The sequence below is a fragment of the Balearica regulorum genome, chromosome 11, assembly GCF_011004875.1.
Source record: "Balearica regulorum gibbericeps isolate bBalReg1 chromosome 11, bBalReg1.pri, whole genome shotgun sequence".
Taxonomy (NCBI): Eukaryota; Metazoa; Chordata; class Aves; order Gruiformes; family Gruidae; genus Balearica; species Balearica regulorum.
The window spans coordinates 7,238,120-7,377,044 of NC_046194.1; the positions used below are offsets into that span (position 1 = coordinate 7,238,120).

General features: G+C 54.1%; 5 protein-coding genes and 1 long non-coding RNA gene across 11 annotated transcripts in view; 2 read left to right on the top strand and 4 right to left on the bottom strand.

Annotated features, from left to right (window-relative positions):
* Positions 1-1,943: 1,943 nt before the first annotated feature.
* LOC142603280 (uncharacterized) lies at positions 1,944-11,003 on the bottom strand. Its single transcript, XR_012837169.1, has 3 exons — positions 10,890-11,003; positions 6,791-6,959; positions 1,944-4,901 (listed from the first exon to the last, which is right to left on the bottom strand). It is a non-coding gene; the product is annotated as an uncharacterized LOC142603280 (long non-coding RNA).
* A 12,674-nt stretch (positions 11,004-23,677) lies between these two features.
* On the bottom strand, positions 23,678-83,319 carry PCDH19 (protocadherin 19). 2 transcript variants are annotated; one of them, XM_075763100.1, is made up of 5 exons: positions 80,829-83,319; positions 77,466-77,793; positions 55,222-55,280; positions 52,038-52,210; positions 23,678-28,618 (listed from the first exon to the last, which is right to left on the bottom strand). In XM_075763100.1, exons 1-5 carry the CDS (start codon positions 82,967-82,969, stop codon positions 28,029-28,031), a joined length of 3,291 nt encoding a protein of 1,096 aa, XP_075619215.1. In that variant the 5' UTR covers positions 82,970-83,319; the 3' UTR covers positions 23,678-28,028. The 2 variants fall into 2 exon arrangements, with proteins under 2 accessions (XP_075619215.1, XP_075619216.1); XM_075763101.1 differs by having other exon boundaries at positions 52,038-52,207; positions 80,829-83,318.
* A 25,892-nt stretch (positions 83,320-109,211) lies between these two features.
* TNMD (tenomodulin) lies at positions 109,212-118,020 on the top strand. The gene is made up of 7 exons (XM_010305467.2): positions 109,212-109,343; positions 109,471-109,605; positions 112,845-112,985; positions 113,783-113,884; positions 115,715-115,868; positions 117,067-117,239; positions 117,540-118,020. The coding sequence occupies exons 1-7, from the start codon at positions 109,296-109,298 to the stop codon at positions 117,747-117,749; spliced, it is 963 nt and encodes a 320-aa protein (XP_010303769.2). The 5' UTR covers positions 109,212-109,295; the 3' UTR covers positions 117,750-118,020.
* Positions 118,021-120,573: 2,553 nt separating this feature from the next.
* TSPAN6 (tetraspanin 6) lies at positions 120,574-126,776 on the bottom strand. Of its 3 annotated transcripts, none has more exons than XM_075763099.1 (8): positions 126,644-126,776; positions 125,552-125,740; positions 125,306-125,380; positions 124,617-124,715; positions 124,197-124,352; positions 123,444-123,527; positions 121,539-121,638; positions 120,574-121,327 (listed from the first exon to the last, which is right to left on the bottom strand). In XM_075763099.1, the coding sequence occupies exons 2-7, from the start codon at positions 125,561-125,563 to the stop codon at positions 121,570-121,572; spliced, it is 495 nt and encodes a 164-aa protein (XP_075619214.1). In that variant the 5' UTR covers positions 125,564-125,740; positions 126,644-126,776; the 3' UTR covers positions 120,574-121,327; positions 121,539-121,569. The 3 variants fall into 3 exon arrangements, with proteins under 3 accessions (XP_075619214.1, XP_075619213.1, XP_075619212.1); XM_075763098.1 differs by lacking the exon at positions 126,644-126,776 and adding an exon at positions 125,845-126,232 and having other exon boundaries at positions 121,521-121,638; XM_075763097.1 differs by lacking the exon at positions 126,644-126,776 and adding an exon at positions 125,845-126,226.
* A 22-nt stretch (positions 126,777-126,798) lies between these two features.
* On the top strand, positions 126,799-132,507 carry SRPX2 (sushi repeat containing protein X-linked 2). Of its 2 annotated transcripts, none has more exons than XM_075763095.1 (10): positions 126,799-127,300; positions 129,169-129,255; positions 129,349-129,540; positions 129,669-129,845; positions 130,205-130,331; positions 130,415-130,536; positions 130,647-130,826; positions 130,972-131,105; positions 131,174-131,295; positions 131,625-132,507. In XM_075763095.1, exons 1-10 carry the CDS (start codon positions 127,231-127,233, stop codon positions 131,803-131,805), a joined length of 1,392 nt encoding a protein of 463 aa, XP_075619210.1. In that variant the 5' UTR covers positions 126,799-127,230; the 3' UTR covers positions 131,806-132,507. The 2 variants fall into 2 exon arrangements, with proteins under 2 accessions (XP_075619210.1, XP_075619211.1); XM_075763096.1 differs by lacking the exon at positions 126,799-127,300 and adding an exon at positions 129,021-129,064 and having other exon boundaries at positions 129,131-129,255.
* A 413-nt stretch (positions 132,508-132,920) lies between these two features.
* The window catches only part of SYTL4 (synaptotagmin like 4), an 8,150-nt gene continuing 2,145 nt past the window's right edge, over positions 132,921-138,925 (bottom strand). For both annotated transcript variants that reach the window (XM_075763102.1, XM_075763104.1), the window contains exons 5-17: positions 138,731-138,845; positions 138,459-138,566; positions 138,043-138,172; positions 137,845-137,935; positions 137,548-137,651; positions 137,353-137,439; positions 136,856-137,034; positions 136,563-136,665; positions 135,474-135,635; positions 134,577-134,682; positions 134,074-134,173; positions 133,331-133,539; positions 132,921-133,209 (exon numbers count right to left, since the gene is read on the bottom strand). In XM_075763102.1, the coding sequence (XP_075619217.1) occupies positions 133,067-133,209; positions 133,331-133,539; positions 134,074-134,173; positions 134,577-134,682; positions 135,474-135,635; positions 136,563-136,665; positions 136,856-137,034; positions 137,353-137,439; positions 137,548-137,651; positions 137,845-137,935; positions 138,043-138,172; positions 138,459-138,566; positions 138,731-138,845 (1,637 nt within the window). In that variant the 3' untranslated portion in view covers positions 132,921-133,066. The remainder of the gene's footprint in view (positions 133,210-133,330; positions 133,540-134,073; positions 134,174-134,576; positions 134,683-135,473; positions 135,636-136,562; positions 136,666-136,855; positions 137,035-137,352; positions 137,440-137,547; positions 137,652-137,844; positions 137,936-138,042; positions 138,173-138,458; positions 138,567-138,730; positions 138,846-138,925) is intronic.

Consider the following 138,925-nt stretch of genomic DNA (forward strand, 5'->3'; position numbering starts at 1 on the left):
AGCGAACACCAAATTTCTGAGCAGCTGCAGACAGCTGTGGGTGCAGTGGTGCTGGCGGGGGGGGGTGGCAGAACCTCGGTCCCAGCGCCTGCGACTGCCGTAGCGCAGGCAAGCGTGCCCAAAACGAGTTTCAGGCAAAACTCTTCGTCTTCAGCTTAAGAGTGTAAATGGCTGATCTAAACCAGCCCAGCTGATTTCCCTGGAGCGGACGGTGGCAGGGGCTGCTCCGTCTGCAGACAGCGAGAGTGGCAGCCCCAGCCGGCGATGGGGAACACCAGAGTGGGACGTGCCCCTGGTATCTGCCTCCAGCACTGGCTGAAGAGCAGCCATCCCATCACTGGGTAACCTGCAACAGCTCCACGAGGACCTCCCCGGCGATGCTCGTGGTGTGAGAGGAAAGTCAGAGCACCAATTTTAAACCCCACTACAGTATTTACACACACGTACATAAGGCTGAGAGATGACAGAATTATATAATTTGCTTGGTACAGATTTGCTGCTCAATTTTGCAAAATGTAGCGTGTGATGCAGATTGCTATGAGTGTTTGTTTTTAAATACCAGATTAAATGGGCACATAAAATTACCGTAGCCTTGAGCTGATCCATTGCTCTATGACATTTAACGTTGGGTTGCATCAGTCATGCCATGTTGCGTTGCATCACATAATGTAATGTGACATGACTGATGAATCCAGACCTCCTGCTCCATCACCAGGGAAGCCTCACCAGCCTGAGAGCCATTGCTCGGACCGATGGCGCAGCTGGTGCGTCCACGCTGCCGCTCCTGTGTGGGCTCTCCACCCAGGGCTCCCCCCGGGACACACAAGGGAGGGACAGCAGGGTCACTGGAGCCTAAATGTGCCATAACAGGCTTTTTTTTTTTTTTTTTTAAACTCCTTCTCTTGGCTCTGGAGTTGCACCACAACATGCTCGCCTGGTGCTCAGCACCCTCAGGAGCCCTCAGCGCGGGCAGGCTGCCGGCAGGGTTGAAATGCCTCCAGGCTGGCAGAGGGCTGCACACCCTAAGTGGGCTGATGAGATGGGGATGAAATCCATGCTAAGCTGCAGGGAAGCAAAATGGATTGGAGAGAGCATTAGCTAAATCCCCCGGCGAAAGGAGCAAGGGGGCTTGCTGTGCCGCTGATGCTGCCTTTGAAGCACGGGAGATAACGCTCCTCCTCGGGCTGGGAGGGAGGAGGCAGCCCAGGGACCTTGTGCCGGCTCGCTGGAGGTGAAGGAGAGAGGACAGGTGCTAAAGAGGCAGATAGAGCTGCGAAATGGTGCCCTGCACCTCTTGTCTGTCCTAAACCTGCTCTGAGAGAGACGTGAAGAAAATCAGTTTTTTTCCCCAAACCCACCAAAAAACGAGCAACCACTCTGAAGCACTAAGTTCGCTTCCGCAGGCCCAGCTGTGCTGCAGGGATGCAACTCATCCTTCTTCACGAGATGCAAATATTGTGCCTATGCCCTGCGAGGTCCTTCCTTCACCCCCCAGCGTGGGCTGCAGCCTTGGCCTGGGATGCTCAGCCCCCACGGCTTCTCCCTGCAGCCCACCTGCCTACAACTCCTTCTGGGCATAGCCCGTAAATCAGATCAAGGAAATGATCTGGGCTAAAAATAACCCAGATATAATCCTTTAAACTGCCAGGGAGGCAATCAAAATTACGATATTTAGGGATTTGCACGCAGTAGCTAAATGAAGATTATCATATTTAAATTAGCGAGGGAAGGAAGGTCCATCCAGCAGGGCCAATGCAGGGTCCACACGAACGCCCGCAGCGATGCAGCCCCGCTCCCTGCCCGCTCCCTGGCAGGACCAGCCCCTTCACTGCAGAACCAGGGTCTGGCCAGTGTCTGGACTCACCACCCCAGCGATGCTCAGCAGAGAGACAGTTAATTGTAGTAAAATTGTAGTAAAATGGGAACGAACAAAGGGAGCCAAATTGGCATTTAGTATTTGGAACAAATGTTATCCCCAACAGAGCGTGCACAACTGCCTTCCAGAGAACGACGAGTTGCAGGCATGCGGGGCACATTCCCTCAGACAGCACTAAATAAGCACAATTTATTCATCTACTACCACTCACATAATTTTTTTTTACAAAAGATTAATCCCTAAATGTGCCACTCTGCCTGGATGCTTAGCAGCAAAGACACGGCCAGAGCAGGGTCAGCCTGTTTTCTGCCCAGCACGCTTGTGCAGCAGGCGGGGATACATCCAAACACACGTGGTGGGAAGGGAACAGGCATCTCACCGTACCCGCTGGAGCTTGCTGGTCCTAACCCGGTGTATAAAGTCTCCTGGGATGCCTGGGATTTAGGACCCTCATCCCCACTGAGCCTGGAGGTGTGGGCTGGGACACAGGAGCACAGAACTGTCATGTGCGTACACCCCAAATCATGGTAGAAATCTGTGGAACATAAAAACTAAACCGGAAAGCTTGTCTAAGCCCAACATGGGGTTAAGCTTTGAAATATCTTGCCACAGGATTTTGCAGATGATAAAAACTTACTAGAGTTCAAGAAAAGAAAGGAAATGAGTAGGAGAAAATTCCCTCATGGGCTGAGGCATCCTGTCCCATCCCGTCCCATCCCATCCCATCCCGTCCCATCCCAGCTCCTCCAGCCCCACCGCAGCGCTGGGGGCGGCGAGAGCCCTCGGGAAGGCGGTGGGGCAGGTTTCCTTCTTCCTACGCGCTTCCCAGGGCTTTAGCCAAAGCCCCTCCCAGGGCCAGCAGCTCAGGCTGGCTGGCCCTCCGCTATGACCTGTTATGGCTGCTCTTAAATCCTTAAAACAGCTTAGTTTAAATGTCAGTGAAAGATCACAGAGTAAGAGCACAGCCGTACTCGGCTATCATGGTTCAGCTGACAGGAGGTAATTTGTTATGCTGCTCTAAGTCGATCCTATCTCCGGCGAGTCCTCAGATGCTAACGTTAGTTTTGGAAATGGGGTACGGGCAGTCCGGACACGAAAGGGGTTTGGAAAACTTTGCCCAGGATAAAGGCATCAAATTCCCCTAAGACATAAAGTCCCTCCTATCCCTTTATCCCCAGCAAAGGTGGGGTTAAACATCCCTCTGCGCTCCCGTATGCACTGGTGTGTTATTTAATACCCTTCCCCCAAGACTCGCAGGTCTCTCAGTGCTGGTCGGCGGTGAGGGCTGCGGGGACGGGGCGCAGGCGGCGCGTACGGTGGGGCTGGGCTGCTCTCCGTCACGGCCACGGCCCAGCTCACCTCTTCCTATGATTCTCTGGATGCTGTAAATAAAATCCATTTCTAAAGTCTCAAACGAATGAATTTTCCCAGCAGATCTTTACGAAGTTATTTAGTTCAAGTGTCTTCGTAATTGTGATAGATTGAGACAATTCATCCCAGCTGTAGAGTGGGCAGCAGGAGGCAGCGGGGACGAACACGGCCATCGGCTTGAGCCCCTGTAACGGATTTTATTTACGCTGGGGACATTCATCAGGGGACAGCAGCCTGAGAGGCACAGTCCATCTTCAGCCCAAGGGGGAACGGCGGTGGGAGGCGCAGCCCTGGGAACGAGCCCGTGTCGATGGATAGACAGAGTCCGGCTAAGGACGGCAGCCTTCCCCTTCGGACACCTGCGGGGCTTAAACGGCAAAGTCACCCGTCTCCCCAGCTGACTGGTGTGCTTTAAAAGCCTCCCAAATCCAATCCTTTAAGGAGCAAGATGGAAAACTATAGCAGTTCTGGGAGAAAGAAATTGCTAAGACACCCCGGCTCCTGAGGGTCAGTCGGCGGAAGCAGCAAGGAAGCTGCTATAGCACAATCTGCTGTAAGGTTTGATGCTAAAAGAAAAAGAATTAAATGTATAATTTTACACAGCACTTAAAAAGAACCTATTTTCATTTTCAGAGATTGGATTTCCTCCTTGTCCTTCTCCCAGGTCATTTTCTCTCTACTCGCCCTTACCCTGGTGATTTCTCATCGCACTTCCAGCAAGTGTGAATGGTGAGTTGCTTTGCAAACTCTGTTCCCTCTAGACTTAGATTATTATTCGCTATTGATTCATTGCATCCATCCACAAAGATGCGTATTGCAAAATATCCAGGAGCAGTACAAGAAAAGCAATACCAAATACCATTAAAAATGTAAAGAACCAGTCATCCAGACAAGACGCAGCGTATGAGCAATGGCAGGTTCGTCAGGCTGTGGCATCGGCTCCCAGCTTCCCTTCAACAAACCCTAAGGAATCTGAGGCAGAAGAAGAGAAAGGAAAAGCTAGTGTCTAATCCTGGCTTTGCCCACAGTAGCGAAGGCAGAAGCGCTGGCAGGAGGTACCAGCGGCAGGCTCCAACTTCTCCCCAGTCCAGCCACCAAAGGTGGGGACACATGACAGTGTGCATCATGGTAGCAGGGAGCGATCCCAAATCTCCTACAGCCCAGTTTCAGGTGTCCTACTGGGTTTTCTACTGCCCTAGAGCAAAAAACCATCCACCCTGCGTAACCCTGTACTCTGCGGCTGCCCAAAGCCACGGATGACGTTAAGTTCCTGACAGGCGACTGCACTGAAGGACCGGGTTGTGAGGGGACCCTTGGAATTAGACTTGCGGAAGTGCAGGCAGGATGCCGAGGGGCTGACCCCCCTGCTGTGGCTTCAGGGGCGCGATGGAGCCTGGCTGCCCCCGGGCAGGGCTCGGGCACGGGAGCTGACCGAGATGGCTTCTCTCTGGGAAGAGCAGCGGAAGACGTGGCTCCCACCACCCTCACTCTCCCTGTTGCAATCCAGATGTGCAATTTAAAGCTCTTCTTTGCAGACGCTCCTCTGCAGACTCCGCCGGGAGTAGCACCTCACAGCGATGCTCTGAAGGCACACGGATTTTCCCCGTCTCCTTGCCCATGGCCATTCCCTCCAGGGATCACGTTGCTTCTCATCCTGTGCACACAGAAAATGAAAGAGAAAGGAAAGGGGAAAATATATGGCTCACCGTATACTCCAAGTAGAAAAACCTATGTACACAGAGCACACAAATCATCTAATTCAGGGCTTTGTTTGCAGGAGTTTAATATTCATAATGCACCTATTTTTATTTTAGTGCTACCCATGAATATAACTGAATAATTGCAGCTGATTAAAGACAAAAAAGAAAGGAAATGTTAACACTGAGACAAACAAACACTGACTGTGGTAAATAGAAACACTCGAGGATTTAATTCCCTGAATAAGAGAAGGGAGGGGGCAGTGAGAGCAGAGAGCTCCTGCCATTGAATTCCTCAGAACCGACTGCAGCTTGTGTTCCTGGTTGTACTTTCCTACAAATAATTTACAGTGCTAATGTAGTTTTTGCCGTACAAATGGTTGTAGCCCCCTTTTCCTATCATATGCAAGACTGAATTCATGTCTTCTCCCATGCAGGGCATCACTGCCTCCTCCTCAGCTTCCACCGGTGGCTCATGTCCATGAGCTGGGCAGGCTGGGACCACTTCAGCAGGGCAAGGGGAAAGCAGTGTCCAGGGGATGGGAGAATGGCACTGGGAACAAAAAACTCCTTCTCCCTCCACCTTTCCATGCGCTTGGTCCTGGTCCTCGCGCCTCAGCACAGGGAGGTGTCACCAGCACCGGGAGATGCGCTGTGCCCTGCTGCATCCCTGGCCCCGTGCGGGGAGCATCCTTGGGGCCTTCTTCTCTCTGGCCTCTTTGGCAGGCAGCAGTCTTGAAAAAAATTGCAATTGATTTTCTGACTTCTGGTCAGATTTTCCACCAAATTTAACACCCTACATGTCGTGCTCAAAATACAGGCTCTAAGAGCATAAGGCATTTATTGTTAAAGTTTATTTTATTATAATATTACAGCCATTCAAGATAGATTGTATCCCCTGGCAATTTCAGGAAAGTTTTTTTTTTTTCCTTGTATTCATTAGAAGCAAAATAAAGTGCTTGCAAAAACTGGGAAATCCCCAATTTCAGTTAAATCGAGATCATTTCAGGGACTTCACCTTCAAGAAAGCAGCAAGATAATTTACATTCTGACCTAGATTTCTAACCCAAATGTATTTTCCTGAATGTAAAATGACATTTCCTTTGCTCAAGGGTTCTATTTATTTAATTAATTATCAGAGAAAAGGGGCAGGAGAAAGGCCCTCTTTCTCAGATCCTACCAAGAGTCAGGAAGAAAAGAGACTAATTCTCTGCTCACACGTAAGTGGTGGAAGAGTGGTCCCTGAGTGGTCCCTGTGTCCGCACACCTGCTCCGTGTGCTATGCAAGTCCAAAAGCTCCGCTGAAGCTCAAACCTAGCTTCAGCAAGTGGTTTTGCCCAGTGGGACCTCAGCCCACGGTCAGCCTGTGCTCTGGTCCATGTGGCACCAGCAGTTAAGATGACAATGGGAAAGCTCAAAGCTATTTGAGATCATGCAAGACACTTCCCAAATGTTTCCAGAAATCTGGAGTCCCAAGCAATGTGAAATTGAGGTTTTTGCATGTAGGAAAAATACTATCTCCATCTATGGGAGAGTCCATGAAATAGCTCTGAAAGACCTTCAACCACTGCACAGTTTACCTTCACAGTCTGGAAGCTTCTGGGTCTCTTCCCCAGCTAATTCAGCACTTCAGTACTGAGAAGGGCCCACACTTGAAGTTTTGCAGGATGGAGGAGAGCAGCAGAGAAGAGGCAGGGAGGGGAGTCCTGGTGACCCCATGCCTCCTACGGACACCTCCACGTCTCCTGACCCTTGCTTACATACTCCTCTAACTTGGGGCATTCCCGCTGCCCATATACTTGTCCAATCTCACCAAGAACAGCACTGCGCAGTCTGTGGCACCTACTTCCACGTGATAATCTTTCCCTGCACCTCTTCTCCCCCTGCACATTTATGGTGGTCACACTGTACTGGAGGGTTTCCTGCTCCGGGAGGAACAAGGGCAGCAGCAGATCTGACTCAGACATCGGCAGGACCCTACAGCAGGCCCTTTGAAGCTCCCCACCTAAAAGATGCTGTAAAAGGCACATAAGGAGGAAGAAAGAGCCTTAATATTGCACCACAGAGCTAATCATCATAGAGAAAAGCCTTTGTGCATTGTGAAGTGCAGGTCAAAGCAGCTCAGCTCGAGTGCAGTCAACAACCCCTTGTTCTGACACAAACAGATGCTCATCACAGAGAGACAGATGAATGGAAAAAGCTGGAGAAAATGACATAATCACAGAGTACCACCTTTGAATATGAGTGTGCTAAGATAAAACTTGCCCCTGCCCTCCATCCGCTTACCGGCAGGTCCCTGGAACAGTTATGCCTGGTACATGACAAGAATTCAGTCATTAGCTCTGTATTTGCTGGCAGCCAATGCCTGACCTGCCGAATTCATCTGGCTAAGAGGTTTATTTTCCTCTACTTTGTTCCTGACAGTGTCATCTTTCAAAAGACACACATTTCTCCATCCTAGAAGCAGCTTAGCACGGTCCCTCTGAGGACAGGGGACGCTCAGAAAGACTTCCAAGTAAAATGCCTGAAGTGCACCTTGACTCCTCTGGCCTGTCCCCCAGGTGGCATGCATCCACCAACACCATTTAAGAGCCATTGGGAGCTAGAAACTCCCTCCTGGAAACCACAGGAGCCCCTTCCTTAGCTCTTGGCTTTAGTGCTGAGCTTCTGACCATCAGGGTTAGCCCCATCCTTGCAGCCTGCAGCTTTCTGTGGCTGCCGCTGGAGATGGCCCCAGCACTGACGTGGTTGCTGGGCTGAGGCTGTCCCTCTGCATTTGTCTGGAGCCCAGAGGAGCCCTGTCCCTTGGCACCGGATCATAAAATCATTGAATCATTGAATCATAGAATCACAGAATGGTTTGGGTTGGAAGGGACCTTAAAGCCCATCTAGCCATGGGCAGGGACACCCTCCACTAGACCAGGTCACCCAAAGCCCCATCCAGCCTGGCCTTGAACACTTCCAGGGACAGGACATCCACAGCTTCTCTGGGCAACCTGTGCCAGTGCCTCAGCACCCTCACAGGGAAGAATTTCTTCCTTATATCTATCCCAAATCTCCCCTCCTTCAGTTTAAAGCCATTCCCCCTTGTCCTGTCACTCCATGCCCTTGTAAACAGTCCCTCTCTCCAACTTTCAAAAGGTCACCCTGAGGTTCTGCGCTCCAAGAGCCCAGTTCTTCACCTCCAGCCATTCCTCCCCTGTTCTGACTCTGGAGACGCAGAGTTCAGCCCCTGCGTGTGACTCATCTGGGCGATGGGTGGATAATGAGAGGGGCGAGTGTTTGTGCTCCACGGAGCTCTCATTGTTCCTGGCTCTTTGTCTTCCTGCCCAACGCTCACTGGCCACCTGCTTTCCTCCCCGGCCTTTTGAAGAGAGATTCTTTGCTTCCCTTTGTTGTTCTCCCTGCCCCAAGCTGCCCGCGCCGCGACGAGGCGGGCTCTGACCTCCAAAAGAAGCCAACAAAGAGGCAGGGACACATCCTGCCTGGGACGGGGAGCACCGGGGCACGGGGCGGGGGAAGAGCAAGACTAGGTAGCAGGCAAAGAGTGGATCTCCAGTGATAAAAGAAAACAAAATAAAACAAACACAGCAGAGGAAAAGTGTGAAAGTGAGCTCGCTGCTCATTATGGGAAATATTCATACAGCGGAGCTTCTTGATGCGGAAGCGGTGAGCGTGGCCAGCGCCTTTCCCCATCGGTCCCAGCCGCCATGCCCAGGCACCAGGCAGTGGCAGGACCACGCATGGCAGCCGTGCTCACCACCCTCCCCACGCTCTCACGAGCGGCACAGGGCCCTGCCGCGAGCGGCAGAGGCTGGAGCTGGGAGATGGCTCAGACCTGAGCGGGCAGCAAGACAGAGGTTGCATGTTGGAGCTCGGAGCGGGCTCGCAGCATCCCTCAGCAACGGCTAAGCCCAAGCACAACCTGCTGTAAGTACAATTGACATCACGGGTCTGTCGGGGGATGCAGTTTCTATATTACTCTTGCATCATCCGGAGCCATTAGCGTCTGTGCAAAACTCAGTGCTACCTCTTTCTGCCATAACAGCGGCTCCGTGAGGCTGTGGGGACTCCAGCCTTGCCGCTGGCAGGGATAATCCTTCGCTCTGAGTGCCCCCTGCCCACGTGCCCCAGCAGGACCCTGCCCAGCTGTGGCCAGCCGTCCAGCATACACCCTGCTCCCCATCGGAGCCCCCTCTGCAGCCCCAGCTCGCATTGCCTTCCTCGGTCCACAGCCTACACTGCACAGCCCCACAGCTCTCCTGCCAAGGGAAGGGAGCAGCCGCTTGGGCATCACTGGGGAGAGGCTCAGCTGGCACCAGCCATGACGAGCAGAGCCACAGGAAGAAGAGGTTTTGCAGCACAGGTCTGTTCTCACGCCCAGGAGCCTCCTCCAGCCTGTCCTGGGAGACGGGGTGACTCTGCTCGGCACAAGCCACATATTCCCGCGCTGATCTGTCTTCAGGACAGAAGACAAGTCTCTCCACGGGCATAAAACCAGCACACTAAAATAAATAACTATCCATTCAAGCCTGCAGACTGTGAATGTAGTTAAGGGAATAAATTGCTCCCAGCTACCCTGAGCCCTCCTGGCTCCAGCCCACTAACTTGTTTGTGCGAATGCCTGCAGGTCACAGCCTGGCTCACCGTGCCTCACCTGATGTATCCCGAAATACCAGCCCCCTCAGGCGAAAATCACAGAGCTGAATTAACTATGGTAATCAGCTCCACACATTTCTCCTACGGAACCCAGGCAGCACAGCTCCTGTCGCCTGCAGAGCCAAGCTCTGTGCCGAGATAGCCCTGTCTGGCAGGCTGCTCCTGCCCGGGCTGAGCTGGCTCCGCAGCGCGACCCTTCCAGCCCCTTCCCACCCCGGGAACGTCTGTGTAGATGCTGTACTGCTGCAGGAGGTAACTGATGCTGGGGAGCTGCTTTACACTACAAGGAGCACTTGCATACAAAAAGGCTTACAAAAAGCTGCTACGAGGAAGCTACTTATAGCCGTAGCTCCAACCTAGTAGAAACGTAACGTGTACCATAGCACACCTCTGGTAAGACCTGGCAGTGTAAGGTTTATTTTTACCTAAGTTATTTTTTACCTCCCTCTGGTCCTTGATTTACCCTGCATGGGAGGAGCTGTGCACTCCAAAGAGCCTGCAAAATCATTTGCAGAAGAGTGCAAAAGAAGGGCAAAACATTTAGCAACGATGAAACACACGTGCATTCACTGCACCCGCATTTACTGCTCCCACAGGCTCGAGGGCCAGAGGCGGCTGGGCAGGGGTGCAGGAAGGGCTGCAGGGAGCACCAGAGAAGTGCAGGAGGCTGCTGGGGTGGCCACAGGAGCAGCTCCAAGCCCAGTGCCCCTCCCTCCTCTGCAGTGCCTGGGCAGGGGACTGCAGGCAGGACGGGCAAGGGACCGCGGGATGGGCAGCAGGAAGCCTGGCCAAAGCATCACCTCGTCTTGCTCAGCCTGCCGCTGTGACCTGCCCGGCGCGGGGGCATCGCCCTGTTTGCGCCCCGCAGCCCAGGGACCTGGCAGGGAGACGCAGCCCGTCCCTGGCCTTGGCCGTGATGGGAACTGGTGGCCTTGGCCAGCGCAGAGGTTGCCCGCTGGGGACCGGAAGGACGGCAGGGCCAACCGCCCTCGAGGATTTTGGTGCGCGCTTCCCACCATCGCGAGCAGGGACACAGCGGTGGCGGCGGGAACGTGTCTGCAGAACTCCCCCGGTGTCTGCAAGGCTGCCTGAAGGGGAAGGCAGGGGGACGCTCTCCCTCAGCCCAAACTCTGTCCCGTCAGCACGTCCTGGTTCCCGTTCCCACGCTGTTCGCACGTTTTCCCCTGCATCACACGCCAGGGCCTCGGGAAGCAGCTCTCACCCTATTCAAACCAGGGACCTGCCACACACAAAAAAAGGGGAGCAAAACCCAAACCCCCTTTCACCTCCTGCCCAGACGCTTGGCCCTGGGTGATCAAAGCCTTGCCGAGGAGCTGCTCTCTGTGAGAGCGTATCCGGGAAGGTCTGTCGAGACGGAAAACACGCACGGGGGGTTTAGCCCAGTTTCCTCAGGAAATGAGGCTGGTTGAGTCACAACTATTAGTCACAGTGCCTAATGAATTCTGAGCCCTTTGGCCAATTTCAGGCAAAACTGACTGAAAGGGCAGTCCTCAAGGTATCACGTTCCCAGGAGCTTTGGGCAGAGCCTGCTCCGGAGGGGGCTGCAGGAACTAACCCCACCGCTCACAGGACTCCTGGCTCCAGCCCGACTGAAGCGACCTGAACTGGGAACCCCAAAGGGGAGGCTCAGCTGAGTGAAACACCCACAGCCTAAATTTCTTCCGCGGCGCACCCCCGGGGAGCGGGGACACCAGGATGGGCCACCAGGGGCAGTCAGAAGGAGCAGCCTGCCGTACCCAGCGAGGACTTTGCGCTGCTGCAGCCCGCAGTTTGCTGATTTATGTTTAAAACACAGACAATTAAATTACATGGGAGCTGATGCTGCTTAATGCATAAAGGCACAGAAATGCCAGGCCTCATCGGGTTGCCATGTAAATCACCATGGTTAAGCGGGTAACTGAGAGCACAAAGAGAAGGGGCTGAGCGTGCGTCACCCAAAACTCCCTGCCAGCAGCAGAGCCCAGAGGCGTTTCGCGAGGATGAGCAGGGCTGAAGGGGAGCAGCTCCAGCGGGGCATAGCCAGCGGCAGGTGGGCCGGCACGGGGAGGATTTTATTTGGGGGATTATGCCCCAAATCAGACAGAGCCACACACAACGGAGAACCAGACTCCAGTGATTTACACACCAAGCAGTTCAGGTTCCAGTGAACTAAAATCAATACAAATAAAAGAATAATAAGAAGAGACGCTGCGAGGATGGATGGGAAAGAAATAGCTAAGCATTCTGCTAGGAAAATAGCACAAATCCTGCTCAGCTTCAGGGAGTTCCCTGTGGGGCAGGGTTAGGGTGCTGTCCCGCTTCCCCCCTCGCCCCAGCCAAGTCGTCCTGCCCTGGTCCCAACACTGGTGCTTGGCTGGTGGGGTGCTGAGCCAGACTGAGCAGTTAAACCCACAGAAAAACTAAACCTGCATAATACAGCCTGGTGCAGGCAATGGAGCACAGGAGGAGGGGTGACAGAGGACAGGAGGAGAGGTGACGGCGGGCTGGGCTGCTCTGGAGGCAGCAAGCCCCGGTCCCCACACTGGGCGGTGCAGCTGCATCAGCCGCAAGGCTGAGAAGCGATGGAGCAGAGCGCTGTCCCAGCTGCCAGTCACATCAGGATCCTTTGCAAACCACCATCCAAGCCATGCCAGGATTTTCTCCTGCAGGGAAGTGTTTGCTCCTCTCCAGGATGCAGCCCAGCCCAGGAAGCATCTGCAGATGTGCCAGTGCCTTGAATGCTGCCTCAGAAACAGGCCAGAAGCCACCAAAAGAGCTGATGCTTTGCTTCACTTGCCCTTTCTTAACAACTCTGAGCACCAGACTTTTGCTGCTCATTAATTAACCCGTTGTGATGAAGCAGCTTTCCTGTCACATGTCCTGGAAGAGGACCTGAATGCAGGGTGGGGGAAGGCATGGAGGCCAGGGGAGCAGCTCCTCTCAGCAGGAGCAAGGGAACGTATGGAGCTTTGGGGATTTCACGGGAAACATTAGCACTGCCAAAGGTCACCCATTTCTGTGAGAGCTCCACAATTCAAACAAGCAGCCCTTGCAAGCTAATTAGCAGCAAATGTGACAGATCTGGATTTTATTTATGTAGCATCTAGCAAACAAAACCAGATTTCAGCCCCATCTAACAGGGACACAGAGGCTGGCAGAGCCATGCACCGGGTCACCTCGGCCCGCTCGGTGCATTCAGCGTGTCCTCATGGACATCGGGTCTTTCAGAGCACCGCAGGCTGTGGCAAGAAGAACACCCTGCAAATTACCGCCAGTGCCACAATGACATTCCCAGCCCATCCTTGGGCATATGAAATTATTAGGTAGTAAATTTAAGCCGGAAAAAAAAAGGAAACCCTATTCCACACAGAACGTAATTACATGGTACAGTTTATTACCACCAGATGTTGCGGTAGCCAAGAGCACAAGCTGCTTCAAAAGAGAGCAGACATATAAATGGGGGAGCAGATTGGCTGGCTACTGAGCCCGGCAGCCTGGCCGCCATCCCTGGCTTGGGGCATCCCTGTGCCCCTCGCTGCTGGAAGCCAGCACGCTCCGCCACGGGAAAGCTCAGCCCTCGTTTCTGAGACCTTCTCCCCAGCGTCTGCTGCTGGCCGGGGCGGGGGGCTGACCGTGGAGCTCAGTCCTGAGCTGGGCTGGGCTGCAACAGCCACCCTCGTGCTCTGCTCGTGGGTGGGAAGGTGCTAAAGACAAACCTGGAGTCAATGGCTCCCTGGCAGGAGCCTGCAAGTGATCCAGCTGTGCACTGCAAGGCAGGCATTTGAGTGATGGTCTAGATCCAGGCATCAACCAAGCCCTCCTGGCTGGGGGGAACTACCTGCAGAGGATGTCAAGCTTTTTTTTTTTTTAGATCAGTATCACGTGCAACAAGTCAGCCCATCCTCATGGCTCAGATTGTAGGCTCATGTGGGGTGCTGCGGCAGACCCTGAGGATAAACTTTCCATGCCTTGGCCAGACTGGCACCACTGGGCACCGAGGGCTGGAAGCTGGAGGCCCCCCTGGCAGAACAGAGCAGGAGCCCATCCCTGACAGCCCGCGCAGGGCACCCCTCCTTGCACTGGAGGCAGAAAAGCCTGGTCGGGCGTGGGATTCACACCAGTGCCCCCCCACAAACTCTTCCACACCTGAGGACAAGAAAAACTACTCCATCCCCTTTGTCACTACTTTAAATCCAACGTGCTGCTGCTTTGCCCACACCGCAAGCCGTTCAGCAGCAAAAGCACATGGTGCCGTTGGATTAATCACTGCCACTCACTGGCATGGTTCACACACACATCAGCCCAGCAGGAGTAGTACCGAGCTTTGTCATCGCAGAAGTACTTTTCAAATATACATATAACAAACCTAACATCAAAGATCCTGAAAGAGAAACTTCTTTCAGATGATATCCCAGGCTCAGCCTCTACAGAGCACAAACAGAAGGGATGAATGATGCTGGAAACAACAAAGAGAAGTAAATTGTCTCCTCTGGATGAACTCAAGCTTAAAATCTAAAAAAGGAACTTGTCTTGCCTTTGTCTCTGCTGAAAATACACGTCCTGCCTGGACAATACGCGGCCCTTGGGGAGGGAAGAGGCAGCCGGAGAGCTGGGCTGGAGCCTGGTCAAGCTCTATTTACAACCCCCCAGATCACCAGGGAAACAACAGAACCTGAGCATTTGCTTTGATCGCTCTATTCAGATCTCCATCATATTAATGTAATATGTTAATTAATAGCAAGAGGTCGCGCTTCTGAGGTGCCTTTTATTCAACGATCAAGACAACTCTCCCAACGCTCATCCGCAACCCCCCAGCAGCGAGGTACGCAAGGGTCTTGTCTCTCCCTTCTAGATGATTAAACAGAGGAAGAGGGAATCTGGGCTGCAAACGCATCTGGGACGCCAGGCTGAACCGGGCTTTGCAGGGTGGCCCCGGGACACCTGCGGGTGGTTCACACAGAGAAACGCCCAGCACGCCTGGCATCCTGCTGGAACCGGCCAGAGTAGCTCAGACATCAAACCCTCGCTGCAAACCACACGTGCTGCAGTCCCTAGGGTGGCGAATGTGGCACGGCATGGTCAGGGAGCACGTCCCCAGGGAAGCAGGAGAACAGGCAACACCCCTCTCTGAAAGGCAGCGGGGAGCCAAGGCTGGGAAACGCGGAGCAACACCCAACCACCGCGTGTCACTTAAGGAGAGGCATCCCCAGCCATTATATAAATTGCTGATTCGCCATTTAACAAGTTAGCATTAATATTTATTGCAGCATGTTCACAATTGTAAAGATCTTCATTTAAAATGTTTTGTGCCTCACACCCTGTCAGCAGGGAAAGCACTATAAGGCAGAAAGCAGGCTTGCAGGCTCTAATGCAAAGTGATGGCTCCAACTTCAGAAGGAAAGCCTATTTCCAGCAGGAACATCTGCTCTCGGCATGGAAAGTGAGTACCTAGTTGAGAAAGCTGGGAGCAGATGGAGCGGGAAAGTTTCTCCTCCTCTTGTTGCAGAGCCGCGGCGAGCGAGGTTCACCACCTCACCAGATTGCCTGCTGGGTGGTGCCGCCCTCCCGGGCTGCATCCCCGCGCTTCCTTCTCCTCTTGCTCCAAAGCGGGCAGGGAGAGGGAGGGGGGAGCACTGTGATTGCTGGGTGCAGCAAGAGCAAACCCGATTTAGATCTGGTGCCAGAAGTCACGCCGCTGGTGGTGACGCAGTTCCCCATCTCTCGCGTGCCTGCGGAGTCGCAGTGGGTCTGGTGAGGAGAGGTTTGCGTGGTCTGCATCGCCGACGTCAGGGAAGGCGACAACTGTCTGCGCGTCAGGAGGAAGAAGGAGGAGAGGTTGAGGCAAGGGAAAGGTGAGAGGACTGTGAAGCAAAATAAAGATTAAGGTGGAAAAGTGAGAAGAACTTAACGCTAAGATCTGTTAAACCTCCCTCTTGCAAAGCCTTATGCAGGTGCTTAACTTTGCAGGCTGTGAGTAATCCAATTAAAGTTGTTAAATCCCGCAGAGACTTAAATTCAGGGGAATTAATGATAGCGCGCAAAGTTAAGCGCATGCTTACTGGGTGGAATAGTGTGAAAAAGCCTCCTTAGGAGAGAAAGCTTCATGACTTAGAACTTTTAGAAGTGGAAAAAAACCACCACCAAATATATCAAGAAATAATCTTGCACTGGGTTGGAAGAAACATTTGATGTGACCTAAAAGTCTCTTCCATCTCCGACTTCTATTAGTCTGTGACAGGACTTAAAAGGTCATCTAGTCCACCCCTTTGCTAATGCAGGATTATTCCCTACAGCACAGTGCCTGTTACTTTGTCCAGTCCAGTTTTAAATGAAAAGCCTCGCAAAATTTCCTCTTCCCAAGGACCATTATCCTCCCAATTCTAATGTGTTTCTTTTTGTCAATAGTTCTGTCACTATAATGAAATCCTCACTGTGCTAAATTGCTAAAAAAGATCTAAAAGTCGAATCTTCTTCTAATATGACATGAAAGTGCTAGTATAAAAATAGGATTGTATTAGCGATTCTCCGCTGTATTGTATTAACATCCTATTTCACTTAAGAGAGGCAGGACTGAATTATCTGCGGATTCTTCCAGCCACTATCCTTACAAGCTGTGTGTTTGGGGTTCAGAGCCACATGACTTCCCATTAAAGCAATACAATAAAATCCTATGCAGCATGCAAAATGCTGAGGCAGGAGTTTAGGGCGTGTGCCAAGCACGGAGCCCGACCCTGGTCTTCCTTGCACCCAAGCAACGTCCACAGGCTCTGCAAAGCTGCTGGGGATGTGGGAAGAGGTGTGGGAAGGCAAGACTTGAGGCCTCGGGGGTAGAAAAAAGGACAGGCAAGAGTCTAAGAAAAAGCAAGACTTAAAACGTCCATTGTGGAAGCGCGGTGCGGAGGTGGGATGGGAGCCCTGTTTCTCTTGTTCACAGGTCGGGGCTCTGGGCCAGCCCAGGTGAAAAGAGGAAAAAGCTGGTGGCAGAGCCTGTGCAACCTCAATACAATCAAAACGGGCATTTGCAGCCAACTTTGAGGGCATGCCAAGGAATTCAGCTGCCAGGAGGAAGACTGCTGCTCACAGCACACTTTGGGGAACAAAGCTCCTGGCACCCTTCCGAAGGGATGGGGAGAAGCAGTAGAGGGGTCTGGGACCGTCATCGAGCCAGGGCCTCGGCTGGGAGCCCGAGCCAGCCGAAAACAGAGGCGATGCTCTGAGCAATCCGAGCCCAGCTCACGGGCAGTCTGTTCAAAACCTTTGCTGCTGCATGACGGCAGGCACAGGTACGTTCCGACGGCCCCGTGGCTTCAAACAAGCATTTGAACTAGCGACTTCGCACAAACCATCCCTACCAGAATTAATCCAAGTTTAATACATTTTTGCCAACACTAATATAGCCTCATTTTCTTCCTAAAAACAAGTTTGAAGGCCCCTGAACTGTGAAGCTGTCCGTAGCATACCATTTACCAGGAATCTGGAAAAAAACAGTTTCATGTTGTTTCAGCCCCATTCTAGTCGCCATTCCCAGCATGTTCTGCAGCCGTGCCCTCCCTGGGATTTACAGGGACTTATTTTCCCAACACACGCTCCCTTGTTGCTATTCTTTTTCTATCTTTTTTTTTTTTTTTTTTACTGCGTAGCAGAAAGCTATTGAGTAGAAAGCCAGTGGGAAGCCACAGCTATTGTGTCACTGGTTTAGTTCCTTATCTGCCGAGGGGTCCTTTTGTGATTGTGTTGAGGAAGGACATGCAGACAGCGCCTTTTATCACCAGCACGGCATCTCCGGAATGAAAGAAGAGGCAGTGGGGATGCAGATGTGACGTTAAAGTATAAAAATCCACCATATGGTACAGATTGCTTCAGCTACAGTCTGGTCAAGATGTTGACACTTTGGTTATGAAAAGCAATATGTATCTCTCTCTTGGTGGTTTCTGTTCAAATTAAATGTTTTGTATCAGGCAGAGAACTAATAACGAGCCAGGTTTTCCCTCGACAGAGGAGTAGTAACAAATATGGAGTAATGTGAAAGCTGACTTGAAAATTACTATTCCCCAAGATGCAATAAATGTAGAGGTAAGATTTGCTTAGAGGACTCGAATGAGATAAATACTAAAGGTGCTGCTGGTGGGAAGAGAGTCCAAGGGGAATGGGCAAAAGCAAAAAAGTAGCATTTAAAAAACACAGTCTGACCCGTGAACATTTCTGTTAACACCAAATACCTCCCCAACACCAGGCACTGCTTCAGCCTCCTGCAAAACCCCCTCCTTCCCGCAGCTAAGCATAAGCAACGAACCAGAAAAAAAGGCTATCCAGGTGCAAACCCCAGTGCGTTCCAGCCGCAACAGCAAGGCATGCCTTTCTCAGTGCCTCTGAAGGGGATGAGATGCCCCGACGTGTATGCATAGACATGCGTACGGAGGTAGGGCGCGCTGCCGGGGAGCAGCTCTGCGGGCAGCGGGCAGGGCTCAGGCACAGACCCCACGGCCGTGGGTGTGCTGGGGGACCCGTGGAACCGAAATTCCAGCAGCACCAAGAGAAATCAAGGTGCAAAACCACCACAAAACCAGCTGAGGTTGTTTCGCCGACCAGCAGCTTTCTGGAGGCGCAGCGATTCCGGTCTGGCTCAGGCTAAAATAAACTTTGCACATCAAATATTTAATACCCCAAAGTCTTTTCCCAAGGCTACGCCCCGCAGCTGCATACCCCGTGCAGGCAGGCTCCTGTCCCGGCGTGCCGAGCTGTGCACGCCTCTCCCCGCACACCCGGCATCTTCCAGCACTTAATGCAAGTTAACAGCAGTGGCGATGACTTATTTAAGAGCAGATCAAGAAATATCCCAGCTCTCTTTGGAGACTTCAAAAGCAGCTGAATGCTACCGGTATCCTCCGATAAAGATATAGCCTTGCCGTACCGTCTGCCTCAGGGGAACCTCATGCCGCCGGCAGCGGAAAGGGGAGACGTGGCCGCCCCAGGGATGTCGCGGCAGAGGGGGGACCCTGCTGCCATCCAGCCCCAGCACTGCGGCCACCGGACACACCGCAGGCGGAGGGGAGCCAGCACGACCCTTCCTCTGCCAGGGGCCACATCCTGCCCACGGCCCCAACAGGCGCTCAGGCTGCCCAGCCAGCCCCAGCCACCTGCTGAGAAGGTGGGATGTGGTTGCTATGACAACAGGAAGCACGCGCGCGCACACACACACACACACACACAAAAGAAAAAAAAAAGGTTTTTCCCCCGGGGAGCACATCACCAGAGTCCCCAGCACAGCTACGGGTGTCCAGTGCTGGGCACCCTCCCTGTGCCAAGGGCCAGGGACAGGCACTGGGGGATGCAGAGCCACGTCGGGGTTTGGAGGCCGGGACAAATGATGGAAGAGGGACGGTGCCTCTCCTCACTGAGCACATCTCCTGCCTCACCCAGCCAGCCGTCGCCACGCTACGCCTTCGTGCCTACGAGCACCTGCCCAACAGAGCGGCGAGCAAGCCAGAGGAGGGCTGGGGAGGTGACTGGTGGGTGGGTTGGAGGTTTCCACCAAGATTTAGAGCAGGGGACTTCAGCCCTTGCCTCGCTCACGAGCACAGGCAGGTGGGGCTGGAGCAGAAGGACAGCAGAAGCGATGCGCTTTAATAGAGACCTTGGGAACGGCTTGCTGGCCGAGGACGAAAATGTCCTCCATCAACAGATGACATTTCCCACTGGGAACCAAAGCCCCATGGCCAAAATCTCCACCCCAGGCTGAGGTTGATAGGAGATTTGATATTGATTCACTGGGGCCAGGATTTCATCCTGTGATTTAAACCTAACTCCTCCAAAGAGAATAAGATCAATTTTACAGAGAATCAAATAGATAAAGAACAGCCTTTGAGTCGGTGTGCAGCACCAACAAAGAAGGGAGTTAGAAAACAAAAAAAAAGGTCCTTTCCTTATCAGGAAAGTTAAAAAAAAAAATAGAAAGGAACCTGGAGAATGTTGTTTGCTCATTTTTCCTTTCCCAGTCAAAACAACCCCACCTCTGTCTGCTCTCTGCATGGGCACCGAGGGAGCAGAGCAGCGGAGGCTTCTCATAGTGGGGCCAGCACGGAGCTGCTGTGGTTGCCATCCCTGGAGCCCCCCCACCACGCACCCAGCCCTTCCCGGGCAGCCCCTGCCCCGTGAAGCTGCCTCAGCACTGCGGTGGCCAGGTGGGTCTGCAAAGCCTGCCACAGGCGAGGCGGCATGACGAAATGCAGTGGTGATACAGCATCCGTCTGTGCGGGCAGGAGAGCCGCCTGCAAAAGGGAATGGGGAGCGAGGGCGAGGTGGGGAAGGCAGAGATTTGGGGCTGGGAAGGGGAAATCAGCTCTGCCGCAGCAGGGGAGCAGGGCCATGTTGCAGCCCCCTGCCCCAAGGGTGCAGGGAGCCTCTGCCCCAGCTACCTCCACACTGGGGGGGGCAGATACGGGCTCCCACCAGGCAACCTGCACCCCCCCGGTCCGGGAAGCTGGAAACCCCTGCGCTGAGCTTCTCTCCATTGGAGGTTTTATTATCGTAATTCCTTTTTATTTTGGCCTTGGAAGACAATTCATCACCCTCAGGCAGCACAGACTGGCTCCCGCCAAGGCTGCTGCTCTGCTCCTGTGCCACCCCTCAAAGCACCGGGCCAACTTTGAGTTTCTTCTGTTGCTTCCAAAGGTTTGCAAGGGACCAGCCTCGGGTTTGACTTTGACCCTCTGCTGCCATCCCAGCCACCTTCGCTCCCCCAGGGCAGGAGCACCTGCAAGCTGCACGGGACCCGTGGCAGAGGCGCTGCAGGCAGCGATCCCCCTGCCCGTTATTTAACTGCAACCCAGAGACAATTTTTCTTGGGAAAAGCTTTTAAGCTTGATCAGTGATGGGGTTAATACTGTTTGCCATGTGTCTCAATTTTTTATCTGTATTAATGGAAAGCGCCACGGCAGGGTTTTCTACAGCAGTACTACAGTGGTGGGGTATTTTTTTTTTAATTTTTTTTTTTTTTTAAACACTGGGTTGCAATGACTGATCATCCTGCAGCAGTACAGCAGCTACCAAACACGTCCCCACAGAAGCTGCCCAGACGCCCCCGCCAGCGGTATGATGTCTACCCTAAAGCCCGGAGTTTGTCAAAGAGCCATCCTTCCTGCCGCAGCCCGTTCCCTTCACGGAGGAGGGAGCTGTGCAGGGCTGAGCGCGGCAGCAGAGGTGAGCTCTATAATTGTACACCTGCCTGTGTTTGTTCTCTGATGGCTCTTTGGGGACACTCGGTTACATCACGTTCAAAAGAAAAGGACAACACCACAAAACAAAAACCAGATGCAAGTTAAACAAGTGGAAGGCCCGCTGGGGCTGCCGGTGAAGTTGGACTCTGGTTTCTGCCCAAGGCGAGCGGCGGCAGGCAGCTACGCGGCAGGCAGCCGGTCCCGCGCCTTTCCCCGCCAGCACCACGACATGGGAGCAGAGCCCGGATCTGGGAGCGACAGAAATGCAGGACAGGGACCTTCACTCCTGCCTGCCCTGCCCACAATGCTCTGTTTGCAGAGCCCTGCTTCAAACAGAAATACATTATATATATTTTTGCTCTGTGTTTTCAGGCCTTTGATCTCTCCAATTTATTTGTTCTTGTCTTTGTGGGCTTAACAGTCAAAGTGTATGATAATTCATTGCTTGTTAATCCAATTTGGCTCTACTTAGATATTCCAGTTTAACATCAAATACAAAATAAAATAATGTCCAGAAGAAACAGCAATGAGATCCATGTCTATGAACCAGCTCTGAACCTTGCCCAGTGAGGGCTAGCTGCTTTCTTTGCTAATTTATTCTCTCTCCAGCTTCACTGAAGCCAGGCTTTGTGGCTGAGCCCCTCACCGCAGCCGGGGACACAGCAGGGAGCAGGGGGGGCTCTGCACTTTGGGGTGCAGCACGGAGCCCCTAGAAGCTTTCTCCCACGGGAGAGCAGGAACGCTGGCACAGTCCCAGGGAGCCTCTCCTAGGGATGCTGGGGAGCTCAGGGGAGCACAGGCTGGGTCCCCTCAGATCTGGGGCAGTCTGGGGGGGGGGGGGGGGGGGGCAGCAGCTCCCTGGGGAGCCCAGCCCACCTGCAGCACCCAGCTCTCCAGACCAACTGCTCCTCTTTATCAGCCACACATGGCCCAGACCAAAGCCTGCAGCCCAGCTGTGCCAGGGGCAGACCTGCCCGGCCAAAGCCAGCCCAGCCCCAGGGACCTCGCCAGGGCTTGCACCAGCTCAGGATCTGGCCCTCAGCGCAAGGAAGCCTGCCGAGCGGGAAGATTTACCACGGCCCTGCGGGCCAGCAGCATTTCCACACAGGCACGCTTGACAGAAGAATCCCTTTTTTATCTGCAGCGGACCCTCAATCACACTCCCTCCTGCCGCCCACCTCGGCCCTTCCTGGCGCTGTTATTTATGCAAACTTCAGCGCCGCTGTTACTGCTGCTGCCTCAGCAGAGGAGACGCTGCAGCTCTTTGGGGTGCGCCGGCGGGGACAGAGGACGGCGACAGCTGGCCGGGGAGCACAGCGGGGACACGTCACTGACCTGACATCTCCGAGCCCCCAGCTCGCTGTGAGCAGGCGCTCGCAGCCAGCATGGCGAGCTGGCTGGCATTAGAGGAGGTTTATTAAATCAGGAGAGAGCCCAGCGCCCGTGGCATCCCGGCAGGTTCTGCCAGAGAGCCAGGCGAGAGCTAGTCTGGGGTGCTGCAAGGGGAGTCCTCCCTCCGGGGGGGGTTCAGCCCCATTTTGACTCTCAGCCTGCAGCCAGCCCATGCCTGGCCCCTGGACTGGGGCTCTGCATTGCCCCGCTGCAGCCCCACGGCCGCTGCCCTCCTTCCTCTGCCTCCCACCGCTGCTGTTCTAGGGCAGCTCAGCGGGGCCATTCCCCCCAAACAGGGTCAGTTCCTACCCGGGAGGTGAGCCCACGGTGCTGGCACGGCTCTGGCACTGGGTGCCCAGTGCAGGCAGGAGGCACCGCCTGGGGATGCTGCCACACAGCCCACCACCGCCTCAGGCACCGGCATCCGTCTGCAGCAGCACCGCTGGTCCCCAAACAGGCTACAGACCAGCCCAGACACAGCAAGGACTGGAAACCCCCAACCACCCTCCACCTCACACAGCTTGCCTTTATTAGCTTAACCCCTCCTTTCACCCACCTGCCAAACAACTCACTAACAAGGGTCCAACCAGGCCCCAGGTCCCGCTGCTGGGCTGGCTGCTGACCATTGCCCGGGGTCCCCATGCCCACACACGTCTGTGCCAGAGCTGACCCCGAGGCAATCAGCCAGACCCTGCTGCATCGCTGGAGCCTTTATCGGGGAGTTACAGCAGTGGGGGGCTCATCCTGGTGTGGTTAACCCTGGCTGCCCCCTGCTCCCCGTGTGCCCCAGCCATGCGGGGTGATGCTCGGGTGCGCAGTTCGAGCATCTTCCCGCCCCAGGGAAGGGGCTTCCCGTGTCACTGCTTCTCATTCCAGTTCCACCTTGGTGTCACCTGGGCTGCGACATTGAACAAGCAGAGGCCATTAGGGAAGGGCATTTACCCCTGCTAGCCACAAAGCGCGTGGATGCTCCGTGCATAAGAGCGGTCCATGAACAGACTGTTAATTCAGAGGCAGTGGATGCTGCTCACCATCTCCTCACAAAGTGCCCTCCTGAAAACCTAGGGAAAGTAAGTGCCTCAGTGGAAAAGAAGTCTGTGTTGGAGGTGTTCCCTGCCCCTCTCGGAGCTGTGTTTCCCCCAAAGGTGAGGGGGTGGTGGTGCAAAGGACCGGCACCATGCCTGGTTTCATGAGGGCGAGGAGAGGGGCTGAGCCGTGATGGGGCTCAGAGCCTGCCCACCCCAGTGGGTCACCCACAGGGACAGTGACAACGACCCCCCCTTGGGGCTGGGAAAGCTCTGCCTGAGGTTTGCAGCCTCTCGGTTGCCGAGGTGGAGCGGTCGTGGGAGAAGCGGACGGGGAAAGGGCCGGGGCGGCCCCCGGGAGAGCACGCGAGTGCCCAGCCACGCGCTGGCTTCTGCAGGACCAGCACCTGGAGCCCGTCAAAGCAAACCCACTCAGGCGTATTTAACCAAACACTTACTTTCCATTTTATTCAATAATTGCTTTAATACTAAAATGCATTAGATGCTCAAAGCAGAGAAAAGAAAAAAATCACATTTAGGTGGAAAACAAAGTTCTCATCAGATGAAAAAAAAAAACCATGTGGCAGATACACCATTTTGAAACAGAATCGTAATAATTTAATAAAGCTGCTTTATCATCTTCATAAAATAGACAGAATGGTGATTCTTTTTTTTTTCCTTTTTCCATTTTGTTGTTTACAATGATTCAATCACTGTGAAAATGTACATAACATACATATCAGCATATACAACAATTTATTCTTCATATACTCGGCAACGGAGACACCATAACGAGACGTACCGCGCTCAGTCCCGCGGCAGCCCTGCCTGCTGCCGAGCAGCGACGGTGCCGCCGCCGGCTCTTCCCGCGTCGGGAAGGCGCTGGTGTTACGGTGCGAGACCCGCGGCTCGTACCTGCCGCCCTGCAAGGCTGCAAGGAGGCGTGTGCTGCTGAGATCCAGTCCGCGTTAGGCGCGTTTGAAGGTTATATCCCGGCTTAGATCAGCTGAACATCAGCTGGTCCCATAAAGGATCCGTCTCAGCAGTGCTCGCAGCGGGGTCGGCTGGGCTTCTCCCCGACGGGAACCGCAACTCACAGGTTGGATCAGAGATTACCCAAAGCTGCGAAAGCAGCTGTAGCAACAAGATCATCAATTTTCCCCAATGACAGACAAATGTGTTTCCATTCATAATTAGATTATTTTTTTTTCCCCCAAGAATAATTTCAACATATTCATCAGACAGTGTGTTCTTTACAAAAGCAACTTGTTTCCTATTTGGAAAAAAAAAAAAAAAAAAAGGAATTCACTTCTGCACAACGTGTGATCCACAGGCCACCTCCAGCTTCACAACAAACAGGGAACGGCAACAACCTCAGCAGGACGGTGCTCGGGGGGTATTTTTCCAGCCGTCAGTCATCATCCCCAGCCCTCCATCATCTCTCCCGGCGCAGCCCGGCAGCCTCCCGGGTGGGAAAGGCCAGGGGCTCCCCAGGGAGCAGGGAAGGGTCCCTGGGCCAGCACAGGGTGGGTTCACACACCCCCCCCCGGTCCCCAGCCCCGGGGCTGCTCCAGATGGGGTCCTCGTCGTGCTTGGGGGAGAGTCGTAGGTGGTTGCTGCTCCCTGGATAAACAGGGGAGCAGAGCAAGCTTGCCTGGAGGAAACCAACAGATCCCAGTGATTTTTCCCAAATCAAATCTGAGGTCAGGTTTAAGTTATTAAAGAACACAATAATTACATCTGGAACCTCCCCCCAAAAAACCCCACCTGCCCTGCAGCCTTGAACATTTTTGCACGGCCAGTTTTGATGCAACTAGGAAAAAAACAAGACAGACCGTGATTTGCCCAGGAGCCCTGAACTCATCTTAAGTGACACAGAGGGACAGTGACAGGAGGAGCAAAATATTCAGGAAAGGGACGAGGCGGTGGAGCCGAGGCCGCTCTCCGGGTCCCCCCTCGGCCCCACGCAGCGAGGACGTGCCAGGGAAGGGCCCTTTGCTCAGCATCCCTGGCTGCAGCCCGGGTCAGCCCAGAAAACTGGTGTTTAAATGATTTTCTTGGAGGCATAAGGGTTTACTGACCTCTTTAATGCCCCCTTTTAATACAGAATTATTTCACATTCCTTCTCGGCTGCGCTTTTATTCAGAGTGGCAAGGAACGTTTCCTCTGGGTAAATTAGAGAAATGTTTCTTTTTTTTTTTTTTCTTCCTTTTCAGTTAGCATCTATTTTTCATCCAAAACGCTGGGCTGGTGATGGCAGCTCCGCAGGCAGAGGGCAACACGCTGCAGAAATTAACAGCCGGCGCTTTGCGGGCAGCTGGGGATGATGATGGGGTGCCCGGGGCTGGGGGGGGGATGACCCACACTCCCCATCCCCACCATCGGCAATGGGGGGAGCCGGGTCCCATCCTGCTGGAGATGGGGGGGCGGATGATGGGGCGACATGGGGCTTTTGCCCTGTGAAGCCAAGAGGATCTGACAGACGGAGCAGCACAGGCTGTCGCTCAGCAAAGGCATATGAGAAGCTTCCCCTGAAAAAAACCCACCCAGAGCTGACAAAAACAGGTAACATCAGAATAAACCCAGACTAACAGTTACAGAAAATCCAGTTACTCCAACAGCCCCAAGCCAGCCCCTTTCTTCTTTGCTTGTGTTACCATAATACACACATTTGGGGAAAAAAACCCAGAAGTAAATGACAGCAGTAACAGTACGCAGGCAGGAAACACTGCAGGAACAGAAATATCCCTGAAAAATGGGCTCAAACTCCAGAAAAGAGGGGGAACATCCCCGAGTTGCTCTCCGGAGGGATGCAGGACATCACGGTAACATGTGGGATGGGACCTGAATGAGGTAGTCATTAACACCAGCGAGGGAAGTGTCACAAACTTCATTAGATGACCGTTTTTTGTCAGTTCTCTCTCATTCCTGGCCCTAGCAAGCGGCAGGGGGAACAGACTGACTGCGGACCTGGCTCAGACCAGCTACGACTTCAGGCAGGATCAATTTGCCCTGAATAAACAAATGGCTGGAGCTTAATTTTATTTTGAGGATAATAATGACTGGAGCTTGTTTTCTTGTTGACATTTTTAATTTAAATAAATCAATGTAACAAATATTTTATCATGATATGTAGACCTAGAAAGACTATTTCTCTAGAAACCACTAATTTCAACTTGCTGGTACAGCAAACATTGGCAAGAGCTCTATATTTTCCCTTCCATAATCCATTTTAAATTCTAGGGAACATTATTTAGGGTAGGAAAATCTGTCCGATGAAGGGTTAATAATAATAATAATAATAATAATACACTAACTGAAATCCTCCTACCTTACTCATACCTCACTGAGGAATTATCACTGCAAGAGAGCAGAGAGCTGTGAAACCCCTTCCCTCTCTCCCTTCTACAAAATGGCTATTAAAGTAGCTCAATTTTTAAATCAATTTTATATGAGTAAATTTGTACCCACACAAAAAAGTCCTTAATTATGAGAAAAAATAATGAATTGCTTTAATTTTTTCTCCATTAAGAAGGCACATTAATTGAATTAGTAGCGTTGTTACATATCACCTGTCTGCCCCTAAATTAACATCACTATTGCTCGTTCCATACTTATTTATGATGCAGGGATAGAAAGAAATCAGAACAGTCTAAAATCCATGCCATGATGACATACAAACACACACATACTTGGCATAATCATGATTGGGAAATGCTGATGGGGAAGTGTGTGTCTAATTGAGAAGGTAATTTAGATCTCTTAAATAATTCCATCATTTTGACTTGGAAATGATTGGAGATGGGGGATATCTAAATCTGGGAACTGGAAAAAAAAAACCCCAACCCAAAACCACCAACTTCTGGAAAAACTTCCCATGCATTGCCTTGAAATTATGCAAAAGAAATGGAGAAGGGAAAAAATTCAGCACAGTCCATCCGACAATTGCAATCCAAGCAGAATTTTCCCCAAAACGTCTTCCCGTAACGCCCTGTCGCTGCCCTGCAAGAGCCAGGGGAGGCTGCAGGCGATGGTGGGGGCTGGAAGAAGCGCTTGCTCCACCGGGTCTGAAAACTGCAGGTTCCCCAAGTTTTAATTAAGATGATTGTGATTTTTTTGTTTTTGTTTTTTAAGCTTGAAAGCCTTTTGCCATCACGAGACATACGGTAATTTGCAATATCAAATACAATAATAGTACAGATAAGCATGTGACAGCAAAAGGATTCATAAATGCAGGGGTGTCCATAGCAAAATAGCAACATCTTAAAATATGACCAACCTCGCGTTGGGTGAATATTAAAACTCACCGGACTGTCATTTTGAACAATTTGAAGAAATGGCCGCTATTTTGTCTAGACTACAAAACCGCCGGGGGGATTACTGAAGGTGTCCAAATAAGGAATTTGCCATTCAATTCTTTCCAGGAATGGAAATTTATCTTCATTTTGAGCTATAAAAATATATAAATTCCGAGGAGGGGATACCGAGCGCTCCTGAGAACCGGGGGGGCGGGGGGCTCACCTCTGTCCCCCGCCACCCACCGCCTCCTGGCAAAAGCAAACCACCAGCTACTTTGCTCCGGCTGCACACCCCTGCCGCCTGTTGAGACAAGTGGGATTGTCACATTAACGATAGCTTCATTTATAAACAATACATTTAGGGAAAGCTTTTAAATACAGCAATCTGTGAACCATTGGTAAGCGATAAAAACAATCTGCGCTGGGAGTCGTGCGGTCCCTCATCCTCCTCCTCCTCCTCCTCCTCCTCCTCCTCCTCTTCTCGTCGGTGCCGCTCAGAGGACGATGTCTTTTAGTCTCCGGGCGCCGGGCGAGTCCTTTTCCCGGCGTTCCTGCAGGAGCAGGTTGCCCTCCTGCCCGCCGCTCTCGCTGTCCGCCCCCCGGGGCTCTGCCTCCGTCGGCCGGGAAGGGCCACTGTTCCCAAAGGGCTCCCGTTCCCGGTTGCCGGCGCAGTGCCCGGCGCTGTACGGTGCCGCTGGCTTGCCAGACAAAGGGCTCTTCAGGTGGAGGGGCGAGGTGACGGGGCTGACGGCCTCGCAGCCGTTGCCCGCCTCGCGGACGGCGCCGCTCACCTTGGGGCTGCAGGCGGCCGGGTCCACCGTTCTTTTGCCTTTGGGGTTGGCGAGCCGCTCGTCGGCGAGGGGCTCGCCGCCCTCCTTGCCGAAGGTGGCGAAGGTCCTTTTTGTGCTGCAGTCTGCGTAAGGCTCCGCATCCACCGCCGTCGCCTCGATGGAGAGGGCGATGACGTTCCTCCCGTGCTCGGGGGACTTGGCGCGGCTGGGGACGGCGCCGCGGGGCATCCAGCACCTGTCCGAGTGGCCCAGGATGCGGCACTCCTCCCTGCAATGAAATCCTTCGCTCTGATCTGCGTGGAGAAAACACAAGGGCCGGTGAAGCGGGGAGCCCTGCCGGGGGTGCCCACCCCCTCCCAGCCTGCCCAGGGTGGGGGAGCCCCCGCCAAGCCAGGTGCTGCCCATCGCTCCCACCCAAGCAGCGGTCATCCTACCCCAAACAGCAATCATTTTTAAGGCAAGGCTGGGAAGAGCGATTTTTTTTATTTTTTATTTTTTTACTGTTATTTCTCGGCTGCTCTAAAGCCTGGAGTTCAATTTCCAACAGGTTGTGTGTCATCTGCCACCGCCAGACCTGCAACCTGGGGACAGGAGTTACACCTGCGAATCCATCACAGCGGGTCCGTCCCACGTGGCGAGCTGCTCGGAGTCAGCACGTTGTGGGTTTAGTAACCAGCGCTAAAAGCCACCACGTTTTAAGCTTGTTTGACATGACTTTTAAGCTTGAGTTTTTGCAGAGGGGCGAAGGGAACGGAGGGAGGAGGTGGGTTTCTTTGTTTTTTTGGTGTATATTTGTGTTTTAACTTTTTGCTTAATCCCCACTGACCTCCCACACAACAGAAGCTTTATAAATCTCCAAGACTGCCCACTCCACTGAAGATTAAATGTGTCATTCCCAGCACCGGGGCTTTATTCATACGAGAGCAATAAAGATCCCTTCCCTCGACTTAGGGCTGTCCCGACACCACTTTACAGGGCTGAAATATGGAGCGGTGGTTTAACCCTTTCCAAGGACCATCCATGCCCAGGTCTGAGCGCTCCCCGGCGGGTGCAAACCCTCGTGCCCGGTGCTCACACGCATCCCTGTGCTGCTGGCCGATCCCACGGGACCGCAGGGCTTCACCCCCCCATCGCGGACGGACAGACTGGGGCCCAGGGAAGCAGCCGGGCTCAGCCAAGTGCAAAGCTGGAAAGCACATCCAGGAGTCTCAGCTTCCCCGGCCTTTGCTGAGCATCCAACCGTGGCTCCCGCCGAACACCACAGGCTCCCGGCTGCTTTTCAGTCTCGGCTTACGACTTTTCTTTCATTTGATAAGAACACGTAATTGTAGCTAGCCCTCATAAAGCACCACCTTTCCCTACACAAAGACATAGCTCCTTCCTGTCCTAACCTATATACACGCAAAGCAGCGTTAAGCATTAATGCCATTACCCATACAAGACCGTGCTGGGTTGGTGCCGGTTTGATGGATCGAAGCCTGCGAAGGTGCAGACTCAGCCTGGGTTTGGTTCTCGTCTGTCTGCAAACCGTTCATTTTGATGCTTCGTACATCTCTGTGCATAACCTCCGCTCCTCAGACACATTGGTATTTCCACCACATTCAAGCACTAGGGCGGCTGATAAAAATTCTCAGCACATAACACAATGCACCAAAATATGAGCAGCTTAACACTTACAGAGAATAAACGAGTAAAAAGCAGACCTGGAAAAAAAAAAAAAAAGGATTTTTTTTTTTTTTAAAGGAGAAGCAGCCAATTAATTGAAAAATCTATGGGTAAAACATTAGCTTTTTCTCTACATCAGAGCAGCTACCTGGTGGTGCGGAGCGCGGCGCCGGGTGGCTGTGTAGGAGGTCTGGGTTTCGGCGGCTGCCTTTACAGCAGTTTGAGGGAAGGATGTTCTGAGCCTTACATGCAGAACAACCTGCACCGAGATCTAAAAGCCCATGCTCTTATACTTTGATTCTGTTACTTTCAAGTACTTGAGCAAAATAAAAAAAAAAAAAAAAGAAAAATTGCCCAGAAAGTGTTGCTGTCTGCCTATTTATCCACAGCTTAACTTCAAAAGGGTGCTACAGGCATACAAAGTTGTGTAGTCTGGCTGTGATAGCAGGGACTTGGTAATGGCTGGAGGGGCTACAGAAATATCCTGGGTTCTCATCCCCGATGAGACACTGATTTATTGTGCTGCGTGACCTTGGGCGCGTTGCTGGAGCACACATCACTTCAGTCTCTCCGCAAACACGAAAGGCCGGATCTGGGAGTGCTGCGCTGGCTGGTCCAGCACGGGAAGGCACGGGAGGAGCTGCTGCTCCTCACCTTCCCCGCCCAGCATCACGGCTCAGCCCCGAATCCACGGGACCACCGCAGCCGAGACAAACTGCACTCCGGATGGAGCACAGGCGGGTTTGTTTTGCCATAGCTCATTTAATTCCAAGCAGGCATTTTTACAGTTCAAAACAAATCGAGGACTTCACCGATTACTGCACTGCAAGGGGATATTCCTCAAACCCAAGAAAGGGACCTGTGCTTTAAGAGCGGTTTTATTAAAGACGGTCCCGTGGTCCCTATCTGCTTGTGAGGTCATCTGCTTTGGACACCAAGATGCTTGTCTGCAAGTCACGCCAGTGGCAGCTGAAATGCAGGCAGGAGAAGAGGTGAAAAGCTTTACAATAAATTATACCTTTTCAATCTTTTATTTTATGAATGGAATGTAACAAGTAGAAAGATGCCAGGCCGACAGGCAGAGGGACAGGAGTCACCATGAAGACACCAGGTAGCTCCACGGCACATTCTGCCTCCCTGCTCCTGTACCCATTACAGATCTCAGCTTGGTCTGCACAGACCACGTCCCGCAGCCAGAAACCTGCTCTGGGGAACAACACGTGTCCGGGCTGCCCAGACCAGCCCTCAGCTGGCAGCAGACCAGGGACCAGCACAGAGCCCTGAGCAGAAGTCACTTCTCCATGGCAGAATGGGGATCTTCAGCTACCCACCCATCACCGTCTTAACCCTGTAGTTGACGTAAGATACTATTTTTACACCACAAGCATGCCCTGTGGATGCACACGAACACCGCACCACTGCTCTGCTATCCCAGGTCCAAAGGCAAGCTCAGAGGGATCTGGGCTCCTCCGGCGGGCTGATCCCAGGGCTGCCACCTCGCATTCTCCTCCTACGTGCCGGGGAAGGGCAGCGGGTGTTGCCCCAAAGCAGAGGCGGGCACGGAGCCGCCGGGCACGCTCCTGGCGCTGCCCTTTGCAGCGAGGTCTGACTCACCCAGACGTAACAGCACCCAGGACGGTCATTCACATTCACAGGCTCTTTATTGTACTGTTCTGTCTTGGTTTTTACCACTTTAACAATCGGAAATAGGACAACAGGAAATTCCTTTACAGCCCTAGACCTGCCCTAGTCAATAGGACTGTTACTGTCTGCACTAAAACGCGAGAGCAAAGCCCAGGTAATAACCACTGCACCGCGCACGACACGATGAGCGGCCGGCAGCCAAAACATGCGGCTTCCCACCTCCGTGCCCGGCGCATGGATGACAGAGGTTTGAGCATCTGGCGTGAAACTACTGCCCACTGGGGCCTGGCAGGAGGAAACAACGGAGGGGCAGTGCTGGGTGAGCAACACCACAGCTTCGGTGCTGCTCTGCTGGAGCCACGGAGCAGAGACCTGATCCTGAAAAGGAGTCCCCAAGGAGCCCAACGCACCGGCTGGCACAGGCTGGAAGGGGAACACCATGGCCATGGGAAGGGGAACACCATGGCCATGGGAAGGGGAACACCACGGCCCGCAGCTGTGCAAGCTGCCCTGAGTTGGGCTGGGCTTTCTAACGAGCCGAGCACATGGCATGCACGCCAGGCTGAGGGTCCTACTGGCTGTAGGGATACCCGTGTTGCACACTGGCAGTCTGGAGAGATGCTGAACAGCACGAGTGATGGCCGTGCAGTCTGGCACACGAGGCGTGCGGGTCTCACAGCAGCGATGTCCGTATTTCAGCCAGTCTGCCTTCACCCAGCACAAATCCGGAGAGTCAGGTCAGAGCACTTGGGGGCAGGGTCACTTTTAAAATTGTTGTCTCGTCGCCCCCCGCCAGGTCCAAAACTTCCTGGCAGAAGCCTCACCATGAAGAGATGAGCAGTTGGCCTGAAGTCAGGCTTGGCAGAAAACGTGTGTCATCATTGCTAAACGTAAGCTCTCGTATAGCAAATAGGAAATAAAACCAACAGCCACCTCTGGAATAAATACGCTCCTCCACAAGTATGGCAAAACCCATGCTGAGCTCCAGATTTGAAACCTGCTCTCCTTGCACCTTGGGGGACCAGCACAAAGGCAACTAATAACGAACCCCAGCCAGCTCCACGTGCTGCCTGCGCTGCCTGCGGGGTCTGAGCCAGGCAGCGGGCTGCCAAGAACCAGCAGCTGCAGGAAGACCTGGTGGGAGAGACAACATCGCCCGCGGCTCGTCCAGGAGCTGACGCACAGCCCATGTCACCGGTGGGGAATGGCAGCTGGGGACAACGGCACAGTGACGCAAGCAGCAGGGAGGTGACACGGAACCCTGGGGCTGCCCTGACTCCTGCAGCCGAGTGCCCTGATCCTGCCCAGCAGCGACCCTCAGCACCTCCCAGTCCCACCATGAAAGCTCTTGGCCAGGAGACAGGATGGATGCCGGAAAGCCGGAAGACAAGAGGAGCCCAGGAGAAGCTGGGCAGCAGAAGACATGAGGTGGGAGCTAAAGCAACAGAGCCTTCAGCTCCGCCCTGCACGGGGCGTTCTCTCGTTAGAAGGAAGGATTAACGAACGTCCAGGGTGTACAAGTGGTTCCAGTCTCCCGTTCAAAGCCTGCGTGCCTGTGGCAGAGCGACGCGAGGCTGGTGTGCACGGCGCCCATTCAGCTCTCAGAGCAATTGAATTATCTCCAGTGGAATCGCAGCGCTGGCCAAAGAGACAAAGTTAAATCGTAGCAAGGTGCAAGTGCCTGGGAATGTAATATTCCTGATAAATGGCCAGATGACATGTGCTGTTATACAATCTAAGGTGCAATTTGGGCGATGACAATAGTCCCTGGAGTTTCCATTTTCAAACAGCCGCTCAGTTCAATCCAATCCGTGTCAGAGCAGCTTTGCCGAGGTGAGTAAGTAGCGCTCATTTGTGCTATTACACGGGGAGCAAGGAATAGGAGTGGAGTCGCCGCTTGAAAATGAAAAAAATAAGAAAAAAAAAAAAAAGGGGGGACTGGAAGAATCGCAGCCTGGTCGGGACAGGTACCCATGGGTGAGCACCGTGCTGAGCGGCCCCAGCCCAAAGCCCCCAGCGCCGTGCCGGTGCAGGGCACGCGTGCCCGTACCTGGGCCAGTACCACAGGCACCCTCGTGCGGGAGCCCGGCTTTATCTCCACATTTCGGTGTTTCTTCAGCAACCGTATGATTATACTGTAATCACGATGACACTGCTCCTGGGTACAGCAAACAGCACGATCATTAAAAAATTCATTTCAAAATCTTCCTGGAAGCTAATAAATTTTACAGCAGTTTCAATCCTTTCTCATTGCAACAAAGAAAAGCTTAGTTCCAGACAAATTAAAAGTAAATTGATTGCCTTAGGGGAATCTATTCAAATATCACTTTTCCATGTTAGAAATCTCTTCCTGAAACAAGAAGAGGAAAGCCAGGGAGAGCCAGCACAGGAATGATGTGGAAAAGCAAATCATTAAATCTCAGTTCACAAAACTAAGACGGGGGGGTGTCAAACTTAAAATAAAATGCAAATGTCTCACTGGGGTGCGGGCCTAACATTTGTGATGGAATTTATGAATAATAAATATGAATAAATAGTAAACATGAAGGGATCAAACATTGCTGTTGATGTTTACTCATGGTTAGCCATCTTTCATGGACAATGCGCAACTGCATTATTTAAAACTCCTCTTCCAGCTACTTTGGGGTTTCTTTTCAACTCCGGCACCTTATTTTTCTTGGGAACATACACCCCGAGCTGTGAGGCATGTCCTCGAGCTGCCGTGCAGCACCCAGCACCCTCGGCACGCCGGCGGAGCCCACCTCCCCTCCACCCCAGCAGGAGCGGCTGTTCCCAGCTCGGGAGCAGCGATCCACCGCATTACGCTCCAGATAAAATAATAAGCTCGAGCAAAATACAAACAGTCCCCAGCCATGGTTCATCATTTGCTTGTAAATTAAGACTCTGCACCTCTCCCTTATCTCCCGTAATAGCATAATATCAGGAAACAAGAGGTGGGGAATAGTGTATTATATTTTTGACCTATGGGCTTTTACAGAGCCTTCTTCGCCTTTCCTAATAAGAAATCTCCAGTGAATGCAGAAATGTAATCCTGGCGTGGCTTCCCTTGTACAATGCTCGGAGGATACTAATAACCAGGGACAGTGACAAATGCTCTTTACCACAGCGAGGAACCTTTCTTTTCCTCTCTTCTGCCATTGTTCGGGATTTATGCAAGCTAAAAAATGCTGTATTTTTAATCCTGGATTGTCTGTCCCGACAGAGGAGGTCAGCGGTGCTTGGACAAAGCAAACGCCTGCGAGGAATTATTTTAATGCAACAAGGGATGTGAATTAGATTAATTTATCAGGCAATTGCTGATAAGGACCCATGGCTGAACGCAGTTCATGGGCAGCGCTTCTGTGATGGTCAACAGAGAGATGCGACGGTGCTGGCTCCCGGCTGCTGCAGATACATACAGCTGCCCAGAAGCGCCGAGGACCCACACTGATTTACACCACCGGGGGTTGGCCCATTCCGCCCTTCCCCTGCTCTGTGTTACCATTAGTGACGCCCTTTCTTCTGCAGAACGGTCCCTGTATCGTGACTGAAGACCGACAGACCGCTACACCCGGGGTGCCTGGCCAGCCACGCGCCGGGGGGCTACGGGCAGATTTGATGAGTTGATGCAAACGGTTTTCTCTGGAAAAACGCCCTCCCGGGCACACCGCAGCCTTGGGATGAGAAGGCGGCTGTGGGAAGGAGGGCGATCACCTGAAGCCAGAGGAGCTGGTGTTCGGGCACACCGTGCTCTGCAGCGGAGTCAGGCCCAGAAGGTATTATGGGCTGGAAAGCAATTTAATGCTGGCTGCCCCCCTTTATTCAGGACGGCGGGCCAATCCCCACCTCATTCACAAGGCAAAATTAATTCCCTTTCAGAGGACCGGTGGAACACACCATTTAAACTCCAATTAATCCTTTTCTTAAGTGGTCCATAGAGCTCGTGCTGGCCCCTGAGCGGCGGGGATTTCACCTCCGAAACTCCGCTACTCATGCCTCATGATACAGGGCTCATTAGCATCCTAACTGATGTTAGGATGCAGGATCTGGTCCTCGGAGAGGAGAGCACTCCGGGATCCGACAGACCTTTTCCATCTCAAACCATCACGGCTCCGTAATTCATAGGCACAGCTCCCATTAATGCTAATGGCAGTTACTGTGCTGCCTGCACGAGTGCAGAATACAACCCTTTGACTTCATTACTGGAATTCAATTTCATTAACACTGGATACAGAGGGATTGTCCTAAATACACTCTTTCTTATTTTTTTTTCATGTTAATGTAACCATTTGAGTATATTATACCCTGCAGAGATGGAAACATTTCTAGTCTGTTTAAACACATTTCCCACAATTGGGAGCAAAACTTTGTCTCCGTTTATGCTTTTGACACCAGCTGCCTTCCATTTAATGGGACTTTAGTTGCTAAAGCAAATTAATCCAAAGGTTACTTTTCTCTGCTATTGTCAAATCCAAACCAGACAAATTCACATATTCTGTCAGGGTAACGTGGGACCAGCCAGGCAGCCACATTCCAACGGCAGCAATAAATCGAATTATTACCCCATCCCATTCAAAATTAGGCGTTGCTCAGCAAATAGCTACTCGACGATTCTGATAAAAATCCAACGAAACAGAAATTACATTTGGGGGAGATAAGACGCAATTCCCAGCCGCTTGTACCGGGCCAGCTCCTGGCCCAGCGCCTGTCAGCGCAGCATCCCTGCCCTGGCCGCAGCCGTACCGACGTACACCCCTTGGGGGGCTCATGGCGAACGTGTTACCGCAACCAGCACCTCCCTCGGCCAGGACAAAGCCGAACAACCCATCCTCATCCTCTCCCCGCAGGGATGCAGATGGCCAGGGTGCCGGCAGGAGCGGGGATGCAGGCGAGACCCCCGCCTACCCCCTCCTCCTGCGCCCCCGCCAACGCGGCTCGCCCGTCTCTGCGAGGTTTCTGGTGCTTCCGCACAAGTGAGAAATAAAGGAGCCGAGGTTATAAACGCTGATACATAATTTACTCCTATTATCAAGATTAAACACATCTTTGCATGCTTAGCATAAAACAACTGCCTTTCCCCAGATTTCTCAAGGACATGCATAAACTTCATTATTATCTAAATAATCAAAAGAGTATTTCAATAGAATATTTAACTGTCTGCCTACTGGAAACTCACAGCCTTAATCTAACACTGATCCTCTGTTGTCCTTCATGTAAATATTGTTGGGATGTCAGCCAAAGCCTAGGGAAGTGAGCTTCATCTTGGTGGATGGGAATCTCTCGTGTCAGATACAGTCAGCCTGACTAATGAGACCTACAGCTTGCCAAAACCTACAGCCTCGCTGTCTGTTCCAGCCATTGAACGCGCTCAGAAACCCAGTGGCACCAGCCCAGCAGTCTACAGATCCCAATCAACTATCAATAGCTTAAGTGTAAGTGATTGTGTATGAAGTACAAGCCAAATGTGTTTCCTTTTTCAGTTTTAGGACCTCCAGTATTGTTATTGCACCAGTAATGCTTGCACGGAATTAATCATAGACATACCCACAAGGCAAAACATTATGAGAAGCTCTTTGTACTTTTGAAAAGTGCGCAGCTCTGAAGAGCGGAGGGAGCTGGAAGGCTTCCCAGCACGATGGGGCGTTCCCCACCATCGAGAGATAGCTAGGGAATTTTTCCCGGTTTGTTTTTGTTTTAAACCAAAAGCATTGGTTGCTGGCCATCTCTCATCATGACATTGACCTCTCGCTCCTCCACCCTGGAGCCCAGCATTATCCCCTCCTTGGTGTTCTGCTTTAACTCTTTTTCGGATGAACACGAGGCTGTTCCACGCTTCCTCTCCTCTGAAGCACAGGGATGTCCCATGATGAGATGCTGGCCAAGGGCAGCGGGTGCATCAAAACATCCCACAGGGAACTGGGATGGCCAGGTCTGCAAAAGCTGCTCTACACTGTCCAGCACCCAGCAGCACCCACGGCCTGATCCGGCACCATGACTCACTGCGACACAAGGACACTCCTGTTCCGCTCTGCCCGGGCACGGGTCTACACGGAGGGTTCAAACGGGGCTCCCGCCCCAGCGAGGGATAACGGCGATGCCAGGGGAACACCAGCTGCGGGTTAGACTGGCCCCATGGCCGTCAGAAGAGATCACGGCATTGCCAAAGCCTAGGAATCTGGCCCATTTGATTAGGTCAAAACTTTGTTCTGGCAATTAAGTTTACCTTCATTAATAAAGACAAGAGATCATAGTGTATAAATATACATATAAAATTACTATAAGGTGACGAGTCAAATGTAAAACCTCATTATAAGCCTAGTGAAACTACATTACCTGTGAGTCATGGACACGCTCAATTTCCAGCACTGCAGGTGGGATCCCATCCCATCCCATCCCGTTGGCCCCACAGCCGTGGGGGCGAGATGGAAAACGAGCCTTCAAGTTTGTCTGGGGCTGTAAACTGAAGAGCCGCAGGGATAACGGCTGAGCAATGGGAATGGAAAAGTACTGCAAGGAAAGCAGTGGGCTGCACGGCTCCAGCCAAGCTGATGCCAACCCACGGGCACCCGGCACTGATGCCGAGCCCGATGTGGGGGGGCTGCACGCCACCCCGGGGTCCTGCCACGCGCTCCCTTGCTGTGGCTCTGAGGCAGGAGGCTCCTGCTCCCCGAGGCGGGCTGCTCCAGTGCTGCTGGAGCATGATGGACTTCTGGCCCGAGCTCTGCCTGCACAGCCTCCGATGATTTCCGATCTCTCCAAGGCGCGTTTCTGCAGCGCTGCCCCGAGGTCAGGCTGGATTGTGTTGGCTCCTGGCCCCGGTTCACAGGGCTGTCAGCTAAATTGCACCACGGCATCGTTACTCCCGGTGATGGTGTGACAGACAGACAGAGCCCAGCTGGATTTTCAAAACCTAAGCACTTTGCAACACTGACAGGCAAGGGAAAAAAAAAAAACCCACCAACCCACAACCCTCTTAGTCTGAGCAGGTTTTATCTGGAAATACCCAAAGCTAGCAGGTATAAGACCCCACAAAGTCATTCCTCCTGAACCACTTCTCTGACCAAACCTTTTAAGTGTCACTGGGAAATAAAGAGCGATAGGTACCAGCCCCAGCCGGCGTTACCTGATTAGTCTAGTCCCCGCCGCATCCTTAACGCAGCCTTTCTGCAAAGGGATAAAGCAACGCCGAAATGACTCATGTAATTTCGTGCTTTCAGACAAAGTTAGCAGAGGAGTCAAGTTCATTACACTGGAGCTCACCACAGGGCTGCAGCAACCACGAAGAGGCGGCCAGTGCCAGGGCTGAGCCGCCGGCCAAGCGGCCGCTCCTGCGGCAGGAGCACGAGATGCACCATAAGCAGGTAGGTTTAACCCAAACGTGTCCCTGTGCGGTGGGAATCTGCCTGATTTTTTCAGGTACAAGAAGGGGGATGCAACAGGAAGGCAGGCAAGGCGGTCCTGCAGTAGTTCTGCTGGAGCCTCTGTACAGGGACCCACCCTCGCTGTCTGCGGCACACAGATGTAACGCTGCCTCTTTGCCACTGCATGCTCGCCTCATTTCTAAAACACTTACACATGCAGCATGCATTAGAATTAAAAAACCATTAAACCTCGGAAAGGAAAAACTTTGACAGGATGCGTAATATACTAAGTATAATTAATTAAATTGGATGAGGCACTGGGGGACGAGAGAAGAGTGGATGGAGACTGTTCTTGGAAAAGGGATGGTAATGCACTAATGTTCAGTGTGTACCATTAAGTAAGAAACAGCCTTGGAAGAGGCGAGGATGAGCGACGGGAGCTTCAAGAGATGGCACCAGCCAGTTGGGCACCTCGGACGCATAGCAAAGAAGGTGATAGCACGAAATGCGGCCAATTAGAGCTCGAAAAAAAATTATAACACAGGTGGAAAAGTCACCCGCGAGACAGAAGAACAAAAATGGCATGCAGGTTGCTACCAGCAATGCCCTACCAGTGACGGCATCCTCCAGAGAGCTCCTCTCGCCCACCCCTCCAGGGCTCGGGGCGATGGACCACCTTCACCGCCCAGCACCAGGTCCTCAGGGCCGGCCCGGGCATCAGGGCAGGAGAGAGGAGATTCGTCCTGGAAAGCATCTGGCTCTCCGGGGGGGTTATTCTTCAGTTACGTGTACAGCCAGGCGCAGTTCCCTAGCGGGGGTAGCTCCCTGCTGCGTCCGTCCCTCCCGGGGGGCACCGGCAGCAGCTGGGCTGGGGTGGGAAGCAGCGACCAAAGCTGGGGCCGGGGAGGGAGCATCAAAGGCGGCCCCAGCCAACACAGCAGGCACAACATGATGAGACAGCCACAGTCTGGCTGTTCAGCAGGACAAAGTTTTAACAGGCTTAACAACAGCATCAGCACTGATCATTAGGCAATTACAACTGCTGAAAGTTGACAAAGCACCAGGACCAAATGAATTATCTCCCCAAATCCTGCAGGCAGGAGCATGGAAAAGAGAAAAGTCGTCATCAACAGCCTCTGATAGCTCACCGGGTGCAGAAGCAGTAACTAAAAACTAAAGGGCTGCTCGTTTACTTGCTGTTTGGAGAGATAAAAGGGAAAGGCCAGGAAATGAGGTCTTCAAAAACACTCTCATCATTTAGGGAGCGGTGGGAGAGAAGGTCCTGGAAACACTGATACAGCCAGGATTGCTCAGCCCCTGGGGACGTCTGATTCAGAGGAAGGGACTGCGTGTGTGCGGAAAGGGAAGGCACATTTTGGCTGGGGGAGTCCACTCCTGAATCATCCCCAGTGTGGTTACTTGCTCAATTCTGCACATTCCTGCACAGCAGCCAGCGCTGGCCAAGGGGACAGTCATGAGCTCTTCTCCTCGAGGATGTGCCAAAACCCACTCCTCCAGGGATCCACAGAGCTTAATCCAAGCGGGACCACGGTGACTCCCTGCTCTGCTCCCTTGCAAACCATGGGATGCTCAGCTTTGTCACGCTGTGCTTCTCAAGCACAGCCCTTCGCTTGGAGTGACTAGGCACACTTTTAGGAAAAACATGCAAATGTGATTTAAAGACTCTAAGTGATACAGAATATATCATGTCCCTTGGGAATCTGTTCCAGGGGGTAATTATTCTAATTCCTAAAATCATGTGTCTCATTTGCAGCTAGAATTTTCTGAGGCAAACCTCCATCCTCCAGCAGCAGCTCTGCCTTGTTTGCTGAATTAGAGATGCTCAATAGCAGGTATCTTCTCCCTGAGTTCACTTCTGAACACAGGCTTAGATGACCGATGTCTCAAGCAAAGTTCAGAGCACGTCCCCTGAGGATGCCATCTCTCTTGGGTCCTATTTCAAGCCCAATGATCTCAGCTGAAAGTGTCCTGTTGGATTCAATGGGCTCCGAGTCAGGTCCTAAACCTCCAGACAAAGTAGGAACCAAACACACGTGTTTGGAGAGCGAAAGCCAATGCCTTCAGCCATACCCAGAAGCTCCTGATGCAGAACAGTCTCCGGAAAGCAAGGGGACATTTTTGCACTGACAAAGCATCTCCTCTCCACCTGACGTGCCAGAGCTCGGTGGTTCCTGCAAGGCTCGTCTCCCCAGTAAAGGGCTTGTGTGGATTTTATAGGGAATTAATTGGACATATCTACCCAATAACAATGGAGGAAGACTGACAAAGCAGAGGTCAGGCAATGAGGGAATTGCAGGTAGAATTGTTCATTTTAATTACTTGTCTTCATTAATGTGAAGTTCCTGGATCCTACAGTGATGACTAATGGGTTGAAGTATTTGCATGAGTGAATATACTTCCACAGAAGCACACGTGGCTAAAGGGTGGAACAGATACACAGTTTTCCTTGGATTTCACAAGGCTGTTTCCAGCACAAGATGAAGTGACTTCCCAGAGCCCAGCAGCGTACCAGAGGGGAGCAACCCTAGATGCCAGTTAAACACTTTTATGAGGCCCAGAAGTGCCCAGAAAAAGCACGGCTGAGGGTGGAAATAAGTGATGAACAAGGTAAAACATGGGTTATACTTGAGCTGTTTGTGTCTCCCTGGCACTGGAATGAGTTGGATACAAGCATCACGGCTACCTGTTTTCCTGACAGCACTGAAAGGAAACAAAAGTTTGGAACAAGCCAAACGCATTCAATTTGCCTGAATAATTTAGGCTGCTGAGTTATCATGTGCTTCATGGACTGTCATCGAGAAAAGCTGTACTGCAGAGGAAAGGTCTGTAAATCAATGCATCTGAGGGACCAAAACTAATCAGAGAGCGGCTGCAAAAGCACCGCCTGTCAGAACAGATGCAGGACGGGGAAGTCAACCGGCGAGCGCCGCGAAGCAGACGGCAGCCCTGCGCTCCCGGGGACGGCTTCTCGGGAGCCTGCTGAAGGAGACGCAGCGAGGCCGGGCAGAGCGCAGCGTGGAGAACACACGGCTCCCGTTGAAACGGGCTGGTGAACAGCACCGTCAGCAGCACAGGTAACTTGGCTGGTAAACGCAGAGAGTGAAAACCAAATGAAAGTCCAGTATATACATAGTGCCCACCCAGGGACCCACCTGGGTGTGCCAGACCCTCCCCAAAGGTATTTATATCTTCCCCTAACGCACCTACCGCTCCCAGTAATGCTTCTGGCTCTCTGACCTTTCCCAAATTACTACTGTGCACGGGTTTGACTTCAGGTTTCTAGCCAAATTCCTCTTCCCGAACCGGAGATGCCCCTTTGTAACTTCTCACTGAGCTGTAGCAAATCCAGGGGAACAGTTAGCTGAATTGAGACAGCCGTTCCTCTCCCAGGGCAAATCCGGCGGCTCCTCGCCTGGATCGGGAGCGGTTCGCCTATTAAACTGCAGAACGTGCCCGAGCAGACGAGGCAGCACCGTCTGCTGCGCTCGCACCAGCTACTCTCCTGCCTTCTATCTTTAATGAAGTCGACACTTCCAAAGCAGTCAGAGGAAATCAAGTGCCCGACCTATTTTGGTTTGTAAGTGATGCGGACACCTACCTTCCTCGGGCTTCCCGCAACAATTTCCAACCGACGCTCTTCACTCTTTCATTTTCCACATAAAACGGTCCAAGAACAGCCACAAAACCTACCCTCTTCAGCACGCGCCCCGCGGAACAAAGTCTTCTCCCTGGACAGGCCCAGAAGCTCTTTGCCTTTAACCCCCACCAGCTGCAGGCGCTCAGCACCCCGCAGGATGTGGCACCCCCCTGCCCTGCAGCCAGCCCCCCCCGCCGCCGGGGACCGTGCCCGCACCTCCGCCCGTGTGCCAGGGAGGCTTTGTGGGGTACGGCTCTTGAGCGCTTCCGTACGACACGAGGTAGCATCTGTGGTGAAATCTCACCAAATGATCCAAGATAGTTTTCTCCAGCTGGGACTGATTGAATATAGCCTGGGCACCGGATGATGTGGGAAATCAGTCGTAGCCGAGCACAAATTGCATGCATAGAGGTAATTACTGCAGCACAAGGTTGGTAGCACCACTACCCACATGACAGTATATCTCAGCAATTTTCATTTCCTATTGCTTCAATTCAGAGAGGGGTTTTTTCATCTTTTTTTTTTTTTTTGGTGGTTTAATTTTCTCCTTTTCCTACAGGGACTGACATTAACCCAGGATTTCTTCAGGATAAAGCTCCGCTTTCCCCACAGCTAGTCATTCCACATATCCAGACATCCTCCTATTAACTACAGCCAGACCTCGAGCCCAACCCATCTCGACCGGACTCCACTGCCCTGCCCCAAGTGTGACTGTCACTGCCCGGAGGTGAAGTGACACCGTGGCGACCGCCGGTCACCCGCTGCCATGTGCTGTCACCCGCAGCCGCCTGTGGGTATCGGTAATGAAACACAACGTGCGAGTAGCTAATGAAGCTGGTTACAAAGCGAGTCGTTCTCCACACTCGAAAAAGGGTGGAAATACGATAAGGAAAATGGAACAAAAAAGGGTTTCTGATGAAAAATAAAAACACTAAGAGAGCTAATGCTGGCGGTGAGGACGCTGATCATTACTATTACAGATACTCAGCAAAAACAGGGCCACAGTATGCTTACTGTGTTTATATACATTGTGGCTAGTATATATCTATAATACCCTTGCTATAAAGAATTTATTTTCCAAACAGACACAGGGGTTAAATGCAGGATGGAAAGGGAAATCACTGAGCAAAGGCAACGCAAACCCGGCCGGAGCCCGGCACAGCCCTGCGCTCCCGCTTCCCAGCCTGCTCCACTCCATACCTGCGTGTCTACCGTGCGGAAAGGCTGCCAAACTTCTTAATAATTCTGTGACCCATTTAAAAATATCTACTCTCTTACATTCATATATGCTGTATGAGAAATAAAATATAGCACTCGCAAGTTTTGAGTGGCAGCGCTTCCCTTAAGACAGATAAAAGCTGCAAGTTCTCTTTGCTGTTTGGTGCCAATTATTAGAGTTTTGACTTATATATTATTACATAGATCATTTAGTAAAACAACCTACGTACAAACCCAGTGGTATGTCTCCCTTTGGGAGGTACCTGCTGGAACTGGAGCAGTTTAGACACTCACCCATGTGCACCTTATTCCAGAGACGGGTGGGCTCCTTCCGCTGCACCCCGGGGATCCGCAGTCCCCTGCCCCGCAGCTCTCTGCAGCGTGCAAACGTAATTAAGAGTGGTCCAAATTATTTATCTTTATTGCACTTACAAAGTTATTTGCACCACTTTTTGAGGGAAAAAGAAACAGGCACCCAACTTGTACCATCCCCTGCGGAGATGCCGGTCCAGCGCCGTGCCCGCATCACCCCGAGCCGCCGGGTGCATGTTTCGATGCAGCAGGACAGGATTTAACCTGATGGCAACCGCCCGCGCCCAGAAGGCTGCTCTGAAACCCGCCGTGCCGCGCACCCCGCGCCTGCAGAGCCCAGGGTCAGCGCGCTGTTTGCAGTGATTATTCCTTTAATAAAGGGCCCTGTATTTTCCAGCGGCTGCAAAACTGATGCAGGTTGCCATGGTAAGCACACACTTTCCCATTTAGTAGAATAATAGACAGCTTTGTATAATTCACTGATTTCAGATGATTTCTCACCCCAAGAGCAAGTCGCTCAAGTTACATAAGTCACCTGTTGTTTAGTCAATCTGGCAATTTTAATTAGAATAAATTTTTATGATTCCTCTTTGCAACACTTAGAGCTGCTCTGCCACCAGAATGCCAAGATGTCTGTAAATTATACGGGCTCCAATCACATCTTTTTTTGCTGTTTTAATTACAGTAACATTGCAGCATTAATCATGTAAGCCTCTGTTAAACAAGTAACAGCCATCCTCCATCATAATTAAAAAGAAAGGCCAAGCAAACAGGAGCTCTGGAGTTTACCATATTTCCTCTGAAAATTGTATTTTAACTTAAGAGTTTCACAAACAGTAGTTTTATTTGGCTCTAATTAGTGTTGTGAAGGAAACACGGAAAGGTTAATAAGAGATGGTTAGTTTGTAATGCAAGTTTCCCGGTGCCAGCCCCAGCAGTTCAGTCTGTTTTCAGAGTCATTAACGATGTAGATTGATTACAGGAGGAGATCGGGAAGTGCTGGCTTGCTGCGTTAGCAGAAGGTTTGGTTTTATTCATATACCTTCCCTACTGTTAAATATGATGGCCATTACCTTGACCATTTTGCTAGTCTTAACTGCTGTGAGACAGAAAGTGTTAATGGTTTCCTTAGAGGTTACTGGCAAAGGAAAAAAAAAAAAAGTCTACATGAGCCTTTTTTTGGCTTATTTATAAGGGAAAAGGAAGCTGGAAGCTTGACTGAACTGTTTATTTATCTTAGAAATATTTGAAAATCCAAGTATGGTGTGGTGGTTTTGGAAAAGGATGCTCAGGGAGAGCCAGGGTTAGCACCGCCCCATCCTTCGGCTGAACCCTGACAAAGATCTTCTCTGCGAACCTTCTGCTTGGGCTGGAGTTTGGGAGCAGTTAACAAAACCAAGCACAAATAGAAGCTGAAACTCTCTAATCAGAAATATCACTTCTTCATATCTCCTATAAATTGCTCTCCAGTCACCCAGCAAAAATATGGGTAAGCAATAAGTAAATTTGACAAAATCTCATTAAAAAGTACAATAAAACACTAGAAACTCTCCAACTTTCTGGGTTGATCGTTCATCCATCACAAACCTACACAACAGGGCACGGATCCAAGTTTTAATTTTCCTCTCAAAGTTGCCAAAATGTTCACATCTGGCGAGTGTTTTCTGTGCTTAGATGGAAAGGACTTGAGGATCTAGAGGTTATAACTCGTGTGACCCTGGACTGAGTAACTTCAGCGATGGAGACATCGCAAGAATTATCTTTGATGGAAGGAACCTGAAAGAAAGAGTGCCAGGAATGTGGGATATAAGATAATGCTTCTTATGCAAACAAAGGAGGTTACACATCTGTTAGTTATTTAGTTCTGCTGTTGCAGAAAGGGATTGGTGCTCATTTATTGCTATGGATATGACTTCAGTGTCACCCCTGCCCCACCATCAGTTTCCAGCAAGGACTTCTCCAAGCTGTGCTCAATGCTACAGAGCTACGAACCTAAGGAAAAAGCAACACGAGGGACCCGTCCGTGCCAGCCAAACTGTCCGTGCGTGGGTTAAACCTCCTCGAGTGACCGCTGCCCTGCTCTGCTGCGACGCAACGCGGCGGCGAAGGAAGCTGAGCCCATCGGTGGGGCAGCCTGATCCACCACCTGTCCAGATCACCCACTGAAGATGGAGCTGAGCACCGCGTACCTGGCAACGATAAGGATCATCCTGGAGAGAGACTAGTTAGTCTGAGTGCTTGACAGCTTTTCTTCCATTTATATTCACTGGTCTAATAAAAGATATAGCGTCCCCCTGCGAACCCGTCTGGGCAACGTTAGCCAGAGCGGGCGCTTGGGGAGGACGGAGAGAGGATGCACAGAACCATCAGTAACCACCGCACAGCCATCCACGAGCTGAGTTAGATGCTCAATAGCTAATAATTTAAAAGTGTTGGAATTATAAGACAATCAACTCCTCTTCCCAAAGCCCAGCTTACCCACTCGTCATCAAAATCCTTCTCTGGGGTTTCAAAGCACTCCGAGAAGCTGCCTGGTCCCTCCAGGCTGGCCACTGCAGGAGCACCGCTGAGCTCACTGAGGCTGCTTTACTGAGAGATCCACGCCATAATACAGAAATCAGAAGAGCTGTAATAATTGACATTGCCCTGTAAAGAAAGCTTACAGCGTTCATCCATCTTAAGGGATGTGCTGTCACTCACGTATGAATGTTATACTTTATGTCTCGTGCTGCATATATGAATACAAGAAAGTAGGTATTTTTATTAATTTGTAGAAACTTCCAGAGAAATGCAGCTGTATTTCCAGCCTCCAAAGCCCTGGAATATGTCACTTAGGTCTTAATGTACATATAGCTCTACAGAAAGGCTTTTCTGCAGAGTAAAAGGGAGTTGCAGGTGGAACGACTGCTGGAAATCAGCTTAAAAATCAACGGTTTCTAATACCTGCGTTTGCCTCCAGTTAATACCATTAGTCATGTTCTCAATTCACGACGAAATGCACCCAGATACTACGGAGATGAGCATAAGAACCAATTGGAATATTCTAGATAAAACCTGATCCCCTAAATGATGGTGTATCTGAATAATTTGGGACGCAACCAGCAGGAAAAGTTTCGGTGAATATCATGTGCCCGGCTCTCCTTTACATTCAAGCCTATTTCTATACCGTGCGATACTATAAAGAAGACTTAATGTAAGCATTTAAATATAACTCATTTCTATTCAAAGAACCCTTCGTCTTGCTGGAGTTTATGAGACTCAGACACAATTAAACCACCTATGTGAGCAAAGTTACTCAAATGTGGAAATGTATGCAGGATCAGGTCTTTCCTGATGACATTTCACGCCAACCTTTACTGCTGATCTGGCACCAGAAAAATGGAAGTGATGCTTTTAGAAGCAATTCTCTGAAGAGACACATTACTGACATTGCTTAAAACCCCTCTCACTTTGATTTTAAAGCTTTTTCACTACTTTATGGCTGTGGTGACTATCTCTAACACTGCCTTTTTTATGATTAGCATATGTTTATTATTTTCGTATTTTCTTTTGGATTCTATTTTTATCTTAAAGGGCAAATCACTGCTTCATTGGGTCAACAATTTTCCTTCTACAACTGATGGTAGAAATACTGGCCAGCGCTGGGAATTAAGATAAGTTTGAAATCTGTTGCTTCTAACATTAAAAACATGTATTCAAAATAGTTCCTTTCTGATTTCTACGCTGGCAAGAGCTCCTACGACTTATAGAGTACAAGTATGGCTCTGGCTCAAGGCACGGTGAAAAAGGTAACAGAAGAGATTTAAACAGATCTAGGTGCCCGTATACATCCACACAAAGAAAACAAGCCGAACCTGCCCGAACACCATGCATGGAAGAGGGCAAAGGAATTTAAAATAAAAAAAAGTCCCAGTACGAGCGAAACCAAGGGAGGAATAACTACCTGAATCACAAAACAGAGTATCTAGCCTCAAAGATGCTAATTCAGGTCCTGAGGGATCTAATCAACCTCTTTGTTGAAGTAAAGATAAAACTTTTTGACAGCAAATGCTTTCTGATAAAATGGAATTTTCAATTACCCTGCAAAACATCTGGTCCGCGCTGCCATTTCCCGGGAAAAGCACCACCACGTTCTGCAGTGTTGGAAAACATTTCACGCTGAGATTTCCCCACGTTGCTGAGAAGAACAGGCGACAGGAGCTTCAAACTCGACAGCAAAGCTCCCGCGGCCGCCAGCATCACCCACCGCTGTCTCACGGAGGTGATGCCGGTGTGGGTCTGCTGCCCGGCACCACCACGCACTTCACCTCCCTGACAGAAACCAGGGTTTCCTCCAGTGCTGGACTCTGAGTCAAGGTTACACCAGGACGTGGAGAAAATCCACCCCATATTGTGGTGAAATAGGTCAAGATACAAAGCGGGACCCAAAGATTTACCCCCATCCTCCAACAGACTTCTCCAGCCAACCCAAAACATCGCCGAGATCCAACAGCTGCGTCAAAACCTCCCCTTCTCAAACAAATCCGCTTGGAAGTTCAGCTGAGGATGCCGTTAGGAAAGGAGTGCATATACACTTCCAGCAGCACTTAACACCTCCACAAATAAACAAACAATTAAACAGCAGCGAGGCAATCAAGAAAGGTGGAGCAGCAGCGGTGCCCGCCTTCCTCAGCGTTCCATTTGGTATCAATTAGCCAGGGAAGGAAAACAATTCTGGGCGATAATGAACTCCAAATTGGGTACATATTAGAGCAATTAAAGCCATCTTTTCAACTGATGAATTTATAATCAATAATTAAGATCCTGAGGTAAAGAGGGACTGGGCAGAAGTCCTACTCCCAAAATAAGCGACGTGGCTGAGCTCCAGGCCGTATTTCTGATGACCTGCTGCTGCCCACGAAAATTCAACACCCTTCATGCTACGGTTTGCCATTTTTCTGGAAATCTAGGTCATTTCCAAAGGAAGAGCAAGGGCTCCTGCCAGCAGGACTGGCAGCTGGTGTCACTCCCACCCAAGAGTGGCACCAGGGCAGTGAAGCCCCCTCCAACCCGGGGCGGGGTGGAGGGCCCCAGGGCCACCTGAGCATCTGCAGCAGGTCCTTGGGGATTCCATAGCCACATACCCACCACCAGTGCTGGGCTCGCATACTGGTTTAAGAACACTAAACGACTCATCCATGCCTACCCCATGCCTGTCTCTCTCTGCAGGACACCCAGCATCCCACTAGGTGAAGGCTGGCCAGACAGGTCCACGCTAACCCCCGGTGCCACCACGGAGGGATCGTCCTCTACCCCCGAGCCGCAAGGATTTCTGCCAACCAGCGTCTTGCCTCGGCAGATCCAGGATTACCCACCAAGCAGATAAAGACTCCCCAATTATCCGGATGAAGTCTGAGAGCTGATCGCTCATGTAGGACTCATGGTGTTACAAGCCCAGGTCCAAGCCCAACAGAGCCTGGCCATGGGGACACCTCGCCAGGCTGCCAGGCAGGATCATTAACATCGATGATCAAACCCCGGCGACTCTCTGGACGCACCTCTCTGGGATTATGCGAGATGTCGTTCAGGCAGGGATGGCGAGCGAAGGTGAAGCGTGGGGACGTGAGCTGCCAGGCTGTGCTACGGCCACAGACCGTGTGCTCGGGGCAGTGGTCAGCCCACTGGTCCTGCACGTCCTTGGCACTGAACTTGTTGTGTTTCCTCCCACACCACCACTCAGACCCAAAATCGGTTAAAAATTACCATGCCAAAATGATCACTTTAATCATGCAGGAACCGCTGCTACCACCATCATCTCAGCATCTTGATTTTCCTGATTATTCTGCGCAGTCCCTGCTCGACAAATCAGCTCAGAAAATATTCTCTTTAACCTTTTTTCAGCTTCTGTGACAGTAACTGCTAACCTCCCCGCCTGCGCCGCTCCTCTCATTGCTCCACGAACACCCCAATAACCTCGCAGGCGAGTCCCCCCTGCTCCCGGGCACAAGGCAGTGAGGGTCCCGCAGGACAGGAGAGCTGCCCCCCCGGCACAGCCGCCTGCCTGCAGGTCCAGCCGGATGGCAACGCAGCGCTGGCGTGCCAGCTTCCTCCCAAAAAAACCCCAAAGCCAAGAGCACCAACCCTCTGGCCATCACGGGAGCGGGAGCCAGAGTCCCAGGTTGCCTTTGGAAGTCGCCTTCTAGAATACTGACTTTTGGGGGGTATTTTACGTGCAATGAGGAGTTCATGTTACAGTGGATTGGACCATATTTATTTCCACCTGATCCTCCAACGAGCAACGCCTCCAACTCATCCTCTTTAACTTATTTGCATTGTTATCTGGTGCACAACAGAGCCAGCACGCAGACTTATCAGAAATGTAATCTCTGTAAAACCCTATCTGCAGTCCACTGAGATTGTTTTTTTTGCCGAAGAAATGTGACAAAAAATTAACAGATCTTGCTCAGACCATTCAACAGGACGGGAATCAATTATGAACATTTTTGCCTCTACAGTCATCCCTTACTGCAGACGCATCTTAGGAAACCCTCTCCTGATCAAAATGAAAAAGCATTTCTTTGTAATAGAAGAATAATAAATGATGGCTATCAGCCTGCATTCTCTGACACGGTGCTGGTCCGCGGAGAATTAAACTGCCACTGTACAGTTATATAAATGTTTAATTTTTTTCATCTTTGGCCACAGTAGGGTTGTCTGGAAATACATTATCGCTGTGGATGCCATCCCTCTCCAATTAGCGTGGCTGGCAGCGTGGAATGGGTAGGTGACCTCCACGTTCCCCTCCTCGCGGAGTCTTACAGGGTTAACTACGGCCATTTAACAGACTCTATCGAGAATTAATACAGTGATCAGCTTCTCTCCAGAAAAAAAAAACCACATTCGGCGGCGCAGATGGCAAGAACTCTCTCTCCCCCGTTTGACTCTTTTATGACAGCAAAACAAAGGCTTTTAATGATGTTTACCATGAATTGAATTAAACAGCTGAAGACCAGTTCATAATCACAGCATTTTGTTTTCATATCCTTAAGTCTTTTAGCAGTGGGGCTTCCAGTTGAGCCTCAGCTACAGCTTATCTCAAGATATAGCCAAGCGCCCCGAGGCTCCCCTGCGCCCGAGCACCAAGCCGCATTCAGGCTTCTTAATTGAAAAAGACAGGATGTTTGCATAGGATGTTTGCATCCGTCAGACATTAAAAGCAACATTCATGCCCAAGTACAAACGACGGCTTGGGCTCGGCTGAACTCCTCTGACTTCTTTCCTCTAGCTAATACCGGTCTGGTTTCAGAGTAGGACTTCATCCCTACACGTGGGGATGCGAAAGAGCTGAAACCCGCTGCCTGTTCAGGGGAAAAGACACAAAACCCTCGCCCACTGGCCTGAGCTGATCCCTCGTGGGATGCCTGACTAATTGCCTACACGCTCCGCTGACCTTTTGGAAAAGTTGCCTGGACAACGCCTGCGCGCAAGCTCTGGCGTCGGCGAGCGGAGCGCGCGGGGAAGGGTGCACCGTCTGCGCTCCGGAGAGGAACGCCGGCAGGGACCAGCCCCGGGCACGGAGCTGGTAATTCCAGCCCTAATCCCGACTGCGCCGCTCGCTCGCTGTCAGGCGGATGCTCAGCGCCTTGGGTTTTCTGCTGTGAAATAGAGGATAATCCTAACTGCTTGCTTACCTGACAGGCGTGGCGTGAAGATTAATTTATATCTACCCAGCACTCTGACGATGTACAGTTATCCCCAGCAAGCGCTAAGCATCCTTACTGCACACCCACTGAGGCAGCACCGGAGCCACCGGATGGGGCACATGGGGTCCGGGGGGTGCTGGGCAGCCCCCCAGGGTGCACAGCGGTGGCTCACCTTGCTCAGGGCCCTGGGACCCCATGGAGGGGACGCTGGTGTTCAGCACGTCGTTGACGGCCGTGTCGCAGTAGAGGCCCCGCTGCACATCGTGCTCGCTGTCCGTCTGGTCGCTCTCCTCGTGGCCGCTGTCCTTCAGACTGTTCCCCTCCAAGTCCTTGAACGTGGAGCTGCTGGGGGAGACACAGCCGTGACTCACTGGGTGGGACAAGGTGGCCCCCCCCGGGCGCTTCAGCGAGACCCGTGGTGGTGGCAAGGCTGCCACGGCTCAGCATCACACCCCGCAGGGACGGGGAGGTCCCCTGGCACCCCCAGCACCCAGCGGCAGGGCCAGGACTGCTCCCCTGCCACGGAGAGCTGGGGAAGGGGGCTCGGGGGGCACCCCCTGCTCAGCACCTCTGCACCCCAAAATACAGCATCCAGCCCGCACCGCCTCGCAGACTGCTTCTGCCCATGGGTACAGCACGAGCCTGAAGTACGACTGGGGAATAAAATTGGAGAATAAAATATATACATTAAATGAGCTGTTTCTATAACTGGCCTCCCTCAAGTCGTATTACATCATATTGAAGTTTGACAGGATCTAAACCCTAATTTTTTAGGTTATAGGCCAAATCCTAACCGCTTGAAGTTTGAAAACAAGTCTTCCTAGAAACACGTATTTCTTTTCACTGTGATGATGCCATTCTTATTTTTTAAAATAACCCATTGATTCTGGGCCCACGTTCGCACAGCTTTCAGGAGACGCGATACGCAGTGGAGCGCCCTGACATCCCCTGCAAGCACAGCCACTGCTGGGGGGGCCCGAGGGCTGAGCTGCTCCATCACCCCAGGGCACCCCGCTCTGGCCAGCGAGCTCTCTGCCGGGAGCCTCGGAGCCTGGGGGGATGGAAGACTTTCGTTTCTGGCTGCGCTGGGGACCCTTCTGCTGCTCCCTGCTGCCCTGCGAGGGGTGATGGCCCATGCCACCCGGCTGCAGCGAGCCCCGCGGACATCTCGAGATGCCCCTGGCCCGGGGTGGCACGGCCATCGGGACGTCCCTGGGGCACCCACCCTGCGCCTCCTTCCACAGCCAGCCTTGGCACGGGAAATGTGCACCCATCGGGGGGTACTGCCTGCACCCACGGCCCCAAACTTTCTCGCTGGCTGATTTGCTGTGAAACGCCGGTGGAAGAAGCGGCCTGTGCTTCAAAGCCCCAAAGAGCTGGAGATTTTCATTACTTTGAAAAGCCCTTTTGCGTCTCCACGGAAACCAAGCAGACCACCTACCATCTGATGCTTTGCAAAAGCACGCAAGGGGGGAGCTTGAAATACATATAAATCGGTAAACCTTCAAACATTACCTTTTAAATAAAGATGTCCCTGTTGAAGCCACTGACTTTGATTCCAGGTGACATCAAAGAATTTTAAGTTAAGAAAGCACTACAAATCTACAATTCATTTGTGTGCGTGCAGATGAGCAAGAGGCAGGCAGACAACACAGGAAAAGTACAAATAGATTAATTAAAGTGCTGGATTTGAGGAGATTCACTCACCAAAAATAGAAGAGCTACAACATCTTCATAAAGGCAAAGGATGAAAATGATGCCACAGTATGTTACAGAAAATATTTTTTGTTCTTAGATGTCTGCACAACGTTCCCAGCACCCGTTGTACTTAAGATACAAGACAAAGGTAGAAAGCGAGGGGAAACGCTGTCCTACACGGAGCTGCTGTTCGTAATACGCAGGCAAACCGTGCTACATCGCATTTATCTTCCCCGCAGTGAACCAGACCGTAATGCAGCAGCCACACGACATGTTTCCGCGGCTGACACTTCTCTAAAGGATGGGCAGGTCTCGGGGAATCGGCAGCAGCAGCATTTCCCAAACAATACAGCCTGGGAGTAAGCCCTGCTGCGGCAGGCAGGAGCGCTGCTTGCCTTTATCTTAGGTGTGAACGAGGAAAGATTAATAGATTTGGGGTTTTTTCAGGATGCTTGCACTCTCCAGCGAGGACCGGCGTGGCGCCGGCAAGCCATCTCTCTCGCAATCGCATTAGTATCGTTAAACATCATGAACCACGCAGGCAAATATACCTGTCCTTCGCTAGCTGAACCTGAGCTGCTTAAACAATGCGCTTGCAGCTCCCTTACTCCTTTTATTTTTAAGATGTAAACAAATGGGATCTCAGCCAGGCAGATAATTGGATTTTTTTACTGCTCAGATCAGATCTCAACAGTTCAGGGACGGCTCCTGCTCTCCGTTACACCCCTGCTGCCACAATGGCTTCCGCGTGGCCCCTGGGCACAAGCCCACCGGGCAGCCCCGGCTCACCGGCCGCACACCTCGGCCGGTCCCTGGGGAGAAGAGGGGAGGTGGGCAAAGAGCTGCCGGCCACCTCCGGCGCCCGCATCCTGCGCGGGGAGACAGCCCTCCAGCCCTACGCGGCGGCCTCCTGATGAGTATCGATTGTGCTGTGTCAGTGCCTTTCCCTGCCTCAGGAACAGCGGGGAGGCAGAGGCAAGCCTGGCCGCCTGCCCCACCGGGGATGCTCACCTCTAGTTTAACACAATCCAGTGGGGTTCAACTGGGTAACCCCGGCGTTAACCTCCCCCAGACATTTCTTGGCCGCTGCTGAGCTCTGAGGATACCAGTACTTTATCCAAAGGGTTAAATTCCCCCAAGGGTAATTGCCAGGTTGCAAGGGAACTGATGATTTCCTTCTTACCCGTGGAAGAAAAAAGCCTAGCAAAGTGCTGTTTTGCCTCGTACTCGAACTAAAACAGTGAGCGTGTATCCAACCCAATTACCTACCCCCAAACGAGATTTTTTTTTTTTCCCCTTTCCCCTGCCTCACATGGTAGGGAGATCTCACCATCCAAATCTATCATTTTATTCCTGTGCATTCAAATAGAATAAACTCTATGAATTTGAAAGTTGTCAGGGTAACAGCACTCCACCTCACTCACTGCAACTTCCCAGTGCGAAGGAGCCAAAGAGAAGAAAAAATGACTTGCCTTTATTGCAAACCAAGAGCAATGGGACTTAATAGGAAGTAAATACTGTTTTTAAAATCAAATGATTACTCTTGAAACGTTTTGCATATTTAAAAAAGCAAGTAGTATATAACACAGTACGGAAGAACATTAAATAATGAGGATTTGGCTGGGCAAACCCAAGTGCTTTCAAGCGAGCCTACGTACCTTTTTATTAAATGAGCTCTGCTGTTCACGTAGTTGGAATCGAAGGAGTAGTTTTCAGTCTGGAAGGAGGAAAAGAAAAGGGAGATGGTTACTAGTCTGATTTCACCAGGACTGGGAAGAGCCAGGTTTGCAGAGCCAGGACCACCCCGCGGAGGGAAGGAGCATCCCTGCATGGGATGGACCCCAGCGAGCGGGATGGAGCTGGGTGTGGAAAATGCGGGTCCCTGTCGGTCTTTCCACCAGCTTTCACCAAAAAAAAAAAAGGCTGGCTGGTGACCACAGAACAATTTGCAGAGAAGAAACAATGTGACTATGCTCTGTTACAAAACTAATTGCTTTTAATTCCCTGATGGACTCAGTTCTGTGTGTGTCAATTTGACTGAAAGTTCAAAAGGTATTTTTCTTATTAGTGTATAATTAACATGTTAAAATATTTATTGCATAGATATGTAAATGCCAGCAAGGTAATCCCCTGCCAGAGAATTTAATGTGGGCACTTTTCTTTGTTTTACATCATTTCATTTGCAGAGACGGTGGGCTCTGTTATTAATAAAAAAGCAAACAATGGGTGATATGCTTAAAAGTTGGAGGGGAGTGAAAGCGGAGAGGGGGGAAGTCAGTGGATTTGTCATTTGCAAGCAAAACCCACTAACTTGCTCTGCACTTGAAAGACCGTCTTTTAACCTCAGATTACAAAACCCCAGGTTTCCGGTGCTCACAGCAGGTAAGGAATGAAAAAAGCAACCAGAAGGTGTAGAAGAAAGCACGGTGTTACCAGCCAGGACACCATGGTGGGTGCCATGGGGTGGGATGTGGTAGGAGATGCACAGAGGTACATGGTGGGAGCCGTGGGGTGGGATGTGGTGGCTGTTGCACAGTGGGATGTGTGGGAGCTGCACGGTAGGATGCGGTGGGAGATGCACCATGGTACGTGGTGGGAACTGCATGGTGAGACCCACTGGAAACCACGTGGGATCTGCAGGGCCTGGCCAGGGTCTTTCCTGGGCTTCAGGGACCCATGAAGATGCAGGTCTCTTTGTATGAGTCAGGCATGCCAGTCCATCCATCTGCCCACCCAAAGCCCCCCCAGACCTGCAGGGATCCCACCCGGGCTCCCCACCAGCATCACCCCCCGGCCCGGGGGATGCTCCTTGCCCCCGCCAGGCACCCAGGGCAGCAGAAGAGCCAGACTCTGCTCTGCTCCCCTTCCTCTGGGCTGACAGCAGTGTCCCCCCAGGAGAGGAGCGGGGACAGCCACCTGCCCCAGCAGCCCTGTCCTGCCTCCCTGCTGCCACGGCTCCTCCTTGCCCCGGCCCCGCGGCCTCTCTCCTTCCCAAAGAGCCGCTCTGGGATACTATGGCCTGTTTTTATGGCAATTATGAACATGGTAAAAATAAATGCATGCATCTTTAATGTCTCAATAAATAAAGGAAAGCAGAGTCTGCTGCTAACGTAATCACAACGGCAGGATGCAGGGAGCGGGGCTGCTGCAGCAGAGCCGAATGTGAAATCCAATCGTACCCCGGCAGAGGTTACACCGCTCTGCCAAGATAATAAAGCAAAGGCAGCGCTGGTTAAGTGTGACCTTTTCTGAAATACAGCACAATATCTAATTTACCAAACAGGAGCCTCCCAGAGAGAAACATGCAAGGAGCTGCGAGCCGGGGGAGTTGGCCTAGCACTCGGCACAGCTCGGTTATTACTTTCAGATAGTAATTACTGCTGGAGAGTCACGCAGGAGATTTACTGCACAAACTACTGGTCCCTGCAGTTCCTGCATCCTCAGTCCTGCAGGACGACTTTGATGGTTAGAGCTCGGGAGCAAACAGACGCAGGTATTTTTAAAATATGCGATGCCAAAGACTTTAAATGCTGCAGAAAATGCCCGATCCTGTGTTTATCCATCAATCCTGACGCTGCCATCCCAGGGGGAGGGATGCCACCCCACGGCGTGTCCCCCTCCAGCAGCCCCACGGGGCGGGCGGGAGGTCCCAGCCCTGCACACGGGCTCTGAGGGCAGCCAAGCGATGGAGGGCGGGAGGGATCGGAGCCAGTTTTGGAACAATTCCTGCCCGGCGGGGAGACCTCTCCATCACCCTGCACTGGCGGATGCGGGAATGGCTCCAACAAGCCTGGAGCCTCAGCTGGCTCCGTCCCTGTGTCCCCAGCCCTGCCGCCGTGCCCAGCAGCAGCGTGAGACCCCCTGCACCCACCACTACCTCCGTCAGCTTCATCCCTACGTGTGCACATCTCAGCTAATGAAGACACAACTCCCGAGTCCACACGCAAGCGAGCAGGTTCCCGCGGGGTCGGTCACAGCATCCGTTCCCAGGCTTCAAATCCCCCCGCGCCACTGAAAGCGGCACGACTAACGCTAATTACTTCCAGATTTTGGACAAGACAAGGAGTGACATGGCCACAAGGATGGGAAATGTGCTTCCCTGGGCTGGGGGTTTGCACTCTCAGCGAGAGCTGCCTCCACTGCCTGCACCGGCACCGTCCCACCGGTGCACGAGGCAGCCCGCAGTTTATGAGACCTTTCCTCAGCCGTGGGATTATCCATCAAGGTTATCTCCATGCAGGCTAGGGGATCAAAACAGAAAAATAAAAAAGAAATGAGATTTTTCATGAAGAAGGGCTGCTTTATAGCCTGCATTATTCAATCGAAGTTCACTTGATTTAATTCTAGTTCATCCTGCAAAGTGCAATCACTTACAAACAGAGGCAAAACGACGGGGAAGGAGAACGTCTCCGGCATGTCAACATTTTAATTGGGAAAGGATCTGCTCCCTCTCTTAATGAGGCCCAAAGAACAAAGTCGAAGCACGAAAAAGAGGGAAAAAGGTAAGGCTGACTGGCGCCGATGAAAGTGTGCTCTTCGTAAAGTGCATCATCAAGAGGCCAGCCCTCATCTTCTTCATTATTTTGGCAGCAGCAAACAAACCCTTACTTTCCCACTGATCAGCATCGCTCCTGTAGAAATCAAAGGGGAGCCCAGTCTCGAGCCCAGCCTCTCCTTTCCATGGCCAGAGCCAGGCAGGGCAAGGATCTCCCAAACAGCGCTGCCAATTCTTATCTCCTGCTCATTGTGATGTGAATAGAGGATGCTCACGCTTGTCAGGATCAGACCCTCAGCCTCTGTGCTATGAATAAACAATATGTTCAAGGCATCGGAAAGCACCAAATAACACCTAGCATAAAGTCCGCGATCTCAGCCTGCTTTTCTCTTGGAGGAGAGAAACCCTGCTGTCCTCCGGGCTCGGGATTTGCTTTCCAGATGCAGGCGTGTTGGTGTCAATGCCATCAAAGAGAAAGCCCTGGCTCGGCGCACAGCTTACCAGTGCCTAATTTGAAAAATGCTTTTATTTAACTGCTGCCGTAGCAACACAAATATAAATATAACAACAGAAACACTCAGAATCGAGCAATCAGCAGGGAAATTTTGAGCTTTTTTTTTTTTTTTTTCCCCAGCAGTTGCTTTTGGTTGAGGACTGCCAATTCCATTAAATTAAAAAAAAAAAAAAAAAAAGATGTACAAACGTCAGTACAACTCTTCTTGACCTAGACATCGGGGGAGGCGGGGGGGGCTGGAGGGGGAAGGGTGACTTCCCCGTTAGCAAACGGCCGGTTAGCAACAGGGCGCTGCTCTAACGACTGCTCACTCTCTGCCTTAGAAACAGAAATAAACCCCAGAGGATCCGATGGCGGTTTAAGGGGAATTAATGCCAGCAGAAAGGTCAGCGGGCTGCAGTGACTCCGGGCACGACCACCGCTGTGGACTGATGGAAAAACAGAGGATGCTGGCTGGGGTCGGTCCCCAGGGTGGGGGGGACGTGTCCCGGTTCGTGCCGGGAGGCTGGGATCAGCGCAGCCGTGTTCCTGCCAGCCTGCCCACCTCGGGGCGGATGCCCAGGATCTGGCTCTTTCTCACTCTTCCTTCTTTTCAGCTATTTTAAATGTGGGGTTTTTTTTCAAACCAAACTCCACGGAGGCGAAAATCCAGCTTTCCCCGCTGTGTCTGGAGCCGGGCTCTTGATGAGGGGTTTAGCTCCTCGGTCCGCACATCAGCCCCCCAGCAAAGTCCACGGTTGTTGGAAGCTGGACCCATCTCTCCCGACCCGAAGTGACAGGTATCTGTCCCTCCGCGAACCTCTGCCTCAGAGGACGGCTCTAAAGCATCTCAACGCGGGTTTTTTTGCCCTTCTTCTCACTTCAGGGTGAAAACATTTCTATCTTTCTACAAATTATTGTAAACCTGCTGCAACCTCCTGCCAAAGCATGTAGGGACCCTTCACAAAATCAGCTTCATAAAAATGACACATTTAGCACCACTTTTTCAGGGTTATCCCTTGAGCCTTTTTTTTTTTCCCCTATGTGCCTTGTTAATAAAGCTTTCATGTCACCCTTTATTATTAAAAAACAAAGCGGACCTTTCTCCAAGGCTGCAATGTGCATCTCTCCTTTTGGGTTTCAGAAAATCCTCCCAAAACATGCAACAGCTCCTCATCCTCTGCATCAAGCTGCGTGTCTTCACCAGGAGCACTGGTCTCCTGACCTTCCCTCTGTGCTGCAGGCATCGTCGGGGACCACAGAAATGGCAAATGGTTCCCAAAAATCCATAGGGCCTCCCCAGTGGGAAAGGCAGGGCTTCTAAGACCGCTTCTCCCGGTCCTCCTGTCTCCTCGGTCTTGTTCTCCGTGGGCCACTCAATCTCAGGCTCCAGCATCTGCAATAAAACTGTTGCTGCCTGTTAGGAGATCTCGCCAGCACTTAATTCTTATGGTTTGAACTATATTGTGGGTGATATAGAATTCATGCAAATTAAATAAAAGCACTCCAGCTGCACTTGGGAAACAGGAAAAATTTCAAAGTAGGGACCAGATCAAATGAAGTACGCATCAGCGATGACGGAAAGTCATTATCATTTAGTAAGCTGCTTATTTACCTCGTGGGAAATAAGTAAGTGGTCTGAGACTCCTTCCCATCGGGAGCAGGTGCGGTACAGAACCCCATCGAACACCAGAATCTATCCCTGTGGCCCCGAGAGGACCAGCCGGGCTCGTCCTGATGCCCTCACGCCCAGCAAGGCGGTCGGTCTCTCTGTGCACACCGGCAGGAGACTCATCACATCCAGCTCCGGGCTGGGAGCGGATCACAAACGACGTCAGGAGAGATTTTTCCCCATTGTGTGTGATGCCACATAATTAGCCCCTGTGCTACCGGCTGCTGATGAGGACACCGCTGCCTCGGAGCATCGGTCAGAGGCCAGGACTGGTGGCTGGAGACCAGCTTGGACAAGCACCGCGGTGCCTGAACCATTTGAGGAGCTCTGCTCCCCCTTCCCCACACTCGCCACCAGCTCCGTTCAGGCACTGACGGCATCTCCAACATCTGCGGCCACGTGAGGGTCCTGAGCACCACGGCCACAGCCTGGGAAGATGTAGCAGGAGACAGACCCGTATTTCCCCGTTCCTCGCTCTCCAGAATCGGCACCTCCCGGCATGGCGGGCATCAGAGATGCGAGCAGCATCAGCCCAAGGCGTTGGGTTAAACCCCCCCGTGCAAACCCTGCCCGAACAGCTACCGGTGCTCCCACCTCGGGGGAAAGCCAGCAAACGCTGATGGACACGGTGGGGTGAGCGATGCCTGCGCCACCCCAAGCAGCCCACCAGCCTCTCCTCTAACAGCCGAGCCGTGCGGGGGTCTCCGAGCCTTTGGACAGGGCCTGGCTGGGCACCGGTCCCCAGCAGCAGCTCCAGCCCCACTCCACTGGCACTGGAGCACAAGGCAGGGGAGGCGGAGGGATGGGATGCACCTCTGCTGTGTCAACAGCCCCAGGCAAGGCAAAAGGAAAATGTGAAGCAATTTGGCTCTTATTAAGGAGCATTTAAGAGCCAGTCACCTGGAGAAGTTCAATAAAGGTTAAAAGGATCTGACCTCTGGCATCTCCCTTTGCACCATCTCCCTCTACCCCAGCTTACTGCTAAAGCCTATAATACAGGAGATTGCAAACTGTAAACTAGCAACATAGTGTCTCTGAAAAAGTAAGTGCATTTAGCATCTGATATTGATGTTTTATAATTAGATGTAATACAGCAGATCATTTTCCTGCCCTTGATCAATGAAACCAGGGTTGGTTTTGGGGTTGGGCTTTTTTGCAGACACTCTGATTGCTGCCTAAACCAAATGGAGCGGTGCCTCGCTCAGTTCAGCAGGAACGAGCAGAGACGAGGATGTGCAAACACAGCATCCATTTAGATTTACTATCCCTGAAATATAAACAGAATATTTATTTCTGACCTTTTAAGCACTAATTCCAAATTTAATGAGGCACAATGAACATTCCTCAGAGCCAGACTCCATGGCTGCTTAACACCACCGACCCTCTAATTATTACTGCAGCTTAAATAAAGGGCATTTGGTTCCGATGGACATTATTAAGCACCGAAGGAACTGAGTCCAGCCTCCATTTTCTCTTGATGAAATAAAAAGCATCACAGAGAAATCATTGGGAGAGTTCATCCTTCAGCATCACCCGCTCATCAGAATGAGCAGAAGTATCAAACCAGATTGTATTGCAGCGCAGGCATGCTCACTAATCCACACTGAACTCCTGTCCCCTCCCCAAATAAATACAGGCTTTCTCATTTTTTGACTGAAAATGGATCAGAGGCAGGAGGAAAGGAGCTGCTGTGATGTGATTTTGAAAAAGGGTATAGGATTAGAAACCCAGATTGAATCCCGAGAGCAGCAACACACAATGAAGCCATAATTACACTCCTGAAAGCCACAAATAGTGTCACCCAGTTGAATTTGTCAACATATCAGAAATCTACAGTATGGTTATGAAGAGCAAAAATGCAGTAATAAAAAACCTGCCTTACATTCGGATGGCACCTATAACCCAAAAGCCCTTTGGTGGCTGTGGCACAGGGATCCCTCCAGCAGCACAGCTGAGGCAGGCACCCCCTTGGCACCACTCCCCCAAAATCGATCAAAAAGCAAAATACTGGCCCAAAAGAGGGGGCGTGCTGTCTAGGCAAGAGTGTACAGATGCCTTGGCTGGACCGTGAGCGGCCAGGGAGCTGCTGATGCCCCAGCAGCTGCCCAATGTCCCCCCCCAGGGCCGGGACAGGAGGGATTTTGGGGCAGCGAGGGCAATGCCTCTCTCCTGTGTGCCCACCGATGGCACGGGGCTGAGCCGGCCCCGGGAAGCTGCCTCGATATGCCGAGGAAAAATCCCTGCGGTGATGTAATAGCCAATAAACCTAATAAAAGGGTTTTTTCCCATCACCTATGCCTGGGACTTTCAGATGTGTAATGGATCCATGCATGCAGCTTCCAGCGCGGACTACACCCCTCCCTAAGTAGTGCGAGAAACAATCTGGATCTAATCAGCAGCCCCAGGGTAATGGGGCATGACTTACAGATTTGTTAAAAAACCTTTCAGAACTGTCCTTTCCCTGCCTCCTGCCATTAGGAATGAAAACAAATATAACGGAGGAACTTTTTTTCAAATGTTCCCATCGCTAGCGCTAAATAAAACTCCTTCCTTGTCATTCACCTTCTGGAGCGGCAGGTCAGACTGATGCGTTTTGTAGGGAACAGAAGAAATCACAGATTTGTCACTGAAAAAAAAAAAGAAGAAAAAAAAAGAAGAAAAAAAAAAGAAGAAAAAAAATAAAAAGAAAAACCAAAAATCATTGCAGCTGAGCTAAAAACAGCGAAGGCGTGAGATGCCGCCACCAGCTTGGCACATCGGAGTGACGGGATGCCTGGGCAGCCGTCCCACCGACTGCACCCCTGAGCGTGCACAAGCCCCAGGGCGGGCAGGGGACGCGGGGACACGCCAAAACGGGGCTGAGCACCGCAACCGGCAGCCAGGCTCAGTTGGTGCAGGCCGCCACGAGGGCACCTCCCTCTGCTTCTGCATCCCGGAGGAGACGGGGCACCCCTCAGGCACCCCAGGGCGGTGGGCGAGGGGGCCCGCGGCAGCAGCCACAGGATTTCCCCGCTTCATGGCTTAGCGGGGAGAAATTTGGCAAGGGGGTGCCGAGACCTGTGCCGCGGCAGGCGGCCACCCCGGGAGCAGCCAGAGAGGGCCGGATGGGCACACAGGGACCCCATCCCTGCCACGTGTCTCAGTGCAAGTCCCATTGCTTCTGATTTTTGGGCAAGCAGCAAGCATTCCCACATCACCTACACACCCCACAGACATCTTCATCCTACGGCTTCACCGGAGGCCCGATCCTGCCCCATGTGTGTCCCCGGCACAGGGCCGTGCACATCCGGCGCTGGCAGTGAAACCTCCGCGCCAGCAGCTCCTGCCTGGCTTCAGCTAAAATTCCCCAGCAATGGCGGGTAATAAAACGGAGGGAACACTGCCCCGTGTGCTCATCGTGTTATCATTTACATTGTTTATCTGTAATTGCATGGGAAGGCTTGCAATCAGCACAGCCTCAGCAGCTCCCGCTCTGAGCCTCAAGGGGATTTTGCTCACAACAAAATTATTTATCAAAACCACTTTCCCCCAATTTTTTTTTCCCCCTACTTGGGCAGGAAAACATAGCTGTGCGGCCCACAAAATTACCCTACAACCCTGAGGCCAACTCCAAACCTGAGCGGGACTGGCCTTGCTGCCATCGCCATCCTCGGTGGCCATGGCACCACATGGCCCGGGTGGGATGTGAAGCCTGGCTTGGCTCAGCTCAGCCCAGCTCAGCCCAGCCTGACTCAGCTCAGCCCAGCCTGACTCAGCCCAGCTCAGCTCAGCCCAGCTCAGTCCAGCTCAGCCCAGCCTGACTCAGCTCAGCCCAGCCCGGCTCAGCTCAGCCCAGCTCAGCCCAGCTCAGTCCAGCTCAGACCAGCTCGGCTCAGCTCAGCCCAGGTCCCCTCGAAGCCTGCTGTCCCCAGAGATGCCACACTGGCCCCAGCATCCTCAGGGACACACCAGCACCCTCCGAACAGCCCTTCCTCCCCCGGAGCCTCACTGCCAGCTCGGGGGCACCAGGAAACTGAGGAATTTAGCCCAACAGGAGCCTGTTTTCTCTCAAAATAAACTGCAGGGAAATAAACGCCAACAAAGCACTCGCCAGGTGAGGGGATCTCTGCTCCGGTGCTAGCTGGATGCCCCCCTCCATCCCCAGGCTGCTCGCTCCCCTTGCCCGACAGCCACCCCGCGTTATTAACAGCCTGGTAAACACAGCCCCTTGGTTATTACAAAGATGCCAAAACCTTACTACTTCTTGTTCCTTCCAGTTAATGTACCATAGCCGAGGATGAATTGCTATTACAAGGAACTAAAAATAAAAATGTTTCAGAGGCCGTAATTGGCTTGTCTTGTTGGGCTTTTTAAGGAGCCAAAGTACCAGTTCCAGGCTATTAGCCCTAAGGTTGTAGGAGAATGGTGTAAAATATTTCTTCATTAAAACCCTACTTTCTCCATAGAGGTGTTTTTCTTGAGGGTTTTCTTCCCCACCTTTCCTTCTTAATTTTTTTTTATTCTTTTCTTTTTAAAAGACGTGTGTTATTTGATAAGCTTTAGTTAAAAGAGGGCTTCGAAAGCCCCAAGGTGATATAAATAGACAGGCCTCGGTGCAGCTGGAGAACCAGCCAGAGCCTTCACTCATCTATTCAGGTCATTTTTCTACAAAACTTACATAATATTCCTCAGTTGCATCTGTAATCTTGGGCCATTTTTAATAATCAGCACCAAATCTTGCAGTCCTCGGGGAGATGGGGCTCTGTGCCGGCAAGCACCCAGCCCACCGGCGTGGGACAGGGACCGCCACCAGCGCAGGCTGCTGGGTGCAGGAACCCTGGGTTTTTTCATTCCTTTTGAGGGTCTTTAGTGCTACTTGGTTATTGAGAGCATTAGTAGCCACCATTACTCACTATCAGCAACAACCACGACAAAATCAAAACCATTTATTCAGCAAAACCCTTCTTATGAAAGAAGCAGATGCTCTGCCCAAGCAAGGACTCGGCTTGGCACCAGCCATCCTGACGAGGATGGTGATGATGCACCAGCAAATCAACAATAATTTATGGGCACGATTTTAGCATTGGCTTTGAGTCCTGCCACTTGCAGAGCCTGCTCCAACCGACGGGAGCGCCTTGGGGCTGCCCCCGCCACCCGCACGGAGCCGGGCACGGCAGAGACCCCTCTGCAACTACAGCTCGGAGCAGCACGGCATTAAAATTAATAATAATAATATCAATAATGATGATGACCAATCTCAAGGTAGCACTACACAGCAGGGGAAGCTCAGCAGAAAAATTACAACAGACCCTTTGACTCTCTGCTTTTGCGCAAGGAGAAGGATGACACATTGCCTTGTGAAACGACAACCCAATGGGTATTTACTGCTTTGATTTTGTGATTGGAAGGTTCCTGCTAGAAGAAGACTATTTCTGTTAGGTACAATTGCTATTTTTTTGTAGTGTCTAGGCAATACCTTGTTAAAAAGGGCAAAACAACAGTTATTAATTACCCTAATTAACCCAATTCATAAGACACATTTGTGTGGCTGTCATGACAACTGCTTTGACTAACTTGCCAAGAATAGCTTAGCTGTCCATTCAAATAAATCCCTGATAATTACTAGTCTAGTTTACTGGGCTTCTGTGATAATAATAATTAGTGATACTGTACAAAAGGTCGCGCTAAACAGTTTATGAATGATGCATTTCGCATGGTGATTACATGAGTCACACAGCATCCAGCAAACGGACGCAGCCACCACGTTTCCAACGTGGCAAGATGCGATTAGATGGGAGCCTCTGGCTGCGGACAGCGCGGCGGGCTGAGAGGGAGAAGTCATTAACTTCGGAGGAGAAATAACCAAGGAGAAGTTGGGTTAAGCTGGGACAGCCAATGACCTGCCTCCTCAACACCCAGGGTGTCCGTCCATCCGTCCGTCCAGCCACCACAAGCTGGGAGACGGTACTCTACTTCTAATGAAGGCACTGGTAGACACCAAAAAGCTTCCAAGCCTGACCTGCCATGCGTTGGTATCTCACCTCACGACCTCATTTCCCTCCCTGTCAATAACAGATAACTGCGGGTGACCTCTCTGGTTTTGGGGTACTTCCCCATTATTAGGTTTCAGGAACAAAAAGGGGGTCAGGTCACCAAAGACGACACAAGCCAGGGGTGGGCAGCTCCAGCCCTCTCTGCCTCCATCTCTGCAGGAAGAAACCCTCCAGCCTGCGGTCTGGGTCTCCCCACGATCAGCCGCGGCAGCAGCAGATCCCACGGGTGCCAGCCGTCCTGTGGGCAGCAGGCTGCACGGGCAGCGCGGAGCCGACCCCCCCTGCCAGGCTGCAAGTGCGGGCAGCGCTGGGACACTGCCACAGGGATGCAGCCCCCCTACGAGAAGCACCCGAACCCCGTCCGTCCCGTCCGCGGGCGGCAGCAGGCGTCGCTCAGCCCAGCATCGCTGCTCCTGAGGCTGCTGCGGGCGGGAGAAGAAAGGGTCACCTCCCGCAGCGCCTTCCTGCGCTCCTGATGTGGCTGTGCTTTCAGTCACCTTCACAACATGAAATCTAGGCCCATCAAATACCACTTTTCCTTTGCTGAGGTTTGTAGGTGAAAACTGATCCGTGAGACGCGGAGGCAAGGGGGGACGGGACCGCAACGCCCCACCGCCAACACCACAAAATCCTGCAAAACCCCGGGGCAGACAGGGCAGCGGGGCACGGACGAAGGCAGCACGCTCACGTTTAATACAGAGGACAGCTGTCAGCTCCACGGAAATCTATGAAATCACCCCATTTAGAATAAATTCTGATTAAATACCACATATGGTCCTTATTGTCCGTCCCTTGTTACCTATCACAGGAGGCATCTGCATGTAAGCAGGGTCTTAATCTACAAATATTTGTCTGCTACAGCACTCTCCTCCCTCGCCCCCACCTGAACTTGCAATTATTCTTATTGATTGACTTTAAGAGAGCACCACGCACATGCCTCGAGCTGCCACGCGCCGAGCAAACAAGGGAGCAACGCCGGGCTCCGCTGTAATCATTACCGGGGCGAGCAATTGCCCTGTCACACATGGCAGGTTATGGCTTCAGACTGGAGGCAGCAAGGCCAGATGAACGCTTAAAACGTCATTACAGTGTGAAAAGCGAGGATGTAGAAATGACACCTTCTTTCTCAACAAATCTGTTCCCCGAGCATCTCCCAGCTCTGCAGAGATTTCATCTCGTTAAGCCTAAAGAGCCAGCAGAGCCCTTGAGGGGGGAACACGGGCTCGCGTCCTCTTCACGTGCCAAAATAAACTCTGATGCGGACGACTTTGATCTGGGGGAAGATGGATCTGAGGTCCCGAACAGGATTTTGGTGCTGGAGCCTGAGCCTAGGCTCTCCTGCGCATCACCCGCAGCCCTGGCTGAAAGCACGTGCTAGAAGGCGAGGTGCTTTTATCAGACCAAGGAGAAATTAGGGAAACCTGATGCTGAGCAGAACCTTCCCCAGTTTTCCCAAAGTGAAGTTTGCAGCTCAGTTCAATATATTAGTGCCTAATGAAGGTTTCCCCCATATTCTGCAGGGTATAATCATTCTCCTCCTAATGAGCATGTGTTAATGGCATATTAATGCTGACAACAACTAAGTGCAGAGAACAAGAGATGAACATATTCCAAAATTTGTCTTTTTTTTTTTTTCCGAACAAAGGAATCCATCGCGCGGCTGAGCGAGCCCCAGCCCGGCGGGAGCCCGTGGCTCCCACAGCGATGCTGCCGGCTCTGGTCCATGGGCTCACCACGGGATGCAGAGCCCGTATGGGACCACGGCTTTGGTCTCTCGCTAACCCAGCCCCTGCAATTAATTGACGTAGAGGGAAGGATCTCAGCCCAAGCGCGGTATCTCCCTCCAGACAGGGGACACAGCTGCACAGGAGGGCTGAACGAGAAAGCAGAAGAACCTCTCACAAACGTCTGGAAAAGCATTTCACCAGGCAGACAGGTTTGGATGCTGTTTCTAAGCCAACAGCCGTGTGGATTTGATTACTAAATGTCACCGAAGCTGGATTCCTGCCAGAGCATCCAGATGTGAATCTGAATATGAAAAGTCCAGGAGGGAGCAGGTGATGGGAGTCGCAGGCACCGAGCCCCCATCCCGCTGCCGGCGCCCCAGACCATCTGGGTTTGCGCGACCAAGTTTACATAAGCTTGCGGGCATGGAAAAGAACACACGTAAAATGGGTGTTTTCCTGTTTTTTCATCGTTCTTTGTGAAGACAAGCTCCCCAAAACCCCGACGGCTCCCCCAAAGTAGCATCGATGTGCTCTGTGGGTGTGCTGCCCACCGCCAGGCACTGCAGGGAGGTGCGGAAGCCTAATTCCCTAATTGTCCCACTCCCACGTGCTCCCACCAGCACATGCATTTAGATTTCCAGATCGATAATCAATGCTAGAATCAATAACAGGGAATTTAGCTACATTATAAAAACAGTAAAATCAGCCAATACTGAGAAATGGCTATTGAGTCCTGTGTTTTCTGTACTCACTTAGTCTAATAATGGTGAATGATATTTTCCAAGTACATTATTCAGCAATAAAACCGCCGAATTATTTGATCTCTTTCTAACCTTTATGATTCTAAGCACTCTTTTTGACCCAGATTGAATGAGGCAACATCTGCAGAGCCTTTCACAAAATTGTACTCAGCGTGCACTATTGTAGGTCCGCTGCCAAAGATAAATGTTATTATTTTAAAACCATCATCCTCCTAATAGATGAGCAAACGCACTGCATTAGCATAGCCTGCAGAGCTCGAGCACGGGTGAGAAAATGCCAGAGGGTTTTCGCTTAATGGAATTTTACATACCTGACTTAGGATGGGTTAATGCAATCCACCAACACGGGAATTTTAAAACCTGCCCTGTGGCATACACCTGCCGTTACAAAAGATGGTATAATCCGACAAGCTCCAGATCCCCGTGAGAACCACAAAGGATTCATGTCCAGATCTCCGGTGGCCGACAGGGCGTCGAGACGAGGACCTCATCCACACGGCTCCAACGCGCACAGGCCTACGCTATGTATCACAGACCTACGCGATGCGTCGGGTGTAAGGAGGAGGGGTGGCGGGGGCTACCTGCAGTGGCTGCGGGTTTCCATCAGAGGGGTAGGAAGTGCAACACCCACCACGCACATCTACCCGCTGCAGCATTAGCAGTCGCCGCGCTCAAGCCTTTGCCAGCCTAACGAGAACTCACCGTAATTCCATGTTAAACAGGGAGTCACTTCGAGCCTAAGTGCTAATCACTTGTCCGGCTGACATAAGCCATTACTTCACTCCAAATTTAGACTAGAAACTACAGGCAGACACTGAAGCAACAATGCTGCGGTCTCTTCTCCAGCAAAGCCTCCAACGGGCGCCACGGGCAAGCCCTGCCCCAACAGAACAGCGAAACTGGGAGTCGTCAACAGCCTTGACGTCCCTTTGCTGAGGCCTGGGCAACGCTCTCCTGGGGACAGTGGGGAGCAGGACCGCGGGGGACCCCGGAGACAGCCCATACCACGGCCCTGCGAGGGTAGCACTGCCTGCAGAGCATCCCATCCATCGGCAATTCAGAGCACGCTCTAATTTAAATTATAATTACACTTATAAGTACACAGATTACAACTATTTATGCTACAAATAAGACCATCCTGTATTTTAATTAACAGAAAATGATTGGAACTCAACTATAGCCTCTACTGGGAACAATATCTAATCATTTATTGAAGCGAGACTGTGCCCAGTGCCGTAGGCAGCCTGGCAGGGAAGGGGGAGCGGGCAGGGCTGGGGGTCCCCTCATCCGAGCCCTCGCCCAGAGCGGGAGCCGCCATCCCAGGGGCGAGAGGAGAGGTCTCCCAGCAGAGATGGAGGGCTCGTGGGTGGAGAGCCCGCAGGCAGAGCCCCCTGGGCAGGGGACAAAGGGCGGGCAGGGCTCTGCCCTTGCCGGGTGATGGGAATTTAGGAAAGACCCTCAGTGAGGGCAGGAGCCTGAGGACCTGGGAAGCACCTGGCTGAGGAGCTTCTCTGGCTCAAAGGTCTCAGGAGGGACTTTGGGAGATGGCAGCTGGAAAATACGGCTCTTCCACGGAGCCGGGCAGATGCACGTGATGTTATTCAAAGGCTACTTGCACTTGGCCTTAACGATGCCTTTGCATGCAGCTTGTGCTTATGCAAAGTAAACGACAGGGAGAAACCACAGAGTTCAAATCGCTCAATACAACAGGAGTTCATTTGGAAACTACTACAAGAAAGGCCATAAGCAGCATGCAAGACCACCCTTTTGATGTAATTAAAAAAAGACTTACTATAAATCCTTCCTAATTTAAGGGAAAATTCTTATCTGCCATGTAAATATAGTTGCAGGAGCTTTTTTTTATAGACTCAACAAGTAAGAGTTATGCATCAGAAATATGCATCAGAAATTCAAATTTACTAAAGGGAAAACAAGATGAGCCTCTCAACTTTCAATAAAAGTGAACCATAAAACCCAAACCAGTAGCATAAAAACAAGTGATATATATGGTTATATGACATATTATATACTTGTTTACATAATTAGGTTCAATATGTAATAATTTTATACACACTTTTTATATGCTTATAAATATATCCTGTATATCATATAGTATATAAAAGATAATATATACAATATAATATACACTATGTAATATATAACGATATAATCATATCCACTTTGAGCACTCTTGGTCTTGCCATCAGAGAAGAGGGTTTTTACTGTTAAATACAGGTTGGCTACCGCCACCGCAGCACACGCCAGCCCTAATTCCTCCACGGACCCTTGCAGCAAACCCCCTCGGTCCCACTCAGCCAGGACGGGCTGGAAGCCCCAAGAGGTGCCGGGATGGGGTCGCAGCCCCACGTCATCCATACAAAACACACGTGGTTTAGTGGTGGGCTTGGCAGTGTCGGGTTTACAGTTGGACTCGATGATCTTAAATGTCTTTTCCAACCTAAACCATTCCAGGAAAAGCCAAAGTGTGTTGGACTAAAGGCTTGTCTAAGACACAGGGCAGCGAGTGTGGACACCGGTGAGAGCTGTGGTTAAACGTGAACGGGAGCTGGCGTATTTATCTCTGTTGCAAAGTATTCAAATGAATTTTTCCAAACGGGGAGCTTGAAGCAATTACATTAGGAGATGTGTATAATTTGGTTAGGCTGACCTCGGAATGGAATAAAAAGCTGCTGATTTCCATAATGTTGGCCTCCGACGCTCGGAGAGGTCAGGGAACGTGCAGCGATACACAAAACACTTTGAGAGTAGTTAAGCCGAGGGATTTGGTGGGACTTGCAATTTCGGGGCACGTTTGGAGCGAGTGGGGAAAGCACCCAGGGAGGTTTGGGGTTCCCACCCTGCAGGCTCGGGTGCCCCGGGAGGCGCAGCGTGCCCGTGGGCTGCCTGGCAGGGACCGGTGAGCCCTTCCCTGGAGGGGATAACCAGCCGCTATCTAAAGCTGAAAGCATCACTGCTCCCTGGGAGAATACAGGCTGCCGCTGGGTCCCAGACAGGGATGCAGAGGCACGGAAAGGCAGAGGCACTAACGAGAGCCGTGACCTGTGCTTACCCATCGCGGTGTGCATCGCAGGCACAAAAAAGTGCTGAGTTACAGTGACCTCCCAAGGAGAAAACAAGACTGGCAACGCACGCTCGCTGTGAAGTCAGCCTTCCGACTCGTCAAACATCGTCGCTGATAATGCTTTAATTATTGTCTCTGCTGAAAATAAACCTTATTTCAACAGCCTGGCATGTCTCAGCACTGCAAACTTTCTCCGGGTTGGAAATTATCTCCTTTTTCTCTTTTTTTCCCCCCCTGCTCTATACACAGTATTACTCAGAAGCAAGCCAAATCCCTTCCAATTATGTATCATGACGTTTCCCCAGCGTTACACTAAAGCAAGGCCCTTCACTTCTAAATGGCACGGTTTATAACAAATTGTCTGTTATACCAGACAGAAACTGATTTCCTCAACCCCAGCATATTAAAGTGAGTACATTCATTCTGGTTGTAACACACAAAATGTGATTATAACAGACACTTTGGGGGCTTTTTAAGGCTAGCGGAGAAGAGGAGGATAAGCTGGAGGGGAAGAAAGAATTGACAAGTAGAGAAATGACAGAGAAAGAGGAACAGCCACGCTGATTTAATTTCTTACAAAACAAAAATCTTTGTGTGTTGTAGAAATGTGCTTTAGTTAACACGGCCAGATAGCCAGAGCAAAAACTGCCGGTGCCGCCTGAAACGAAAATTGCTCTATTGTGCTTAGAAAACCATTTCCTACAGCGAGGAGAACGCTTTCCAGGTAGTAAAAAGCATATCTGAAACCACCGGGGCCTTATCCTGCAACTGTTGCTCACTCAAATAATCCCCGCTGCCACGAGGAGCCCAAACGAAATCAGTGTGAGTGAGGATTACGCGGGAGTGTATCAAGGTTGGGGGATTAAACCAGGATTATCACTAAAACCAGTAATTCCCCATCTTACTGATGGTGGCCAGCAGCTCAGGAGGCGGCGGATTGCCACGGCCACCACCCCCCCGGCGCCAGGGCCGTGTCTGGGAGCCGTGGGGCAGGCGGGTGCCCGAGTCCTGGTGGATCACCTTGACCTTCTCCATGGGAACCTACCAAAGCAGCACCAGGGCAAGGCCGTGCCTGGTCCACACCCTGCCTGCGGTGTAAGAGCAGCGCTGCTGCTTCCCTTCCTGCCGCTGCCACGACGGGGCCGTCCCACACCCCCAGAGCCCATCCTGAACCTCCATGCTAATTGCCACCTATGGACGTGCAACCTCTCAAACGAGGCTCGCCCGCTCCCATTTCACACCTGCTTGTCTCGCCGGTGCTCAGTCCTGCTGGGGACCGACCACCGCTGCGGCCCCGGGCGGGACGGAGGGGCAGAGCAAGCTGCCGTGCCCCAGGGGATGCTCCCTCCCGGTCCCAGGGCAGCACGCCATGCTTCGGCACCCTTTCCCAAAGTGGCGCAGATTCCGGATGTAGCACTGCCTCTGAAGCACAGATGCAGCCATTGCACGCATATTGTTTTCTTTTAAAACCATGAAGTCAAAATCCAGGCATGTAAGTGTTACCCAAGGGTGGCTGCTCTACATGCAAGTCGTGTCCCAGGGATCCTAAACGGCTTGGCATTCAGACTGGTTTCCACACCACCCCAATGCAACGTGCATTTTTATCAAGGAAGCTGCCTAATGGCTCCTATTAATTTTGATTTTTAATCTCCTGGTACAATTTCCAGTAATATACATGCAAAAACTGAAAACAAGCTCTTTTGGTTTCAAAGCTGACTCCTCCTTCAGCTCAGCAGGAAGAAAAAAAAAAAGCCCTCAGCAGCAGCAAAGCCTCTGCCCGGCAATGCCCTTGCAGCTCCAACATGTCCCGCTCTCCCTCCTGCAAAACAAGCCGAAACACGAACGGGGGCCAAGCCTCCCGCTGTCAGCCACGCTCACCAGAGCCGCTTGCAAATGCTTTTTGCCACCGCTGCCTACTGCCACGAGGATGCTAAAAGGCCGCGGGCAGGGGTCCCCGAGTGGTACCCCAGCACCCAAGGGAACACCAAACTCCAGCGGGGCCACAACCCCCCCCAGGATGTCCCCCACCGCCTCCCGATGCTCTCTTCACAGCCGTGCCCTGGCACAGGCAGAGCCAGCAGCCGAGCCCGGCCCCCACCTGAGGGGAAAAGCTTTTCAAGGGTTGTCTCAAACTTTTGTTGCATCCTCAGAGCAGGGCTGCAGTCCCCACAGACACCGCTATTTAATCCTTTCCGGATCAGCAGGGAAAGGTGGGGAGCACCGAGGAACCCAAGTACCGCCGGCACGGCACGGCACCGCCAGCCCCGAGACCTGCCACCACACGTGCCGCTGCCACGGCGCGGAGGAAACAGCTCCTGAAGCTCCACAAACAACCCATCCTTGGGGACTTTTATTTCAAGGTTCCTGACTGTTAAAGTAAATGAGCCTCACGTTAAAGACCAGCTACACATCAGGTCGATGCAAACCCACCGCTGCTAGGACAGCACACGTCTGCAGAGGGAATCACTTACTCCCAGCCACAACCAGCATATGCTAAGCGACACCGCCAGCGACACATTTACCTCCGTATTTTATCTTTTATCAAGCGATGTTTTGCCTTCCCATCAGGAAAAGTCACTCCCAGGTGGAGCAGCAGCCATATCTCCCTGATGCTGACATCTCGTAAAGGCTCCCGGGGGAAACGCCGGCGGCCTCGTCGCTGGAGGCGATTCAAACCAGCCCAGACAAAGTCCCGCTGGATGCACCGCAGGGAACGGGTGGGCTCTGCAAACTCCAGGCTTGGGCAGGGATTTAATTTATTAAATCATCTTCCCCTGGAGGTGTTCCTATAGCACACTTTATAAGCATATCATCACACCCGCTAAGGCAGCGACGGGCTATGATGGGTACAAGGCTGCGATGCTCCTCCGTGGAAGCATCTTTTACGGAGTTTCCGTGTCACCCCGCGTGTCGGGACAGGGCTGTCACTCTGGTCACGGCTGAGCCTCCTGGCCCTCAGGATCTTTAGGAGCCAGCTGAACCCACACCACCAGCGGGATAACTTCCCTTCCAACAGCTGGAAGCATTACACAGAGGCTCTCTGCCAAAAAAGAGAAAAGTTCCCACCCTAAACCAAACTTCCAAGCAGCTTCCAGTTGGGATTTCTCCTCCCTGTGCCCTGGCTCTGCCCTTTTGTCCAAAAGCATCCCCGGGGAGCGAGCAGACCCCTGCCAGGACATGCCGCTCTCTCCGAGAGCACCCACCTGGGAGCTGCTGGTCCCCGAGCAGAACTGGAGAGCCATCAGCTGCCCTCCTGCGTGCTCGAGGGGCTGCTGGAGGCCACGTTGTACGCTGACACTTGATGACATTTGTTACAAGAGACAAATTTATTTCTCCAGGCGAGGTACCAGCTCTTCGCAGTGCATCCCACCCGCAGGAGTGATGGGGAAATGGGGCGAGCTGGAGGCATGGGGAGAAGCAACAAGTGACCCGGCTCCCTCTCACTCGGGGGGGCCTTTGGAGATCCCATCCTGCTGAACCCCAAGCTAACTGCTGTGTCGTGGAGGAACACGGGCAGCGCTGCCTTCTGCCTGCAGCTGCCTGTTAACTTTATCAGCTGAGCTACAATGTTCCCGATGGTCCTTCCCTCCTCCCCAGCACCGCAGACCTCCTGCTGCCGCCGTGCACTTCGGGCTAATGCCGACGTGTGATCGATTTTACGACTGAATTTTGTCTGTGATGGTGAATCACAGGCTGACAGGGTGCCCTTAGCAAGACACCAGCCAGAGATGTGCTCGAGACCCCTCTCTAAAGGACACCGCCCAAGGAAGGCAGCAATCCCTCAGGGACCACCACCCTCAGCGTCCCGACAGCGACGGTCACCCACAACCTGGGCGTGCATCCCCCACGCAGCGGGGCACCTGAGCCCCAGCTGGCACTCAGCAACGCGCACAGGCAAATCTGAGCGTCGATGGGAATCCCCGAACACCAGAAGGGTGGTGTGTCCCACCCCCAGCCTGCCCAGGCACAGCGCAAGGAGCAGGCGCTTCGGTAGCAGCTCTTCTGCCATATTTGACCAGAGACAGGCTTGTCCCAAACTGCTCCCACCCAGACTCGGATGCAAAGTCCCTGCCTCTCCCCATCGGGGCATTTGGGACCAGCAGAGCCCGCTCAGCTCTACGGCTGGACACATGCGAGTAGAATAAATGAGCGCTTATATCCAGGTCATTCCCATTCAGTTATTGCTAAGAAACTCTATTACAGCTTTTATACCAACGCCAGAAGTTAAATCGAGCTTTAATTGTCGGGACCAGCGCTGGGTTGCTCCCGCCATACCCTCCCACATGCAGGCAGGCTCCCAGCTCCGCAGCAACCAGTGGCTGTGCTGGGCTGTGCTGGGCTGTGCTGGGCTGTGCTGGTGCACTCATGCAGAAGTTGCCTCCTCGTCGCATCTCACCGGGCAACCTCAAAAAGGCAATGCCGTATGGCAAGGAGCCTGCACACCCAAGGGCAGCTCGAAACGCAGGCTGGGCAGACGGCGGCTAAGTGCCCACGATCTGTCACGGAGATCCCGACAACCCCCTCCCAACCGTACGGCCGTTACAGCTCTGCCTCTGCTTTGAGCTCCTGGCGTTTGGGCCGGGAGCACCTCAGAACTGGGCCGACACCAGTACGCGACCTCTCGGGAGCTGGTTCTGTAGCCTTAGCGGAGGTTGAACACCAGGGTTCAAGGAGCGTTTTGCCAGTACAAAAGCTGCAGCATCAGGCCCGCCGGCACCAGCCCTCTCCATCACAGAGGGCCGGGCTCTGCTCTCCATAGCGCAAATATAAATCTGAAGTAGATCCACTGTCTTCAGCAGCATCGTTTTGCATTTACACCAGTACACTGAACGCAAAACAGAGCAAGCCATAAATATTTTAGCTGCTTTTTCAGCTTTGTTATTCTGTTCAAAGCAGGAAACATGACAAACCTTTGATTGTTTTGCTTAATACCAAACAATAATTCAAAGAGAGACAAACAAGCAACATTAAATGATGCCTGTGATGTACAGGAAAGCTGATGAATTAGAAGAACCTGATGAGGATGGCGTGGATCGGAGCAGCCCCCTTCCCTGCCTTCGGTACCACACATCCCTGCCACGCTGGCCAGCGCGTGCCCGTTCTGCATGGTGAGGGGACAGCACCGGGCCAGCCGTGCAAGCGGTCACACCGCGGCATCCTGCACTGTTTGCATCTCCAGCAAAACTCGCTGCCTCCAGAGCAACAGCCAACACCACTTTCAACAACCTTTTGCAAAACTCCCGCGAAGGCAACGAGCGTCTCTTCCCTCGGGCATCACCACACTCAAAATCCACTTGCAAAGCAGCCACCTCCAGCCTCCCGGCAGCACGGAAGCAGCCGGGCCCACGCCAGCATCCCCGCCTGGGCATTTCTGGGGGTCTCCGCAGCGTCTGGCGGTGAAACATGCGCCCATGACGACGTGTCAGGGCTGCCCCAGAACCCACAAGGTGGGTGACAGCTGCTCCCCCCGCCATCCTCCATCACTCCCTCGTCCCGGGGCGTTGGACACACAGAAACCACACTGCCTGTTTGCTCCACGCTCATTTCGTCAGCGCTTACACCAACAGACCCGCACGCCGCGGTCCACGTGCAAACCCGTTACCGATGCCCCAGGGGCGCAGGCTGCCTGCCCGCACTCACCTCTGGCAGCGGCATCCCGTTGATGATGAGGTCGGGCTGCTGGGGGCTCTGCCCCGTGAAGGTGTGATGGTAGATGTGGTTGGAGCCGGCGTTCCTGTTGTTCTGGCTCTCCACGTTGAGGAAGGTGCTTTCGGAACGGCGGCAGCCCAGCGGCAAGGTCTGCTGGTGGTAGTCGAAGTAGTTGAGGGATGAAGTTAGAGAGGAGCAGCTCACAACGTTCATTTTATCCGTCTCTTCCACGTCCCGCGGTACCAGGCGGATATCATTCTTGCTGATTTTCTTTTTCTTGCTTGATTTCTTTTGATGCCCGTAGGAGTATTCTGCGATTCTGGGGGACAGAAGGAAAATGAATAGCTGAGAGCATCCCGAACCCTGCCCCGCTAAATACACAGGCAGAAACCCAGAGGGCTTGGCCCCCATCTCCGTGCAGGCTTCTTAGTCATGCACATTACGTCATGATTTGGGTCTGGTGGCACGACACGGTCTTTAGCTTATTTTCATATGTATAATGCTTTCAGGTCAAATATGAAAAATAATGGGAAGGGAGAACGCCTCTGTTCTTTTTCTAGTGTTTATAATTGCTGATATTTAGTTACTAGGAGTAAAGTCCAGCCTGCAGAAGAGAAAAATGGAGATGTTAAAATCCATGAACTGAAAAGGGTACCTGCATTCATTTCCATGTGTAATAAGGATTTTAAAAGTGATTTAATTTGGTTCCCGTAATGAAAATTCAAAATGAATAGTGGATTTTTTCCCAGTTAATTTTCCATAGCAGTAAATAAGGCAGACCCAGAAGCAGTCCTAGCTGGCAAGCTCTATTCTCTCACACTCCAAAGGCTGTTTGTTTATTAATGCTTTATCCAAATTGCTGGTGTTTTGACTATCTCCTGATAATACCTGATAACTCGAAATCTTTTCTCCAACCGCATCCTATTCCTCCCTCACCCCCTGACACACACCCCCCCTTCTGCTGGGAAATGCTTTGGCCTTCTAGAAATCGGAGAACAACAACTGTGTTTTGCAAAGAGAAATGATCCTTTTTGACCTTTTTTTTTTTTTTTTTACTTCAAGCTTGGCTTTTTTCTGCCTTTCCTTCCCTCTCTGCTTCCCACCTGCCAAAAGAATCAACTGACAAAGCGCCTCGAATGCCTTCTGCGAAACACCGGAGGAAAAAAGTTACCGTAAAACACCACCCGAGCAAATAATGACAAATATGACTGCACCTCGCATTCACTGGGTATGCTCGGCTGAGAGCGACTGTGGCTTCGCTTTCCATAGGGAGCAACACAGCCCCAGCCAATGCCCCACAGATGAATTTGTGCACGCACAGCGCTGGGCAGCTCGGTATTTCCCAGGGAAGCACATCAGATGCTACCCACTGTCAGAAATACACATTTGAAAGTCGGGATTTTGCTCTTCCTCTTGTTATGATAACAGCATTAAAGAAAAAAAAAAAATCCAATAGCTGCAACAGAAATAATGGGATGAATAAATAATACAGTTTATCTAGAAAGGCAAATATTGGACAAATATTCTTGTTCCAGAACGCTAATTGCCTGAGCATGAAAATGCCACCAAGTCGAACAGCTCTCATATAACCTTATGTGCCTCATAAATTAACACATTTTTATGAAGACTCTCCAGCAGCTGTTGTGAAGAACCTCTAAAATAAGGCACTGGCAAAGCCTCAAGGCACGCACCCAGCGCGGGGAGAGGGTGCCCCATGGTCACAGCCGCTGCTGAGCCTACCTGGTGCTTCTCCACCTCTGCAGCTGACTTCTCCTGCTCAGATGCACGCAGATAACAGCCCGTGCATCCCCCGAGCGTGCAAATAAATCAGGGGAAGGCAGGGATTTCTGTTGTGCCAACAATCTATATGCTGCTGACTCGTCTAACAATGCTTGATGAAGCCTTAATTGTTTTGTTTACCTAAATGTTTAAGTTTGGCAATGCAAGAGCCCAATTATTTCCTGCAGGCATTCATTTTGCTGTCCTTTCTCTATTGACCAATTATTTAATTAAATTGCACTTCATTAATCCCTAAGCCGTCACAGTAAACCTAGGGCTTATACATATGTGTGAAGCTGTTAGGGGCACCATCACGACGTGATTTTTATCCATTAAGGTCCTATTCTCATTTAATGGGCCGAGCTGGCAAGAAATCTGGTATATTAGCTTTCACTTGAAGCTAGACATCCCATAATACAGCACAGACCAACCTTTATTTGCAGATGATTTTTTCCCCCATCGAGCAAAAAGGCTTATAAACGCACTTTACGCTGTGAAAACGGGGTATAAAAACCGAACTCTCCGGCATTATTTCTGCGTAAATAAAACTTTAAAGACGGCACATCCCCCTGCACCGCAGAATTGCCGGGGGCCAGCGTGCGTTTCCAAGGTAGAGCAAAATTAATTTCCATCCCTCCACTCTGAAACGACTCGGTGCCGAAGGAATGGAGAAGTCATGGCTATTTCACTAGTAACAGGATTAAACCATTTATGAGGCATTGCAGCTGCTCTTTTATGGCATCTGATTGATATTCATGTGTGGTTAGCATTTGTCTCCTAACTTGTGTAACACAGAGAATAGTAAAAGAGAGACAATAATCGCTGGGCTGTTACATATTCAGGGGACTGGATTTCCCCTATCAGCCTTTCAGTGGCTCCGGGCGCGGGGCTGACCTCCCCTCCGGCATTTCGGACCCGGGAGCACGCATCCAGCCAGGGCAAAATAACGCAGCGCTGCAAAAATCCTCCCTCGCCCCATGGCTCCCAGCCCAACCGGCCGTGCCAGGGGCTGAAGCGGCGCATCGGGGGGAGCCGGCTGATTTTCACCACTATTTTATCCGGTTGGCCCCATCGCCAGCCGTGGCGAGAAGCCGCATCGGGCGCACAATAGCTCTTTTGAACGGCCAGCGAGGGCTTACGGATGCCACCGCGGCCGCTCGCCCCGTCTGCTGCAGGGATGCTGCGGTGGGATGTGGGGGGGCTTTCCCCCCTCGCGAACGCGGGGAGCCGGGCTGGGGACGGGGGCTGCCCACGGGAACCAGCCACGCAGCTATAAAACTGTTCTCCCCCTTTCCTGCGATGGAGCGCGTAAAATCAAGGATGCTGCAACAGATTGTTAAGCCGCACAATTAAGTCGATTCGTTACTCGGCACAGATTTCTGTGCTTCTCCCAGAGAAAAAATTTTTAAAGCTTCACAGGAAATTTCCTTAGAGGGACACCAACCTCACTTTTGTTCCTAAAGCAAATTTAACACCACCCCCACCCCCCAAGTATACAGCAGCAAAGGGAAAGTAACTGTGATGGCAAAAATCAAAGCAGAGCCGGCAGGTGCACAGAAACAAAGATGTCTTTACCTGCAGTTGTAGGTCCTGATTTCCTTGTTATCCCTTTTGCACTTGACTGCCACAAAGATCATGGTGACAAAAAGAATGGCTGCAATAGACCCCAGGGCAATAATGAAAATCAGGGAGAGGTTAACAGATCCTATGGACTCCTGGGCATCCAGGGCTGGAGACAGGTATATCAAAATCAAGGCAGAAGCTGAGAGAGATGTTTTTCCATGGTCGTGAGCCACTACAATCAGCTCGTAGGCTGTCTTTGCGTTCTCCCCAAAGGCTCTGGTGGTCCTTATCTCTCCATTGACCTGGTCTATCTCAAAAAATCCTCTGTCTCCTTCCACCATTTCGTAGGAAAGTCTGCCATTTTCACCCTCGTCATAGTCATCTGCCTTGACCACCGTCACCAAGTAGCCGACCCCCGCGTTCCTGGGGATGTACACCTCCGCGGTCCCATTGACCAGTGGCGGGGCCGTGATCACAGGGGTGTTGTCATTGACATCCAGGACAATCACCCTGACAGTGGCATTGCTCTGCAGAGAGGGATTACCCCCGTCTTTTGCCAAGACCTTGAACTCAAAGGCCTTCGTCTGTTCATGATTGAAGGACCTCAAAGCATAGATATCTCCAGAGTTGGGGTTGATGGAGACATAGGTGAAGACAGGCATGTCCCTGACTTGGGAGGGCACGATCTGGTAGGACACACTGCCATTGAGGCCCAGGTCAGGGTCCCTGGCCGAGACTGAGAGGAGGTAGGCCCCCGGGGTGTTGTTCTCCTGCACGATGACCTGGTAATAGGGCTTGGAGAAGTGGGGGTGGTTGTCATTCTCATCAGTGATCTTGACAGTGAAGGACTTGGTGGCCTGCAGGGAGGGAATGCCATTGTCCTTGGCCTGGATGGTGAGGTTATATTGGTCCCTCTGCTCCCGGTCCAGCCGCCCGTCCACCAGGATGGTGGAGAAGCTCTCGTACTCCTGGAGCCGAAAAGGCACGTTGCCCAGGAGCTTGCACTGCACCCGCCCATTGGCCCCGGAGTCACGGTCCGAGACCCGCACCAGGGCAATGACATAACCCGGCGGGGCGTTCTCGCTCACCTCCACCAGCTCGCTGTTGACGGAGAGCAGGTTGATGAGGGGCGGGTTGTCATTGGCATCCTGAACGCTGATGGTGACTTTGCAATGGGCAGGGATGGAGTTAGGCCCCAAGTCCTTGGCCTGCACGTCCAGCTCATAGACGTGACCCTCCTCGTAGTCGATGGCACCGCTCACCGTGATGAGGCCACTCTGGGGGTCGATTTGGAAGAGCTCCCGGGCCCGCTCGGAGACGTAGCTGTGGAAAGAGTAGAGGACCTGGCCATTGGTGCCCTCGTCCGGGTCGGAGGCATTGAGGCGGATGACCGGCGTACCCGGCGGGGCGTTTTCAGGCACACTGACGGTGTAGGCCGGCTCCTCGAAGAGCGGGTTGTTGTCATTGGAGTCGATGACGCGGATGCTGAGCTCCACCGTGCCGAAGTTGGGCGGGTCACCACCGTCCAGCGCCGTGATCACGTAGCTGTAGTGGGACTGGGTCTCGCGGTCCAGGCTCTTCTCCACCACCAGCTCGGCAAAGCGGGAGCCATCGCCCCGCGTCTTGGTCTCCAGCCCGAAGAGGTCGTTGGGGGTGATCTCATAGCTCTGCACACCAAAGCTGCCCGAGTCCGGGTCATAGGCACTCTCCAGCGGCACCCGGGTGCCGGGGCTGGCCGTCTCCGAGATTTCTAGCTCGATCTGGTCGGTGGGGAAGCTGGGCGCATTGTCGTTGAGGTCCTTGATCTCCAGCTTGATCACGCAGATCTCCATGGAGCTGGACATCACCTCCAGCGAGATGACGCACTTGGGGCTCTGCCGGCACAGGAGGTCCCGGTCGATCTTCTGCTTGGTCACCAGCAGCCCGGACCCGGGGCTGATGTCCACCAGGTGGGGGGCCGAGTTGGAGACCACCCGGAAGGCGGCGGGCTGCCGGGGGTCCAGCACGAAACCGGCGTCCCGGGCGTCCTTGGCGACGTTGGCGATCACCGTGCCTGCCCGCTGCTCCTCCTCCACCGAGTACTTGAGGTTGACGAGGGCCCCGGCGCCGGCCCACAGCAAGGCGGCCCCCAGCAGCGCCGGGAGAGCCCCCATCGCCGCCACCGCCCCCTCCGGCCGCCGCGCCGCGCCGCGCCCCGACGGCCGCTGGCCGCCCGCCTCAGGGGCCCGCCGCCCTCATGCGGGCAGCGCCCGCCGGGCTGCCCCGGCGGCGGCGGCGGTCGGGTGGGGGCACCGGAGCCGCGGTCCCCCGCGCTCACGCCAACGCCGCCCGCTCAGGCGCTCCGAACCGGCGGCGCCGCGGATGGGCCGGGCATGGCGTGCGGGAGCGGGAGCTGGAGCTGGAGCGGAGTGCCGAACCGAGCCGCGCCGAGCCGAGCCGAGCCGAGCCGAGCCCGCTCCCGCCGGCGCTCGCTGCGGCGGCCGCACGCCACTGTCCGCAGTCCGGAGCGCCGGCGGGCGGCGCGGGGGCGGGCGGCACGGGGGAGGGCGACGGTGAGTTGCGGCCAATGGGCGCTCGGGGGCGGGGCCGGCGCGCCGCGCCGCCGCCAATGGGGCCGCGCCGAGCCGCGCTGCCGGCCGGCGGGGCGGGGCCGGGGCGGGGCCGGCGGAGCGGCGCGGCCGGGAGCGGGAGCGTGGCGCGGAGCCGCGCGGAGTGGCGCGGGATGGCTCCTCCGCACCGGCTGCCCGTTGCCCCGCGGCGCTGAGCCCGTCCCGGTGCCCAGGAGCTGCGGGTGTACCGGCGCTTTGGGCCGGCGCGGCAGCCGCTGCGTGGCCGCGGTCACCGGCGGTTCCTTCTTCAGCACCCCGGGCGCGCAGAGGGCGGCGGCGGGCCGCTGCGGGCACCGCGGTGGGCTTCGCGAGGGCCGGACAGGGGGCATCCCCTGGTTCGCGCTGAGGCCACCCAGGCCCCTTCCGTCGCTCTCCCTCAGAGGCAGGAGTAAGCCCGCACCGCTCCGGCCGCACCGCGCCCCGCCCCGCCGGGCAGGGTCCCCCGGGAGCCGGTGTGCGACCCGGGACCGCCAGGCTCTCCCGGGAGGCTCCAGCCCCGGCAGCGCTCGCTGCTTACTGCTAATTATTGGGGAAGGCGCCACGGTACTGTCTCCTCTTAACAATGCAACGAAACTTCCATTGTCCGTGTGCCGGTGCCTTACCTCGGGTCTCCGCGCGTGGCACACAAGTTCCCGGGGTCTAATTAAAGGGGGCGCCGGCGGCGCTCGGCTTGGCGCCTTTCCGCTGCAAACTTTCACACACGCCGTTGCTCCCCCCACCCCCGCCCCGAGGTTAAAAGAGGGGCCGGGTGCCGGCGCGTCCCTGCGGCAGACCGCCCCGGGAGCCCGCCGATCGATAGCGGCGAGCCGGCGCCGCGGCGGGGATAGCAGCGGGACGGGGTGCCCGGCCGGAGCTGCCGCGGTACAGGCACCGTCGGGACGGTGGGCAGCGGGAGGCGACGCCTCGCCCGTGCAGCCGCCCGGCGGGCAGAGCCCCGGCACCCCCCGCGGCCCCGGCCCCGGCCCCGGCCCCGGCCCCGACCCCGACCCCGGCCCCTCCCCGACCGGCCGCGCCGTCGGGCCCCGCCGCGCCTTCCCAGGCACAAGGGCGCCATCTAGCGGCCGCCGCGGGCGGCGCGGGGAGGCGGAGCGGCGGGGACCGGCCCGGACCGCGCACGGCGGAGCCGGGAACCCGCCCGGCCCTGGGCGGGCCCCCACGGTGCATTGCCTCGGCGGCTCCGCGGCTGCACGGCACGGCCGCGGGACACCGCCTGGCTGCTGGGCCCGCGGAGGGTGGCCGGGACATCGCCCCCTCCAGGGACGCCATCCCCCGGGAGAACGTCCGTCCAGGGACACCATCCCTCGGCACACCGTCCCTCCAGGGACGCCATCCCCCGTGACAGCGTCCGTCCAGGGACACCACCCCCTCCAGGGACACCGTGCCCCGGGACACCCGAGGGGATCCCCCCTCCTCCCCGGGGGACACGGGAGGGACGCAGCGTCCCTCTGCTCCTGGCTGCCGCGTCCCGGAGGAGTGGGAGCACAAGCCAGAGGAGAGGAGAGCTTTCTCCAGGTGTTTCTTCCCCTCTCCGGGAAGCAGCAGCGTGGGTCACCGTGACCCACGGGGGAGTGGGGGTGGGACGCGAGGAGGCGGCAGGTGAGGACGATGCGAGTGGGCAAACCCTCTGTTCCCGCGTTTGCAAAGGCTTCCTTGGAAAAATTAATTCTGATGACTTGAACTGTGCCGTGTGGATCAAAAACCTGGCTGAAGGATCATAAACAAAGGGTAATTAGAAACAGGGGGAGGTGGTTATGGGGTACTGCAGGGATCTAGGTTAGGTCTGCTCTCATTTAATACCCTCATTAATGACCTGGAAAGAGGGAGTAAACGACACATTAATGAATTTGGCAGATGATGCTATATTGGGAGGTGCCGTGAGCTCCAGCAAGCATAGAAAATTAACACAAAAAGGGCCTAGTGAGATTAGAAACATGGGCAGGAAACAGCAAAAGGAGCTATGCCTTGGACAAATGTAAGGAAGTGCAGCTGGGAGGCAAATGCGAGTACGAGCCGACAGCAGAAGGGACAACGACGGCCGAGCCAAGCTGGCAGCACCGCGCCGGAGCAACACCCCAGTGAAGGGCCTGGAGTGAGGGGGACAACTGGGGGGGACCCAGGAGGCTGCTGTGCATAAGGACAGCAGGAAGGGAGCAGCCGCTGGAGTCCGAGGATGGCGTGGAGGTGCCGGGAGGCTCAGGTGTGGCCGGAGCTGGAGCGCGGGGCTCCCTCGGCACAGACGCGTTGGCGGCAGTTCAGAGGGAAGCCACACAAATGATCAAAGGCACAGAGAGACTGATTTCTGAAGGAAGATTAAAAGGCTTAAATATATATATTGCTTGGCTAAGAGCTGTCCATGGGGAGACAAACTAAGAGCCTTACAGATCTGGTTGGTGTAAATAGAGAGGGAGGGAGGGAAGGAATTATTTAATGGAGTACAAGGGGCATCACCAGAAGGGATGACAGGAAATGAAGAAACGGAGCATTTAGGGTGAATGTCACAGGGGAAAAAATCCCCTCTGCTGACAGCAAAAATTATGAGGCTGCGACGTGGTTCCCTGGAGGGAGAAAGTTCTGTGGCTCGAGATATTTAAAACCAGACAGGATCAGTCTGAATCTAAAGGCACCTGGGATGAGCCACTGGCAGAGGATGCACAGAGGAGCGAAAGCTGGGCAGGGATGCACCTCATTTTCCAGCTCTTTTTCCACTGAAATGTTTCTTTATATCTCACATATATATAAGACCTGCATTTTTTATTTATTGCATAAATAAATTTCTGCTGCTGTAAAGGAGATCACTGACATGATGGATGCTGTGCCAGGCACCGTGTAGCTGGGCAGGGCTGAAAAGGCCCTGAAGTCAAACTTCACCTCCATATACGTATGGAGGGGGATTACAGGAGGGTTAAGTGACTGGTACGAGGTTGCTGAGGGGGTTCGTGGTGTATAACCCTGGTGTCGGTGTCCTTGCGCAGCATGACATGCCCTGGAGCACGAGGTCTCCTGCAGGTTTGGCATCTGTAGAGCATCTCGTATCTCAATGGCTTTCTGCAGGATGCTCTCCAGGTGACCAAGGAGAAGCCAGGCCACAGCTGGCCAGCTGCACAGTACCCAGAACCTTGGTTAATGCTCCATCCTTTCACCCCCAGCTAATGCTTGGTTTGCCAGAGGCTGTGATGGGATCCTTCGGAGCAAAACGGGTATCGATTGCAGCCCCACCCCTCCCCATCTCCTGCCTCACTGGAGGTCTGTGAGTGCTGTCAACAAAATGGATTAATAGTCCTATTATTAGTTCAGATGGATGGCCAGGGTGAGGAGAAAACATCGCGTCCCAGGGAACTCAAGTAGGCACATTAATAAAGATGCCACATGTTGGCTCTGGAATCTAAAAGCTTCACTCCACTCCTTGCAACACAATTAGTTTATCCAAAGCCAGGCACTCCAGTCACAATGCGCCTGCTGATGCCCCTAGCACCGGTGATGTGGTGGCCTGGCTGGGAGGGAGGGAGCTGGTGGCATGGTGGTCCCCGTGTCCCCCCCTTGGCCAAACCCCCTGCAAGAGCTCTCCGTGCAAGACAGCAGCCCATTTTGTAGCACCCTCCTCTGGTCATGCTGCCACTGGGGAGCTGCATCATCCTCCTTGGTGCCAGCTCGCTGCCCCTCGGCATCAGGCTGGGGGTCCAGGGGAGCCACGGGGCCAGCCTGGGCCCGGCCCCTCACAGCTGAGGAGTTGGTGGCAGGGCAGCACCGTGGCCTGTCGCTCAGCTGGCTCATTGATGGGTACGGGCAACATGTAACAAAGATACTGGTTCTGGTTCTGCCCACGCTGTAAAATAAGGAAAGCTTTTAATTAAAAGCAAGTGGTGCAGCTTGCAGCCCTTTGTTTGAACGTAATGTGAATGACTTTCCTTTCCAGCCCAGCATTTATAGCTGTCTCTCTTGTACCTGTCAAAAAGTAAATCTCAGGATCTAAAACATGTATATTTAAAACTACGGTATCAGCGGGCTGTCAAGCCTGGGTTTTTTATTAAACATTCCTTGTGCAGGGGGTGAGGGGAAAGGATGAGCAAGGGACGAGGCCAGCAAAGCAGCGAGGCAGCCACCGGCCTCCTGGCACCTGGCCGGACCGCAGAGACGGAGCTGTCCTGGTTCACCGGCAAACTGGCCCCCAACATTGCCCGCGGACGGGGCAGCAGGATGGACTCACGTCCTTTGGGTAGCTCCCGCTCGCTCCCCTGCCTCCCCTCCCTGCCTCTCTGGGGCACGCTGCTGCAGAGCCCAGCGGGCTTCGGGGGGTCAAGGCACGCCCTGCTCCCTCTACGGCAAAGGCTTCCCGCTGGTCCCCAGCCCCGCTGCTGGTCCCTAAGCCACCACCCGCTACAGCAAGGGGGGAGCAAAGCCCGTTCGGACCCAGCTCCCCCAGCACCCTGTTTCTCCAGGTGCACTGCAGAACTGGAGAAAACATGCACAAAATAGTTTGAAATTTTGAAATTTGTTTTAAACATCAAAGAGGACCTTTTATCCTTTTAATTTTTCAGAACCTTTCTTTTAATTTCATATTTCTGAAGTGTTGTTTTTCCCCTTTCCGGCACCTTTTCCTTTTAGCTACTAGGTGAAGTAAAATAAATGATGTAGGTTTATTTTTTCCTTTCTTTGCTTATCCAGTTCTGCAAAACTTGAAAGCTTTTCAAAGCATCTGGGTGTCGGGAGTTACAGTTTTGGTTTGTGCTTTTTTTTTTCCCCTAGCAATGTTTCTAATATCACAGCAAAGTAAAAAAAAAAAAAACCCTGTAGCATAGAAAAAGGAAATGAAGAAATAGGAAAACTCAGAGCAAAATCCCTAGACCATTCAGCCAACAGACATCTGCTGTGTGTGGAGAAAGCAAAGACCTAAAAAGGAGAAAAAACCAATATTTTATATTGAGGGATGTTTGAAAAATAAAACAAAATATTCAGCTTAGAATTAAACACTTTTTTTTTTCCCCCATCAGTGCATGTCCACTCTGAAGAGGTTATGGAGTGAGGACAGCCTGGCCAGCTCTGCCTGTCAGCCCTCTAAGAGTCAAACTTTATCGAGCATCCGCGGAACTTGCAGACGTCTGCCCGTGTAACTCTGTTAGCAGTTTGCACATAATGCAGATAAGGGACCACTGCTGTAAAATATTGAGTCTTTAGACTATAAAAAACTGTCTTTCTAAGCTGAAATCTAACTTTATTTGTACTCCTGCAATTCCACCCAAGTCAGCAGGGTTTCCTGGCTGTTAGCAAGGGCAGCGCCTGGCACGCTCCTTCCACAGGAGAGGTTAAAGTGCCAAAGAGAGGACAGCATCACTCCAAGGAATTCGATAAACTCCTATCACTCAATAGTTTAATTCTCTTTTACTGATGCAGCATCTTTTATCAAAGATTACATAATGCTGAATAATCATGAAGCACATAATGCAGAGCCAGACAGGCAGTTATAATCAGATTTAAAGCCTATATTAAAAAAGTGGCAGGTGCAGGGCTAATTCTCCGCTCCCGCACTGGTGTCGGTCCAGAGGAAGCCCGCTGGAGCCACTCCTGATTTACACAGCCTGCCTGACTGCAAAACGTGGGGAGGGGGGAGAAATAACAGGACGGTACCTAAGGAGCCAGGCGGGGACATCGCGTGCGAACAAAGGCAGCGCGGGGCACAGCAAGGAGCGGGCAGAGGCTGGCTCTCAGCAGCCTGCATGGGGCAATATGAAGGCAAAAGGCAGCCAGCATCACCAACCGCTCTCTTTCCAGTGTGGTCTATTAAGATGCAAAGCAAGAAATGCTGCGTGATTCAGGGGGCCGTAACAGGTGATGCAGCCTTTCCCCCCACCTCGCTGGCCCACGCTCCGCCAGCTGCTGATGGCGTTTATTAGCCGGTGGCTACTCGATGGCCTGTGGCAAATGAGCACACTGGTTCTCAGGCCACTTCCCAGAGGGCACATTATGAAAAGCTACCGCCATAACCAGCATCTCTGCCGGCTGTGCCAGCTGAGAGGCCGGGACGGAGCGGGGTGACAGGGGACCCGCAGTGAGAGCCAGGCACGCTGCTAAGCGAGCCAGTGCCACAGCTGGCACAGCCCCACCGCGGTCCCACAGCTGGCACAGCCCCACCATGGTCCCACAGCTGGCACAGCCCCATCAAGCACCAAACAGCTTACTCACAGGTGACTGACAGCCGACCCGCTGTCTGCTGCAGGATCACACAAAAAAAGGCTATGGAACTTGATGGATTTAATCCCATATTTTACAAGAAAAGCTGACCTGAGGGTCTGAAAAGAGCCTGTGCCCCAGGGTCGTTGCAGCACCTGGAGGTGCTCAGAGCAGAAGCATTCCCAGGCACACTGCAAGGGGTGATGGCAGTGGCAGGGTCAGATCCTGGCTCCGCGCATGCTCGGCCGCTCACACCAGCATGCCCCACATCACGGAGGACCACGTTCATCAAGATGCCCCGCGGTGAATTCCTGCAGCACGCTCAAAGAGCGGAGAAAGGCAAGTGAATTCAGCCTTGCTGATGCTGCAAGCCCATGTGCACGCCTGCTTGGTCCCGAGGCGGGAGCTGAGCAGGACCACCAGCCTCACGTGGACACCAGAGCCACTGGAGACCCTCCGAGACTCTCCCCCAGCCCCTTGGGTGCAGCAGCACACCTGCATCTGGCAGCCTGCGGGGAGACACGCGTTCCAGCCACGCTGGCTAAATATTTCCCATGCAATCAATTCCAGCGTATAAAACCATCAAACAGGATAACCTTGTGATCAAATGGCCAACAGAGAAAAGTGCTTAATATTATCCACTCCAGATAATGAGCTGTATTTCCAGCACAGGCCCCAAACACACATCACCATGCACTAAATGCCATGCAATTGCCTGCACAACAAGTTAAGCAAAGATTAAAAGCGAGGAGGAGAGAAGAGGGAGGGTAGAAAACGAAGCACAAGGAAATCGCAATCTGTGCCATCAGCGTGTGCAGGAGCAGAGCCGGGGGAGCGCTGCAATGCAGTTCAGTGCACAATTGCGTGGTGGACCTTCAGGACGGCGCGTTGGACGCCTGCCTGGATTTACAAACCGTGCACGCTGTTACCCACACAGGTGAAGAACAGAAGGCCTTAGGGTTTACAAGACAGCAATGCCATGGATGAATTAAGAGGCAACCAAATTTCTCTCTGCAGGAGATCCGCCTGCTGGCGAAGGTTATCCTAGGTGATGGGAGAATCTCTGCTCTTCCCACCCTGCTTACAAATAGCACGTCTTAATTCAGTCTCCAAGTCCTTGCATGGACAAAGAGATTGCGAAGGTCAGGGGAATAGAGACACCTGGGGAAGGACAGTGATTTAGAGAAATAGAGCAGTGCGGTATCTCTGGTCTGAGCGGCCACACGGCTAATGCAAACTCTGCATAGCCGCTCCAGCAACATCCATTCTGCCTTTCAAATACAACTAAATCACTTATTCTACAATTTTTCTTTCTTCTTTTCTCTCCCCTTTATTCAAGTGTGCTACTTAGTCTGCTGCTGACCCTGTGGGATAGAAAAGAGACTCCAACGCTTCCTTCTTCCAGCAGAAATTAGATACCTGGCACTGGCAGAGAGCTGACAGCTCCCACACATTCGCTTGCTCCTACACCCGAGCCACAAGTCTCCTGCCCAGCACGCCAACAGGCAGGAGAGAGCCTTTCTGGGATATACAGCCTCCTGCTGCAGCGCTGAGCACCAGCTGGGAGATTTAGGCAGCGTTCCTCAGCTGGCGCGATTTACCCCGGCTCCGGAGCAGCCGATGGAGACGTGTAGCACCAGCTGAGGAGCAGCCCCTGTCCGCGGGCCCGGGGCCAGGCTCCGGCTCCATCCCACCAAGGTGCCCGCATCAGGGAATCTGGCTCTGGTTTCTCGCTGGTATTGACTGCAGCATCCCGCAGTCTGGCATTCCGAACGCTGCCTGCCTGTATCCTACACCCGGCAATTAGCAGTCCAGGCACCGGTCCTGGCATGCTTCCCTCCCCCCGGCACCCCCTGCCACTTCTGTAACTGCAGATGTAGGGAAATTGCAGAATACATCCGTCAAAAGCCCGGCTCTCCCCCAGCATCGCCGCGTGGATCATTTTCACCCACCAAACCGAGATTCGCACGTTATGGCACCCCGCCTGTGCTGTCTGCGGTGAGCCTGACGTTCCCACACCGCAACACAGCCGGGCTACCGGTGCTGTTTCGGCAGAGAGCTCGGAGATGTGAATGTCAGGGAAAGCGATTTGTCACGTAACATTACCTACGAGAGAAGGGAGAAAAGGCTAGAAAAATGCCTAACAATTGCTGTAATTATGGCCTCTTCAAATGGCTACACGATGTCAGACACGGCGCGGGGGAAAGGGCTGGCATAGCTTATCATAACTGAACCCGGGGTGGACGCTGTTGCGAGCCAGTGATTAATAGTCTGCTAGGATTTGTTTTGGCATGGCGAAAAACCGAGCGCGGTGTCTCAGAAAGATGCCAGATGGACGGCACGGAGCAGAGCCCCCCGGCCAAGCGCCGGCATGCCGCAGAGCAGGTGCTGGCAACGCCGGTGCCGGCGCAGGTGGTCACCCCGAGCCGCGTGGTGCTTGCTCCTTATTTGTGGGGTAACTGCATCCTGGCAGGGACCGGCTCCTGCCAGTGCCCTCGAGCTGTTCCCAGCGCCTTGCAGAACAGGCGGAATGCTGGATGCAAAGGCCAGCGTGCGGGGCAGGATTGCTGGCTCCCGTCCTCCCGCAGCGCTGGCGGAGGCTGCTGAGCAGCACGAGCACGCGATGGCAGCCTTGTCGCCATCCTTGCGTCAGGTGCATCTCTACAACAAATTCCCAGACCTCATTTCCAGTAGGAATGCCAGGACAAAGCCTTCCTCCTGCAGGCCTGGTTGGTCCTCCTCCCCTTCCCCAGCCGACAGACTTCATTTGCTTTGGGGCGATAAGACTTCACCCTCCAGACAGCCGAAACAGCAGCCACAGCTCCAGCAGTGCGAAAGCACGAAGTGCGGTTCCTCAAGAAGACACGTCCCTGCCACGGAGCAAGCGCACAGGGCACCCAGCCTGGGATGGAGCTGCCTTCCCCCGGGACTCCGGGCCAACGTGCCACCGCAGCCACGTCCAACGCGGACCCTGTCCTTCAGAAAAGGACACGGTGGGGAGGTGGCAGCCGTGCCCATCCAACAGCTCACATCACTCATCCCCTTGGAAAGTAAGAGGCAGGTCTTGGCTGTCCATGCAATCAGGTACCAACATCTCAGTGTCTGCTGATGCCAACACATCCTCCACCGTGAGGCTAAGGATAAAAGCGAGTCCAGCTGGGCCACAAGATATATTGTTTGGATCAGGCTGAGAATCACTTATGTGGTGTTTTATTAACCATAATGGATAGCCGTGCCTGGTAAAATGAGTAATAATCTTGTTTAAGGGATTGCTCCTGAATCACATAGCCTTGCTGCCAACGCTGCAAACTTTCCTTGCTGGTCTGCTGGCCAAATCTTTTCCTGGAGCAAGCGATGCCCAGAACAAAAGAGCACAAATCGGGAAGAGCTTTCTGCCTTTTTCTTTTTCTTTTCTTTTTTTTTTTTTTTTTGAATTGAAGATAATATGACAAGTAGCATCCTCCATCTCACAGTCCCTCTGATTTTCACACTTCGTCTCATCTCAGTCCATCAGGACTGCTATCTTAGCCAGCACTTACCCAGCCTGCTGCTCCACATCCAGCTCGGGTGCTTCCCCGGGACAGAGCTCTGCCTGGGGTAAATGGTCAGTGGCTAATGGAAGGAAATAGAGGGAAAAGTAATTTACATCAGCTAAGCATTTATTCTGTACACTGCTATTTTGTGATCATCTATAATTTTAATCTATTAACAGTAAAAAATGCATCTGTTCTCTGGGTTCATCTTGTTTACAGGTGATATGATCCCGAAGGACTGGTCTGCTATTCGAGGGCATTTTTGGAAATCCCACATTTCCACAATTGTGAGCAACCCCTGAAAGCGAGGGGGGCACCTGGGGAGGGACAGCATCCTACCTGACAGAGGAGCTGCCTTTTAAGCAAGGCACGCTCTGGAGCAGCAAAGCGTGCCGCATGGAGACTGCCAGCCAGCTTTTGCAATGACGAGACACACCGTTGCCATCACCCCAGCTCTGGTAGCAGAGCAGCGAGCAGCACGCAGCCTGGGGACAGGCACCCAGACAACGTGCAGAGCTGGGACCAGAGACCCAGGCTTGGGGACCGATGGGGAATGCACCAGGATCCCAGAAAATGCGCACATCCTCCTGAACCATCCCCTCCCTGGCTCTCCACCCGGTGCCCAAGACCCTCACGTGGCTGACCCAAGCTGTGATTCCGGGCACCGAGCTCTCCTGCAGCCCCGGCACAAATAATCATTGAAGTCAGGGCAAGCACCACGTTCAAAGGGAAAAGCAGCAATTACAGCCTAGACCACGTGGCAGGATTACGTGATACGCTACGCGAAAAAACACCCTTCCTGGTAGAGCTTTAACATATACCCTAACCCTATCATCCTGATTTACTTTAATTAGCGAGCTAATCAGCTGACGGCGCTGTGGAGCTAGGGCTGGCACTGGGTGACGGCCGAGGGCCCTGATGGAGAAAGCCACCGGCAGGACCCACTGCCCTCGCGGCCCCTCTGCACCCTACGCGGGGCATCCCTAAACCTGCATTAAGCTGGGAGGGGTGCGGGTGGGGGGCTCGACACCACAGAGCCCAGCTCAGCCGTCTGTCCTTCCACCCGTCTGGGGAGAGGCCTGAGCAACCGGCCCGTGACCGAGATCAGGTTTCCAGCCCTGAAGAACGAAAAAGCAGCTTGTTGAAATTCTGCCTGCCTTCGCAAACAAAGCCCACGGCTGCCTCTGGGCTGGGTGCCACAGCCCTGCCTGCACAGCCCTGCCCGCACAGCCCTGCCCGCACAGCCCTGCCCGCACAGCTGGGATTTCGGGCTCATCCTGCGCCTGGATGGGTGACCCCACGTAGCTAGGAAGGCAGCAGCCTATGTGTTGCAAACAACAAATGCAGGGAAATAAATACTAAAGAGGTCTCTCACAATGCACACAAATGCCACAGGAACCGTCCTCTTTAATGTGAGCTTGTTCCCCACCGGGAGCCTCCTTTGAACTCTGTTTTCTTCCAAGCCAGGACCATATCTTCCCTTTCCTCTCCACTATCGAGGCCAGCAGCACAGGCGGGCTGTCCCCTGCTGCTCTCTCCAAGGGGATGTTCCTGCCTGCACATGGAAACGTAACACGCTTGCTCGGATTTTGAATAAGTCACCTATCTCCAGAAATCACAGGCACCACCAGCAGCTCTGCCCACCGGGGTCTGGCTGCTGCCATCATTCACGTGCTGAGGTTTTCATGGCTTTGGGCACCTGCAGAACCTGAGCTGGAACAGACGGAGCTGGTTTAGGTATTCTGCGAATTTGCAGCAAACAGTTTATTGGAAACATTTAGCCCTCTTTCTGTTCATTAATGAAGTTCAAACATACTTTGATTTTCTTCATATTTGCTCATTATTTGAAATTGTACAGGGATGCTTTAATGGGCATGTTTTGGAGCAGGGACTGCCTGCCTGCTCTTCAAAGGCAGGCAGCGGCAGCCGCAGCACGTCCCTGCTCCGGCCCCGACATGCTCTGCGGGACGGAAACCTGGCAAGGATTCAGGCTCCTACAACCACCCCCCAGACCTCCTCTTTCTGCAGGCTTTTCTGCAAGCTTTTCTGCAAGCAGACTTCGCCCCAGACGCAGAAGCGCTTGCTGAGAGCAATTTAAAAGGGTTTGCAAACACCAGCATGGTTCTTATTGAAACAAATATCCACCAATCTGCACCGTGCTCCGAGAGCGCGAGCTCCGGGAAAGATCACGTCTCCCCAGCTGGTTCGGACATGGTGCCACGGCGGCAGCGTCAGAGCCCCTTGGCCGCAGGCAGCCCCCTGCCAGCCCTGCCCGCGCTGTGGGGCACGCGTCCCCGCCACCCTCCCAGCCGCGATGGGACCACACTGCCAGTGCTGGGGGGACAGGGAGGAGGTGACTGCAGCTGGAGGGTGTGAGAGGACACCCCATCACCAACACATCCATTCAGTAGAAGCACCCAAGCCCGGGCAGGCAATGGGGTGGGAGGTCATCGTGGGCACCTAGCACAGCTTCGCCGTGCTCCCATCAACGCCCGCGTGGATAGCAGAGCTCCGTGCACGTGAGCCCACCATGCAGGCAAAGAAATGCAGAGCAGCGCTAGGAGATGTCTCCTTTCCCTGCTGCTTCAGCCACCTGCCTGACCTGGGCCAGGGAATCTGAGATGACCCTGGCTGGTGTAATCAGAAGGGAGAACCGTGGAGTAAGACGTAAACCCCTCATTGATCCTGGCTTCACCAAAAAGGAGCATCAGTTACTGTGCCCCATCTGCCAAACTGCGGAAGAAAGGCTCATCCTGGGCACAGCGGCACTTCCCTGCCCTGGCCGCGGGACGAGCAGCCACCGCGTGGGGTTTCCAAACAAGGAGCAGACACCGACCAGCATAGAGCTTTTGTGTGGATGCTCCCAACCGCTGCCAAAACTTCCGCGGCCTGAATATTTCAGACCTGCTGTAACATTTGGGTATTCTGCATATATCGCACAAGCCCAGTTTATTTCGGGAATTATATGGTGATGGATAGCTAGATGCAAGGAAAGGCCATTATACGCTATAAAAAGCTGCACAGTCTTCCTGCCTGCTCCGTGCTCTGTGACAAACCATCTGCTTTGCCTGCACCTCCCTTTGTTTATCCTGCTCAGCTCAGCTGAAATTAAAATTGACAAAAGCAATTTCTCCCGATCAAGTCGGAAAGATAAGGAGAGCGGCTGCTGCAGGCACTGCCATAGAAACGTGGGCTACTCCAGCGTTTCATCCTCCTCCTCCTCCCCGTGCAGCAGCTAAGTCTGTGAAGTGAAGTGCCCAGCTGCAGTGGGAAGATCCTCCTGCTCACGCCAAAGGAGAAACACAGATGGATTTAGCCACGGGAGATCCATCTCGCAAACGCAGCGCTGAGAAGGAGTTTTGTTTTATTTGTGCTCCGATCCCCTCCCCTTGGATTCAGAAGTACAAAGTGGCCCCTTTGATTAGAAAAGCACATTTGGATGAATTTGGAATTATTTCCCGTTCGAGGGAAGGGAGGGGGAAAGGCAGTGTGTTTTCTCTGAGAACATTTCTGGAGTGTTTGAGAACCTTCTAGGTTATATCTACACCACTAAAGCACTTTTCAGCTCAAAGCACTCTGCAAAATACGGGTCCAGGCTGCAGACGCAGCTGTAGCTCCGCTCTGGCACTAAGCCTCCAGGATTTGGTCCCCCGGCACTTGAGCCTAGCCTCCAACAATACACCTGCACGGGGCCATAGAAGCTGTAGGATGGGAGAGAGCCCCTCATCACCTCCTCCCAGCTCGGGGACCGTCTCCTCGAGGGGCTGGAACACAAGCCCCCCACTTAAGCCCAGCGGGGTCAGCTCCTGCAGCATATTTGCATCCCTCAGTGCCGCATCGCATGTGCAAAAGCCAGGAGCCGGAGGCACAGAGTGCAGCTTATAAGACGGGGGAACCTTCATATTTCTACATCCAATTTCTTTAGACATGTTAATAGCACAAGGCCTTTTTTTCTCCGAGATGCAGGAGCAGCTGCTAGAGTCTCTACTGAATTAAGCTAAGGGCAAGTTTTACGTTTTGAAGAGAGATTTTTGGGCTCTGGTATTCTTTTTAACTCTGAGAGCAAAGAAAGACATCAGAAAAACATCAAGCTGCAGGACACGCTATTTTCCCTGTGCTGTTATAACTCAGGAATAGCTGAATAAAACTGCAGTCCATGTTCCTGACAAATTCCCCGGTGGGCTGAGTAAAGGCTGGAGAAATTCCACCCCAGAAGGTAATTGCCTTTTTTTTTTCCCCCCTCCTTCCTGAAGTTACTAGAGTTGCAGGAAGGCCCTGAAGGAGAAGCCCCTTGGCTCAGCCCTGTCGCAGAAGCCGTGGACCTGGAGCTCGCTGTCATGGGCTGCACGTGGGGCTGGTGGGCTGCAGGGACCAGCAGAGGGGACCGTTGGATGTCACGGCCCTTCTGCTCACTGAAGTCACAGGTGGAGGGTCAGGAGACCTCCAGGGCCTGAGAGGAGACCAAGGAGCACTCTAGGTGGGAGAAGGACCCTCATCTACACAGGCTGCAGGCATCCATGGCCATGACTGCCTTTGACAGCAAAGAAAAGCTCTCACAGCTCAGGTGAAACGCAAACAGAGGGTGCCTTGATTGCCAGCCAGCATTTAGCCTCCTCCCTCCATTGTGCCAGTCTTACGTAGGAAGCCCCATTGCTCCGCAGTCCTGCAGCCAGAGACGCACTCACTGCCGCCAATTAATCAAGATGACTGCTTTGATTGCGTTACACGTCAAGGGGCAGATAATGCCGATAAACTCCTCCGCAGCAAGGCAAAACTGGAGTGACGACGCCAGCAAATCGATAGAGCAATTCTGGATTTGCACAGGATGTGTTACCTTAGGATCTGGATCTGCTCCTGGGTTTGTCCAGGATAAGCAAGATTAGATCTGGATCAATCCCAGGCTTACCGGGGCTAAGCAAGATTAGACCACGGATCAGCCTCCGTATTGATCGTATAATTTGTCACTACCATGCTTGGGAAAAAAAAAAATCCCCCATGCAGCTAATGGAGGCTGCACCAGCATGAGGGAGTGGAGATGCCATCCCTACTCCCCTCGCTATATTCATTAGACATGTCATTCACTCAGCACAGTCATTGTTTTCTGTGATAACATACTTAAAATTCAGCAGCACACTCTTCCCTACATTTAAATAGAAACAGAGATTTACCCCCAGACATATATTATGCATTAAAACGGTATTTTAGGAATTGGAGTAAAAATTCACCTGACTCCTCATTTATCTGCGGCTAATGAGGCTCCACAAATCAGCACCCTATGAACGCTCCTGCCTGGGCAGGAGCCGGAGGGACCACGACACTGGGATGGCACAAGCAGAGGGAGCAGCATGTGGTCTGGGCAGTAACTCGGGGGGGAAGCAAGCTGAGCATCTAAAGAAGTCGGGTACACAAAGAGAATGGGGAATGATCCGCAACGCCACTTCTCTGACAGCATCTGCCGGCATCGGCCGATGCGATGTGACATTTTGGTGTCTGGGACGGGGACGTGACTTCTTCATCTAGACCTTGCTAAGTTGCCCTGGGATTTTGAAGGGTTTGATGATAATAATAACTGGTTGTTTTTTCGCACGAGCTGCTTTTTATGCATCCCTGACTGTAAGAGTTAGAAGGAATCAAAGACTTTGTAAACCTTCTGGCAGCTTCAGGGATTGTAGCCCACTGTGAGCGGAGAGGAGAGGGAAGAGCTCTCCTGGCCTCTGAAGTCTGCTCCTCCTCAGGGAGCGGTGAAAAGTTATTTCTGCAATATTGCAACTGGATCAGCCGAGGAGGAGATGACATGAGATTAATGAAATAATAGTGCTCTGTGGGCTGAGCGGAGAGCAGGGCAGGATATTGCCCTAGCAATGCTCTCGACAGCTAGCAGGGAAGGCCACGGACACTGGCCTTCTGCCTCTGACTTTTTGCCTCCTGCAGCAAGGACTCCATCTCTCCTGTACCCTTGTCCCCTCCTGGGCAGGGGAGGGTCATTTCCAGGTGCAGAAATGATGCATTACCCCGTTATGGCCGGTGCAGGAACACCGAACCACGGCTTGCTTTGTCTGCCATGTGATGAATACCATGCTTGGGACTGATTTATCCAAACAGAAGCCATCCCCAAAATTCCTCTGCAAATTTTCCCGAGGTATCCACGTCCCCTTATTGACTGCACTATTGACAGGGTTATCTGCTGAAGACAAGCGTTCTCACGTGCGTGGAGGATAACGCCAATAAATCACTGGGTCACCCTGCTGCCAGAGAGATCCTGCTGGGGCACCTGGTGACAAGTTTTCAGCTCTTCTCGCCCTCCAGACCCCCCCAACCCTCCCTTTCTGCACCAGCCTCAGAGCAAAGCCAGGGTTTGCCCTACCCCGTGCACCAGGAGCCCCTCGAGGGCTCAGCCACCTTCTACAGACACCGGTTTCTGCAAACAACCTCTGTGCACGGTTTTTTTTGCCTGCTTATCCCAGTAAATATGTTTCAGTTAATCCAATTTGCTCTTGCATTGAGTAGCGTCAGACACAGCAGCTGCCAACCAAATATTAAAGGTATAAAAAAAAGCAGCTCCAGCTCCTTGCCGGTGATTTGGGAGAGAAGGCTCGGCACGGGCACCTGCACATTACAGAGGGCAAGAAATTCCCTCGGCCCACCGAGGCACAGCTGGGATATGCTGGCAACTGGCAGCAAATAACATAGGGGCAAAGGACTAAATCACATTTGTACAACCTCCTCCCCCGTGTTTCTCCGCATTATTTAAGAGAAAATGTGTTCTCTTCTAGTCTTTACTCTCTCCCTTTTGCACTCAATTCCTGCTGCTGGCGAGTGAACTAAATCAAACCCTCCAAGCCCAGGCTTCAAAGCAGCGTGAAGCCAGGCTCTGGGTCTGATCCAGGTCTCAAAAGTCGCCCCAGTTTCTGCAGCTGGTTTTCGGATCAGACAGACCCGGAGCAGCGCAGACCTGGGCTCAGCAGAGCCGATGGCTGCCACACATTGACTGAAAGCCCGGAGCCCAACACTTGTAGCTTTGAAATGCAGATCCAGGTCCAAACCCTGGGAGATAGCTGTGCCCAGGGAGCGGATGCACGAGCAGCTGCCGCTGACTCTGCCTGGGACCATCACAAGCATCGAGAAGGACCGAGACGAAGCAAGAGCCCAGGGCCACCACGGTCAGGTGTGTTTGGAGCCAAAGGCAGGCACCACGCACCACCACGAGCCCCGGGGCACCCACCCTCGCTCGAGCATCAGATGGGTCCGCAGCGCTTGTGGTGCCGTGTAACAGCATCGCACCAGCCGTCTAGACACCCCACGGGGAGTCCATAAATCCCCCAGCCCCTCACCGCACCACGGCCTCGCGGGAGCAGCTTTGCTTTCCCCAGCAAAGCGACTCCTCACCTGCACCATCTCAGCAGACACCACGGACGGGAGGTGAGGGTGGCAGAGGGGCAACCCCACGCACGACTGAGAATGGGCAGGGGGGGCTGAGCTGGAGGCAGGGAGGGGATGCTGCGCCCCCCCCCCAGGCACACGTAAGGGCGTGAGGTTAGAGCAGGCACCAGCATCTCTATTGGAAAGCCTACCCCTACAGAGCTCCATTGATTTTTTAAAATTAATCTATTTACAGCAGTTGGAGTTGAGCTAGCTTTAGGTGCTATTTAAGCTGCTTTCCCTTCAGCATTTGCATGGTGGGATTAAGTCAGATGGGGGAGCAGAAGCAGAGGCACGAGCCCCTCTGGGTGCTGCTGCCCGATGTCTGCATGCCCAGAGCGGGACCCAAGCCCCCTCCCAGCTCTCCATCCTGCCTGCCCAAAGCATCCCCCACCAGGGCAAGGCTAGGGAAGCAGTGAGGGAGCCCCAAAAGCTTTGGGGTGCAGCACTGGGGGGTCAGACCCCACCAGGACACCCAGCAGCCTCCACCAGAGATCCTTCATGCTTTGTAAAAAAGCTTAGTGGGGAGGATTTCTCCTCTGTCATTAACCTGACATAATGTCTTTCCTGCTGGCAGCTTTCAGGCTCAGCAGGTTTGTTATAAAATTCATTATCAGATATTGCAATCACAGTCACCTTTATTGGGCTCTGCATTTACAATAATTAGGCCAATAAACACTGATTTATAAAAATGACAAACAGGAACTCCCAGTAAGCAAGAAAAATGTGCTTTCTTTAGCAAGCCATTTCTCACAGGACAAAAAAATGTAAAAAACGCAGAAACCAATCACCATAGCTGACAGCAAAGTTAAGCGGGTCCTCCTGGGAATTTCCACTTGCCAGCCAAGACCTCGCCAGGGACAGCCCTAGGGTGCGGACACCATGGCCAGGCAGCCCAGTTTGGGGCAGGGGCTGCACTGCTGGGGGGCATCTCCCTTCCCAGGGGCTGCAGCCCCTTCCTGCTGCAGAGCAGGACAGCCGGGGAGCGGGGGAGATGCTGGGAGTGCAACAGGAGGAGAAGATTGTGGCAGGTGGCACAGAGAGGGAAAGAGCAAAGAGGAGGCGGGAGGAACAGGGAGGCAGAGCAGGAACAAAGCAAAGGAAGAGAGAAAAAATCCAACAGAAGGGAAGCACCTTAGCAGGGAGGGAGGAAAAAAAATCCCTGCTAGGTATAGCAAGGGGAGAGCAGAGCAATAGGAGAGAAAGAGGCTGAGATGGAGCTTCAAGCCTTAATGTTAGGAAAAAAAAATAAGAGCCTCAGCAGGAGGGAAGGATAGAGCAGAAAAGAGGTATCACCTGAGAGGAAGCAATGCAGATGCTTTCTGCATGCCTGGACTGCTCCAAAGGCACACAGGGCTTGGCTCAGCCCAAGCAGATGGGCTTTGGGGGGCACAGGCTGGGCACAGTCCTGCTGCAGCAGCGAGCTGAGCCCCACTGCAGCAGATCCTGGTGGGTACATCGGGGGAAGGAAAGGGCAGACAGGCCAGCAAGACATCACACACAGAGGAGGGGTTGCAATCATGGTCCCAAACATAAAGACTCACAGAGCTGAGGTGCAGCCAGCCCATCAGTGGAGCAAAGAGGCAACAAGCTCATAGGGCATGGCGTGAGGCCAGCCAGCACCACGTGGGCTGTGAGCCAGCCCTCCTGCAGACCCCAGGATGGGCACTGGGACAGCCCTGTCTAGGGGTCTGTGCACTGGGACCAGGGCACATCCCCACAGGACAGGGGCTGAGCCACTCAGGTTTTGACAGGGCCCCCAGTTGCTGTGGGACATCAGCTCTAGGCCAACCCACAGCAGCTCCCAGCACCACCAGACACAGCTCTGGAGCACTGTGAGCCCTGCAGCTTGCCACCAGTCAGACAGCAGCCTCAGGCCATAGCTGCCCCCAAACACTGCTCACACACAGTGCCAGGGCAGGAGGAAGCCCAGCAGCACAGCAGGACCGCTGTGCCCATGGCCCCAGCAGCCAGCCCGCTCTCGCAGACGGGTGAGCAGCACACGCCATGGTACATCATCACCAATATGCTTATCCTCTCCCCTCCATGCCCCCTTTGCAGCCCATCTGCGATCACACATGGCTGAGGCAGAGGGGAAGCTGAGGAGGAGGAGGAGATCCACCACCACGGTCACAGCCCAGCCTGGCACAGGTCCGTTCCCCTACAGGCACGGGGCTGGTTCACGCACACAGCACTGCCCTGACCCCGCAGCTCCCACCTCACCCGCACACACACCAGAGCCTCCTCCCTGCTCTGTTTCCCACCTTTTTTGTCTACATTCATCCTGATTTCCTCTTGCTGATCCTCAGCCCAGGGTACCCTGTGCTCCCAGAGCCCTGCAGCCCCCTCTGCCAGCCCAGCCCCAGCAGCCCGCCCAGCCCCTATACGCCCTCCCGGGCAGGGGCAGCTGAGCAGCGTTGGCTCCGACCACCTTCGCTCATGGGGAGCACCTGGTGCCCCAGGTGGAAGCAAAGCTGGCTGGAGTGCCCCCCCCACAACCAGGTGCCGGTGAGCATCCGGAGAGGAACCAGCCTGCAGCAGCACCAGCTGAGAAACCCCAAAATTCATAGACATGCAGAGCCTTCCACTGCTTCTTTCTGTTTGGAGCAGAGATGGGCAATCATGCTGGCTTTGTTTCATTTTATTTATTTTATTGATTTTTAAAATAGCTGCTTTTTTTCCAAAAGGACCCTGGAGCTGTGCACAGCTTGACTGTATGTAGGAGTGCCGAGGAAGAGGCAGCGGCTGAGCTCAAGGCATAGGGGAAGCAGCTAGGCCTGCATGGAGACATCGCTGAGAAAGCACCAGGCAAACCCCCATCTCCTGAGCCTCAGGATCTCCCCAGAAACCTCAGCGTACCCGAGAGACCAGGGCGATCATCCCCCCATCGCCGGGATGCTGTATGTTGTCTCAGAGGACGAGGGAAAATGATGCTTGCAGCCTCACAGCGCGATTAATTGCAAAAGCCATCAATGGGAGATTTAATGACAATCAAAGAAAAATTAACTGTGTCAAAATTCTTCAGTTTAATGAATTCCTTCTTGATTAGTCACATTCAGCAGTAATCTCAATTCTGTCTTTACTTGCTTTAGTAAGTAAACAACATTAATACGTTTATCAGGTGACAGAGTAAAATAACACAAGAGCCTAAGTGATACTGAACTGATTTAGTAGGAAATGTTCAATATGTTAATACTAAATATTTTAGGTTTTCTAAGCAGTGACAATCAACTGGTGATTCTCATCACGCAATCCCAGCACAATGCAGCAATTTTTACCAAAAACTGCCTTCTCCTTGCGGGTTTCCCACCGTCAAGTTCACAACCGCGGTGAGATCCAGCCCTGCAGTGCCTCCAAGGGGAACCTGCTGCCTCTCCCCGCGCCGAGGGGCTTGTGGCTGCTGCTGGAGAAACCCAGAGCATCCCTCCATCCTGCCACGGATCCACACCCCCGCAGCACGATACCTGACTTCCTCGAGAAACCAGGCTGGCCTCGTCCACCTCCTTCCCACCGCGCCTCAGACCAAATGACCTGCTTGTGACTAGGCTGGCTGGCAATTAACGGCTGCCAGCGCCTGTATCACCCCGAGCATCCGTATCGCCCCATACAGCACCCGTACGGCAGCTTTGGGCGATGGGCACTGGGGTGGTGGTTACTGCGGGGCAGAGGGAGGTAACGACCCCCCCCAAGTTATCCTCGTCTCGGTTCCCTTCCTTGCACATCCAAGAGGAGCTGTAGACTATTTTTTCAGATCGTAACACCCCTTAAACTATTTTTAATAAAATGCTTTTCGGTATGACACCAATACACACGTAGCTTTCAATTACATTTTAGCACTCCCAGTAGGAAGTAGCTCTTTATTGGGAGAAGTGACTTACGATAGTGCAGGATTATGGGTTTGGTCTTTGCATTACAGATATTCAAAGCCTGGTGAAAATAAAAACTGCTCAGCACATATTCTATAGATGAGCTAAGCCTGGTGCATGGGGAAGCGTTTCTGAAGAAGTTAAGTGTTTGAAATAAAACCATGTAGTCATCTAGTAGAACAGAAACATGAAATTATTTATCAAGATGAAACCAGCATTTGGATAAAATTCTCCAGCGCTGTTAATAACTTCTGTTGACGAGGGAGTCACAACAGTAGAAATGAGGTAGACATCCCCCTGAGCTCGGAGGAGCGGGATTTTTCACGGGCTGCGAGCAAGGAGAAGCGTGTGTCTTTAGTAATAACTTTCTGAGCGGCTCCATCAGAACGGCCACTGCAAATTTATCTTTTTTCTATTCTCTCCAAAAGCTTTGTCAGCTTTGAATAATCTGCTGTGGCTACAGGCTGCTGGAGTGCCACATGGCCACGTGCATCTCCAACATGAAGTCCAACTCCCTGAGCAGTTTTATCATAATGATTAACTTAAATCAAGAATGTCTCTGGAGTTCCCTACAACAAAGTGAATTTAAGATAAACAATGAATGATGAATAGGCCAATTACTGAAACCTCCCTTCAGCTGAGGCCATATGTGGCTAGTTGATAAGAGGAGTTATGTGTCCTCTCATCTGGCAAGTGTTACAGAGAATGGGATGGTTTGAAGCAGAAACAGTTCTATGTAATCAGCCACTGGCTAATGAGCAATTTCCTTTTATATGTGATTTTTCCTTTTCTCTGTTTGCTGTCCGGGATGTTGGAGGTGGGGAGGGAGCCAGCAGCTGGGCTGACACACATGCAAATGCTTCGCTATGCCATATATCACCCAGAGGCCACCGGCTCTGAAGGACACTGGTGTTGCTCCAGGTGGGATGGGGATCCAGGGTGAGAGCTGCATCCCCCACCCCTCACTCAGGCTTCTCCCTCCTCCTGAAGCCCCCCGGGGCGGCGGCGCCTGCAAATGCCACTGCAGAGCCAGCACCACCCTCTGCCTGCGCAGCAGGTCCCGGTCTGAGACACAAAAGCAGCGGGAGATGGCCAAGGGCTGCACGATGATGCTGTACGTGCCTCCCGAAGGCGAGGAAGCCTTTCCTGAGAGACCCACCCAAACCAGGGGAAGAGACGATTTGTAAGGGGGATGGACAGCTTGGACCAGGGCTGCAGGACCAGGGGATGGACACTTTGGACTCCAGCTGAGGACCAAGGGACAGACACCTTGGATGTGGCTGCAGGACCAGGGGACAGACACCTTGGATCGCGGGCTGAAGACCAAGGGACAGACACACTGTGGATGCGGCACCCCAGACAAGCTGTAAGCCAGCACTCCAGATGTATTTTGAGGCTGAAGCACTTGAAAGAGCAAAGCAAGAGGCATTTCCCCTACTGAGAGACACCCCCAAAAAGCACCCGAGGAGAAGGGACAAAGGCTGGCAGGACCAGATGCAGCGGCATCCCCCCGGGCGCTGCAGCCCCATGTCACTCCCCCCGGCACCGGGAGCAGCTGCCACCGCTGCCACCACACCGCCCTGCCGCGAGAGCCGCGAGGCGCCGCGTCCCGTGGTAAACGATATGATTTACTTACTACCTATGGAATTGCCCAATTAATTCACTATCCACATTAATATTATGGCTCATTTTTAACTTTACTGTCTCCATCGTTCCAATTTAGTGCTGCTCAGAGATGCTGCCACTGACCTTAATGGGTTTTTCATTATAACAAAGAGCACCGTATTAATCACGATGGGTTTTCAGCTGGAGGTTGCTGTCCAAGCCCCACTGCTTCGGGGAGCTGCTTTTTACTGGTTCGGGGACCTATTTTATTTCTGTCAGGCTTCTCGCCCCCGCTCACACCGTGTACGAACCTTCATGCTGTCCAGGAGGAATTTCTTGGTGTAACATTTCCAGGCACAGAGATTTTATGCAGCAGTCAAGCTACGCTGCGGATATGATAGATTTTTCTGGGCAAATTGGAGCAAGAAGTAGAAAACTGAAAAGATGCACCAGTCAGAGCCGATGAGCCTCTTATTGTCCTGCATAAAAATCAAATGCCTTTTAATCATTTCAAATGTTCTTCTGGGTATCAATTAGTCACACATTAATATCAGTATTGCTTCTCTTCCTCAGTTCACATCAGATTAAATTCTCCCCTGTCTTATAGACTCATGCTCATTAACTTCAAGGAAAATTAGTGATTGTTCCCTCTTCATTGGCACTGATGGGAGATTTCCATCGGAACTGCTTTTTATACAGAGAACCTGATTGTCATCTTAAAGAGTTTGAGCTTTTTTTTCCCCAAAAATTGTTGTCTTTTCATGGAAAATTCCTTTTTTTTTTTTTTTCTTTCTTTGAACCCCTGAATGCTGATCCTTAGCACTGGGGTATGGGGAAAAAATAAAACCATTCCTGAGCAGCGTCATCCCGTGGTTTCTGTCCCTCTCTGCATCCCAAGTATCTCTCTCCCCGTTGGGTTCCAGTGGGTGTCACACAGCCCGCAGCTGCCAACAGGAAGGACAATCTGTGTCACACAGGGGTTCGCTGCCGTCATCTCCCGCCCAGTCCAAGGCTGGATATTTATATTGTTCTCTATGGAGAGGGGCGGTGTGGAGGGGTCCCATCCTGCTCCCTACCCTGCACGGGGACCGGGGCACACGGGGCTGAGCTGGCTCTGGGGCTGCATGTGCACGTGTGTGTGCACGGATGCGTGTGCACGTGTGTGTACACGCTCGCTCCCATTGCTCCCGTCCCTCCTGGCCAGCAGTGCCCAGCGTTGCAGGCTGCAGTGAGACGAGGTCTCAGCCCAGTGGCGGGACCCCCCCGCACCCCCGCCGCTCGCCCCAGCCGCTCCATCCCCGGCACTCGCCAAGCGCTGGAAGGGACCGATGATATTTATTGAGTTTTATTAACTCCCGGCCCTGGGAGGTTCTCACCTCTGCCAGCTAATTCAGACGCCCGACTCCTGCCGGAGTTACAGTGATTGCCATTAAAAAGCTTGACATTTACCTTACAACAGTAATAAAATAATAATGCCTAATTTGGTTTACGAGTGGTATTTGCAGTGTTTCCTGTGCCTGGAGTGGGGGATATTGTGAAGATCGCTGCTCTGCTGATCAATTATGTCTGCTTAACGGCACTGCTGTAATTCTTTCCTGTAATCATAACCGTCTTTCAGTAGAGCTGCTCCAAAGTTTTCCTTTGAAACTGTAATTTTGACAGGAAAAGAAAATGTTTTCAGATACTTGAGTTTCCAGTGAATAACAAAAGCTTCAGAGGTGAAACTTTCCGGTGAAAAGTGGAGAAAGACTGAAAAGTGGAGAGGAGTCTGCACAGATTTGCTGCATTTAGATTTCCAAAATCTTTCAGATGTTTTCAGTCTGCCTGTGATTGCTTTCCATTAAAAACTGATTTTTCTCCTCCAAATAAGCCGCTATCTTTCACTTGTCGATACGATTCCCTTCTGTTATTGGCCCCTTAAATATTAAAACCCCGCGGTGTGTTTTACATCCCCGAGCAACTGCTCGGGCTGGGCTGCGGGGTGAGGAGCTCCGGGGGCCCAGGAGCCCAAACCCCTTTGCAGGGAGCCGATACGCACCCTCTGCACACACACCCGCTGCACACACACCCGCTGCACACACACCCGCTGCACACACACCCGCTGCACACACGTGTACAATGCTTTCCCCAAACTATCCAACAACTCCGCTTTGGATTTACCCCCAGGCTGCAGGCAGCGATGCCCCGAGACACTCGCAAAGCCAGTGCTGGACCTGCTAAAAGCAATTTCTTTCTCAATTTCTCACCCTGAGCAAAACTTCTTTTTTTTCAGTGCAATTTTAATTAGTGCATGATGCACTCTGGGTTTTTATGAGAGTAAACAGCTTGGAAAAACAGTACATGCCAGCTCCTCTACACCAGGGAGCCTCATCCTGTTCAGACTAGAAACTTCACGCTGGATTTCTGAAAGCCTTTCTTAAAATGGGTTCATTTCCATGAAGAAATAGTACGATTTCAACAAATGGAAATTTTTGAACGTAGAAAAAAAAAAAAATTAGTCAGGAAATTCCTGGCTAGGCCAACTTTGGGGTAAGGCTCTGCACAAAGCAGGCGCGGGATGCCGCAGTGCTCCCTGGGGAGAGCTCGGGCTTCACACCGCGTTGCTGAGAGCTGGCAGCGAGTGCATGCACACGCACGCGGGTGTGAACACGCGTGCATGTGTGCACACACAGACATGGACATGCACGTCCATGCATGTGCACACGCACGCCCACGCATATGCACACGCACGCACACACGCACGCACACGCCCTCACACGCACACCCATGCCCACGCACACGCCTGTACCTCCTGCCTTGCCGTGTCCCCCCGCCACGGCATCACCCCGCTGGCAGCTCCCGGGCTGCTCCCGCTACAGAAGCCCCCCCACAGGCGTGAGCGCAGGCAAGCAGCCCCCCGAGAGCAGCAGTGCCCACGTCCCCAGAGCTCCAGGGGGGAACGGGAGCCCTGGCACGGCCTGGGCACCTCCAGCCGTCGGTGCGCGGGCAGAAGTGGGGGGCGGGAGCAGAGCTCAAGCGAAAAACTGAGACCCTGGACGTGGCCGACGGACACCGCGCAGCAGAGCTTCGTGCGGGCTCATCTCCAAAAGCGTGGGGATGCCTTGCACCCTGCAAACAGCAAGCGCTGCGGGAGCGCCCGGGGCCCAGCAGGCTGTGGGGGGAAAGCTGGCTGCCGCCGTCACGGGGGCGGCAGTGACCCAGCCTTCCCCGCCGCATGTGCAGCCCAGAACCTCTGTAACTCCACCTCGGAGCGGGCTCGCATCCTCGCACACGGAGGAGACCATGGGAGGGACGGCTCGGGAGAGCCCGGAGGACTGCCGCTTTCTGGACGTAAGTTCATGGCTTGCTTTGCCACCGTGCAGCTCGTCAGCATGATAAATGTCCGATAAGCGTGTGTGCTCGTCCCTGCTTGAATCAGCAGCAGACCTCTGGCCATCGCTGTTTTGTCATTAATTAGGCGGAAGCATCCAAGACGCGAAAGAAGACCTGCACCAGATACCAAATCTGCGGGCTGCTCTTCAGCGTGCTGCTCATTTCTCTTATTCTGATATTTTTTGGTGTCAAATATCTCTGGAGCCCAACACCCAGAAAAGTAAGTAAAAACTCTCTGATCCAGCGTTTCTGAGTGCCGCTTCCCCAGACAGAGCTCTCCCCCCCCGACTCACTGAAACTTTTAACTACACCCCAAAACCCAGGCAACTTTACGAAATGCATTTTCTTAGACCACAAGTATTCATGGGACTTTTAAAAATCTTTGTATTATTCATAACTAGCTTTTACTTTATACAGGCTGGGTTTTTTTCTCTGTCACCACATTCTTTCCCTAACTGACAATTACAGGGGATGGGAGCTACGCCACGAAGAGTTAAAGTTACTCTTATTTCACCGGCAGCAAATTTTATGACAAGTAAGAAAATATTTTCCATTTCATTTCAATTATCTTGCCAGAAACTGGTGGAAAAGTCATTATGCCACCGCATAAAGAGGAGAGAAAGCCAGGACGCAGTGGTGATTGATTGTCATGGATTATATTTCTTACTTTAATGTGTCTGCAATGTGAGGGGACGGTGAGACGGATTAGCTTTTGGAGGAGCTCCTGCTAACTGGATTGTGCTCGTTTATTCCCATCTCCCCAGACGGACGCTGCTGTAAGTGCCGAGCGTGGAAGTGGGGCTGTGCATCGCCCATACAGCTCTGCCCGCTGCTGCCCAGCGTCTTGGCAATTCTGCCAAAACCCCTTTTTTTTATCCCATACCCAAGCAAATCGCTTAACCTTGAAGCCACCAGCCTGCCCGGTGCTCCTCACCCTCCTCCCCTTTGAGTTCCCCTGCTCATCCAGGAGGCCTGGCTTTGCACCCTGGCGCTGATGGGGTTTGCTGACACTCCAGAACGTCTCCAAAATTCCCATGCGCAACCAAGACGGCCTCTTTCCCACGGTGGCATCTCCTCTCTCCTCCCTGCCCCATGCCGGAGCTGTGCCAGGGCTGCCCTCCCACCAGGCAGAGGAAGCACCCCGCTCGCCAGAAACTTTGTCTTCTTATCAGCAAATAGAAAGAAATACCCCCCAAAATAAAAGAAAAAGCAATAAAAGCCATATGTGCCTCCAGGCTCCTGCCAAGACAGTTATAAAGTCTCTACTGTTCCTCGACAAACAGGGTGCGTGCCAGCCGCGGGGGAACCCCCGAGGGGAGGTCTTCTCCGAGCCGGTGGCACAGAGCCATCGCCACAGCCTCAGACACGTTATCCAGAGCATCAGCCCTCGGCACGCTCACTGGTGGGCACTGGTGGAGGATGGAGTCCATGGGTATTTCTGAAAGCCTTTCACAACGCCTGGCGGGCGAGCAAGCGAAGCGCGAGGTCACAGGAAAGCAAAGATGTTCTCGCGGTGGAGCTGCATGCTGATGCTCCCGGTGTCCGGCATCGCTGTGTCCTCTGCGGCCGCACGGCAGCAGCATCTCTGGGAGTCCTCCAGGAAAAGCAGGACGGGGGAGGCTGGAAGTTCCTAACACTCAAAAACATAAACCAAGGGGAATTAAACTCTTTAAAGAACAAAAACCCCTTCAAGCTCCTTTCATGCAACTGGAGAGTGGAAAAAATCTTTAAAGAAGCCTTGTTCCTCTGAGGGGTGGCCTTGGACACGGAGCTGCCCTCTGCACAGCAGCATCCGCACCAGCCGGCACAGCCGGCGAGCGAAAGCGATGAGTCAGCTAACGAGGGGCTCGTCGCAGCCTCGCGGGGGGACATATTTCAACGATTCATGAGCGAGTGTCATTTTTAGCCCTATAAAGTATCTCACAGCTCTCTGAGCAGCACGGAGCTGGCCAAGCCCAAATGGGTTAGCTGGCCACCGCACTGGCAAAAGTAATTCTTCGTAAATGGAGAGGCACTCGGCGGTAAGGTGCCACCCGGGATCCTATCCTCCTAGAAATGATTTATGGCACTGTGCACATTTTGTCAGTCAAAACCGGCAGCCTTCCAGCCATTTTAGGCTTCAGACTATTTTTACCATACCATAAAATCCATTGACAGCTATATATCTTTATGGAAGCCTCCTGCTGACTGACAGGAGATGCTCGTGACTGCCAAGGTGCACATCGCTCTGCTAACTTTTAAGCAGGGGTAAAGGTACCCGGCTGCTACTGCCCGCACGGCCAGTTCTGCGCCTGGGCTTCCTCCAGCGATTGCAAACCAGGGGATGCTGATGCTGGAAACATTGCTAAGAGGCTTTGAACTCCCTCATGGGGAGGGATGTGCAAGAACCAGGGGACTGTGAAAGGGGTTCTAGGTTGGGATTGCAGGCAGAGCCCCTGCCCCTCACCAGGGCATCGCTGCGGGACCAGGGTGCTCCTTCCTCGGCTCCGTGGCCATGCCGGGGAATGAACGGGGCTTTCCCGTCCCCATGCCTCCATCACTCCCCTCTGCCCTGTGGATCTGAGCGGTTTTGCACAAGCCCTTTGCTTCCGCACAACACCCTTTGATTTGGGAAATGAGATTCCCCGAGGCTCGCCAGCCCTCACTGCGCCAGCAGAATCATTTTTGCGCTTCAAATAGCATCTGCCACTACTCATCCTTTAAGGGTCAGGCATCCGCAGAGACTGGAGGGCTGCCGGGCTGGCTGAGTGCAGCGAGCACCTGCGAGGAGGAGAGGACGGCTCCCCCCCGGCACTGCTCACCCTGGCTCCCCGCGGGGATGAGTGCCACCGGGAAGCCGGCTGCTACACCCTGAAGCTCTTCAGCAGCCCTCAAGGAGGTCTTTGATTTGCAGGCAATCCCTGATCTCCTCCAGGCAGAGAGAGGCTTTTACCTCTGCCTTTCCAGGAAAAACAGAAGGCACAGAGATGGAGCAAGAGAGCCGGGATGCAGTGATGAAGCAAGCAAGCCAAGGATGCACTGATGGAGCAAGAAAGATGGGGACACAGTGATGGAGCAAGCAAGCCAGGGACAGGGAAAGTGAGGTCCCCTGGGCTCAGGGCTTCAGTCCAGTCTGGGATGTAAACAAGCTCATGCCGCAGAAAACACCGGCAAAGGCTGAGCCGTGGCAAAGCTCCTGGTGCTAGCGTGGGATGAACATCTTGTCCCAGGCTTGACACACGTGTCCCCTCGCAGCCCGGCCCCATTCTGCCCTTCTTTCCAGCCCTGGTGCCTGGGAGCTGCCCCTCCTTGCAGATGATCGTCCTGGCTCAGAGCCGGGGCGTGGGGAAGCAGCCAGCCCCATGGCAGGCTACCCAGCACCAGGGGTCAGGTGCCCAGCACCAGCCCACTCACCCACTGGCTGGCATGTGAAATTGGGTGGGGGCTGAGCCCACCAGTGTACGGTTTTGGCCCTTGCAGGTTTATGACATGGAACACACGTTCTTCAGCCACGGCGAGAAGAAAAAGATCGTGATGGAGATTGACCCTCTGGCCAGGACAGAGACCTTCAGGAGCGGGAATGGCAGCGAGGAAATTCTGGAGATCCATGACTTCAAAAACGTGAGTGTGGCAGGGTTTTTCCCTAGGACCATGCCTGTCGTCTTGCAGCAGGAGCGTCGGGATCCCTAAGGACACCGTGGGGTCGCTGGAGCAAGCCCCAGGACGATTTGCTTCTGCGTCAGAGAGAGCAATGCCCAGATGCAGACTCTCTGGGGATGCTCTCAATGGAAAGGAGATGTGTATCTACATAAGCTTCCACCAGTATTTAATAGTGGTGTGGTTCAGTTCCAACGAAATACATCTTAAAAGCAAGACCCAGTTATTAGATTTACCCTTGCAAAGGAACACAATCATCATAAATCTATCCGAGCCCAGTACATTTGTCTGTCTGGAGAGCTTTAAAACCTCATGACAATGTTGTAGGCTCTCTCTGAAACCTAATTAAAATTTGTAGGGAAATACTCTGTGCAAGTGACATATGGCAAAATTTTCAGCTAATAGCCTAGCAGGAACTGGGGGCTGAATGTTCATATAACCATAACGGTCAGATGCTATTCTGCATATTTTTATTTATGATAACTAGAGCTCATGATAGTTATAAGGAGAAGGGGAGCAGAGTAAAATTTTATGACTATCTGCCTTAAAATATTTGTAAAAAGCCCAATTCTCCCTAACCATAAAATGCAATATCCCTTAGGAGATACATCTTAGCACCACCGCTGAACAGAGTTTGCACAAAACCATCAGCAGGAAAAATACAACTAAAACCTCATCCAGCTGTACCCTCCATACGATGGGGTTATTTATTCTCCTGCTTTGCCCTGACTGCTTTTTTGGTGTTTGTTTTGATGCTGTAGGGAATAACTGGCATCTTCTTTGTGGGACTTCAAAAATGTTTCATCAAAACTCAGACTAAAGTCCTACCTGAGACGACAGAGGCCAAGATCCCCGAGCTCGAGGTAGGTGACACCCCTCAGCCCCCAATGAAACCCCCTCCTGTCCCTGGTGTTGGGAGCACGGCCGCCCTCCCCACCGCCCTCCCATCTGCTCCAGCCTTCCCAGAGATGCTGCAATAAAAAAATAATGAGTTGTGATCACTTCATAAAGTGATCTTATTTCAGAGGATTGCTTCTAAGAACAACGAGTGGAAAGAGACGGGATTAGACAGCCGACAGACAAAAACCTCTCGGCACAATACTGGAGATCAAGAACAATAATCCTGTTGTAGTCAAAAGGTCGCGAGGCAGCTCAGGATTAGCAGGCACCAAAAAGTCAATCAAATTGTTTTCTCCAAGAATTGAGCCTCATGTTCTCAAGCAGAATGAGGCAGAAGTAATGAATTTAAAAGAGCAGCCGTGTTTAAGAAATGCAATTTGAGAAAGCGCTTGGCGTACAGCCCTGGGAGGTGGGAAGCGCCGGGCTGGTGCCACCTCCCTGTCCTGCATGGACCTGCCTCCCATCGATGTCCCTGATTGCTTCTTACACCCATTTAACTTTTGCCCACCACATCCTCCTGCAAGGAGTCGCACACTTTGCATGCTGCATGGGAAGAAGTGTTTGACTCCGTATTTTAACGCCTCTCTGACGGCGTAACCTGGGGTGACAGCTCAGTCCCTTGAAAGCGGTTGTCCCCTGTCCCCTTCCCCATCCCCGAGCCCCCGGCGGGGGCGCAGCCTCCCGGCTCAGCCCTCCCACCTCCCCGTTTGCAAGACGAAGGGTGTTAGAAGATTGAATCCCCTCCAAGGAAGCCGTTGCAGATAAAGCACCAGCAGGACACGTTTGAAACAAAGCGTGGGCAGAAACATTTCCCTGAATCATGACCCAAATTCCCAGACACTGATTCTTTGATTATGCCGTAAGAAACTAATAGAACTTTTCGGCTGCCGTCATAAAAGGGATATGACTTCCCAGGCTTCAGCAGAACACTGCCCCAGGTAGAGAGCTGAAATGTAAAACCCAATGAGATAAATGTAGATTTAAGCTCTAGTCATCTCTTCCCAGAGCCTGCACGCTGCCAGGTCCTTCAGGCAGCACGTCCCCAACCCAGAGACTACGAAAATGACTCCGACTGGGTCAGGTTGTGTTGGCTCTTTCCTAAGACTTCCCAAAGCCATAAGGAAAAGCTCTATAAAAGAGAAATACAGCTCTAGATGCCTTCTGGAGAGAAAAACATCATTTGCCAGCTTGCTCTACGGGCTACCATCACCAACACACACAACGTTGCCTTGGCAGACCCATCCAATAATCTTTATATATCTCCCTCCCTAAGTGCCTGCCAAAACACACCATGGACTAATGCGAAAGCAGAGACATGTGGTATAAATTACAGAATACGGCCGTGCAAAGAATTTCTGTGAGGAATAAATTAAAGTGTTCGATCACAAAATCAGTAGCAGAAGGAAAGAGAAATTAAGTAGTAAGAGCAAAGCAGAGAGGAGATGTTTTAATCTTGGGTTTTAAATGAGCTGGGGCACTCCAGAAGGCTCTTCCAGATGGTGGGGACTGCACAGGAGAAGGCTCTTGAAGCATGATCAATGGAGGGAGGAGAGAGTGGGGTGGTGTTGTCTGAGAGCAGGCAGGAAGGACAAGGCTCATGATGTGTCTCCCTCCGTGAGGACCAGTGGGATACTGCATCTGCACCCGGCAAGCGCCCTGAGCCAAGGCAGATAAGTCCAGCTGCTCTCTGGGAGGGGAGAGGTGCCTCTGGGTAAGCCAAGGGGAGGAGAAGCAGCCAGCGGTAGGGAGAGGGTGTCTCACCACGCGGGGGTGAAATCTCACTCTTCTTCCAGGGAGAAGAAATCACGACCACCTACTTTGAGCAGTCCGTGGTCTGGGTGCCTGGGGAAAAGCCCATTCAGAACAAGGAGTTCCTGAAGAGCTCCAAAATTTTTGACATTTGCAGAAATGTGACCATCTACTGGATCCACCCCACACCAATAGCAGGTACAAGGAGCCATCTCCTCCTCGAAGTGCTCGTGAGCCCCCTCACTGGGATGAGCCCTGACACCCATCCCTGCCCCTCTGCCATTTGCCCCAGCGCAACATGGTGGGAACCCATTTCTGCAGCCTCATTGTGCATCTCAGACATAAACACAGTGTTGGCCACAATTGCAAGAGAACATGGCCAACGTAATAGCAGGGGCTGAAGTTTCTCTGGGAAAAGTGCTCATCTCTTCCAGCTCCCCACAGCCCTGCACTTTGCAGAGTGGCCACCCTCCTCATAAGAAGGCTAAAAAAAAAATAAATCCCCAAACCGTTTGTACCTGCAGAGAAGCCAGCGCTGCTGGAAACTGGGACGCCTAAATCCTTGTCACTGCATGAACATCAGAGCATGAGCAGACATCTGCATCTAAATCACACAACGGGGTTGCCACCTCCAGCTGTTCACTACACAGCCCTCACAGAGGTTGCGGCCTCTGAGATCCGCCAGCGTAATTACTTGCTCTCTCTAACCCACTTCTGCCTGAATTAGATAGTTTAAAAACCCCTACCGAGAAAACTCCCTCTGCTCTGCAGCCACAGAGGCACACCTCGTCCCCCATGGGTACCAGTCAGCTCACGGCCATCGATGGTCCCGGGAGCAAGTGGGCATCAGAGATCTGCAACGCAGGGGGAAGCTGCTGTCCTCGGCTGCTGTCCCCTTTCTGCTTCCTCAGTCCCTGCTGTTAAATCCTGCTGGAAAGAAAATTAATGTCACTGTGGGTCTTACCTAAGCTACCAACAGGTGCTGCAGCTGGGCCTGATCTGCCCCAAATCATGGTGCTTCACTGGGGCTCTACAGCTCCCCCCTGCAGTAGCAGTACCCACCACGAGGACATGCTTCCCCACACCCGCAGCCCTGTGCAGGGGATGCCAACACCACCCACGGGCACCTGCCACCATGAGCATAGGGAGGAGATGGGCCATGTTTTCTCTACCCTCTCCTCCTGCCATATTATCTCCTACAGCCCTTTGCCCAGGCTTGGTAAGAGCAGGAGACAATGGAGTAGAGCTGGTTTGCTGGTGGGTCTTCTCAGGTCAGAGCAGTTTCCTCCTCTTCTTGTTCCATGGCATCAAATTTGGTAGAGACATTAATGCCTGCTGCTGCATTTTTCCTCCTGATCCCCAGTTGCTGACAGCAACATTTGGGCTCTTCCTGTAGCTCCTGAGCTGGCTGACCTTGAAGGGGCAGAAGAAGAAGACCCTGAGCTGCTGATGGAGAACCAGAGCTGGTTGGATGGGGGGAGTGAACACGAGGTGGAGAAGGATGCACAGACAGGGCCCAAGCGTCGGGCACGGCAGCTCACCGAGGAGGACCTGCCCATCAACGACTATGTGAGTGCAGGGTATCACACCCTGGGGTGCCCCAACCATGCTCCTGGTGTGTCCTGGCCATGGTCCTGGGGTGCTCTGGTCATGCTCCTGGGGTGTCCTGGCTGAGCTCCTTGGGATGTCCTGTCCATGCTTCTGGAGTGCCCTATCCACACTCCTAGGGTGGTCTGGTCATGCTCCTGGGGTGTCCTGGTCGTGTTCCTGGGGTGCCCAGGCTGCCCTCCTGGGATATCCTGTCCATGCTCCTGGGGTGCCCTTGCCACGTGCCCCCCTCACTGCGCTGACGCTGGCTCTTCCCGGCAGTCGGAGAACGGGCTGGAGTTCCACCCCTTGTGGGATGAGCGAGGCTACTGCTGTGCCCAGTGCCGCCGCGCCAACCGCTACTGCCGGAGGGTCTGCGAGCCCCTCCTGGGCTACTACCCCTACCCCTACTGCTACCAGGGCGGGAGGGTCATCTGCCGGATCATCATGCCCTGCAACTGGTGGATTGCACGGATGCTGGGCAGAGTGTAGCACCCACCACGTAGTACCCAGCACTTGGGTGCTGCCCTATGCCCGCCTGCCGCATCGCCATCCATCTGGATGACACGGCCGACGCGCAGGTTATTAGCTGCTTGATTGCCGGTGAGCGTGCAAGCCCACCGGCCGCGGCACCCTCACCGAGCAGGCACCGCCTGTCCCCTCCCCGCACCCTGTGCTCCTCCCGTGGGGCTGGGGGAGGCCATGCTCCAGTGCATCGTTGCCACGCTGAGTGGCAAGAGGCAAACAATAAACGTCTTGTATGAGCGATTGCAAAGAAAATGGAAAGTCATTTAGTCTCAGTCTGTGATGCTTAATGGGTCTGAGAAGTGATCTAATTGCTCAGCTGCTTCGTCACGAGCATCCATAACTCAGGTACCGGGACTGTCGGTGCTTGCCTCACTGGGAACGTGTGGAGGTCCCTAATTTGCTCCCTGACGGCGTTAGTAGTTGTTCAGCACGTCCCGACCTTCTGCTCCAGCATGCTCTGACGTGTTCTGTAGTTACTAGTGATGGCTCAGGGGTGGCACCAGTCCCTCCGGGAGTGACGCGCAGCATGGCAGCATGCAGGCAAGGCGGGGGCAGGAGTGGTCTCAAGGAGCCCCTGGGGAACCGGGCAGACAAAGCCAGAGGGAGCAGCAGCATGGAGGGCTCCAAGTGCCATCAGCTGTACCCAGACCTGTGACCAACAAACAGGCAAAACCCATGCTGTAGGAGGCAAAAAAAGTCCTTGACACTGCAGCCGCCCTGAGCCGGACACTGCCTGCAGCAGCGCTGAGGGCTAACGGCCCAAATCCCGGTGCACCCCCCGCACAGCCTTCCTCTGCTCGCGGCCGGGGGGCTCAGGCCTGATCCCAGGTTCCGGCTCTCATCCCAGGCAGCGGGGTGCTGCCAAGCAGCTTTGACATCCCACGGGTGTCACCTGGCAAAACCCCCTTGATGTCACCAAGGGTGACGCGCTGCCACAGCTGGGGCTTTCCAGGAAAACACCCGGACAGAGGCGAGCCTGCCCAGCTGTGCGTACAGAGGAGGGAGCAGGGGGTCGGGCTCTGCTCACCACCACCGTGCCAGGTGCCGGCCAGGGAGTCCCCAGGGCTGCCGGACTCTCCCCGCATCCCTGCTGCTCCAGTGGGGACATGAGCATGTTCTGAGAGCCGTTCCCTCCGTCCCTGTTCGCGGCTGAGCTGACAACGTGGTTAAAACGCTGGGAGCCGCCAGGAGCACAGCAGAGCTCCTCGCACAGCATCCTGAGGGACAACAACCAGCCATTTCTGACAAGTCCCCCGAGACATTTATCCCCCTGAGAGGGGATGTCCCAACATGGCAGGGACGAGTGAAACGCACCCAGCCACAGCTGCTGCAGGAAGCCGGAGTCCTGGGGCCAGCCAGCGGTGCTGGTGTCCTGGCTCGGTGTGTCCAACTGGGTCACCAAGGTGCCTCCAACGCCTTTGCCAGGACAGCAATGGCCCAAGTCCACCTGGCAACTCCCCCAACACACACCTGTACCTCTGGAACATTGCTGATGTCTCTCCAAACGTGTCCACTGGAGCACTATCTAACTAGGTAAGATCTGCACCCTCTGATGGGCACTGTGCCTGTTGCTGGCCGTGGGGAGGAGCAGGCTGGGCAAGCCTCCTTGCTTCTCAGGATGGGACAGACAAACAGTCAGCGTTGGTTTTCCTGCATCAGCTCGGAAACCTCCAGGCTCCCCGTGCCACCCTCTGCCCACACCGTCCCTGGCCAGCATCACCTCTGCCACCTGCCCCGGGAAGGAAGCTGCCTGCATAGGCAGAGGCAGCGCAGGGTCGCTTCCCTCTGCACGGGCTTTCTGGTCAGGATGGGTTTTTCCAAACCTGGCCTTGCTGCTCATGTAATTCCTGCCCTGTCTCCATCCATCCATTAATTACAGTCAGTCATCGCTCCACCCCGGTTTCCATGCTCTGACGCACTCTGCCTCGCCATCCTGACCCAGGAGGCTTTCAACCAGCCATGCACTGACAACAGCCTCATTTACTCACCCAGGTTAGACGCAACGTAAGGATTTCAGGTGTTCCCCTTTGGGTTCCTCTGTCAGCAGCAAGGCTGCCCTGTACCTGGCCATTTGTTGTACCACGGGGCAGTTTGGTTGGGACAGCTCACCCGGCACCAGAGCAGCATTTGCCAGAGGGCTGACGCTGACAGAGGGCCACCACTCCTACCTGCAGCTTAACCCCTGCTGTTACACCTGCCGCCTCCCCGGAGCAGGACCGGCAGCCGGCTGGCTGCTCCAAGCCACAGCCCGTGCTACTTCGGTGCTCGAGACCCAAAAATCCCCCAAGCTCGGCAGGAGGGGAGCTTCACCTCACCACTGCAGCATCACACTAAGCAAGGCAAAGGTTTGCTGACGAAACAGCCCAAAGATGAGCAGCACCAAATGAACACAAAAGCTTAAATCCACATTTCTTGCCCCAGGGAGAGGCTGGGGACGCAGGCAGCTCCAGCGGCGCTGCCCTGCCCTTTGCTCCGAACAAGCAGCTGGCCAGCAGGATGCACATGTTTGCACGGGGCTGAACTCATCTGCCCAGCTCCTGGGCTGGGATGCTCCAGGCCTTCTGCTTCAGCACTGTTACACAATCGCTGTTATGAAGAAAATTCAATTACAGAAGGTATTTGTAAGCGCAAGCACACCGGTGAGCATTGGAGAAACAAGAGCTGCGATGGTCCAGAGCTTACCAGCTGGCCCGGGGTGAGCAGATTACGTCCCAGGGGGGTAGTTGATGCTCTTTGCGGTGACTCAAGCAGAGGAATTTCCAGGAGATGAAAAGAAAAGCCAAGGATATTTCATAGAGTAAAATATCTTAATATTTATTGTGTGTCAGGACAAAAGAGTTCTACTCAATACACAAAACGAGTTAAAGCAGCATATAATACTGACAATCAAGTCACAGCTGACTCGGTGCAAGGACACCTACCAAGGTAAAGGCACCAGAAGCTACATCACCAAACCTTGCTACAGCTTACAAAGAATCGCTACAGTCTGTACTTCAAAAAGTACAACTATAAAAAAGTATATAAAACCCAGAGCAGGGATGAGAAAGAGCCTGGCAACAAGCAGAGACCTTGCTGAGCCAAGGGCTTCAGGCACGCAGGGCGGTGTTTTAACAGGGCAACAGCCCCATCTCAAGAGCAACCATGTCCAGAGAACAAGGGGATGCCGAGGGGCTGCTGGAGATCAGGGGAAGCATTGCTTTCCCGATGGAGGCACCGAATACGGGCACTGGGAATCCCGCGAGGCCACCAGCGCGGTCGGCTTTGGCACGGCTCTCGAGCGTGCCGCCGAGGAAAGAGCCGGGAGCTGCAGCACCCAGAGGAGCGTGCTTGCTGTAACCACCTCAGCTACATTAATTATCCCACGTGGTGGCACAGCAGAGAAGTGTTAGGACAAGTCCCTGAGCGCACCAGGACAGCTGCTGCACTCGTTTCTATGAGCTAGTTGAGAAGAAGATCAGTCAGTTCAAAGCAAGATTTCACAAAGCCGCATCCAGAGGAAAACTGGAGGTGGTTGCATCCCCCCCGGCCGCAGAGAGCATGCCCTGCAACGCACAAGACAAAGCGTTAACAGACAAGGCTGGATTTACACACAGCTTAAAACGATGCAGCAGACACAGCGTTGCAGTTGCCCTCTACCCCCACACGCCCCCAAAAGCGGTACCCGCTGCTGTGCTGAAGGTCCCCAGGGGCGACCAGGCAGCAGCCAGGGATACAGAGGCAGCCCACTGAGCTTACATCGCTGGACAGACGTACCCGGCCACGGTCACAGCGTGCTGGGGGCCAGCTACACCATCTCGTACTGATTGTTTGTGATGTACTGGGACAGGCAGCAGGCGAGAATGATGCCAACCAACTGAAAAAGAAAAAACAAAACCCCACACATCAGAGGTAGCCAAAAACCAGGATGCAGTGTTTTAGGGGAAAAGCCTGACAAATTGCTCCAGAGCATCAGTCTTATAAAATCCAAAGATGAACAGTGGGATTTACAAACCATAACACAACCCTGTTTGGAGTAACTGAGAGAGGCTGAAGCGCAGGATCCTGGCAGGCATCAGCCAAACAAGCTCCTCGCAAGAGATGCTCCATGTCCTGTTCTGTTACAGTTTGCTTCATGAAGCATCTACTGTTTATGGTAATTTCAGAGACTACACAGATATCAGGAGCGTCACAGCCAATTACACAGCCACTAGAGAACAGCAGCCACCTCTCCCTGTTGCAAGGACAGCGGGGAAGCAAGGTTGCTGTTTTCGCATCAGCATCCAAAGGACATGCTGTTATCACAACGTGGCCTCCCAGCCCCTGCACAGACATTTAGGGCCAGATCCTGCAGGAGTTTGATCTACACAAGCAAAGTAAGAGGCACATTTGCATGATGGGTCCCTGCTGGCCGCACGACACAGCCAGGCTTGCTGAAAGAGCGATAAAAGCCAGGAAACGGTTACAATTCCCAAGCCAGGCATCAGCCGAGGTAACTGCGCAGCTGGGAGCGTGCAGGTCACCATTGGTGTGTCAGTCACATCTCGGTGACCCCACGGAGAGCACAGCCTAACTGAGGAGGAGACTGGGGCACAGCAGAGCGGCTCCAGCTCTCAGGCTCTCCCGGCCACAACTGATAACACTTGGTAGCACCAACTGCAGCCAGGGGCTGTTGGCTCCCACCTCTCCCCCAGTTCAGTGCATCCGTTACGGGAAACACACGGCGACGTGCTCGTTACGGCAGAAATATCTTGGCGGGGTTCCTCCTCCTCCTCCCTGTGCTGGCACGGTCAGCCAGCAGTCCCGGGGGGCAGCCCCTCACACCACAGCCTCGCGTGCTGGATCAAGGGGAGGGTGAATTCCAGTCTCTCCAAAGTCAACGCCTTGCCGAGCTCGCTCTGCAGCTGCTCAGCACCCAAAGCCCAGCGAGCTTCCAGAAACCAGCTAAACAAGGGCTGGCTGCGCATCCTTCAGCTCCCGCTGCAGTGCATCCGAAAACCCTCGGCACCTCGGGAAAGCCCACCACAGCGTCAGCATGCCCAACGCCCTGCGTAGCGGAGCTGGGGGCAGGGGCCTCTCACTTCCTGCCGGAATAAAGCCTGCAGGAGCAGGGGCTGGCAAGTACGCCACGGCTGCGGCATCTGCAGGAAGTGTCCTACAGGATAAAGCAAAGGAGAGGTTGGGGAGTGGGAGGCAGAGGAAGCAATCGCAGGGTAAGGCAGCGTGCGGGGCGTGAGCCATCAGCACAAGTGGTGCCCCACGGGTGCTCACAGGGACCGAGCCACGCCAAAGTGATGCCAAAACACCTCCCTGATAAAAACGAAGGTTGGTGGGTAGGAAAAGGAATGCGTGATTTGATCCCTGCCAACAGCAAATGCAAGGAGTTCACCCAGCACAGCATGGGCTCCATCTGGGTTTCTTAAAGCCGGTTGTTTCAGACAAGAGCTATTCTCAAATAACCTGAGCTCAGGGAAACAGAGCTGGTGCTTCAGCCCTGGGTTTAAGAGACTGGAGACTGTACAGTGCTGAGATGAAACCCAAGGGGAATCTGCAGAATAGCTGCTCCTCCCTGGCTGAAACAGGCCGTGCCTTTTGTACACACACCAGACTTTGCACAGAAATTAAATACCCCTGGAGACAAGCTCTGCACTCCTCCTGTACCAGCCAGCAAGGGAGAGTTACCTGGAAGCAGGCAATGCCAAAGGAGATTCCAGCCACAACGCTCATTTTTGACTCCATTGTTGACGTTACCAGGAAAAAACAGCCCTGCAGAGGAGGAAAAGCAAGCACACGTGGGTCCAGTGTTTTTCACACCCCCCCTGGAGCACAAACCAGCACCAGCAGCTCCAGGGGAAGATGCTCTCATGCAGGCAGCAGGCTTCTGGCTGCCACCGTCTTGCCTGAGCTCAGCAAAATCATTTTCCTATCGGCACTGCACCTACGTGCCTCCCAGCCCAGCTGCGTTATCAAGGGGAGTGCTGCCCTTGGGCTGTTCCCAACAGGAGCAGGAGCATTGGGTTGAGCAAGGTGACTCATCAGAGGAACATCCCTTGCTCAACCAGGCTGTCCCTGCCGGATGAGGTCACCTGCACTCACCACCGGGTTGGGACTTTGCACAGCTGTCAGGAGACATCAGCACTACTCCTTACTCACCTGCTCTCCAAAACACACAGCCCCCAGCACAAATGCTTGGGTCTGGCTAGTCTCTGTCCTCCAAGGAAGGAGTGGAGGGGACCTTGGATGAGGAAGGGCACATTCCTCCATACCTTTCCCTTACCTCCACCCCAGGGGAGTCCCTGGGCCACAGGGCATCTGCATCAAAACAGCAGTTCTCCTTTCAAGCCTCCCAGGGAAAGGCAAGCCCTTCTCAATCCACCCAGGTCTGCCCTCCCCACCTTCAGGACTGGCAGGGGGATTTTTCTGAGCTTAACTTACATCCACAAACACTTTCAGCTTGGCTTTGCTTGGGTCTTTCAGATCCTCCTCTGAGCAGTCATCCTGGCTCTTGCAGCAGCTCCGGGGGATGCCCCTCTGGGTAAAGTACTCGGTCCTCTCCCAGTCAGAGTAGTTCTGCACCCCACAGCAGTGCAGCTGGAGAGGGAAGCACATTTGGGGAGCACAGTCACACCAGGGTAGACCTCCCAGTCCTACCCCACACCCATGGCTCCCCTGCCCTCGCCTCTCCAGGAACCACCCCCATTTGGGCTCCCATCCACCACTTCCTCCCAAACTCAAAAGTCCATGGTGCAAAAGGACCCCAGCATTGCCACGGGGATGCTGATACCACAGGGGGTCCCAGGGGATGCCCCAGGGCGAGGCGAGCACCCCCACCCACCGCCAGCCTCGGGCACTCACGGTTCTTTGGATGGTGTCGACCGCCTCGCTGTGCCGATCCGCGGTCACGTTGTAGTCCCTCAAGGCCAGGTTGAGGTTGCTCTCAAAGTTTGTCTTAATCTGCAAGACAGAGGTGTCTGCAGCGGTGCGGTCCCCTCCTGCGCTTTGGGACACGCAGCCCCACGACGCTGTGGCCACGCAACAGTCACCTCCCGATGACGGCAGGAATGACTCCGGCCGCTGCCGGCAGGCATTCCCCTGGCCACCCAGGCAATTAAAGGCTCTATTAAAGGGCAGGCTGGGATGCGCTGTGGTGGCAGGGATGCTGCATGTAATAACAAGGAGCTACACGGTGCCAACTCCCCCCCATAAGCAGGCTGCTCCGCAGCACAGCAACCCTCAGAAGAGCTTTAATTACAGAAATTATTGCAGAAGATAGACCAAAGCCTGAAACTAAAGTCCAGGGCTACTTCGCCTGTTCTGGCAAAGGGGCGGCATGCCATGCTGGGCGAACTCCGCGCCCAGCCTCGTCCTTATGGGGACTTTATGGGTCCTTACGGGGACCAAGCAGCTCTTTGGGCTCTTTTAACCCCATTTTAGCTAAAGTAAGCACTGCTCCCAGCAGCGCCTCCTGAAACTGCATTTGGGTTAAAACCAGCCACAAACTTACTCTGCAGCATCAGGAGACAGCAGTGGCCACCCAGACTCACCTCGTGCCTGAAGACGAACCCCACGATGGCGGCCACCAGGACGATGAGGAAGATGAGGGACAGGAGCATGGCATACTGCGGGCAGAAAGGGCGGGATGGGGTAGGATGGGATGGATGGGCCGGGATGGGGTAGGGATGGGACACGTCAGGATGGGTCAGGAGGGGTCGGGAGGGGACACGTCAGGATGGGTCAGGAGGGGTCGGGAGGGGACGAGACCCCATCCCACCCCGCCCAGGGCCACCCACCAGCTTGAGCATCCAGGTGCTGCCGCGGCAGGTGGCGAAGCAGCCGAAGGTGCCCAGGAGGACGACGACGGTGCCGGCGCCCACCAGGACGAAGGGGACGTTGGTGGCCTTCTCGTCCAGCAGGGAGAAGTAGACGGCCAGGCTCACCCTGCCCCAGACGCCCACGGCCAGCAGCACGATGCCCGACACCTGGGGAGAGGGAAAAGCCGCCGCGGCTCATGACTGTCCCGATAGCGCGGGGCGGCCGCGACATGTCGCGGGCTGGGGGGGGACGGCCGCGGCTCGGCGCTCACCCAGAAGACGAAGGTGTAGGTGAGCAGGACGCTCTTGAGGCAGGTGATCACCGGCTTCGTCTGCAGCCGCCGCGACGGGGACGCCATGGCCGACCCGGGCCGTGTCCTGCCGGGACGGGCCGCGCCGCACCGAACGCCCGCTCCCCGCCCCGCCGGGCAGGCCCCGCCCCGCTCTCCCGGAGGCGCCCGAGCGGCGGCGGAGGTTGCCGAGAGGTCGCGGAAATGGCCGAGCGCGCCCGAAGGCGCCTCGCTCCTCCCCAGCGGGGGCGCCCTCTGCCTGCCCCGTTCAGCCCGGCCCGGGCCCCGGCCCAGCCGTGGGCGGTGCAGCCCCAGCGACCCCCCCCGGGCCTGCCCGGGTGTCCCCCAGCAGAGCAGGGACCGGCCAGGGCAGCCATCCTGCACCCCAGCACAGGGCACGACCGCCAGGCCGTGGGGCAAGCGCCCGTCCCCTCCTTGAGGATGGCCCCGGGCTGCGGGGGGCTGTGGGGGGCTGCGGGCTCCCCGCACCCTGCAGCAAGCTGCCCCGCACAGCGGCCTTCCGCCAGCCCTCTCCTGCTCAGGCCAGCTGTGTTATTAATTAGCGCGCTTACCGGCCTGGCCGCCACATAATTAGTGCATTCAGGCAGCACGTTCCACCCCGCGCCAGCTCGCTACCTGCCCGTGCCAGGCTCATCCCCCACCTCCCCTCCGCCATGCAGTCCTGCGCTCCGGAGCCCAACTCCCGGGTGGCCCCGGCCTCGCCTCCCCCCGGACCCTGTGGGATGTGGGGTGGCGGGTCCTAAGGAACGCGGTTCATTACCTCTGCCTCGCGGGGGCTGAACTTCAGCTGGAAAACAGACCCCAGCTGGAACCACTTGCCTCCGGACTGGTTTCGGAGCCCGCCGTCTGCAGTGAAGTCTCTCCCTCCCTCCTGGCAGGAGGTGGAAAAAGGGTCTTGGCTCCTGCGGTTTTGTCCTCAGCCCCCCAGGTCCCCTGTTCCCAGAGCCTGACAGGGCTGGCACGGGCTTCGCTACGCTCTCTCCTGTTTCAAAACACGCTCCTGGCTCTTCTGCTTGCAAGGAAAAAAATCTGACAACTTTTAAAGCCTCGGAGAAGCAGGAGGTGCGTTGGAAAACAGGCGATCCTGGGATTTATTATTTTTGACAATCTCATCATTTTGGGCCTGACTCACGGCTGTTGAATGTTCGGGACGGTCAGCAGAAGGGAAAAGTAGGTTTGCTCAGCACAGGCAGCAAGGACAGGCAGGAGGGTCAGGCGTCTGTGCAGTGACAAGGCGACGGAGGGGGCCGTCATCCTCCTTCCAGCCCCGCTCCGTCCTCGCCGGGGCTCGCGGCTGCCCCTGGACCCGACACAGCAGGCGGGCTGGCCGGCCCCCGGGCCCCCGGCATGGCGCAGGAGGTGGCCCCTGTCCTGCTGGTTGTCCTCGCCAGGCTGGCGTCATCCACGTGGCACGAAGGTGAGCGGGTGCTGGGGTGTGCGGGCACAGCGGGGCTCCCTGGGCAGGGCAGCCTGCAGCGTCCCGCTCCCCTCGGGGGGCTCGTGGTGGGGAGGGAGGGGTGCCCTGGTACAGCAATGCCGGGGAGAGAGAGCATCGGTGCCTGTGTAGTATGGGGTGCCTGCAGGGGTGCACTGCGGGGTACAGGGAGGAGCGGAGGGGTGCTGGAAGGCATCCAGAGACGAGCGGAAAACTGGCCTCTCCATCACGCCTCTGCCTGCGGGAGCACAGCTTTCCCGCTGACTCCCTGCTCCCACGGGGGCCATCGGCCAGCAGATGTTTGCCTGGACAGAGCGCTCAGCCCAAAAGCTCCTGTAGCCAGGCAGCCGGGTCAAGGATGAAAAGCTCTTGCCCAGTTTGGGGGGGTTCCCCCTTCCCTGCTCCCGTCCGCATCCTCTCGCTGCAGTGCCAGCACAGCTGGCTGGGGATGCTCCTGCCCGGTGCAGCCGGGGCTGCAAGCTGGCCCCAGGTGAGACGGAAAAGGCAGCGCCTGCATGAAAAGGAAACACTGCAATTAAATGGCACATCAACCTACAGGGACACAGCGCACCCCGTCACCGGGGCCTCAGTGGGGGGCTCGGCAGCCCCCCAGGAAGCAGCCCTGCTCGCCGGGTGACCGGCAAATCCCCACCGCTGGCCCCACAGATGCTAGCCCTGCCCTTGCCCCAGGCCCCTCTGCTCCCAGTGGCAGCCATGGCAGTGTGGGAAGGGCGTCAGGATAAAAGGCTTTGTGGAAACGAGTGGGCGACTGAACGGAGCTTATGGAAAGCGGTGGGGAGTCACTCTGCAGTAAAGTTTGTGTCAGAAAGATTTGTAATGGAGTTTCCTCCCAGTGACGGCAGGGCTGCTGCTTGGATTGGCCTCGGTGGATATCCCCTTCCCAAAACCCGGAGCAGGGGGAAGGGGAGATGGGCGCAGCTGTGGCAGGGCTGCCGCTTCGCGTGGGGTCCCTTCCCAGGCTGAGCATCCCCGCCATGCTGGAGCGGGGAGTGCGGTGGGCTTGGCTGGCGGCGAGGAGGGGGCAGCGCTGGCAGGGGCCAGCGGAAACGCGGCGGAAACGTGAGCTCAGTGCTGGGGAATGCCGCGGCCGGCCGAGGCGCCGAGGGGCCGCAGGGAAGGATGCCAGCCCTCTCCCCCTGCGCAGTTCCCCTCCCTCCTGCTAGTCCCTTGCCCACAGGGACACGGTACAGGCCAGAGGGTGGCCTGCAAGGATGGCGCCAGGGTGTCCTCCCCACATCCATGGGGCCAGGGGGCCCTCTCCGCAGCACAGATGGCATGGGGCCAGCAGCTCCCGCCAAGCCCCTCCAGCAGCTTCAGCCTTCCATGGCGCACAAGCGAGGGGCTGCATCCCCGCCAGCCCCCCGGCCGGGTGTCATGCCTCTCCTCCCTTGCCTCAGCCAGCAGCTCCACTGAGATGGGCGTGAGAGGGGAGCTTGCTTCCTTCCCTTGGGACATCTGGTGCAGGGACGATGCCACGGGAGCGGGTAGAAGACAACTTCCCGGCAGTGCAAAGACAGCAGTCAGCGCCAGCCCACTCTGCGCCAGCACCCGTCTCCTGCGTAACCGCGGCTGCTCCTGCCACTGTTTAGTCTGCGGGCTGGTGCCAGCACACACCACGTCGGGACATGGCTCGCCATCTGCCCAGCTTAACCCTTGACAGCAGCCCCAAGGATGGCGGGACAGAGCCTGCCCGGGGATGGGACCACTTGCTGGGAGCTGCGGGATGTTTTGGGGCTGGAGGGTGGAGCTGCCCGGGGAGACATCGTCACCTGGGTTCTGCTGCAGCCACAGACTGTCAGCAGCCCCCTCGTCTCTCTCCTTCTCCCCAGGGTCTGGCTACTACGCAGCCGAGAGCCACACTAATGAAGTGTACGTGGAAGAAGCCCCCCCCGAGCCTGCCCTAGACTACCGACGAGGTAATAGCACCCAAACCTGTCCCTCGCGTCCCCGTGGGGAAACTGAGGCACGGCAGGACCAGGCACCCTCCTCATCTCTCTTCTCTCCCCCAGTGCCCCAGTGGTGTGCCACGCTCAACATCCACCGCGGAGAGGCCACCTGCTACTCGCCCCGGGGGGGCTCCTACCGCAGCAGCCTGGGGACACGCTGCGAGCTGAGCTGCGCCCGCGGGTACCGGCTGGTGGGGCCCAGCGCCGTCCAGTGCCTGCCCAGCCGCCACTGGTCTGGGATGGCATACTGCCGACGTGAGTGTGCCCCGGCCATCAGCTCGCTGGCATCCCCGTGGGCACCTGTGGCGGCCAGTCCTGGGCCCTCTGCCTGCTGGCACGACCAGGCAACCGCTTCCCTCCCCTCTTCGCTCTCTCTGTCCCAGAAATCCGGTGCCACGTGCTGCCAGCAGTGCTGCGGGGCTCCTACGTGTGCTCAGCTGGTGTGCAGATGGATTCCCGCTGCGACTATACCTGCCTGCCCGGCTACCAGCTGGAGGGGGACCGGAGCCGCATCTGCATGGAGGACGGGCGCTGGAGTGGGAGCGAGCCAATCTGTGTAGGTAAATTCTCACCCTACCATCCTCCCACCCCCACGCTGCTGCAGCATGCAAGGACAGGCCACCGTCCCTCGGTGGGGTGCCTGCAGGTATTGCCCCCACATCTGACCCAGCATTGCCAGGTGCCGGCTCCTGCACCTCCTGGCCCTGGGACCCCTGTCCCTACTGCTCCCTGAGGCATGGGCTGGTGCAGGGCACGTTGGTCCGGGATCGGGGCACTCAGTGCTGCCCTACAGCAGGTCTTGCTGGCTCCAGGGCACCTGGGCTGTGTGCAGCATCCCTGGGGTGGCTGAGTGCCGGGGCCCCATTCTCGTAGCCCAGCCCCGGCAGGTTCCCCGACTCCCTCTCCTCCCTGCCAACAGATATGGAGCCTCCCAAGATCCGCTGCCCGGACTCCCGGGAGCGGATAGCGGAGCCAGGCAAGCTGACTGCTACCGTCTACTGGGACCCCCCCCGCGTAAAGGACTCTGCTGACGGCATCATCAAGAGGTGAGAGCGCTGGCGAGGTTTGGGGGCCACGCTGGGTGCCCCCTCCCAGGGCCCTGATAGAGAAACCCGTCTGCTGGGTGCAGGGTGATGCTGCGGGGGCCAGAGCCCGGCTCCGAATTCCCCGAAGGAGAGCACGTAATCCGCTACACCGCCCAGGACCAGGCGTACAACCGAGCCAGCTGCAAGTTCAGCATTCGTGTCCAAGGTGAAACGGACTCCCCTGGGGGCTGCTGGCAGTCTCGCCCCCCAGCTCCACCCCCGCAGCTGGGCTGTACCCCATCACCCCCAGCCCTCACCCAGCCTCCCTCTTCGCAGTGAGGCGCTGCCCTGTCCTGAAGCCTCCGCAGAACGGCTACATCTCCTGCACCTCCGACGGCAACAACTACGGTGCCACCTGCGAGTACCTGTGCGATGGGGGCTATGAGCGCCAGGGCACGTCCCTGCGGGTCTGCCAGTCCACCCAGCAGTGGACGGGCTCCCAGCCCCTTTGTGCAGGTGAGCGGTGTGGGGCAGGGGAGGACCTGCCCGCAGCAGTGCCCGGTGATTGTGGGGGGATGCTGCCTGGCAGGGTGAAGGGGGGCGGGGAAAGGGGCGATGGGGGCAAAATGGCACCTCCCCACACGCTCGCCTCTCACACCAGCCATGCAGATCAACACGGCTGTGAACTCGGCTGCCAGCCTGCTGGATCAGTTCCACGAGAAACGCCGCCTCCTCGTCATCTCAGCCCCCGACCCCGGTAACCGCTACTACAAGATGCAGATCTCCATGCTGCAGGTGAGGAGACCCTCCTGCTGTCCCCCTTCCCACCACTAGCACCCTCTCACCACCCCACCTCTCCACAGCAAGCTGCCTGTGGACTGGACCTCCGTCACGTCACCACCGTGGAGCTGGTGGGGCAGCCCCCTCATGAGGTAGGACGCATCCGGGAGCACCAGCTGTCCCTTGGCATCATTGAGGAGCTCAGGTAGGGGGGACAGGGGCTGTCCTGCAGAGCCAGGTGCCTGTGTGAGGGGACCGGGGATGGGGACACCTCTGGGGATGGCAAAGCATGAGGTTGCAGCTGGGTTCATGGACAGCCCCTTCCCGCTGCAACAGAGGGGCTCGTGCAATGTGGGGACACCCCCACCAAATCTGAATACAGCATCCCCAGACCCTCCTGGAGCTCATAGCCCTGAGGAAGAGGTGGGAGCCACCACCCAGGAGGACCTTAACACGGTTGCATGGGGCAGGCAAGCTCAGCACTCAACAGCAACCCCACCAGCCCTGACTGGAGGCTCCCACCTGCACCCCCAGGCAGTTCTTGCACCTCACCCGCTCCCACTTCAATGCGGTACTGCTGGACAAGGCGGGCACCGACCGCGAGCGCTACATCTCCCCCGTCAGCCCCGACGAGCTCTTTGACTTCATCGACACCTACCTGCTGAGCGAGCAGGAGGCGGCACGGCGGGCGCAGAGTGGGGACCCCTGCGAGTGAGGCAGCACCGGGGAGACCTGCCCTCCACCACAGCCAGCCTCAGGGAACGGACACCTTCCTTTCTGCTTTTCTAGTCGCCCACCGTAGAGGACCAGAGCGCCACGGACCTCCAGGGGAAGGGGAGCCCCTCTCCAGCTGCTCTGGCAGAGAGGCAAGCAGGGATGGGGGCCACATGCCAGCAGCATCCCCACTGCCCAGCAGCCAGGAGCAGCCTCCAGCTGTGGCATGGGATGGCTTGGCCTGGCCAGGACCGTGGCAGGAGATGCTGGAGTGCCTCTGCTTGAACCCCAGGGCAGGGGGGAGAAAGGCAGCATGACACTGGGCTGCCAGAGCAGAGGAGCAGGCAGGGCAACAGCACAAAAGCCTCTAACGCAGCAGCTTCACCTTTCCCATGCCCGTCACCCTGTGCACAACCTGAACTCGCTCCCTCCCCCGCCCGGGGTCAGCCCTGCCGGGCAGGTGTTGCTGCCAGGGTCCTGCCGGTGCTGCCAGGGTCCTGCCAGAGCCGCCAGAAAGCCTTTGGCAAACAGCCCCGCGCTCAGCAAAGCCAGTAGCAGCCAGCCAGCACACAGCCCACCCCACGGGCTCGCCATCCCCACCCTACCCCTCGCTCCCCCTTCCACCAGCCATGGTGTACCCTTCCTGGGAACTGTTTTGGCAGTAGAATATTAACTCCAAATAAATAAATTTGTATAAAAGTCAGTACTGACAGAAGGTGTGTCACAGAGAGGCCTGGGAAAGGAATTCCTCCTGGGAGGCACTGCCCCCAGCCCCACCAAGCTGACCCCACACAGCTCCATCCCGGCCCTGCAGCCAGGGCTGGGCTGTGCACAGCTGCCCCGGTCCTGGAGCCAGCAGCATCCTGCAGAAGGAGGAGACAGGGAGGGAGCAGACCATGAAACAGAGAGGGTGGGAAGAAGAAAAATGGAAAGAGAAAAAAAAAAAAAAAAAACCCAAACACATTTCAAAGCATTTTGCCTGGGGATGGCGGGGGTGGGGGGGGGGAAGATGGGAGGGTCCACAAGGACAGCAGTTCAGCCTGAAATTTGGTGCAAAGCCTATGACGAAAGGAAACCCTTTAAATGAAGGTAGGGTGAGAAGACTTTCTGCCCAAGCCGGTTTAGAGAAGTGTTTATGAAAGTCATGTTTATGAAAGTATAAGCAAAAGAACCAACTGCGCTTGGCAGCCCTGCTGGGCCATGCCCTGAACGCGGCTCCCGAGCAGCAGTGCCAGCCCTCGGCCGAGTCGTGGTGCCGCAGCCTACGGCCTCAGCTTGGCCATGGTGGAGCGGAGCTGGAGCGTCCCCTCTGCCCACGAGCCTGGGTATTGGCACATCTTCTGCCACAGGTTCAGCTCCTCGCCCGTGGAGTCCATCCAGTCCACAGCCTGCCCGTTGCTCATGCCTGGGAGAAAGGATGGACATGGGCAGAAGTCACTGCCAGAGCAGCCTCCTGCCTGCAGCGAGGCAGCTCCAAGCAAGGCTGCTTGTCCCTAGGGCTTGATAGGACCCCCAGGGCTTCTCACCGTTGCCCACCCCTAGACGGACACCCCCGAGGAAGTCGTTGCTGGACAGTGGCTCCCGATCCCAGACTGTCAGCTCCAGGCAGATGTGCTGCAGGTCCTCGGGGTTGATGCCGTTGTAGACAAAGGTGTGGTTGTAATGAGGGTTCAGGGTCTTCTTCACCACAGGAGTCTTCCGCTTGGAGGCTTTGTTTTTGTGTGGCAGGAGGTAGCTGGGGAAAGCAGCCCCTTGGGTTAGCAGCACGTGTGCAACTGCCTTCTGCCCCAGGGGCTGGGGCACCGCAGCACCTCAGGACCTAGTCTGAAGCCCGCCTTCCCTGATATGGCTTGGGATGAAGGACTATGACAGTGTGCAAGGGGCTGGGTCTCTGCCCTGCCTCCTGAGAAGTCTCTCAGCAGACTGCAAGGAGTCTAAGGAAAGGAGAGGGCAAGAACCAGAGCCTGCTCGCCCCCAGCCATGCTGCCCGGTGGCTCAGTGACCTCTGTGAAGATGATTTGATGGCAGCTGGAGCCCTGCCCTGCTCACAGCCTCACACCACGACCTCTCAACCAGCCAAAACCAGGAGAGTGTTGGTACCAGGAACACCTTGTCTCTGGGCAGATGGTGACTTTCAGGGTACCAATGCAGGCAGTGTGGAGCAGCTAGTGGAGACCTTTCCCTCACCCAGGTCCCCACGGCGGCTCTGGGTAGTGCCCTGGGATGCAGCCAGGGCCTTCGCCACCCCCCCACCAGAACCCACACTCACCCCTTGACAAAGCTGTCTGATGTCCCCCCAGATTTGGCAGCCGTGAGGTTCTTGGCTTCTTTGATCCAGACCTGGAGCTCACCACCTTCCCCTGTTTTGCCTGGGAAAACCCCAACACAGCAAGATTCAATCAACCTTAATTTCCACCACCACTAACTTCTGGACAGGTCCTGCTGAACAGCCTTCATTGCAGAGGCAGGTACAGATCCCCAGCTGGTATCTCCTCCTGCCTCCTCCCTTGCTGGCCCTACTTGCTGAGGCAAAGGCAGGCAACTGCTTCACATGGGGCCCAATGGTCCAGCCTGGTCCAGCCCCAGGAAAGCACTGGGACCAGTTGGCCAGCCTGAGGATAACCAGGTCTGCCCCGACCCAAAGCAGCCTTGCAGGTGCTGCAGAAGAGAAGGCCGCAGTGGCACCACCCAAGAAACCCACCCAGGCCCAGCTCGCCTGGCCATGAGCAGGTCCCCCAGGCTACACAGAGATCCTGGAGCTCCAGCACTTACCCTTCCTGCCATTTGCAGCCCCAGGGTGCTTGGAAGACGGGATGTACTTCATGGAGACGACCAGCTCCCCTTTGTACTGGTGGAGACCAGCAGCATCCACCCCAATCTGCAAAGAGGCAAGATTTATCAGACTGCCAGGCGAGAGCAGATATGGTGATGGCCTGGTCTGCACGCAGCACGTCCCATGCCGAGCCAAAGGGCTTGGCTTCTCCTAGAGGTAGTTTAGCCAGCACACATCCCTGCAGACCCTCACCAGCATCACCAGGTCAGACTCAGACCAGCTCCTTCGGGATCCCAAAGGGATCCTACTTTGGCTCAATCTCCTCCTCACCTCCCTTAAGAAGCCCTGTTTCGGTGTTTCCACAAGCTGCTCGAGCCCCAGCAAAGGGCTGAGCCTGTAGTACAAGTTAGTCTAGAGAACCATCTGTTGCTGCCGTTAAGCTGCACAAAGGCCCTCGCTGCCTGGCTCAGCAGCCCGCAGCAGGATGTCCCAGCCAATTATTTCCCCCATTTGTTTCCCTGAAGTTGGCTCCAATTCCTCCCGGCCAGGGCAGGGAGCTGGGAAGAGCTGTGCTCCTGGAGCAATCAAGCAAGCAGAATGAAAATACCTGACAGGGCAGAGACGAGTCCCACAGCATCACAGAGGGGACTTACTGAGGAGGAGGAGGAGGAGGGAAGCTAGGCTCAAGGCAGAAGATCTGCCTTTTTTTACTAGGGCAGTACTGCTGTCTCCTTCTGGGGTCTCAACCTCTCCCAAGATTTGATTTAGCACAAGCCTTTTGGCAGGTCTCAGCCGAGGTCCCTGCACCCCTCTGCCCACGGAGGGCCACCCCCCTGGACGGGGCCCAGCAAGGGAGGCTGCTGCGGGCAGCAGGGCTGGGGTGGCAGGGCCAGCACCTTGCCATGCAGGGGCAGAAACTCCTCCAGGTGACTCTCGAAGTTCCAGGCGTCCAGCGGGACCTCCACCTCCCCCAGGAAGGTGTTTCGGCCAAAGCGATCGTGGTGCCAGACCGAGAACTGCAGTGTCCTCGCAAGCAGAAGGGACTTGTTAATCTCGTACTAGGAAGAGAGACAGGAAAACCACCAGTGAGCAGGCAGCGCCAGGCAGGGGACGGGCTTGGCACACACTGTCAGCCACAGCTCTTGAGCAGGAGAGGAGACAGGTTTGAGGAGCAATGGATGCACACAGGAGGCCCTTCATCTTCCTTCCCAAGCCCGCTGAAACCTCAAAGCAGTGGGGCAGGAGCCCATGCTCTCCAGGCAAGTGGCCCTTGGAGCCCGTGCAGAGCCAGGACCAGGACTCATGGCATCCAGCCACCCCACCCCATCCCACCACAAGCGAAGCTCTGCCAGCCCACTGAGCCTCAGGTGGTCAGAGCGTGAGACCTCAGCAAACCAGGGGCTGGAAACCAAACCACAGTTCCCACTTCCCTCCTGTCCAGAGAGCGCCTGGCCTCAGCAATGCACTGCCGGGCTCGGGGACAGAGCCAGCCCCTCCCACCGCCTGTGGTGGCCACAGCAGGGACCGTGAAGGGCAGCTCCAAGTGCTTCTGCCCTGAGGCACAGAACTGCCTTATCTCTGCCTCTGCAGCCGCGCTGCCCTCCCTCCCAGTGCTGTAACCCACTTGCAATAGCCCAGGAGCCTTTTCATGGAAAGCAATGTCCAGTGTAAGCAGAAGGCCCCTGCTCTGGGGGATGCCACAGGAGCCACAGATGTAGGCTGAGACACATTCGCACCTGCAGCTGTGCCTCCACCCCATCATGGCACCCATGGCTTGACTCCACATCCACATCAGAGTAGCAACCCAGCCTGGGACTGGGTTTTTCCAGCTTTTAGGGTGCAGCATCTGGACACGGGGCCTCTGCAGAGCCCCCACCTCAGGGCTTGGAGCCCATCCATCCTCTGGTTTGTTCCAGCAGCATCCCCAGGGCCAAGTGCCTGCCCAGCCCCGCAGCAGGCTGCACCCCAGCCCATCCCCCACTCACCTTCAGCAGCTCGTTGTACAGGGGGTTGATGGTGTTGCGTTTGATGGTGGTCTTGCGTTTCCCTTGCCGGGATTTGTCAGGTAGGAGGTAGGTCTTCACGTACCTGAAGGGAGGAGCAGGCAGCATTTCACCAGAGTCTCCCCACAACTACCCCCCGAGCCCCCCAGGGCAACCCCTGACTTCCTGCCTTGCCAAGACCCCCCCACTTACAGCTCCCATCTCTGGTGGGCACCCCACAACCCTGCTGAGCACCACCAGCTGTGCCACTGGCCATTGCCTCCCCCAGTTCTCACGGGTTGGAGCGCTTCTTGCCCTCATCCCCATAGGCCAGCTGGCGACACTCCTTCACGTGAATGAACAAGGTCTGCGTCTTCTGCTCATAGCTCAGGGAGAACGAGATTCCCCCGGTGACCGCAACGTTGCCAAAATCGCCGGCCTCGCTGTAAATGCTGACCATGCTCCCCAGCGTGCTCTGGAAGACACAGCAGGACTGAGCCAGGGCAGCATCACTTGACGGTCCCCCTTCATCCTCAGCAAGGCTACTCCCCGTACCTCCTCTGCACAGCCCCTCTCACCCCTCCGTGGCTGGGGATGGCTGCCAAGAGCCTCCCACCAGCACATAGGCTCCCCAGGAAGACAGCTGGGTCTCCACGTTCGTCTCTCGAACTCTTGCCCCCATGCTCCAGGAGCTGCCCGCCCTGCCTCCCTCCCACTCAACCCATCGGTGCTGCCCTTCTCCATCGTTTCTTGCTGCAGCGCAGCAGAGCATGGCCGTACTGCAGGGACTCACTGAGGAGGTACCACTGCGCATGCTGCCCCGGGCCACCCTCTGGCGATGGATCTCCACCAGGTTATCGATGTCCTCCTCCTCTTCCTCCTGCAAGGAGAGAGAAGAGCCGCCTGTGTGGCGATTGGCAGGGACAGACGGCCAGGCATCCGGCTCCTCCACCTGGCAGCCAGCTCCACGGCATGTCGAGGGTCTCACCAGCTCCATGTTGAGGCCGGGGACCGACTTGCTCCTGTCCCCCAAAGAGCTGCCTTCCTCCACAAAGTCCTCTGGGCGCAGGTCGATCACCGACTTGGTGTAGTCTGCACAAGAGATGGTGAGGCAGGAGGTGGTGGCATGGTGCAGGATTAAGAGAGCCTTGCTACTCCCTCACTGAAAGGGGCTGCCTCAGCCTCTCCCATCTGCAGTGAAAGCCCACCACAGCCCAGGGAGAAGCAGTCACCCACTCCCTGCCATGTCAGCACCCAAACACCCCTGCACCCATGCAGCTCTCACCCGCAGGCCTCACCACCTGCCGGGGGTTCTTCTTGAATATCGTTTCATGCTCGTCCACCAAGGCACTGCTGCGGCTCCCCATGGCGGCATCCTGCGGAGGAAGGGTCCCTTCAGAGCAGGACAGGGCTGGGCACCCCACGGGGCTCCCAGCCCCATGCCCCAGGACAGGGCTGAGCCCACTGGAGCAGCCGCACACACCCGTCCATCGCCATCGGGGAGCAGGTTTCTGGAGCGGAGAGGGAGGGTCAGGCTGGAGGCAGGAGATCCTGCTGGCGCAGCAACCTGTTTTCTGTCTCTGAGAGGGGCAGCTCTTTCCAGGGTGTTACTCCTGCAGAGGACACAAAGCTCTGTCCCAGACCAAGAGCATAGCTGGGAGAGCAAGAGCTGCCTGGGAAGCACCATCTCCCCACAAAGCTCCCTGGAGCACCCCAGTCCGGGGAGCAGAGGACCTGACTGCCCAGGGACAGGTTTCAGCCCAGCCAGAGGAGCCAGCCCCCCCATCACCAGACCAAGCTGAGCAGAAAAAAGCCATTCTTCAGACGAAGGTCCTCATCCCCTGCCAGGGCAGCCGTGCCATGCCCAACCTGCCCAGCCCCCCCGAGGGAGCCCCTCACCTGCTCCCCACACCACCAGGACTAGGTCTGTAGCCATCCAGGCTCATGTTTTCCATGGACTCTGTGTCGCTTTTGCCATCCCGAGGGTCTGAGGTATCCGGAAACAAACTGCAGACAAACAAAACCACAGGTATGTCCTGTTTGGCGAGGAGGTCGGTCTGAGAGAGAGCTTCTGCGCCACCGATGATCCAAGCAGGGTGGCAGCGTCCCTCCCGTCCCCGCAGCACACGAGGGCTGGCGCCTGGAGCAGGGGACACAGCAGCGATCCTCACCTGGGCCCCTCCCGGGGTGCTGGGGGGCTCTGCTGCTGGGCTGCGGAGGTGCTTTTGGGCTCGCCGAGCTGGGCTTTCTGAAGGAGAGTTTGTCCCACGGTCTCTCTTTTGCTGGCTGGAAGGAGAGAGGCATCAGGAGGACCACTGCTCCCAGCCCACTGCCTGGAGCAGTTGCTGCTCCCAGCCAACTCCGCA

Bases quoted from the DNA above. Each gene is read 5' to 3' on its own strand.
- PCDH19 (XM_075763100.1), bottom strand. From the start codon at position 82,969: ATGGGGGCTCTCCCGGCGCTGCTGGGGGCCGCCTTGCTGTGGGCCGGC. The intron at 52,211-55,221 runs GTACGTAGGCTC...TGTCTCCCCCAG, and splicing joins AGAGCTCATTTAATAAAAAG to CAGCTCCACGTTCAAGGACT. The intron at 28,619-52,037 runs GTGAGCCACCGC...TTCTCCACGCAG, and splicing joins GTCCCAGGGCCCTGAGCAAG to ATCAGAGCGAAGGATTTCAT.
- TNMD (XM_010305467.2), top strand. From the start codon at position 109,296: ATGGGAGGGACGGCTCGGGAGAGCCCGGAGGACTGCCGCTTTCTGGAC. The intron at 112,986-113,782 runs GTGAGTGTGGCA...TTGATGCTGTAG, and splicing joins AGATCCATGACTTCAAAAAC to GGAATAACTGGCATCTTCTT. The intron at 113,885-115,714 runs GTAGGTGACACC...CTCTTCTTCCAG, and splicing joins CCAAGATCCCCGAGCTCGAG to GGAGAAGAAATCACGACCAC.
- TSPAN6 (XM_075763098.1), bottom strand. From the start codon at position 125,931: ATGGCGTCCCCGTCGCGGCGGCTGCAGACGAAGCCGGTGATCACCTGC. The intron at 125,741-125,844 runs GTGAGCGCCGAG...CCCTCTCCCCAG, and splicing joins CCTACACCTTCGTCTTCTGG to GTGTCGGGCATCGTGCTGCT. The intron at 123,528-124,196 runs GTAAGTTAAGCT...CCTCCTCTGCAG, and splicing joins AGCTGAAAGTGTTTGTGGAT to GGCTGTTTTTTCCTGGTAAC.
- SRPX2 (XM_075763095.1), top strand. From the start codon at position 127,231: ATGGCGCAGGAGGTGGCCCCTGTCCTGCTGGTTGTCCTCGCCAGGCTG. The intron at 129,256-129,348 runs GTAATAGCACCC...TCTCTCCCCCAG, and splicing joins TGCCCTAGACTACCGACGAG to TGCCCCAGTGGTGTGCCACG. The intron at 130,537-130,646 runs GTGAAACGGACT...CCCTCTTCGCAG, and splicing joins GTTCAGCATTCGTGTCCAAG to TGAGGCGCTGCCCTGTCCTG.